This window comes from Canis lupus, chromosome 19, assembly GCF_011100685.1.
Source record: "Canis lupus familiaris isolate Mischka breed German Shepherd chromosome 19, alternate assembly UU_Cfam_GSD_1.0, whole genome shotgun sequence".
Taxonomy (NCBI): domain Eukaryota; kingdom Metazoa; phylum Chordata; class Mammalia; order Carnivora; family Canidae; genus Canis; species Canis lupus.
The window spans coordinates 24559697-24667492 of NC_049240.1; the positions used below are offsets into that span (position 1 = coordinate 24559697).

At 37.4% G+C, this 107796-nt stretch overlaps 1 protein-coding gene and 2 pseudogenes across 3 annotated transcripts; 1 reads left to right on the forward strand and 2 right to left on the reverse strand.

The window, feature by feature from the left end:
- Window positions 1–4095: 4095 nt before the first annotated feature.
- On the reverse strand, window positions 4096–5516 carry LOC100688868 (annotated as a pseudogene).
- Window positions 5517–7330: 1814 nt separating this feature from the next.
- Window positions 7331–46350, reverse strand: LOC119877292 (annotated as a pseudogene).
- On the forward strand, window positions 7473–100778 carry MAP3K2 (mitogen-activated protein kinase kinase kinase 2). Of its 3 annotated transcripts, none has more exons than XM_038564859.1 (17): window positions 7473–7613; window positions 52475–52543; window positions 54838–54956; window positions 55794–55834; window positions 57234–57333; window positions 63045–63158; window positions 63599–63686; window positions 68533–68663; window positions 69507–69586; window positions 71213–71280; window positions 71441–71536; window positions 72560–72766; window positions 73788–73936; window positions 74315–74446; window positions 78923–79052; window positions 90815–90992; window positions 91713–100778. In XM_038564859.1, the coding sequence occupies exons 2-17, from the start codon at window positions 52537–52539 to the stop codon at window positions 91936–91938; spliced, it is 1866 nt and encodes a 621-aa protein (XP_038420787.1). In that variant the 5' UTR covers window positions 7473–7613; window positions 52475–52536; the 3' UTR covers window positions 91939–100778. The 3 variants fall into 3 exon arrangements, with proteins under 3 accessions (XP_038420787.1, XP_038420786.1, XP_038420788.1); XM_038564858.1 differs by lacking the exon at window positions 7473–7613 and adding an exon at window positions 8945–9030; XM_038564860.1 differs by lacking the exon at window positions 7473–7613 and adding an exon at window positions 8946–9030 and having other exon boundaries at window positions 71444–71536.
- The last annotated feature ends 7018 nt before the right edge of the window (window positions 100779–107796 follow it).

The window sequence follows — 107796 nt, forward strand, 5'->3', positions numbered from 1 at the left end:
CATTTTGCTGTAAACACCAAGGGCAAAAAGAAATCTCTATTGTGTTCTCTGGCAGCCGAGAAGCAGTCCTTAGCTCTCTCTATCCAGTATATGAACATCTTTCACTTAAAAAAAAAATTAAGGGATCCCTGGGTGGCGCAGCGGTTTGGCGCCTGCCTTTGGCCCAGGGCGCGATCCCGGATACCCGGGATCGAATCTCACGTCGGGTTCCCGGTGCATGGAGCCTGCTTCTCCCTCTGCCTGTGTCTCTGCCTCCTCTCTCTCTCTCTGTGACTATCATAAATAAATAAAAATTTGAAAAAAAAATAAACTAAAACTTTAACCCAAAATTAAAAAAAAAATTAAAATAAAAGAGTTCAAGTATATATATCAGCTGTCCAATTTATGTTTGTAATTATAACAGAAAGTAAACCACTTAGGTTGCCTAGGTGAAAACGTAGGATGCAAAATTGCACATAGAGGATTGCAACTACCTAAAAACTATCTAAAAATGTACCTGGGGGATCCCTGGGTGGCGCAGCGGTTTGGCTCCTGCCTTTGGCCCAGGGCGCGATCCTGGAGCCCCGGGATCGAGTCCCACGTCGGGCTCCCGGTGCATGGAGCCTGCTTCTCCCTCTGCCTGTGTCTCTGCCTCTCTGTCTCTCTCTGTGTAACTATCATGAATAAATAAATAAAATCTTTTAAAAAAAAATGTACCTGGGAGCAAAAAAATAGCACAACAAAGATCTTTGCAGGGAGAAAAAACTTGAATGGAAACAGCTATCAATGGAATGAGAGACTTTTCTCTCTTGTGTTTCTCACATTTTCTATTAACATGTGTAATATAATGGAAAATACTCAATGAACATAATTTTAAAGAAATATACATAATAGCAACTGATGAAGGAAAACATTAGAGGTGACTGAGATCACACAGAAAGTTCAAGACAAGCCTCTAATAGAAAATCTTGTCATATGGCCTCTTTCCACACTCAGAAAGCTTCTTGGGCAATCCCAACAGCGGAAATCTCAGAAATGACTTTTCTTTGCTTGTGGAAGCACTGTGGCTTTTTAATCAGGAGATTAACTTACTAATGTTTTGCTTTTTGACATAGCAAAGTGAGTGTCCACCCCAAAGGCCCTGGGGATAATGATGACAATAATAAAAATGAAAATAACAGACTTACCACGGATCATGTATACAGCACATAATATGCCTGTGGGGTCCCATTCTAGCTCCCTAAGTCCTCACTCTCCATGTACTTCTCAGGGAAGACACGACTGGCTGCTATGCAACAGCCATCTAACAAGGGAGTCTGCTCCCTTGTAACCTCTAGCCTGGGTTTGTGGTCAGACACGGGGCACACTTCCTGCGGGCTGAACCCATCATGGTAATACTGACTCCTTTGCAGACACAGGAAAGCAGCTGACCCAGCTCATCAATGAGATGCTCTTAGGAGCAGGTTCAGCTACCAGTCACAGACACTCCTCTTTTACGTGAAAGTACAGAGACTTGTGGTTCAGACTGGGAGGAGGTTCTGCTTACACCACTCCTGTGTGCAGCCCCTTGTTCTCATTCTCCAAGATGGCTTGTAAGGTATTCCAGGATGGAGAAGGGGATGAAGATAGAGGGGCCAAAGCAATGGTCTCTTGAGGAAGGGTCTCTGAAGAAGATTCCATTCAAGAATCCATCCACTGATTTCCCTTTTACTAGTACTTAGTCACAGGACCACATTTAGCTGCAAGGCAGGCTGGGAAATAAACTGTTTTTAGGAGGTCTGTTGCTAAAATTTGCAGCTAAAATTTGATTTTTATGGAAGGGGGAAAATACACTTGGGGGCACTATTAGCAGATTTTTAGCAAGAACGAAAGGGGGAGTTAGCTGGAGGGCTGATATGAGATTGTCCTTGATGAAAAGAATCCCAAACATACCTTGCTTCAGATCTTGGTTTCTAATGCTATTCTTCAATAAGAGGAAACAGGACTCCTTGGAGAATGGATGATTCTAGGACTGGGGAAAGAAATATTCAAGATGACTCTGGCAATCTGGCAATGCCAGAAAATAAGGATGTACTCAAAAAGTTTAAAAAAAAAAAAAGGAAAGAAAAGAAAATCCCACAATGATGGACTTAAGTCAAAGGGTGATAGGAACCAATGGAAAGAACCCCTAATAGCTAAATCTGGAACAACTTGAGCAAGAAAATAAATATATTATATTGGATTACAGACTAAAATGTAAAGTAAACATCTGTGAGTCCATACTAATATGAAAGATTGCATAAATAACTGAGGGAGAAGAGACACATATTCTATGAAGAATTCCAAGGAATTTACGTAGCTTCTCCTCACTCAGGAAATGAAACACAACTCTCCAATCCTTAGGTGGAAGCACAGTGATTTCCTTTCAAAGAATACAATATGGAAAGCGGTGATAAAAGAGTGAGAGAACTCTGACAAGTGAGGCTTGAAAAGGCAACCAAGGTCAACCTCAACAGCCATAAATCATGTTGATGTTATGTACCCCTGGTGGGTTGTGGTGAGAAAGGCACTTCACCTCTGTGATCTTCACTCCCAAATTCATAACCCTAGTTTAAGCATGAAAAAAACATAAGACACACCACAGTGGAGGATTAGTCTACAAAATATCTGACCAGGCTTCTCAGAACCATCAAGGTCATAAAAAAATGAGGGATATCATAGCCAAGATGAGTCTACGGAGACAGGAGGGTTAAATATAATGTGGGATCCTGGATGGCATTCTGACACAGAAAAGGAACATTAGATAAAAATTATAGAAATTTGAATAAAGTGTGGACTTCAGTTAATGATAATGTATTAATATTGGTTCCCTAATTTGCAAATGTTTATAATATTAATAATTGGGGAAACTGGATATGAAGTATATGGGAACTCTCTGTACTATCTGCTCAATGTCTTTTTAAATGTAAACCTGTTCTAAAATTAAAAGTTTATGAAAGAGAGAGAGAGAGAGAATATGAATGAATGAATGAATGAATATATGAATCCTTCCCCTTTCCTGTGTAGGAGGCCAAGATATTTGGAACTGAGGGAGTCATCTTCTGACTGTGGAGATGACAATTCATGGTCCTAACTCTAATCCCTTTATTGGGTTTTTGTTATATAAGAAAATAAACTTCACTGTAAACTGTTTGGGGCCAGGTGTCTTGTTCTTTGCAGCTAAATGCATCCCAACTGACAGTCCTCATATCACTTCTACAGCTACTGCTGTGCTTTATTTTTTTTTAAGATTTTATTTTATTTATTCATGAGAGACAGAGAGAGAGAGAGAGAGAGAGAGAGAGAGGCAGAGACACAGGCCGAGGGAGAAGCAGGCTCCATGCAGGGAGCCCAATGTGGGACTCCATCCCGGGACTCCAAGATCACGTCCTGGGCCGAAGGCGGCGCTAAACTGCCTGAGCCACCTGGGCTGCCCACTGCTGTGCTTTAGATCTTTATCTCCTTCCTCAAGATCTTTAGCCTGCTTAAACACCCTTCCTTCCTCATCTGGTTGCTCTCTTCTCTGGATTTGCCCCATGGCTACATCTCTCCCAACACCCCAAGGCCAGTAACTCCTGCCCTTCCCAGGACAGGGCAGTTCTCTTCCACTTCCAAACTTGTGCACACTTGAGTCCTTCTGCCTGGAATGCCCATTCCTCCACCCTTATTCCTCCCAGCAAATAACTTTCTGGATTTAAGTTTCAGTTCACTGTGTGTGATAGGCAGGATTCTCTTATGTCCTTGAAGATTCCACTAGGAAACATGGCCTGCATAACCCTTGCTACTGTGATTATAATGATCTGTACTACTATAATTAGGTTATGTGGTATGACACAGTTGATTTTTATTTTTTTTATTTTTATGTATTTATTTTTTAAAAGAAAATGGAAGCCTGCTTTTATTGATGCACACATCAACGGACCTGTGATTGGAAGGGGCAGCGACGTTAACACAACACTCGTGGTTAATGCAACGGAAACATAAAAGATAAAATAAAAAATAAAAAAAATGCAATGGAAACATGAGGGCAGGAGATGGCTTTGCAGGGACATGATGCCTTCATAAGTTAGGGAAATGAACCGCTAGCTGGCTGCCCTCTCATTTCATGTTCTTCACAAACTCCTCTCCCTTCTTGATGGAGGCCTTCAGCTCGGGGGATGGCTTCCGCTATCATCTTCTCTTCAAAAGGGGAGATCTTGTCAATGCCTAGATTCTTCTCGATACCCTTTTTCTCCAGCAGTAATGGTGTGGAGAAATAGGCAGTCTGCTTCCTGGGATTTAATGAAGGAACATTCGACAACTCCTTCCTTCCCATTCATTGTATCCACAAGGGAGAAGACAAACCCGGCTCCAGCATACGCTATGGACAGGGTGGCAGAGCCTTCTCCAGCTTTGGCCTTCACCACCTCCTTGCCGGCCTCCTGGATCCACCCAGTGATGGCTGTCAGCTGGGCGGGGGGTGGGGGGGTGGGGAGGGCAGGGGGATGACGGTCTTCTCGGCATGCTGCCAATAACAGGAACGTTGACTCATGTGAGATCCAAAGCTTTCAGTTCTGCAATGGAAGTGTTGGCCCTGACAATGTCCAGGGTGGTCCCCTCGAAGATTTTACTGGGGTGGTAAGCTCCGTGTTTCTTGAAAACCTCCATTGCAATTGGGATAGTGGATTAAACTGGACTTGAAATGACACAGATCATGGCCTTGGGGCAATGCTGGGCACAGGCAGCAGTCAGGGTGGCCACAATTGAGGCATTGGTGTTGAACAGGTCATCCCGTGTCATGCCTGGTTTTCTCGGGACTCCTGCTGGAATAACCACCACATCACAACCCCTGAGGCAATGCAGCAGCTGCTCAGGTCCGAGGTAGCCTTTCACATTTGCTCTGGTCTTGATGTGGCTCAGATCTGCGGCCCCTCTGGGCATATGAGCAATATCCCAGAGGGTCAGGGGGCTTACTAAGGAGCTGTTCTTGAGAAGAAGCGCAAGGGGCTGTCCAATTCCTCCGGAAGCCCCAAGTACAGCTACTTTAACATTGTTCTGGGCCAGGGTGCTGAAGCTGTGGTGGAGAGTGGCGCTGGCAGGGCCTGGGCAGGTGAGGGCAGAGACCATGGTTGGTTGGAGCGGGCGGGGAGCTGAACAGCCGGTGAAGGAGCCGGCGGCTGGCAGGTGACACCAACGACCTCCATCCACAGTTGATTTTTTTAAAAGATTTTATTTATCTGAGAGTTAGAGCATGCTAAGTGTGTGGGTGAGGGGCAGAGGGACAGAGAGCCCCAAGCCGAAGCCACACTCAGTTCAGAGCCAGACACAGCGTTCAATCTCACAACCCTGAGATCACGACAGAGTCAAAACCAAGAGTCAGATGCCCAACCAACTGTGCCACTTGGGGAAACCCTGATATAGTTGATTTTAAGAACAGGTTATCTGGGAGTGCCCGATTTAATCACATGAACTTTTATTTATTTTTTATTTTTTTAAAGATTTATTTATTTATTCATGAGAGACGAGAGAGAGAGAGAGGCAGAGACATAGGCAGAGGGAGAAGCAGGATCACGCCCTGAGCTGAAGGCAGATGCTCAACCACTGAGCCACCCAGCAGAAAGTTTTCTCTGGTTGGGAACAAAAGACGGAGTCAGAGATTCAATATGTGAGGAGGATTTGATTTTCAAGAAATTTTTTTTTAATAATTATGTTCTACATCATGGTTTTATTTTTTTAAAGATTTATTTATTGATTTATGATAGACATAGAGAGAGAGAGAGAACCAGAGACACAGGAGGAGGGAGAAGCAGGCTCCATGCAGGGAGCCTGACGTGGGACACGATCCCGGGACTCCAGGATTGTGCCCCGGGCCAAAGGCAGGCGCTAAACTGCTGAGCCACCCAGGGATCCCCTGATTTTCAAGAAATTTTTTGTTCCTGGCTTTGAGGACAGAGGGGTCACGTGGCAAGGAACACTGGTGGACTCTGGAAGCTGACAGCAGGCCCTGGCTAACTGCCAGCAAGGAAATGGGGACTTCAACCCTACAACCACAAGGAACTGAATCCTGCCAACAAGAATGAGGACGGAAGCAGATCTTTCCAAGAGCCTCCAGCTAAGAACTCAGCCCAGCTGACATCCTGATCTCATCCTTGTGATACCCAACAGAGAACCCAGCCATGATGCCCTGCTGACTGCGACCTATAGAATGGTGAACTAATGTGTAGGTGTTGTGTTAAGCCACTAAGTCTGTGGCAGTTAGTTATGCAGCAATAGAAAACTCACATAGCATGCCTCTTCTCTGAGGTCTTCCCTCATTCCTCAGGCACACTGTGACTTCTCTCTGCTGCTGGGGCACCTCAGCTACAGGGCAAGTCACTAAATATTATAATCATCCACTTAGCAGTCTGCCCTGTTCACAAGATTCCAGAGTTCCTGAGAAATGTTGGAAACTATCACTTCATCACTGCAAAGTCAGGCACAGAGCAGGAAAGCAAAAATAATGGTTAAGTGAAGAGTTTCATTAAGAAAAAAAAATCATAATATCACTAATTTGTAATCATATATACTAAAATCTCCAAAGATGCAGATTTAATGTCTAAGCAGGAGAAAAAGTGACCAGGTAAAAAGAGAATGGAGGAAAAAGTTTATTACTATACATGCAGGGTGTTTCTAAGGAACCAGATGTGAATGAAGTACTCAGGTAGGGTAGGTAGTTGAGGGAAGAAGCAGAAGTATGAGGAAAAAAATCCATCTCTACATTACTTAGTAAATAGGTATTTATTGAATGTCTGCTATGCAGTCAGGCCAGGAACTGGGGAAAACAATACAGGATCTAAATCTTGCCCTCAAAAATACCGAGAGCCTCCTTTCTGCGGTGGTATACCAGGCTTAGAATGTTAGAATCAAAACAAATCTTAAAGATCTTGATTTTCTGTGTACTTAAGCTTTAAAATCCTCTACTTTTTGAACCAGTGGGAGCAAACTGATTTTCTATCGATCTGGGTATTTTTGAGGTCCTCTGGTATAGGCCCTTCTTTGTCTTGTCTGCCTAATTCTGTGCAGAGCAGATGAACCATTATCAGCTCGGTCTGATAGTCATTTAGGTGGTTTTGAGGCTTTCACTATTACAAACACCTGCCAAATAGCAACTTGGCGCCGTCGCCTCTGCTATCTCTGAAAGGGTCTGTGATGAGGACTCCAGGGAGGGGCCCCAGATACTTAGTGATCGTCCAGCACCGTCTCCCAGGGTAGGGTCCCTGCCCCACGGAGGCCCGCTCCTTGAGCAGCTTGGGCCGCGGAGTTGGAGCAGATGCTCCCCTCCAGGCCTGCTGGTGCCGCTGCCATCTCGCTGAATTCAAGCGCGGGGCTGGAACTGAGGTCCGGAATAGGCCGGAGGCGGCGGGGCGGGTGGGGGCGGGTGGGGGCGCGTGGGGGCGCGTGGGGGCGCGTGGGGGCGCGTGGGGGCGCGTGGGGGCGGGTGGGGGAGGGGCCCACCAGGGACCGAGAAACCCAGTAGACGCTGAGCGAGGGGAAAATGGTTCCGGAAGTCGTCCGGGGTACTTGAGGGAAGAAGAGATGGGGCGGAAAAGATGCTTTCTAGGTCAGAGCAGCGTGGGCTGGAAACGGTCGGAATACAGGTCAGTGACCGCGGCCAGGGCCTCTCCCGCCACGCGGTTAGTTCGCGCTGCCTCCTGCGGGCCCCGCGGAGCGAGGGGGTCGGGGCGAGACTCGGGTTTGGGCTCCTGCCACCGCGCTGGGGCGGGGCGTCGGACTCCTCTCTGGGCCGCTCCCCGTCTGTTGCCCTGGGGGAGTGGCGCCTGCGGGGGCCCCCAGAACGGCGATAGGCAGTAAACAGGGGGGCCGTACAGCTTGGAAGGCCCGCGGGGGTTGACGGCCGGCCGCCAAGCCGACAGGGACCTCTAACGTCCTGGGCACTTGGCTCATCAGCGGTGGCGCGTCTGCCTTCGGCCCGGTCCTTGCCGCGGTCCTGGGACCGGCTCCCGCATGGGGGTCCCCGCAGGGAGCCTGCTTCTCCCTCTGCCCATTTCCCAGTCTCTCTGCGGCTCTCATGAATAAATAAAGTCTTCACATGATTTCTAAAGTGCTTCAGAAAATAAGTCCGCAGTGGAGCTCGAGAATTCAGAGGCAGAGGGCTTTCCGCCCGCCGCCTGCGCGCGAGCGCGGCCGCTCCCCTCCCGGTCGCCGCCCCCGCAGGAGCCGCCCCCGCGCCAGGACTCCCACGGGAGCCGGACGACACAGGCGCGCGTGCGCGAGCGCGGCGGCGGCGGCGGCGGCCCGGAGCTCGGGGCGGGGCCGGCTCCGCGGCTGACCCGGGCTGGGAATCCCCGCGCCGCCCAGAGGGTGGGGGCCGCCGAGCGTGCGTGGGCGCCGCCGGCCACTGCGCAGGCGCGGGCACGCTCCCCTCGGCCTCCGCGCGGCGTTGCAGGGTGGGCGCGCGCGCCCGCGGCGGCCTCGGCTCCCGGCTGGCGGGAGGGCTGCGCGCGCACGAGCGAGCCGGCCGTGACGTGCGCCGCGCTACGCCCGACGTCACGGGCCCGTGTGTAGTGGCGGCCCCGCTGTCCTCAGCTGCGGCGCCTGACGGAGGTGGTGCGGCCGCTGGGTGCGGCGTTAAGGGGGCGCGCGGCGGCGGCGGCGGCGGCGGCGGCGGCGGCGACGCGGCCGACGACGACGGGCAGGCCGGGCACCTCCGGCCGCGGAGTCTCCGCTCCCGCCCCTCCTTCGGCTTCTGGCGGCGCCCGGCCCACGGCTTCCTCCCTTCCTGCCCAGCTTCGCGCGGGCCTCGGGGCCGCGGCGGCGAGGACCGAGGGGCGCCCAGAGGCCCCGGCCGGCCGCGACGGCCCGCGCGGGCTCCATGTGAAGGAGGGACCCGGCCCGCGCCAGACTCCTCGCGCGCCCCTCCGGCCCCCGGGGGCCCGCGGCGTCCCCGGAGCGGGGGGCGCGGTGACAGGCCGCGCGGGGGCGGAGGGGCGGGCTCGGAGGCGGTGGCGGCCCCTCCTCGGGCCTGCGGCTCCCTGCGTCCCCGCGGAGCGGCCGGTACGTGCCTGTGTGTGTGCGGGGCGGGGACCGCGGCGGGCCTGGGCGCAGCAGCCCCGCCGGGGGTTTCGCTGGGTGGCCGTCCCGCTCGCGGCGGGCAGATCTCGGGGTCCCGCACCCCGACCCGAAGCCCAGGTCTGAGCCAAGTGGACGGCTGGCCGTGTGGCTGTCAGACACGTACTCCGCAGGGCTTTAGAAGGAAGATCGCAGCTGGTGCCTGGGAGGAGAAGTGTTCCATGCAGCGAGCGAAAAAGTGCTTGTCTTTGCGTTGTCACATCGCGATAATCTCTTGATGGGGGCTGATGCTTCCTTCTCGCTCTGGCTCGCGCTTGCGGTGCGGCCGGCAGTTGTCTTGCGCGGTCTGACTTCGTCTCAGCGCAGGGAGGTCAGTACGTGTCTCCCCATTTTACAGACGGAAAATTGAGTCTCGGAGAGATTAGGGAGTTTGGCCAAGGTCATGCAACTGGTGATCCGGGAAGCCTTAATTCCGAAAATATGATGTCTTTTCTGTAGCGCTGCATCTTTGAGTCTTGAAAAAATAAATATATGAGGAAAATGAGAATAGCTGGGGAGTTTCTTCCTGCGAGTGAATTCTAAACATCATAGGTAGATGTAGTAGGCTGTCCGATGTGTTTTGCTGCAACCTAGCCAAATCATTTTTTTTTTTTTTTGGCTCCTCCCCACTATAAGAATTACTTTTAAAAGGTGGTGCTGGGCACCTTTACCCTTTTGCAGGAGGACTGAACAAGAGAATTTTTAACTTTTATTAAGCGAGGAAATGTGGTAAAGACTATTTGATACATATTGAAAGATGGTGACAATTAAAAAATATAATTGATAAGATGCGTATTTCCCGAAAAGTTACAATTTTACTTGTGCAGTTTATTCTTGACACATACGGGGAACTCGCAGTTGGGTTATTAGCTTGAGATTTCCTTATTGCAAAACTTGTTGCTGAGTTATGTGACAATGGCTGAACGTACTTAGTACTTTGTGCAGTCTTATGCAATACTTCTGGGTTGAGTGTCAAAATTCAGTGTGTAGAATTGTAGAGTATCTAGAAAGTTATCTTTTAATAGTATGATGTTTTTTTCCCTTTTCGTTTATTTGTGTGTGGTGACTGAAAAGTGTTTATAAACTAAAAATTGTCATTTTAGCATTGGTCTGTACTATTTCTTTGATTGTGGTTAGTGAAAAAGAAAATATTCCTCCCTATAAAAGAAAATATTGATAAATTCTTTGAGTAGGTGAAGCTTCACATATGGTTGCAAATGTTTAAGAAATGTACTGATGCCCAATTAATTACATTACTCTATAATTTCCTCCAGTATTTTATCAGGTTTGGGAAAATTTGTAGTCGAATGTTTTAGTATTGTCTGTAGAGAAAAGGTGACAAGTGGTTGGTTCACAGCTTGATTTGTTATTTGGTTAGAATATAGATTATGTTGAGTCCTGTTGATTTATGTTGAATGTGATATCATTATAGAATGGTTATCTTGGCACAATCTCCATGTGTTTCTTTAGAGAGAAGTAGCTGTTAAAGGCTTATTTTTTAAAATTGGATTACATTGTAGACTCTGTCTATTAAGCAGTGGTTTATGTGGCTCTTTAATTTATAGTTTCACCTTGCTGCTACCAAAGCAGTAAACTATATTTAGTAGATGCTGTACTAAAATGAAGTCATGTTAGGTTCCTGACAACTTTGGTTTTGGGTTGATCTTTTTTTCCCTTGTTGAATTGGAGCTCTCTGGGCTCCTCAACACCCTCTCCCAACTTTTTTCTATTATGAAACAATTTCAAACATACAGGAAATTATAATGGAGTGAACATCCATATCATGACCCTCTAGATTCAATATTTGTTGACATCTTGCTGTATTTGCTTTATCTATAAATATGTGTGTATTATTTTTGGTTCACCTATTTGAAACTAAACTGTAGACATTATGTCAGCATACATTTCCAAAGATGGACATTTCTTAATATAGCCAAAATACCATTATTATTAATTTTTAGCACATATTTTCTAATTAATAATTAGTTGATAGTTTCTTGTTAATTCCTTAATGCAATCTAACATTATCCATATATAAATCTCCCTATTTATCCTGATTGGTCTTCTATGGTTTTTTATGCCCAGCCACACCAAACCAAGATACAAGGTTTTATTCACTGCATTGGTTAAATCTCTTTGGTCCCTTTGAATCTAGAACAGTTTCAACTGCCCCCTTTAAAATCAAGTTGCCTTTTTTTTTTTTTTTAAAGCACTCAAGCCAGTTTTCTTATAAAATGAATCACATTTTGTATTTGTCTGATTTTTTTTTTCCCCCACTCATGGTGTCATTTCGCATGTTCCTCTATTACCCTGTATTAGTTAACTACAAGCTAGCTTTAAAGGCTTGATTAGGGGACGCCTGGGTGCCTCAGTGGTTTGGTGCCTGCCTTTGGCCCAGGATGTGATCCCAGAATCCCGGGATCGAGTCCCACATCAGGCTACCTTCATGGAGCCTGCTTCTCCCTCTGCCTCTGTCTCTGCCCCTCTCCCTCTATGTCTCTCATGAATAAAGAAATAAAATCTTTAAAAAACCAACGTAAAGGCTGTGAACATAATTAAAATGTTTTTTAAAAAATAAAAAAAATAAAGGCTTGACTAGCTTCAAACTAAATATTTTGGAAGAGAATAACCCCTAAGTGATGCTGTGTAGTTACTATTACTTCCCATCAGGTCATATACTGTCAAGTCCCATTGTTTGTGATGCTGAGTTTGATCACTTGGTTATGGGGGCTAAGGTAAGGTATGTTTTCTCCGTTGAAATTAGCAATCTGTGGCATGATTAATTAGCACTGTATTGCTAGCTTGTTCTCCAATAATCTGTCATTGAACAGTTATAGCATCTATTGCTGACCCTTTTTAGGCCAACTTTTGAATTTCGGTGTTAACAATCTTTTGTTGAGATACATATACACATACACACACACATATATATAAATAAAAATCACAGGAATTTGTAAAATATCCTATACAGTTATATTGGATTCTGATTTTGTGGTTTTTAAATTTTTTAAATTATGAATTCCAGGTATCTCCTGTTATGAATAATAATAAGAAAAAACCTGGTTTGTGAAAAATGGGAAAAACTCAATGCCTCTCTTTTCCTGTACTCTCACCAAAGGAGTGCGATTTTTTTCTTAGCCAAGACAACAGAAATAACCAGAATATAATAAAGGAAGAATGGATTTACTAAAAAGCATTTTGAGAAGACTATTTTCTGGTAGAATGCGAGGAGTACTAGATCGAGGGTCAGAAGATCTAAATTCTAGTCCTAATTCTACCACTATGTGAAGTTTAAGAATTAAAACATTTTTTAAACCTCACTTGGCATTCTCATTTCATAATGATCAAGTTAGTGAACATTTATGAATTTCTTTTTATTGAAGTATAATTGACATACAATATCCTATTAGTTTTAGGTGTAAAGCAGTTACTCAATACTTTTATACATTACAGAATGATCTCCATAAGTCTGCATACCATCTGTCACCTTATAATGTTATTATAATATTACTGGCTGTATTCTCTATGCTGCATATTACATTCTTGTGACTTATTTATTTTATGAATACTATGGTTTCTGATTATGAGATGTGTTGGCTACATTTAGAGGTGAACCTCATTTTAATTAAGCCAGGTAGAAATAAATATATGTAATATGAAATTGAATTTATTTCCCAAGAATTAACACATTTAATAGGTTATTGGGTTTTTTCTAATTAATTTTTTTAGGTTAATGTTTTGGAGAAGGTTTCATAATAGGATTTACTGAAGTAATATATTCTCTCATTAAAAATATGATTTAGGGGTGCCTATTTGGTTTAGTTGGTTAGACGTCCAACTCTTGATTTCCGCTCTGGTTGTCCGGTTGGGATTCTCTCTCCTCCTCTCCCCTTCCCCAGTGCTTGCGAGCAATGGTGTGCTTGCTCTCTTTCTCTTTCTAAATAATCATTTTTTAAAAATAGGATTTAATTCATTATAAAGTTTTTTCACATATCTCTTGAAAGTCACAATGACCTGTATATATGGAAATAAATAATCTCTTTCCTTATTCTCAAGTGTGTGAGAGGGGTATCTCTCAATCTATACACACACTTAGGTTTATAAGAAATGTATCTGTATAATTTTGTTTTTTGCCTTGTATATCCCTGGGATTTATTGGGAACATTGGTTGACTGCATTTTTTATGGTGTTAATAGTGTATTGGCTTTGTAACATATTTTGTGTTGTTTTCTTTATTGTTACTTAACTCTTAGATTGTCGCTTAATTTTTTTGTTCCACTTTGTCTTCCCAACTAACAGCATAGGGTTGAATCTTGGAGTCCTTCCTTAGACTTGCACACTGCCTTTCTTGTAAGTGCTCAAGACTGTTTTGTTTGAGAGTCATAGTACCATAAATTTTATAAGCACTCTGTGGCTATAAACTTTGGGAGGCTTTTCTAAAGGTAATATTTCCCATTTGGGCAGTTAGTCATTTATGTGGACCTTAATAATTAATACTGACAAATTAAAATAATAGTTGAAGATACGGTTTTATCAGTATCCTTTGGTCATTCCCAAATTAGGTTTCCTCATCACGACTACCTCAGAATGCTCCTCAGGTATACTGTACTTGCCTCTACTGTGGTATTCACCACATTGTGTTATAATTATGTCTGTCCTCCACTAGGAAGTTAGCTGTTTCAAGGACAGAGACAGTGTTTTGTTGATTCGGGTGCACCTAGCATAATGCCTGGAGCCAAATATTTAGTGAATAAATAGAATTGACAGAAGGGACCTCTTTTTACAGGGTCCTAAGATTTTTAAAAGATGGTACCTACCAAATCATTGGTCACTTAGAAAAGTTTCTTCCTAATTTACTGGTTGAGGTTTGTTTATTCTCTCTTGTGGCATTGTTTGGCAAATTTAAGCACTTTCTATGTTCTAGGCACTGATTTAAGTACTGTGTTAAAGATACTCATTTAATCCCTATTAAGAACCCAATGAATTAGTTACTGTTACTGTACTCAGATTAGGGAACTGAAGCACAGAGACCAATAGTAACTTGCTCATGTTCACACTTTTTTTTGGATGTCAGAGCTGGAACTTGAATGTAGACAGTCCAGCTCCACAATCTGTGCTCTTAACAGTTGCATCATGCTACCTCTCTGCTTTATCAGGGCAACCAGAAAATTGGATTTGCTTTGCCAGAGTAGTGTCATTACCATTCATGGAGTGCCTACTATGTACCAGGATAGGGAGAGCACTTCAGAAGGCCTTGAAGAGGAGGTAGTATTTCAACTGAGTTAACAAAATTAGTAAACTCTACATAGTTTACTAATAATGATAGTGATTATAATGTTTACTGAAAAAAAATTAAGTATAGAAAAGATAAGGAAAAAACTAGTAATCAGTTAAGAGTAGGTATTTGGGAGTCAGACCAAAATGTGAGTCCCAGCTCTGCTGTTTATCCTTTCTGTGCCTCACTTATCCGTAAAACAGACATAATAGTACCTAACTCATAGGTTTGTCCTGAGGTTTATTTTTTATTTTTTTATTTTTTAAGATTTTATTTATTCATTCATGAAAGACACAGAGAGAGAGAGAGAGAGAGGCAGAGACACAGGCAGAGGGAGAAGCAGGCTCCATGCAGGGAGCCCAATGTGGGACTCGATCCCAGGACCCCAGGATCACACCCTGAGCCAAAGGCAGACGCTCAACCACTGAGCCACCCAGGTGTCCTCTGTCATGAGGCTTAAATGAGATAATATGTTTAGTTCTTCACATATAAAAAGCTAATAAAACATTATCAGCATTGTAAAAATCTCCCATGGTTCACTTAGGTTGTCTATTTTAATGTAGATAGAAGCCTTTCTATTTGATGTCATTAAAACTGGTGGTGGTTAGTTTAATTTTTTAAAAATATAAGAGGAATTAAAACATTTTTACTTTGTTTAATTTAAAAAAAACAGATGTAAAGAAGTCTGAATCATGTGATCCATCTAGAGTTATGATTATTCCTCTTAGTCTTTTACGGTATTTACCTATGCTCACTTTAACAACAATTTTCTTTAAAGATGTTATTTATTTTTTGACACAGTGCATGCATGCACAAGCAAGGGGAGTGGTAGAGGCAGGGAGAAAGGGAGAAGCAGGTTCCCCACTGAGCAGGGAGCCAGATGCAGGAGCTAAAGGCAGACACTTAACTGACTGACCCCCCCAGGCACCCCAACAATTGTTTCTTTTTTTTTTTTTTTGAACCTTGACTGAGTCTTTCTAAACACTCAACTTCATTTTCATAGGAACAACTCTCTTCAGATTTACAAGTTCATTGGTTTATATAATATTTAAACTATATAACAAGTACATAAACATTTTATTCTTGGTAAATTGATGAGTGCAGAAATGTACTGCTTTAGTAAAAAATAAGCTTAATATTGAATGCTCAGCATTTTATCAGAAGACTGATAGGTAGAGGTAGAGAGTGTTGGTTGGTTTGCTAAGGAGGTTGGGTAAGAGAAAATGTTGATTTCTTGTCTTCTGTTTCTGAGTTTCTGAATGTATGTATTATACAGATATTTAAACGCCTAGGGAATATAGATTGAGAGTTAATAGTCATAATATCTCAATTTTATTTCAGTTCTTTCAGGTTTTATTTTTTCATCTGTACCTTTGTTTTTTCTTTGTATTATGGTTCCTTGGCAATGTGTATAGTTTTCAGATTTCCATTCTCCATCCTTCATATTTATCATCATCTTTCAATATTTTCATCTGTTATTTTACTTTGCATTCTAGGAGAGCTTCTTGTGTTTGACACAATGTGGTTGCATAACCACATTCACAGTTCTGCTGTTTTGCCCTCTCATAAAGGCATGTCTTCTGGCATTGAGGATATCACATAGTTTTCTATAAATTTCAGAATGTATCCTGGGAGGAGGAAGTAATATTTAAATGTCTGTTACATGCCAGAAGCTTTACACACATTAATTTTTTAGTAACCATGGTAGACCATATCATCTTGATTTTACAGGCAAAGAAATTGAGGCTTAGAGGTGTTAGGAATCTTGTTCAGTGTCACATAGTAGAGTTGGGATTCTGCATGGCTTTTCTGGTTAGAGCAAGGGTTCCTTAGCCTTCTCTCTGCTTCCACATTATTTACATGAAGCATTCTCCTTGGAAATATGTTCACTGGAATCTTCTGGGGGTTGGGCCAACATAATTATTGGAAAACACACTCAAATACGGATATTATTCTTACCTCTCATTCTTTATAAATGATAGATCAGAGAATTCTGATAAATATTTGGGTAAAAATGATTTCTTTGTATTAGGTACACTTTTCAGTGGAAGAGAATAAACTGGTCCATTTTAAGTAAATGGTATAAGTGTGTTAACTTTTCTGGTATCTAGGAGAAGTTGTATGAGAGAGTTTAATGTACTTGGTCAGAGAATTGGTGACATTTCTTGAAATGAATAGAATGAACATGAGGAATTTTCAGTGTAATTTTTAAATTAAATTTCAAGACTATCATTTTGAGTAGTAACCCTCAAACTCAGGGGCTTAACACAACAAAGATGTATTTTTTGTTCATGCTGTATGTTGGGCTGCTTCTGCTCGACGTTGTCATCCTTACTTTGAATCCCACTTTGGATCCTTACTTTGAGAACTCACTTGGGAGCAGCCACTATCTGGAACATTACTAGTTGCCGTAGGTAAAAGAAAAACACCTTGTATCTTTCCTTTATATTGTGCTTCCTGGGAAGGAAACATTTTTTTCTTAATCTTTCTAGGTTCTTTGGTAAGTTGTCATAAGACTGATAAACTGAATTGAATTATATATTTATTGGGAGCCCCATAAGAGTAGGAGACCCACAGTTAGTAAGGCAGTTGAGGCTTATATGCTGTCCTGGGCAGAGGAGAAGGGCTAAGGGGTCTGGGACTTCGAAGTGGGGAGGAATATGATTTATGGGAAGATGGGAAAAGCGGATGTTTGGTAAACATGTTTGCCATGCTTTGTGGAGACAGCGGGACACAGGAATTTGATCTCCAGGCCCTGTCGGTTCCCCTGCAATTTACCATGCCTACCCCATATTTTTTATAGTTATCTCTGATGATAGTTTCGATAGACCAGACCCTCTATCTAAATTTTTTAGGCAGTTAAAGGGAGGTTAAAAGCTCTTCCTGAATCTTTTGGGCCTTGATTCACTTCACATCAAAGTAATCTACATGCCAAAGTGTCATATTTGGAGGAGGCTTGTTCTGAACGTTCAAACTCAATACTTTGACGCTTATTGTTACCAGAATGGTATGTGGGAGGGGTTTTCATACGTTAAACAATTCTGTAATACCAGCCAGAGATAGTGTCAGATCCCACAGGTTAAGAGCTCAATCCTTTGGGACTGCCCTCTCCAGTGGCAGCGCTAGGTAGTTGCCTGTGCTTCAGACAAGTTGGCTGTAAATCAGAGGTTCCTATCTTTGGAATTCTTTGGGTTCAATTGATTTGTTAGAGCAACTCACAGAATTCTGGATAATACTTACTGGATTACTGGTTTATTATAAAAGGATGTAACCTAGAAACAAGCAGATGGAAGAGATGCATAGGGCAAGGTTTGGGGAAAGGAAGGGCTGTGGAGCTTCCATCCTTTCTTCCAGTGTGCCACTCTTCCAACACTTCGGAGTGTCTACCGACTAAGAAGCTCTCCAAATCCCAAGAGGGGTTTTAAATAGAGGCTTCTTACCTAGGCATGGTTGATTAATTCAATTGGCCATTGGTAGTTGAGCTTAATCTCCAGTCCCTCTTACCTCCCTAAAACCCATGGGAAGGAGCTCAAAGTTCCAAACCTCTAATTCCATGGTTGGTTCCTCCTGGCAGCCAGCTTCCATCACTAGATGCTTTTCAAAAGTCATCTCATTAGTATACACTGAAGTGTGACTTAAGGGTATTCTTTATAAATAAAAGAAGACACCTACATTGTTCTAGCTACACCTGTGATGAGCATATCATAAAGTGCAAACTTGCTGAATCACTATATTGTACGCCCGAAATTAAGGTATCATTGCATATCAACTGTACTTCAGGTGTACCAAAAAAAAAAAAAAAAAAAAAAAAAAAGGACCTGTTTCTTCTGAGCTCTTTGCCAGAAATGGGGACAAAGACCTGGTATGTATTTCTTATCATAAATTATAAGCTCACACCAGGACAGAAGGAAACAAAGTATGTGAAAGCACAGTCTGGCTTTTAAAGCTTTTGCCTGGGAGAAATGTTTACCACTTGTATTGGCCAGAGGAAGTTTCATGGCTGTACCTGAGTTGCATAGGGTGGGGAAGTTCAATATTTCCAAATATCCAGAAGAACATCAAGTATTTGTGAACAGCCCTACCACAGAAGCAGTGCTGTGGAAAACTGTTCAAAAATTATTTTTTGGAAATTATTAATAGGAGCCAATCGGAAAAATACGAATTGATTTTTAAAAATAAGTCTTTGGGAACAGATCTAAAGCCTAAAATGGAGTCATTTTGTAATTGTTTCTGTGCCATTATTTAATGATTGCTAAATGTTCTCAAGTGATATTTTAGATTTGGCCTAAAGATGCTTAGTTATCATTATTTGGTAAGCTTATGATTACTGTAAGTAGTTTAACTGACTTGACTACATTTTAATGGTATTTGTGGAGTGTTTTTTTTTTTTTTTTTAAGATTTATTTATTGAGAAATTGCATGTGCAGGAGGGGATTGTGGCAGGAGGCAAGGAGGGAGAGAGAGAATATCTCAAGTAGACCCTGAGCTGAGCACAGAGCCTGGAACCCTGAGATCACAACCTGAGCCAAAATCAAGTCTGTCGCTTAACTGAGCCACTGAGGAGCTACCCCCTCTTTTTTAAACTAGACCCCACTCCCAGCATGGCGCCAAAGATGGGGCTTGAACTCATGACCGAAAATCAGACCTGAGCTGAGATCAAGAGTCAGATGCTTAACTTATGAGCCACTCAGGCACTCCTGTGGAGTTTCAATACAAAATATTTTGTAAAAACAAAACAAAACAAAACAAAACAAAAAAACCAAAATATTTTGTTTTTTTGTTTTAATACAATAAGGAAATGAGACTAATGTCCTCTAATTTAAGGGAAGATTAACATGATTTATGTGATGGCTTTAATAATATTTTTATTATTATTTTTAAGATTTTTATTTATTCATAAGACACAGAGGCCGAGAGAAGCAGGCTCCTGGGTCCCTAGGATCACGCCCTGAAGGCAGGTGCTCAACCGCTGAGCCACCCAGGCGTCCCAGGCTTTAATATATTTTTAAATCAGTTTAGGCATTTTAAAATGCCTGTTGAAGCCTTTTTAAAATTAGTAATATTTTATTGTATAATACATATATATGAACAATGTCAAACTATATACAAAATCTGAGTTGCTTAGACACTATAAGGAAACATAAGAAGTAGAAGGTAACCCAGCCTTAGTGTTGATAAAAGTCTACTTTGAGAGAGATGGTATGATGTTAATCATCTAGTCTATAAGCAATACAGGGCTACAGTCTAATGACTTTACTCCCCCAGAGCACCATGCCCCTGCTTATATAATCTCGTCTCATGATTTGGGAAAAGGTAGATTAGTTATGTGGCTTGAGAACATGTATATATTTTATTCAGTATTGCAGAGTTATGCTGTATAGTCATGGACTGTTGGATACTGCCTTACTGTCAAGAGGCTTACTCAGGGATGTACCATGGGATTTCTTGCCTAGAAATTTCCTAAAGAGTACCACAAACTATACTTCAGATTGTTTGTTGAACGCTAATGGTAGGTAGGAAAGCCCGAGTTCTGTTGTTTTTTTTTTTTTTTTTAAGATTTTATTTATTCATGAGAGACGCAGAGAAGAGAGGCAGAGACATAGGCAGAGGGAGAAGCAGGCTCCTTGCAGGAGCCTGATGTGGGACTTGTTCCCAGGACCCCAGGGTCACAACCTGAGCCAAAGGCAGATGCTCAACCACCGAACCACACAGGTACTCCCTGAATTCTGCCTTAAATCTGACATTAATTAGAAATAGACTGTTACAGAGGGACTTGAAATTTCTGAATTTAAAAAAGTTGCCCTAAGTTATTTGTTAAGGACCTATCTAGCCTGTGAGACCCACAACATAATAGAAAATAGAGAGTCAAAAGAGATTGAAATTTCCTGTTTGAGGCGGTTGTTAGGATGACAGCAGTCCAGAGAAGATTTAATAGGGTAGCATTTGGAGAATAAATAGCTCTGTTTAAGTGTGACTAATTTGTCAGAACAAGATCTCATGAAAGTATTTTATTTTATTTATTTAAAATATTTTATTTATTCATGAGAGACACAGAGAGAGGGGCAGAGACACAGGTAGAGGGAGAAGCAGGCTCCATGCAGGGAGCCCAATGTGGGACTTGATCCCAGGTCTCCAGGATCAGGCCCTGGACTGAAGGCGGCGCTAAACCACTGAGCCACCCAGGGATCCTTATAAAGGTGTTTTATAGCCAGATACCTTGCATTGAGCTTGACATATAGGAGGCTTTCAGTAAAATGCCTGTTGAAAGAGTGAATGAATAACTTCAGAACTAATGTGATAGAAATCAGAATCATCTGTGATAGTTTAGTGATAAAATCCAGGATAGTAAACATTGGGCCTTAGAAAATAACAAAGAACTGAATTGTTCTCATGTTATGAACAGGGAGCCAAGACTTTGGAAATACTTTAGCTGAAAAGAGAAGGAAGGTCTTTTTGGAAAAGGGGTGGAAAAGTATTGGAAAAATGGTACATTCAGTCTTTAATGCCCACTAGAAATTAATAATAATTTAGGGATATACTTGAATAAGCCTGCAATGATTACATTAAACATGAAGCTTCACTACTTCTAGTGGAAAAAACATTTGGGACGAACCACATAACAACAAATATTTGTTTTCTCAGAATCCTTCCATATCCTTGTTTTTTGTTTCTCCATCTTCACATCTCCAACCAGAGTATAGAAGTACCCTGGGCATTCCTTTTTAAAATTTATTTTAAAAAAAGATTTTATTTATTTGAGAGAGAGAGAGAGAGCGCACAAGCACAAGGAAGGGGGGGAGCGGGGGTGGGGAGGGCAGAGGAAGAGGAACAAGGAGACTCCACGCTGAGCAGGGAGCCCAACATGGGGCTCAATCCTGGACCCTGACCTGAGCAAAAGGCAGATGCTTAACCAGCTGAGCCACCCAGTGCCCTTACCCTAAGTGTTCTTAGCTTACTTTGTTCTTTGTTAGTAAATTGATACTGAATAATCTGATACCGACAGTGTTTTCTGTTACTTAAATCTGTCTTCTTTTGTAAATGAGAGGATCATGTAGGGAGATAAGATTCCTTTTTTTTTTTTAAATGAAGATTTTATTTATTTGAGAGTAAGTGAGAATGAACATGAGTAAGAGAGAGTAGCGGGAGAAGCAGGCTCCTTGCTGAGCAGGGAGTTGACCCAGGGCTCAATCCCAGGACCCTGGATCATGACCTGAGGGGAAGGCAGATGCTCAACCTTAATGTACTGAGCCACCCAGGCGTCCTGTGGTTTCTTTAGAATAAGGGACACTTCACCCTGTTTGGAAGCAAGGATGGGCAGTGTAGAATATAAAAGAATGGTGATTGGAGGCTGTGAAAAGACCAAGTAGCCTAGATTTGGTTATGCAGGAAGATCTCAAGGAAAGTGTGCAGAGATTTCTTGGTCATTCGATTGGGAGGGTATTTGGGGCAGCTGGCTGGCTCAGTTGGTAGAGTATGTGACTCTTTTTTAAAATTTAAATTCAATTAACATATAGTGTATTATTAGTTTCAGAGGTAGAGTTCAGTGATTCATCAGTCTGTTATAATACCTAGTGCTCATGACATCGAGTATGTGACTCTTTATCTTGGGGTTGTGAGTTTGAGCCCCATGGTGGATGTAGAGATTACTTAGAAATAAAATCTATTAAAAAAAAAAAGATTAGGAGGAGGGTCGAGTAGTTGCATTAGTTAGGGTTCAATCAGGGAAGGAGAAGTGCTATGATATTATGGAATAAAGGATTTATGAAAGGAGTCTAACCTGATACAGTTGTGGAAAAAAACTCATCAAAGTCTGTAAGGGGAAATTGGCAGATCAAAGAGTCAGTAATCGGCCTTTCTGAAGCAGTGGTACAATGGGTAAGTCAGAGTTTGTAGATAAATCTGAGGAGTTTAGTGTGCCCAGGTGCTGGAGTAGAACCACAAAGTAGAGCTGGCGGAAAGTCTTTGGAAAGTTGTTGCCTTTCCATAGCTATGTCTTCTGTGGTTTTCAGTCAAGTTTTTGGTGGTGTACCTGAGGGTGTTGTTTGGTCAGAGAGGTACAATCAGGAAGAGCTGTATGCAGAGCAGGGGAGAGCAGACACATGGTGGAATCTGCTGGCAACTTTGTACCTGTCTATCAAACCTGGATCTTCAGAGTAATTTCCCCCATTGGCCAACTCTAAACTGGAGCCATATGGAAAGAGGATTCTGGAAAATACAATTTAAACTTAACCAAATTGACATAGTACACACTGCCACAGCAGGTGAGTGTGAGGTGGGTGGGGAAGTAGAGTTGGGGATGTGATCATGATAACAGTGATATTTCTCATTTCTCATATTCTTCCATGAGAGGGCAGGTTCTTTAAATTCTCCAAGCCTTTTTCCACTTTTCCAAAATGGGGAGATAATATCTACCGTATAGGAGTGTTCTGAAGATTAAATGAAATGTTTGAAAGCATTTAGCAGAGTGTAAGCACAGTGGAAGCTATTAAAAATAGTAGCTTTTTTAATAGTAGTAATTAGTGAGAAGGGAAGATTATATTTTGAAAGGGAAGGGAAGAAGTGTGAAGAGAGATTGATGCTGGGAAGAATAAAGTAGAAGACATGATTCCTGTATTTGAGAATGTTGTGGTCTGTCTAGCTGCAGGGAACACACATAAACACATAGACGAGTTAGGGAGCTATTATAGGGAATAATATCCTTTATGAAAGATGGTCCTTTCTCATGGTGAGTGGAGAGACGGCAAGTGCTGTCATTCTAGTGTGGTTTAGGTTAAGTGGTAGTGTATATGAATTGCCTAGCATACTGTCAGTGCACATAGGAAAATAATTATTTTCCACTTCTGTCATTTATAGAGGGAAAGCTGACCAGGAGAGGGTGATAGGGAACACTTAAGCTGAGTCTCTAAAAGATAGTTTGGACAGGTAGAAAAAAGGGAGGAAGCATTTCAGCAGACAGACAGAAGAAATAAAAGCTAGGCATCAGGAAGACATGTAGCACTTCATTAGCACAGCTCAGTACCTATTGGTTCTTATTCTTTCCTTTGGTAATCTATTTATCATTTCTAGAGATTGTGTTTGCTCCTGCATGAGTCAGTTGCTTACCTTGAGATCATCAGTTTTGTGAGGGGTGGAGATGGTCAAAGGGACATATTGCTAGAAGAAGGCCACTGTAATGGGTAAATAACTTTAATCACTCCCTTTTCACTCTGTTATAGTTGTTCACTAATATAATTCTACCTTGTTTTTTTTTTTTTTTTTTTTTTTTGTGAGTGTGTTTTAAGAGTACAAAACACACAAAAAAGGGTCAGGGTGATCAGGGAGGGGTAGAGAGAATGGGGGGGGAGAGTCTTAAGCACTCCTGCATGCACAGTTTCTCAGATATTTTTTAAAGAGAAAGAGTGTGTACCCATGTGAGCAAGGTTGGGGCAGAGGGAGAAGAGAGATAATCCCAAGCCGACTCTGGCTGAGTGTGGAGCCTGACCTGGGGCTTAATCCTGCAACCCAAGAAATCACGACCTGAGCTGAAACCAAGAGTGGGTTGCCCAGCTGACTGTGCCCCTAAATAAATCTTTAAAAGAAAATTTACTGAATATTTATTAAACACCTTGGGAATGTCAAAGGAATGAGCAATATAAGCCTTTATGAAATTTGTACTATAAAAAAAAGAAATAAATTTGTACTATAGTTTTAGTTCTTCATATACACAATTTCTAAAGTGGTTTGACCACCTCTGTTTTAGCCTTGAAGATAAACTGATAAACTGATCATTATTTTTATAATTATAGGTTTCATTTTGGAGACAGACACTTTAGGGTGACTATGTAATTTATTATCCAAAATATGCTACTTTTGAAAGTGAAAGGAGAGTGTCTTAATTATCCTGGAACTGTCCTTAGCAAAATGGGACATAAGGTTTACCCTACCTATATACAAATGAGTCTGTTATAGTGAAGTATGTACAAGGTACCATGAGAGCATTATAAATAATGTAATAGTATAAAATACAAAAATAATACTGAATACAAAAGTATAAGTAGTAGTACATAAATATCCAAATACTGAAGCTATTTTTAATTAATGATAGCAACACTTTTAGATTTTCTAGGAATGAAGCATACCTAGATGTCAGCTCAACCTAATGAAAATATGACAAAAACCACAGGTGGCAAAAAAAACCCTTAAGGAATCTCAAATTGATTACATAGGAGACAATGCCCAGAAATGGAGGAAGATAGGGTGCAAAGTGCTCATAGTGTCAATTAAGTTAACTGGAGAAGATTTTCTGAGTAAGTTCTGAGATGGAGTAAGAATTAGGAGTAAGAATTCCTAAAGAGGAGGGAGAGATAGGGTTTCAGGGGACAGGCAAAAGCCAAGGACCAGGAGGTGGGATCTGTGAAGTCATTTGGGAAAGGCAGGTGGGTTGGATTGACTAAAACAGATGTGTGCTGTATCATGTTGTGGTTGTAAGGAGAGTTGAGATTTGTTTATTTAAGGTATTTGTTAATGGGCTTGCCATGTACAAAGTACTTTTAGGTGCTGTGGGAGTTATAAAGCTATGTAAGTAATAATTCTTGTCCTCAAGGAGCTTATTATAATGAAGACACAGTCAGGTGCCCACATAAAACCTTTTTATAAAGCATGAAATGAAAGGAATTATGGGAATTAATGTGATGAAAATATCTAGCTTTGGGGCACCTGGACGACTCAGTCAGTTAAGGGTCTGCCTTTGCCTCAGGTCATGATCCCAGGGTCCTGGGACCCACCTAGCCGGGAGCTTGCCCTCTGCCTGCTGCTCCCTGTGCTTGTGCACCTGCTCTCTCTCTCTCTGTCAAATAGATAAATAAAATCTTAAAAATAAAAAAGGAAAATATCTAGCCTTGGGACTTTTTTTTGGAGTTTGAGGTTCTGGCAATACTGTCTTCAGAGTTCTGACAGAGTACTATGCTTGATATTTATTATTTGGGAGTTTTGATTTATATGACAAGCAGCAGAAAGTGTTCAGCTCCTATCAGCAGACTGAGTATGTTCAGTATAATGCTACTTGGATCATAATCTTGGTCATGTTTTTATTATACCAGTATTAAAATATAAGCATTTGCCTTACTTTCTAAGTTTTGGAAAAATTTTAGAATTTTTAAGACATTGTTAGTATTGCAGAATTTGGTGTTTCATCAAATTTTTGTAATTCAGATGACTAGTGAGGGGAGCATACACAGTAGGCATGTATTAAATGTTGAACAAATAAACAAATCAGAGACAATATAATGTAACATGTAAGAGTGGATTCTGAACAAGATTGGGCTCTGATGCTGAACTTGGTAAATGTTAATTGTATTATTATATTTGGGGTGTTCGCTATTCTCTGGTATTGTAATAGTAAGTGCTTTACAAATACTTGATTCAAACCTTATAGCAATCATATGAAGTGGGTACACTTTCCCCATTTTACATTTAAGGAAATGGGCACTGAGAGCCATTGTTTTGTCTGTAAACCATTGAATAATGTTTTTGGAAAACCAATTATTAGTCTTTTTCTTTCTAGTGCCTGATAGAAGTATCAGGGAATGACAGGGTGCACATATCTTATCTACATTAGCCTATAGTGATTTGAGAGTTTTTGAAAAGTTTGTATTTGTTAGAGTATTGATTTAAGAGCTACCCTCTTCAAGATAATCTAATGCAGGAAAAAATTAAGATTTGTATGCATTTAAAATAAATTTCCTAGTATTCTCAGTATGGTTTAAGAAGAGAAAAAAATTTAGGTATATCAAATTAATTTTAACAAATGTTTATATAATTATTACCATATGCCAGGTTCCTTCTAAGCACTTTTACAGACATTAACTTGTTTTTTTTTTATTTTTATTTTTTTTGACATTAACTTGTTTAATTCTTATGACAATCCAGTGATGGTAGTATACCCAGTATACCAATAAAAATCTTTGCATTACAGATAAGGAAACTAAGTCAGAGAGATTGAGTCATATGCCTGTCACACAGCTAGTAAGTGGCAGATGCAGATTTCAGACCCAGTTTGGCTCCACAGTTTAAGCTCTTAACCACTATACTTGCTGTTTTTTTTTCCTTCCTGCCTGCCTCCCTTCCTCCCTCCCTCCCTTTCTTTTTGTAGTCTTGTTTTTATTTAAATTCCAGTTAGTTAACATATAGTGTAATATTAGTTTCAGGAGTAGAATTCAATGATTTATCACTTACATACAACACCCAATGCTCATCAAAACAAGTACCCTTAATACCCATGAAACATTTAACGCATCACCCTACCTACCCATCTCCCCTCCAGCATTTCTCAGGCTGTTCTGTTAAGAGTCTGTTTTATGGTTTGTCTCTCTTCTTTTTACCCCCTATGTTCATCTGTTTTGTTTCTTAAATTCCACATGAGTGAAATATGGTATTTGGCTTTCTCTGATTGACTTGTTTTGCTTACCCTAATACTCTCCTCTTAGCTTCATCCACAGCATTGCAAATGGCAAGATTTTTTTTTATAGCTAAGTAATATTCCAGTGTGTGTGTGTGTACGTACACATTTTCTTTCTTTTTAAAAAAAATTTTATTTATTCACAAGAGACACGGGAGGGTGGGGGTGGCAGAGGCAGAGGGAGAAGCAGGCTCCATGTAGGGAGCCTGATGTGGGACTTGATCCTGGGACTCCAGGATCATGCCCTGGGCCGAAGGCAGACGCTAAACTGCTGAGCCACTCAGGGATCCCCATACACATTTTCTTTATCCATTCATCAGTCAGTGGACATTGGGTCTTTCCGTAATTTGGCTATTGTGGATAATGCTGCTATAAATATTGGGGTGCATGTACCCCTTTGAATCTATAGTTTTGTATCCTTTGGGTAAATACCTAGTAGTGCAGTTGCTGGATCCCAGTGTAGTTCAATTTTTAACTTTTTGAGGAACCTCCATACTGTTTCCTGGAGTGGCTGCACCAGTTTGCATTCCCACCAAGAGTATAAGAGGGTTGCCCATTTTCTGCATCCTTGCCAACCCCTGTTGTTTCTGGTGTAGTTAAATTTTAGCCATTCTGACAGGTGTGAGGTGATGATATCTCATTGTAGTTTTGATTTGTATTTCCCTGGTGAGTGATGTTGTGAATCTTTTCATGTGTCTGTTAGCAATTTGTATGTCTTCTTTGGAAAAATGTTCTGCCCATTTTTAAACTGGATTATTTGTTTTTTGGGTTTTGAATTTGGTAAGTTCTTTATAGATTTTGGATGCTAACCCTTTATCAGATATGTTATTTGCAAATATCTTCTCCCATTCTGAAGTTTGCCTTATAGTTTTGTTGTTTCCTTTGCTGTGCAGAAGCTTTTTATGTTGATGTAGCCCCAATAGTTTATTTTTGCTTTTGTTTCCCTTGACTCAGGAGACCTATCAAATAAGAACTTGCTATGATGGCTGATGTCAAAGAGGTTACTGCTTGTGTTCTCTGGGATTTTGAGGATTTCTTGTCTCACATTGAGGTCTTTCATCCATTTTCAATTTATTTTTGTGTATGGTTTAAGAAAGTGGTCCAATTTCATTTCCGTGTTGCCATCCAGCTTTCCCAACACCATTCATTGAATTGACTTTTTTCCATTGGATATTCTTTCCTGCTTTGTTGAAGATTAGTTGGCCATACAGTTGTGGGTCCATTTCTGGATTTTCTATTATGTCCCATTGATCTCTGCTCTTTTTATTTTTGTAGGGAACATGACCCACTGAGAGATAAAATGTGGATGAGTACGAATTAATGTTAGAGATGGCAAACATATATTCAGTGTTTGTATAATACTTTAAAAAGGAGAAAAATCAGGGGTGCTTGGGTGGCTCAGTCTGTTAAGCGTCTAACTTTGGCTCAGGTCATAATCTCCAGGTCCTGAAATTGAACCCGTAGTTGGTCTCCCCACTCAACAGAGAGTCTATTTGTTCCTCTCCCTCTGCCCCTCCCCTACTTGTGTACATGTGTCCTTCCTCTATTTCAAATAAATAAATAAAATCAGTTAAAAAATTAAAAAGAAAAACCAGAATTTGCTAATTTCATAAAAATTGATACTCTGCATTCAGAATGGCTAGGTTTTGAACTTAGATCCTTTTTTTTTTTTTTAAAGATTTTATTTATTCATGAGAGACACAGGGTGGGTAGAGACATAGGCAGGTGGAGAAGTAGGCTTCGTGCAGGAAGCCCAATGTGGGACTCGATCCCGGAGTCCCAGGATCACGCCCTGAGCCAAACGTAGATGCTCAATCGCTGAGCCACCCAGGCGTCCCTGAACTTAGATCCTATGTGTTTCTAAAACAATCTACTGTAATACTCTGCTTACCAAGGAGATGTGAAAACTCAAATTTGATTTGCCAAATAGACCACATATTCTTTTGAAATATCAATTTAAGAAATGATAAGACATTTTAACTAAAAAATTTTTTAGAACTTGATGAAAGGAAGGAAGCAAATCCTAAGTATAATTATTGTGTCAACAGGGACTACTCAGTGGAAATTAGACTTTGTCTTTTAAGGATGTGCAGGCCTGTTTACAAATGATTACCATTTTTATGAGGTGTGATCATGCATAGGAGTTGTGGCTAATAAGTTATCCTTAAGAGTTAACCAAATCTATTGCATTTAGGTAAATATTGTTTTCCTTAATCATTCTGGGAAACTAGTGTCATCATATTATTCAAATGTTTTGGGAACACTTTTAAAATTCTCTTTAAATTTGAACTTTATTTGGTTTTAAGTAGATGATATGGTACAAAGTTAAAAAAATTTGAAAAGATACACAGTGAAAGTCTTCCTCTCCAGCTATCCAGTTCTTCTTAACCAGAGGGTGACCAATATTTCTAGGGGAAATACTTTGAAATTATCCTCAGAGTTTTTGAATACTTGCAATTAGGATATATCTGACCAATGATGGTAAATTTTACTTTTTAGAGTCAGAATTCATTTATAGTCTGGCAAATAAAGGGGCTACCAGTCTGAGTAATATTTTTAAAAATCAAAGGAGAGGCATCTATAAGGTAGTGAAATTCCTGGTGTGACATAAATTGGCTTAGTCATGGTCAGAGCTGTACTTATGGAATAAAATTTTTGTAGCTTGATTGAAATATTGATATAAAATGCACGTTTTAAATGGGTAATTTGGTAAATTGCAACATATGTATATCCCCATGAAACTGTCACCTTTCTTAAGATTGTGAACATATCCATCAACCCTCAGAAGTTTCTTCATGCTCTTTTGTAATCCCATCACTCTCTTGCTTCTTTCTATCCATTTTTCCAATGATTTCTTTTTTGTCACTATAAGTTAACTATTCACTTGGTGATGGACATTTGAGTTTCCAGTTTGGGGCTATTACACATAAAGCTGCTGTGAACATTTGTGTACAAGTATTTGTGTAGATATATGAAATATCAATTTAAGAAATTTAGTTAACTAAATGTTAAAATGTCTTACCATTTTTTCTTTCTTTCTTTTTTTTTTTTTCTTTTTTTTTTTTTTTTTTTAGTAAGTACTGTTTCTTGAATGGAATGGATGGGTTGTAGCAAATTGCCAGACTCTTTTCTGACGTGGTTGTACCATTGACATTCTTACCAGCAATGTGAAAGTTTTAGTTTCACAGAATCCTTGTCAGCACTTTAGATTGTCCGTTCCTTTGAATATCATTCTGTTTTTTTGTCCCTCCTTCTTTCCAAAGATGAAAAGGAGGAAATTTTACTTTTTTTTTTTTTTTTTTGAGCAGCTTTAGGTTTACTTTTAGGAAAAATTGAAGTACAGAGTTCCCCTATACTCTCTCACTCCTTCTTAGTTTCCATATTTATTAACATCTTGCACTAGTGTGACACATTTCTTATAATTGATGAGCCTATATTGGTAACATTAACGTCCATAGTTTATGTTAGAGTTCACTCTCTGTGTTGTATATTGTATGGATCTTCACAATTATATCATGACACGTACCTACCATTATTACAATATCATGCTGTAATGTGAACAGTCTCACTGCCCTGAAAATCTACTGTGGTCTACCTATTCATCCCTCCCTCCTGTGTCCTGAAACTCTGGTACCCGCTGACTTTGTTATTGTCTCTGTAGCTTTGTCTTTTCTCGAATGTAATGTTCTTGAAATCAGTCATATAGTAGTAGCCTTTTCACATTGGCTTCTTTCACTTAGCAATATGCCTTTGAGGTTCCTCCATGTCTTTTTGTGTCTTGATAGCTTTTTTTCCCCTCCAAATCATTAAATAGTAATATATCTTTTGGAGATCCCATGATTTGTTTATCCTTTCACTTATTAAGGGACATCTTGGTTGCTTCCAAGTTTTGGCAGTTACGAATCAAGCTGCTGTAAATGTCTATGTGCAGGTTTTTGTATGAATATAGTTTTCAGCTCCTTTGCATAAATACCAAGAAGCATGATCACTGGATCGTATGGTAAGAGTATATTCATTTTCATAAGAAACTGCCAGACTGGGTGCCTGGGTGGCTCAGTTGGTTAAGCGTCTGTCTTCGACTCAGGTCTTGGTCCCAGGGATTTGGGGATGGAGCCCTGCATGCTATGTATGTGCTTTGCAAAAAATTTTTTGCCTTTCTCTGGATTTTCTTTTCATTAACAACAAAATTGTTTACTTTAGGTATTTTGGAGGAGAGTTACAAGTTTCCTAATCTACATTTTCAGTGAGAGAAGTTTATTTAAATTGTTAAGACAATGTTAATCAAATACATTAACTCTACTGTAAAAGTTAAAATTTTATTAGTAGGTTAAAGTACTTTCAGAATATGTCTTTAAGAGATGGTATAGCATTGTAATAAAGAATAAGGTTGTAGAGTCAAAGCAAATGGGGTTTGATTTCAACTTTCTTATGATAGCTGCAGGACCCTGGGCATACACCTTAACCATAAACATCTCTTTTTTCTTTTCCTTTGTTTCTTTCATATATATTTTTAAAGATTTTATTTATTTGAGGGAGAGAGAGAAGGAGCAGGGGGACAGGCAGACTCCCCATTCTGCAGGGAGCCTGACGTGGGCTCATCCTGGGACCCCAGGATCATAATCTGAGCCAAAGGCAGACACTTAACCAACTGAGCCACCTAGGCACCCTCTTTCTTACTTTTTATTGAGATATAGTGGACATATATATTAGTTTCAGGTATACAACTTAATGGTTTGATATTTGTATATTTGTGAAATGATCACAATAAATCTAGGTAACATCCATCAACATAGAGTTAGAATTTTTTTTCTGGTGATGGGCACTTTTAAGATATAGTCCTAGCAACTTACAGATGTACAATACAGTATTAAATATGGTCACCATGCTGTCTATTACATCCCCAGGACTTATTTATTTTATAACTGAAATTCTGTACTTTTTTGACAACTCTTGCCCATTTCACCCACCCTTCAACTTCCAGTCTCTGGCATCCACCAGTCTATTTTCTGTATCTGTGAGTTCGGTTTTTCATTTTTTCTTCTGGATTTTGTAGATTTTGCATATAGGTGAGATCATAGATATTTATCTTTCTCTGTCTGACCTGTCTCATTTAAGAGAATGCCCTCAGGGTCCATCCATGTTGTTGCAAATGGCAAGATTTCATTCTTCTTACGTTTTTAGTTCATTCTGAGTAATATTCGTGTGTGTGTGTGTGTGTGTGTGTGTGTGTGATCTTTATCCATTCAGTTATGGACACTTAGGTTGATTACATATCTTGGCTATTACAAGTAAATAATGCTGTAACAAATATAGGGATGCATATATCATTTTTTTTTCTTACAAGATTTTATTTATTTATTCATGAGAGAGACAGAGAGAGAGGGGCAGAGACACAGGCAGAGGGAGAAGCAGGCTCCCTGCAGGAAGCCTGATGTGGGACTTGATCCTGGGATCCAGGATCATGCCTTGAGCCGGAGGCAGACACTCAACCACTGAGTCACCCAGTTGCCCCATGCATATATCTTTTCAATTACTGTTTTTCTGTTCTTTATTTTTTAAAAAAGATTCATTCATTCATTCATTCATGAGAGACACAGAGAATCAGAGACATAGGCAAAGGGAGTAGCAGGCTCCTCATAGAGAGCCCCATGTGGGACTTGATCCTGGGATCCAGGATCATGCCCTGAGCCTGAGGCAGACACTCAACCACTGAGCCACCCAGGCATCCCAGTGTTTTTATTTTCTTTAGGTAAATCCCCAGAAGTAGAATTACTGGATCATATGGTATTTCTACTTTTACGTTTTCTGAAGAACCTTCATATTGTTTCCCATAGTGGCTATACCAGTTTACATTCCCATCAACAGCAAACCAAGGTTCTGTTTTTTTCCACATCCTTGCCAACACTTGTTATTTCTTGTCTTTTTGATGATAGCCATTCTAACAATTTTGAGTTGATATTGTGGTTTTTATTTGCATTTTCCTGCTGATTAGAAATGTTGAGCATTTTTTCATGTGTCTGTTGGCCATCTGTATTCTTCTTTGGAAAAATGTCCACTCACATTTATGCATTCCTTACATATTTTGGATTTTAATCTCTTATCAGATATATGATTTACAAATATTTTCTCTCAACCTATGTGGTAGGTTGCCTTTTCATTTTGTTGGTTTTCTTTGCTGTGCATCTTTTAATTTACTTGATGGTATCCGTTGGAGCACAAAGATCTTTACTTCTGATAAAATCTTATTTATTTTTTTCATTTGTTGCCTGTACTTTTGTCATGTCTAAGAAACCATTAGCACAAGATCATAAAAATTTACTGCTGTGTTTTTTTCTGATAATTTTCCAGGTTTAGCTCTCACATTTATGTCTTTGATCCATTTTGAGTTAATTTTTGCATATGGTGAGGCAAGAGCTTAACTTCATTCTTTTGTATGTGGCTGTCTAGTCCCAGCACCATTTGTTGAAAAGCTATTCTTTTCTCATTGAGTCATTGAGACTGCTTTGTCATTTGCTTTATTATTGATCTTGAGGAAAGCATTCAATCTTTCATCAGTGAAAAAGATATTGGCTAGTTTTTCCTGGATGCCTTTGTTAAGGTGAGAAAGATTCCTTTTATTCTTTGCTAGGAAACCTTTTTTTTTTTTTTTTTTTAAAGCAGGAATGGGTGTTCATTTTGTCAAATGCATTTTTCTGTGTCTGTTGAGATGATAGGTTTTCTTAGTTTGCTAATATAGTGAATAACATTGATTTATTTTCCAATGTAAACCAACTCTGAATTCCTGGAATAAATACTACATGTCTTGATATATTATTCTATCCAAATGTTCTTGGATCTAGTTTGCTAAAAATTTAGTTATATATTTTACATCTATGTATAATGAAGTCTCAGTTTTTTTGTCTTTTACTTTATTTTTAAAGATTTTGTTTATTTATTTTAGAGAGAGAGAAAGAATGAGAGAGGGACCATGAGTGGGGGGAGGAGCGAAGGACAGGCAATCTCAATGCTGAGTGCAGAGCCCAATGTGCATGGCTTGATCCACAACCCAGAGACCATGACCCGAGCTGAAATCAAGAGTTGGACACTAAACTGACTAAGCCACCCAGGCATCCCCACATTTACCTTTTTAAAGAGATTTTTAAAATAGGAAAAACATTTCTTGTCTGTATATCTACATATTAACTATTTCCTGTGTTCTTCATTTCTCTGTGTTGTGCCTGACTTACATTTGATGGCATTATCCTTCTCCCTGAATGACTCCTTTTAACTTTTTTTGTCTTTTGGAGCAGGTCTTGTGATGATTTCCTTCAGCTTTTTTAAAAAAAATATATATATCTGCACAAGCCTTTTTTTCTCTTTCAGTTTTGAAAGGTATGTTTTTGGGTCTAGAATTCTAGGTTGATGGTTTTTATCCTTCAGGACAGATAGTTCCTAACTTATAATGGTTCCACTAAAGATACTTTGACTTTATGGGTAGTTTGAAAATTATACATATTCAGTAGAAACTGCACTTTGATACTTGAATTTTCATATTTTCCCAGGCTAGTGATATGTGGTACAGTAAATACTCTCTTGATTCTGGTCAACAAGCCACAACTCCTGGTCAGCCACACAGCTATGAGAGTAAGCAGCCACATTCACAACCATTGTGCACTCTCATAAGCCTTTCTGGTTTTCATTTTCAGTACATTATTTAATAAGTTACCTGATATATACAAAACTTTATTATTAAATAGGCTTTGTGTTAGATGATTTTATCAAACTGTAAGCTAATGTAAGTATTCTGAACATATGTACATAGGCTAGAGCAAGCTATGTTGTTTGGTAGGTTAGGTATATTAAATGCATTTTTGACTTCTAATGTTTTCAACTTACAATGGGTTTATAGGAATGTAACCCTATTGTAAGTCAAGAATGAGCTTTATTTTAAAGATGTTGCTCCCCTGTCTTCTGGCTTACATTGTTCTTGATGAAAAGTCTGCTGTCATCATTGTTGTTTCCATGTATATAATGTGTCTTTTAAGTAATTTGATTGTGATTTACTTTGGTATAGTATTCTTCATATTTCTTGTGTTTGGATTTTTTTGAGATTTTTGGATCTATAGGTTTAAAGTTTCCGCAAATTTGAAACAATTTTGATGTCTTCAAATATATTTTCCATCTGGCCTTGCTATCATTTGAGGATATTGGTTACATGTTTATTAGACTGTTTCAGATTTTTTTTTAGCATTCATTGATGCTCTGTTCATTTTTTTCCCACACTTTTTTGCTTTTTCAGTTTTTAAATCATTTTTAGTTATGTGTTTACTTTTTCTCCATTGTTTGATTTACTGTTGTTAATCTTATTCAGTGTATTTTTTTTTTTTTTTGGTCTTAAACATTACATTTTTCACCATTAAAAATGGCATTTAAAAATTCCATTAAAAATCCCTTCCTGAGGGTGCCTGGGTTGCTCAGTCAGTTAAGTGTTCAACTCTTGATTCAGCTCAGGTCATGATCTCAGAATTATGGGATTGAGCCCCACGGCGGTTTCTGTGTTCAGCGGGGGTTCTGCTTGATGTTCTCTCCTCTCTCTCTCTCTGCCCCTCTCTCCACTCATGTGCGTGCTCTCTAAAATAAATCTTAAGTAAATAAATATCTTTCTTGTATCTATTTAATATACATATTTTCTCTACTTCCTTGAACATATGGTATGTAGCTACGACAACTGTTTTAAAGACTATTATCTGTGTTGTTTCTTGGTTTGTTTGTATTGATTGATCAGATCATGTTTTTCTCCTTTTCATACTTTGGTACTTTTTTTTTTTTTTAAGGTTTTATTTATTCATGAGAGACACAGAGGGAGAGGCAGAGACATAGGCAGAGTGAGAAGCAGGTTCCCCACGGGAAGCCTGACGTGGGGCACATGTCCACCCAAGTGCCCCATACTTTGATACTTTTTGTTTTTTTGTGTGTGTTTCTTTTTTTACTTTGATACTTTTTGATTTGATACCACATATTATGAATTTTACCTTCTTGGGCCTTGCATTTTTGTGTTCTTATAAATACTCTGGTCTGGGATTTAGGCAAGTTACTTAGAAACAGATCCTTTTGTGTGTTGTTTTTAACTTTTAAGCTTGTTAGGTGGAACCAGAGCAGCAATTAGTCCATCACAAAATTTTTTCCACTGTTGAGGCCAAACTCTTCAGAATACTTTGTCTAGTGCCCTGTGAGTTGTAAGGTTTTCCAGTCTTGACAGTCTGACAGTTTTATAAAGGAATTCCATATGTAAAAGGTAAAATCAGTTAGTGATTACCCAGAGCCTCATCTTCTCAGTATCTTGCTATATCAGGGAGTATATTTGGCTATGTGTAATAAATACAAAGGGTTACAAAATTAATATTTTTTAAATACAGTCAGTCTGGAGACTGAAGGAAGTAATCTTATGCCCTTTATAGCTTAATGCTTGCCATCCTTAGCAAATGGCCCTGGATGGAAATTTCAGATTATTTTCTATAATAGTATAGAGAGAAAGATTTGAGGGTTATTAACTTATAGGTAGTGATGGTTGTAATCATAGAAAAATAAGAGAGTCATAGAATGAAAACAGCAATAGTGTGAGAATGGAACCTCAAGCAATACTGATATTTAACATCCAGATAGTAGAGGAAGGGAATCTTTTTTATTTTTATTTTTTTTTTTGAAGATTTTATTTATTTATTCATGAGAGAGACAGAGGGGCAGAGGGAGAAGTAGGGTCCCCACGAGGAGCCCAGTGTGGGACTCCATCCCAGGTCTCCAGGATCAGGACCAGAGCCAAAGATAGGTGCTCAACCACTGAGCCACCCAGATGCCCCAGAGGAAAGGATTCTAAAGAAGACAGGTGAGATGTGGGGGTGGGGGTAGGGGATGGAGAATCATTAGAGTTCATTGCTGTGAATATTTATGTTTTCAGTTACCAGCATCTAAACAGCCTTCTTTTTTGAGAAGAATCATCAGTGTCATTTAATGCAGCCTTTATGTAGTAGAATATAATGGCAAGAAGTAGGGAAATCAGTTACATCTCAGTAAAACCAGGGTGGGGGAGGTACAGATTGGGAAGACAAGATTATATATGGGCATGTAATTCCTGGCAAGGAATGTTGAGTTTATTCAAGGTTTGATGAGAAATTACTGAAAAGTTCTGAGCAGAGAGAGAATTAACATGCTTTGGCTTTATTTTTTCCTTTGTTTTTTAATTAAAACTTTTTCTTAGAGTTTTAGTTTCACAGCCAAATTGAAGAGAAGGTACAGAGATTTCACTCATACTTACTGCACCTCACCCCCTATGCATCGTCCTGTCCATTATCAACATTTCCCACCAGTGTGGTGCATTTGTTATAATAACATAAATTGATAGCTCATAATTACCCAAGTTCATAGTTTATATTAGGGATTACTCCTAGTGTTATACATTCTCTGGGTTTGGACAAGTGTGTAAAGACTTGTATCCATTTTGATGGCTCCTCTTACACATTCCTCTTCCTGCCCCTCCTCTTCGTAACCCCTGGAAACCTCTGATTTTTTTAAACTGTCTTCAGTTCTGCCCTTTTCAGAATATACAATTGGATTCTTACAGTAGCCTTTTAAATTGGCTTCTTTCACTAGTAATACAAATTTAAGGTTTCTTCATGTCTTTTCATGGCTTGATAGCTCATTTCTTTTAGCACTGAATAATATTCCATTGTCTGAATGTATTACATTCTATTACCCACTGGCTTTAAAAAAAAAAAAAAAGTTAACTTTCATGGCTGTATGGGAAATAAATTGTATGAGTGCTTGGAGTGAAAACAGCCTGGTTAGATAGGAAGCATTTGCAGTAATTTGTACAAGAGATGATCATGGCCTGGAATGGAATGATAGTGGCACAGATATATATATTTTTAAGGAAAATCCAAGATTTGGAATGTAGAGTGAGAGAATAATAGGAATTAAGAATATTCCAAGATTTTTGTCTGGAGCAACCAGAAAAATAGGTTATTTTTTTCTATTTTTGATGAGATGGAGAAGACTGGGAAGGAATAAGGTAATGTTTATGCTTTTTAAACTTTATTTTTCTTTTGAATTTTTTTTTTAGAAATAACTTTAAGCTCCAGAAGTTGTAAAAATGGTTATAAAGAAGTTTCCTTTCTGATCATTTGAGATTATATTGCCAACAGGAGGCCCCATTACTGTAGAATACTAGTTTGTAATTAATATCAACAAGGACACGGGAATCCCTGGGTGCCAGTTCAGTACCACAGGTTTCATTTCTGCTTTACCCCTTTCCATATTGCAAGAGCCCAAAGGACATTAGGTAGGGCCTCTGTTGGGGGAGGGAGGTGTGCTGCATCACACCTCCCACCCCTTATCACTCTTTTACCTGTGTTTCACATAGTTTTACATATTGTAGTTCCATTTAATTCTATATATTAAATTTTATTTGAGACTTTCATCTTTTGCCTTTGGATTATTTTGAGGTATGTTTTATTTCCAATGTTTGGAGATTTTTCTGTTGTCCTCTAATTTCTACATTGGCTTGTATGATAGAAAATATAATTTGTGTAATTTCAATTTTTAAAAAATGTCCTGAGACTTATTTTGTGGCCCAGGATATGGCCCAGGCCCATCTTGGTGAATGTTCCATGGGTGCTTGAAAAGAATGTATATATTTTTGTATTGGGTGGAATGGGTGTGTGTGTGTGTGTGTGTTTGTGTGTGTATGTGTGAGCTTTATACAATCATGCTTTTTAAGAAGCTTAAGAAAAAAGAAATTTAATCTTTTAAAGTATTTTCATTTTTATTTACTGGGTTTGATGTTAGGTGTAGGCTTTTCTTATATGATCTTTATTGAGTTTAGGAAGTTTCCCCCTATTGTTAGTTTGATGAGTGTTTTTATCTTGAATGTTGCCAGCTGCTTTTTCTGTGTCACATGAGGATATCTTGTGTTTTTTTCCTCCTTTATTATGTAACAGTGACGTATTACATTGATTTTTTTCATATGTTGAACTATCCTTGCCTTTCAGTAATCAATCCCACTTGGTTATGGTGTATAGTCCTTTTAATATGCTGCTGAATTTGGTCTGCTAGTATTTTGTTGAGGAATTTTTCATCAATATTCATAAGAGATAATTGATCTATAATTGATCAATTATATTCATAATTGATAATTGATCTTTCTTGTAATGTCTTTGGCTTTGGTATTAGGGATGGCCTCATTCCCTGAGTTAGGAAGTGCTCCTTACTCTTCAATTTTTTGGAAGAATGTTTCCGAAGAAACAGTCTATCAATATTTGATAAAATTCATTAGTGCAACCCTCTGGTCTTGGGCTTTTCTTGTTGGGAGCTTTATGATTACTGGTTCAATATCTTTACTGATCATAGGTCTGTTCTGATTTCCTATTCATTATTTAGCCTTGGTAGGTTTATGTTTCTAGAAATTTGTCCATTTCACCTAGGTTATACAGTTTTTCATGTGTACAGTTCATACTGCTCTCATATGACGTTTTTGTTTCTGTAATGTTTCCTCATTTCTGATTTTAGTTTATTTGAATCTTTTCTATTTTTCTTAGTCTTAGCTAGAGATTTATCTTTTTAAGGGACCAACTCTTGGTTTTATTGATTTTCTTTATTGTTTTTTCTTCTCTGTGTAGTTTATCTCTGATCTAACCTTTATTATTTCTTTCTTTCTGTAAGCTTTAGATTTAGTTTTTCTTTTAGTAATTAAGAGTTAGGTTGGCATTTTTTCTTTAAATTCTATTAGCCAATATATAATACATCATTAGTTTCAGATGTAGAGTTCAGTAATTCATTAGTTGGATTTAACACCCAGTATTCATCACATCACATGCCCTCCTTAATCCTGTCACCTGGTTACCCCATTCCCCCACCCACCTCCCCTCCAGCTTGTTTCCTATAGTTAAGAGTCTCTCATGGTTTGTCTCCCTCTCTGATTTCTTCCCATTGAGTTTTCCCTACTTTCCCCTATGATTCTTAGTGCTACTTCTTATATTCCACATATGAGTGAAACCATATAATTGTCTTTCTCTGACTGATTTATTTTGCTCAGCATAATACCCTCCAGTTCTATCTACATTGATGTAAATGGTAAGATTTCATCCTTTCTGATGGCTGAGTATTCCATTGTATATATACCACACCTCCTTTATTCATACATCTGTCATTGGACATCTGGAAGAACTTATATAGGAATTCAGCAACTTGACAGGATATAAAATCCATGCATAGAACATTAGTTGCATTTCTGTACATTAACAGTGAGACAGAAGAAACAATTAAGGAATCGATCCCATTTATAATTGCACAAAAACCATGAGATACCTAACCAAAGAAGTAAAGGAACTATACTCTAAAAACCACAAAACAGTTAAGAAATAAATTGGGGAAGACACAAAGAAATGGAAAAACATTCCATGCTCATGGATTGGAAGAATAAGTATTGTGAAAATGTCTTTGTTACCCAGAGCAGTCTACACATCCAATGCAATCCCTATTACAATACCATCAAAATTGTTCACAGAACTGGAACAAATAATCCTAAAATTTATATGGAACTAGAAAAGACCCCGAATAACCAGATAAATGTTGAGAAAGAAAACCTAAGCTTGTGGCATCACAATGCCAGACTTCAAGCTCTATTACAAAGCTGTAATCATCATGACGGTATGGTGCTGGCACAAAAACAGACACATAGATCAATGGAACAGAATAGAGAACCCAGCAGTGGACCCTCAACCGTATGGTCAACTAATTTTCAACAAAGGAAAAACAATATCTTCAACAAATGATGTTGGGAAAATTGGATAGCTACATGTAGATGTAGAAGAATGAAACTGACCATTTTCTTAAACCATGCACAAAGACAAACTCAATGGATGAGAGACTTAAATGTGAGACAAGAATTCATCCAAATCCTAGAGGAGCACACAGGCAGCAATCTTCAACTTTGGCCATAGCAACTTCTTGTTAGACGTATTTCTTTCTTTTTTTTTTCTTTTAGATTTTATTTATTCCTGAGAGACACAGAGAGAGGCAGAGACAGAGGCAGAGGGAGAAACAGACGCCCTAAGGGAAGCCTGATGCAGGACTTGATCCCAGGACCCCAGGATCCTGACATGAGCCAAAGGCAGATGCTCAACCCGAGCCCTCCAGGTGCCCCGCTAGGCACATTTCCAAAGGCAAGGAAAACAGAAGCAAGAATGAACTATTTGTGACTTCATCAAGATGAAAAGCGTTTTGCACAGTGAAGGGAACAGTCCACAAAACTAGAGTTAGGTTGCCTTTTTTTTTTTTTTTTTGTTAGGTTGCTTTGAAATCTATTTTGACTTAAGTATTTACAGCTATACGATTCTTTTTGTAAAAATTTTTTTAAAATTTATTTATGATAGTCACACAGAGAGAGAGAGAGAAGCAGAGACACAGGCAGAGGGAGAAGCAGGCTCTATGCACCGGGAGCCCGACGTGGGATTCGATCCCGGGTCTCCAGGATCGCGCCCTGGGCCAAAGGCAGGCGCTAAACCGCTGCGCCACCCAGGGATTCCCAGCTATACGATTCTTTGTCTTGGTTATGTTTTCATTTTCGTCTGTTTCAAGATATTTTCTAATTTCCCTGTGGCTTCTTTAAAACAATGGTTAAGACTTTGCTATTTAACTTCCACATCTTTGTGAATTTTCCAGTTTTCCTTCTATTTCTAGTTTCATTCCTCTGTGATTAGAAAATATATTTTGTATGATTTTAATCTTATTAAATTATTGACTTTTTTTGTGTCCTGATATATGGTCTATCCAGAAAAACGTTCCATGTGGACTTGAGAAGAATATGTATTCTACTGTTGTTGAGTGGAGTGTTCTATATAGGTCTTCTAGGTCCAGTTGGTCTATAGTGTTGTTCAAGTCCTCTATTTCCTTGTTGGCCTGAGTGGTTGCTCTATTTATTTTTGAAAGTGGGGTTTGAACTTTTAATTGTTATTGTGTAGGTATGTATTTCTCTTTTTTAATTCTGTCCATACTTCATATATTTTGGAGTTCTGTTTGGTGCAAATATTTGTTTATAATCATTAAATCTTCAGGAATTGACCATTTTGTCAATATTTAAAGTTCTTATTTGTATCTTTTAGAAGTTTTGACTTACAGTTTATTTTATCTAATATTGGTGTAGTCACCTACTCCAGCTCTCCAAGTTACCATTTGCATGGGTTATCTTTTTCTGTCCTTTCACTTTCAACCTGTCATATCCTTAGATCTTGTAGACAGCATGTAATAGGATTATGCTTTTAAAATTCTGCCATTTGGAAATGGTACTCAACATCATTAATTATTAGCGGAGTGTAAATTAAAACTGTAGTGAGATGTATCATAATCACCAGAATGACTAATGGTTGGTGAGGATGTGGAAGAACTGGAGCTCTCTTACATTCTCGTAGAAGTATATAGATTGACAGCTACTTTAAAAAAGCCTTTGAAAAAAAAAAAAAAAAAAAAAAAGCCTTTGGCCATATCTGCTAAAGTTGAAATACATATCTTAGTGACCTAGCAGTTTCTTCTGGATGTATATCCAGTGGAAATATGTGTTTATATTTATTAAAAGACATATTCAAGGAGGTTTGTAGACCCTATTTTTGTAATAGTTAAAAACTGGAAACAACATTTATGTCCATCAGTAATAGAGTGGATAATAGAGATATGATCATATAATGGAATATTACAGCAATGAAAGTGAACAAAATACTCATATAGGTAATGTGGAAGAATCTCAGAGCCACAACAAATATCAAGTGAAAATAAACACTAAAGAGTATGTCTTGTGTGAATTAATTAATATGAAATTTAAGAACAGGCAAAACTAGTGTATAGTAATAAATGTCAAAATGACAAGTTGTGCATAAGAACTTTCAGGTACAAATGTGATTCACCTTTGTTAATTTTTTTCCTATTAACTTTTTGTATACTTAATTTTGTATATTTCCATGTTTTTGCCAATTTTAGCCTCAGAATATTGGTAAAAGTACTGTAGCTGTATATATAAGTGCAGCCTTGAGCCGACTTCCATTGGATTTATGCCTCTTTGACTTAACTGTTGTGGTTTGGGGAATTTTTATTGTTTTTCCTGAAAGGAATATTATTGATTTGTTGGACTAGAAAAATTTTTGTGTTTACAATACTTTATTTTTGAGGTTAATCAAGATTTGACTTAAATATTTTTAGTTAAAAACTGAAAAATTCTGTTGAGAATTTAGATTTGTAGAAAGACAGTACACTGAATAAACCATCCTCAACCATTTTGTGACATTCTCTGTGTGTATATGGATGGTAGAATTTCCCATGCTAGCCATTTTGAAAGATGAGCTTGAATGACATACACAGTATTATAGAAAGTTTCAGTGAGCAATAAGAAATGAATATTCACGTCCTAACTTTGTCCAGCTTTATGACCTTAAGTAAATTATATTATCTTTTTGGCCCTCAGATTTCTCATTTGTAAAATAGGGGTTTAGCCTAGATATTTGTTTCTTAAGTATTTAAAATTTAGCTCTGTATTTGCCTTATTTAAAATGCTCTAAAACCTGAGGTAGCATAGTAATTACCTTTGGATATAGTATTGCCAGGATGAGATAAGGGGCGTTTTTATGTTTTTTTGTTATATTTCATGTATTAATATATATTTAAATTTTTCTTTGAAAATTCTTTACTGTTATTTGACATTTCAAAATAGTATCACAACTAAAAAGAAAATTAAAGCATTGTAATATTTGTTTTTTCAAACTGTATGCATGCCACCCCCGGTAGAGAATTACTAAAATAATGTCAGTAGATGCAAGGTGGCAGCATAAAAGGAAAATACAGTGATTTTTAAAAATTTTGAATTAACTGATAATATTTGAAAATGAGGACATCTTACATTAAAATTTGGAGCTTTTTGAAAAATCAGCATATCTGACCATAACTGAGCCTAAATTCCTGTAGGCAGCTGTTGAGTAGAGCTTAGTTAGCTGTTGCTCTTCTAGATGGGCAAATGGTCTCTAGTTATTAACAGCATCTCCCACTTACATTACCTCTTTTCTTTTTCTCCCATCTTCTTTCTTTCCCCCCTTCCTTTCTCCCTCTGTTCTTCCAAGATATAATTCATATACTGTAAAATTCACTTTTTAAAAAAGTATACATATAACTCAGTTTTTAGTATATTCACAAAGTTGTACAGCCATTACCACTGTCTAATTCCAGAACATATCATGACCTTTTTTAGTACCTATTCTCAATCATTCCCTATTTCCAATACTCCCATCCTGGGAAGCCACTAATCTTTCTGTTTCTATACATTTAACTATTCTGGATATTTCATTAAATGCAGTCATACAATATGTGGCCTTTTATATGACTTATTTCGCTTACCATAAAGTTTTAGGATTCATCCATGTTGGGACATGTATCAGTCCTTCATTCCATTTAATGGCTGAATTAATATCATGTTGTACGGATATTTGCCATTTGTTTATTCATCCATCAGTTGATAGACGTCGAAGTTTCTGCTTTTTGGCTCTTATAAATAATGGTGCATTGAATATTAGTGTGCATGTTTACTGTGTGATTATATGTTTCCAGTATTCTTGGATATGTACCTAAGAATTGAAATAGTGATTCGTATAATTCCAGTTTTCCCACATTTTCACCAGCATTTGTCATTGTCTGTCATTTTGGTTATAGCCATACTATTGAGTGTAAAGTAGTGTGCCATTGTGGTTTTGATTTGCATTTCCTTGATGACCGGTGATAGTAAACATCTTCTCAAGTGCTTATTGGCTAGTTTTGTATTGTCTTTGGAGAAATAGCTGTTGAAATTCACTGTCCATTTTATAGTTGGGTTAGTCCTTTTATTGTTGAATTGTGTGGTTCTTTCTATATTCTGTATACTAGCCCCTTACCGAATATATGATTTGCAAGTATTTTCTCCCAGTCTGTGGATTGTCTTTTCACTGTGTTGATAGTGTCTTTGATGCACAAAAATGTTTAGTTTTGATGAAGACCAATTTTTTCATTTGTTGCTTGTGCTTTTAGTATCATATTTAAGAAACTATTGCCTAATCCAAGGTCATGAAGATTTATACCTCTCTTCCCTTCTAAGAGTTTTATGGATTTAGGTCTTAACATTTAGGTCTTTGATCCCATTTTGAACTAGTTTTTTGCACACTGTATGAGGTAGGAGTCCAACTTCATGCTTTGGCATGTGGTTATCCAGTTGTTCAATGACATTCATTACTGAAGACTGTTCTTTCACTGTTGTCTTGGCAACCTTGTCAAAAATCATTTAACCACAGATGTTTGGGTTTATTTCAGGACTCAATTTTCTATTCCACTAGTCTCTATCCTTATGTCAGTACTTCCACTATTTTGATTGCTGTAGCTTTTTTAGTAAGCTTTGAAATCAGGATATGTGAATCTTCCAACTTTTTCTTTTTCAATATTGTTTTGACTCTTAAGGGCCTCTTGTACTTCCATATGAGTTTAAAAATCAGCTTTCCCATTTCTGCAAAAAAAAAAAAAAACAATGGAATTTTGATAGATTGCATTGATTCTGTAGATCACTTTGGGAATATTCCTATCTTGAAAATATTGTCTTTCATCCATGAACATGAGATGCCTTTCTGTACTTTTAGACCTTCAGTTTTTTTTCAATATTTTATAAACAGTATATACAAGACATGTTTTTTTTTTTTTTAAGATTTTATTTATTCATGAGAGACACAGAGAGACAGGCAGAGACACACACAGGCAGAGGGAGAAGCAGGCTCCATGCAGGGAGCCTGCCATGGGACTTGATCCTGGGTCTCCAGGATCACACCCTGGGCTGAAGGCGGCGCTAAACTGCCAAGCCACCCGGGCTGCCTGACATGTTTTTTTCTTAGATATATTCCTAAATAATTTTTTTTTTTAACAACCCTGAGGTCTTTTATTTTCTTTACATTTATCATACCATGAATTCAGAGGGAATAGGTTCCAGCACTTCAGGCTCCTTTCCATTGGTTCTCACAAAGTGTGCTTCTCTGAGTGGGGCAGGCTGGCGCTTCATTTGGACCCAAGTACCTTTCTCTTTGGCTTCCTTCTTTTTCTGATCATTTTCCTTCACAAGTTTCAGGAAGCTATCTCGGCTCTTTGAGTGTTTAATATGCTCAATGAGGACATTAATTCTCTTGGCAAGAATCTTGCCCTTATTTGTTTACAGTGCCAACAGCATGCTGAATAACATTGTAGACTCTTTCAGTTTTGCCATGGTAACATTTGTGGGGCATTCCTTTTTGAACAGTGCCCATTCCCTTGATATCCACAATATCACCTTTCTTACAGATTTGCATGTGTGTGGCCAAAGGAACAACTCCATGTTTTCTAAAAGGCCTAGAGAACATATAGCGGGTACCTCTCCTCTTTCCCTTTGTGTTGGTCATTTTGGCGAATTATTGAAAGATGGCAATTCTGGCTGAAAGGTTATTCCTAAATAATTTATTTTTTAATACTGTAAATGGAATTTATTTTTATGTGATTTTTAAAAATCTTATTTGAATTTTAGCAGCTAATATGCAGTGTTAATTTCAGGTGTACAATATAGTGATTCTACAATTTTGTATATTACTCAGTGGTCATTAAGGTAAGTGTATGCTTAATCTCCTTCATCTATTTACTACCATCACCACCACCTGTAACCATCTGTTGTATATAAATACCTGGTTTTGGTTTGTCATTCTTCTTTTTTCCTTTGTTCATTTGTTCTGTTTCTTAGATTTCACATAGGAGTAAAATCATGTGGTATTTATCTTTCTCTGACTGACTTATTTCACTTAGCATTATACTCTCTAGTTCCATCCACATTGTTGCATATGGCAAGATTTCATCCTTTTTAATGGCTGATTAATATTCAAATGGAATTTATTTTTAATTTCATTTTCATAAAGTCTTTATTAGTGTATGGAAATACAACTGATTTTTAAAAATCTTTCATCCTGCAACTGTGCAGAACTTGCTCGTTAGCTCTAATAATGGTTTTGTTTTGTGAATTTATTAGGATTTTCTGTATACAGTATTATCACCTGTAAATAGGGATGCTTTTTATTTCTTATCCAGTCTGAATCCATTCATTTCATTTTCTTGTCACATCTTCTGAATAGAACCTGCAATACAGTATTAAAAAGGAGTGGCAAGACTGGACATCCTTGTCTCATTTCTAATCTTAGGGGACACCTAGACTTTCACCATTAAGTATGATGTTAGCTGTGGATTTTTCATGGATGCCTTTTATCAACTTGAGGAAATTCCCTTCTCTTCCTAGTCTTTTGAGTATTTCAGTCAGTTGGTTTTGGCAAATGCATTTTCTGTGTCTATTGAGATGATCATACAGTTTTTGTCTTTTATTTTTTAATGTTTTTATTACATTGATATATGCTGAATTTACCTTGCTTTTGTGGGATATATCCCACATGTTCATAGTGTATAATCCCTTTTTCTTATGCTCTGGATTAGGTTTTTCTAGTATTTTGTTGAGGACTTTTATATCTCTATTCACTTGGATATCTAGTTTTCTTGTAATGTTTTTGTCTGATTTGGTTATTAGAGTAATAATGATTTCAATACTCTCTTTCTCTCTCTTTTAATAATCAATGGTAATTTTTCCTTAAATGTTTGAAGGCATCTGGTTTGGACTTCTATTTGAACTAGAAATGAAAAACTTTCGGCAATCTCATAATTTTTATATTGAATTGAGATTTTCAGATTTCTTCTTAAGTTAGTTTTGGTAGTTTCTAGTAATTTATCTCTTTCATCCAGGTAATCTAATTTATTGGAAATACAGTTCATGTATTACCTTATTCTTTTTGTTTCTGAAAGGTTGGTTGTAATACTCCGTCTTTAATTCTTGAACTTAGTTGTTTGTGTCTTTTCTATTTTTTTCTTGGTTAGTCTAGCTAAAAGTTTATGAATTGCATTTCTCTTTTCAGAGAGCCAAGTTTTTCATTGATTTTAAAAATTTATGTTGTATTTTTATTTTCTAGTTTATTTCTATTCTGATCCTTATTATCAGATCTGATATTATTATTATTACCTGATCCCAGGTTTCCCTCTCCTTTCAGTTCTATATTTTTTTTTGTATTTTGAGAGTTTCTTGTTAGGTGTATACATGTTTATAATTGTTATATCTTGTTGATGAGCTGGCCGTGTTTTCATTATAAATGTTCTCCTTTGTCTCTAATAACAATTTTTGCATTCCATTTTGTCTTCTATTAGTATAGAAGTATTGGGGATCCCTGGGTGGCTCAGTGGTTTAGCGCCTGCCTTCAGCCCAGGGCGTGATCCTGGAGACCTGGGATCGAGTCTCGCATCAGGCTCCCTGCATGGAGTCTGCATCTGTCTGTCTGTCTATCGTCTCTCTCTCTCTCTCTCTCTCTCTCTAATGAATAAATAAAATCTTTAAATTAAAAACAAAAGAAGTATCACTGCAGGTCTTTTCTGACTCCTGCTTGCGTAGTATATCTTTTTCCATCCTTTTCCTTTCAACCTATTTTGTCTTTGAGTCTAAAGTGTGTCTGTGGTAGACAGCATATGGTGGTTGGATCAGTGTTTTTTTAATCTTTTATGCTAATCCCTATTCCTTAAATAGTTTGTTCATCCAGTTGCATTTAATGTAATTACACATGGGTAGAATTACATCTACTTTGTATTTGTGTTTTATGTGTGTTATGGGGGTTTTTTGTTCCTCATTTTTCTATTACTGCTTTCTTTCATGTTAGATATTTTCTAGTATGCTAATTTAATTCTTCTGTTTCTTTTGTAACTTTTTAAATTTTAGAGTTGATTTGTTATTAAAGTTAATAACTTAAAGCAATGTAATTTGGGTTCATATCAACTTAAGAGGCATATATACACTTTTATATAACTTAATTCTTTTCTATGTACTATTATTGTTATACAAATTATTATATGTTGTGTACTAACAAAACACTTCATGTTATTGTTTTATGCAGTTTCTTTAAACCTGTGTATTTTTTGTTGTTGCTTGTGTAGAAAAGAATTAACATAGCAGGCCTCACTGCATATACTTAGAATGGACTGCTTAAGAGGTCCACCCTTGGCTAGCATCTGAGAACTTATTAGGTCTACACCTGCCTAACTGATAAGAATGGCTCACTGTGCCTAAGCTGCTTATACAAACAATATAGTTTATGCTGAATGTCTGCTTTTCTTCTGTGAGGAATTTTGGTATGTGGTAGGCAGAGGGTACCTATTGATCAGCTCATAATAAAACCCTGGGTGCTGAGTCTCTAATTTTTCCTGGTTGGCAACATTTTCCATGTGTTGTCTTAACTCATTTCTGGGTGGAGAGGAGGAGGAATTAAGTATATCCTTTGTGACTCTATTTTTAAAAGATTCTTAAGAGCTAGCCCTGACCTTCCCTGGACCTTGCCCTGTGTGCCGTTTCCCTTTGCTGATTTTGCTGTGTATCCTTTTGCCTTAATAAATTATAGCTTGTCAGTATGACTATATTGCTGAGTCTGTTGAGTTCTTTAGCAAGTCATAGAAATTGAGTGTGGTCTTAAATACTCACTACACATGCTATAACAGATTACCACAAATTTAGTGGCTTAGAACAATTAGTTTTGGAAGTCAGAAGTCCAATATGAGTCTCACTGGGCTAAAACCAAGGTGTCAGCATTGCTATATTCCTTCTGGAGGCTCTGGGGGAAAATCCATTTTTCTTGCCTCTCCTTCCTTCTAGCAATTTCCTGTATTCATTGGCTCATGGCTATCCCATTCCATCTTCCAAGCCAACAATGGTCAACTTTTCTTATGCAACATCACTCTGACACTCACTTTCCTGCTTATTCCTTATTCCTTTATTTATAATGATCCCTGTGATTATGTTAGGTCTGACCAAATAATCCAAGGTAATCCTCTCATCTTAAATTTGTTAATGTATCTTATCTACAAAGTTCCTTTTGCCATGTAAGGTAATATATATGCAAATGTTCTAGGAAATGACATGTGGACATCTTTGGGATGGCTTTTGTATACACAGTGTTCACATATAGAAGAAATGAAAAGAAACAACACGTTTTGTGGTCTTTTTAGATATGTAATTACCATTCCTGGTGCTCTTTCTTCATGTGAACTCGATTTACTGTCTAGTATCCTTTATATTTCAACCTGAAGGACTCCTTCTGTATTTTTAAAAAGATTTTATTTATTTATGAGAAACAGAGAGAGAGAGAGGCAGAGACACAGGCAGAGGGAGAAGCAGGCTCCATGCAGGAAGTCTGATGTGGGACTCGATCCCAGGACTCCAGGATCATGCCCTGGGCTGAAGACAGGCGCTAAACCACTGAGGCACCAAGGGATCCCCATCCTTTTGTATTACAGGGAAACTCCAGTTGTAATGAATTCTCTGTGTTTATTTATGTTGGAATGTTTTAATTTTGCTTTCAGTTTTGCAGAGTGGTTTTACTAGATATAGAATTCTTGCTTGGTAATCTTTTTCTTTCAGCACTCTGAATGTTACCCACTGCTTTCTGCCTTATTATCAACAATGGGTTGAGCAACCCTTTTACATGATGAGTTCCTTCTTTCTTGCTGCTCTGAGATTCTTCATCTTTCAATAGTTTGTGATGTGTCTACGTGTGGATAACTTTGATTTTATCCTACTTGCAGTTTGTTGAGCTTCTTGGATGTGTACATTGTTTCTCACTAAATTTGGGAAGTTTTTCACTATTTTTTAAATATTCTTCTTTCTGCCTCTTTATTTTTCCCCTCTTTTGAGAATCCATTATGCATATATTGGTGTGCATACTGGTTTCAGATATTATATTTTCCAACTCTGAAATTTCTGTCTGGTTCCTTTTTAAAAATTTTGGCTTTTTATTTATATTCTGTGTGATGAGTCATCATTTTCATACATTCTTTAGTTTTTAGTCATGGCCTCCTTAGTTCTTTGAAAATATTTAAAATAGCTGATTTAATCTGTCTAGTTAGTGCAACATTTGAGCTCCCTCAGGGTCAGTTTCCACTGATTGCTTTTTCTCCCTTGTGTATAGGTCATGCTATATTTATATATCTTACAATTTTTGAAAAAATAGTGTGTCATCCCTGGAACTCAGATTCTCCTCCTACCCCACTGTTTTTTGTTTATTGTTTTTATTTCTTTAGTGACTTTGGGGCACTGATTTTTTTTTTAAGTTTATATTTTGTGTTGTGTGTGGTCACTGAAGAATCCTCAGTTGGTTTAATTGTCAAGTGAAAGCCTATGGCCTTCTTTGGCCTTTCTTGATTATGCAACAGTTCTGGACATTTGTGTGACTTCTAGAGTCCCAGGAATCTGTTGGAGCTATTCAGAGGTCCTTACTGAAATCTCATTCCTCAACTTGTCTAAAACCTATTGTTTGCCCCAACAGTTCTCCCCTTTCTCAGATGGTTGAGATATGCAGCAGTTGCTCTTGGAAGCTTGCTTGCTTTCCCTTTCTTTCTTTCTTTTTTTTCAAAGATTGTATTTATTTATTCATGAGAGAACAGAGGCAGAAACATAGGCATAGGGAGAAGCATGCTTCCCGCAGGTTGCCTGATGCAGGACTCAATTCCAGGACCCCAGGATCACACTGAACCACTGGGCCACCCAGGTGCCCCACTCTTGGTGGGATTCAACAAACACTCCAAGCTCTTTGCAATGGAAGAATTTTGAGTCAGGTTAAATAAAGTCAGCCTTTCTTGGGTCTACTGGCCAACTGCTAGATAGGTCATATGACATTTTTTGGGGAATCAGACTGAAGAAGTTCTAGTTCCATTCTGCCCTCTCCAGGGGCAGTCAACCTGCTTATTTTCATGGTTTACATTGCTGTTTTGGAGCTGGGGATAAGGGTGAGAGATAGGAATAGAAAAAGTTAGAGACTCTTTTTACCAAGATTCTTAAATGCTGCCCATATTGCTGCAAGCCTTTGGGTAATTCCAGGGTTCTGAAAATGTTGATTCTGACAATTTTTTCTTTTATGGAAGAGAGAAATTTTGTGGATCTTTTCTATTTTTAGTTGATGTTCTCCTTTTTTTGTCTCTGAATGTGACCTTTTCCACTCATTTTTATAGTTGCCCTGTAGGAATTTGAGTTTATTGGGTTATTTCTCAAGATTTTTGACTTTGCTGGGGTGCTTGGGTTGCTCAGTCAATTGAGTCTCCAACTCTTGGTTTTGGCTTAGGTCATTATCTCATGATATCAAGCCCGGCATTGGGCTCTGCATGGAGTCTGCTTAAGATTCTTTCCGCCTCCTTCTCCATCCTCCTTTGCTTCTCCCCCTGCTCTCTCTCTCAAATAAATAAATAAAATATTTTAATTAAAAAAGAAGAGATTTTTGACTTGGTGGGGGGAGATAAAAAGATTTTTGACTTTGAAAAATTCTTTTTCTAGCTTAGATAGACAAGAGCCCGAAAAATACTGAGTTAAATTTAATATGGTGTAATAATGATCCTTAGTTCATTCTCAGTAATGGAGTATCTTGCAGAAATAAAGCACTTCTCCCAGCACAATGTGTAAAGTATTAATACTGTATTATTCTCATTAGTGTTATTTATTTTGATTTTTTTGTTTGCCCCTTCTGTTTTTTTTTTTTTTTTAATTTCTGATATATTCATTTTTTCCTCCTAAGGCAGTAAAGAATGCTGATGGAAGAACCATTTTCCTAATTTTCAAATTGTTGAGCTGGTTGCCATGATGGGTGAGTTTTTTGTCTCTTACTATTTTATTTTAATTAATTAATTTTTGAGTAAAGGGATAAAAGTTTATTAAGTAAAGTTACAGAGAAAGCTCTCAGAAGTGAGAAGGGTCCCAACAGGGTTCCCTTTTGTTTGTAATTAAAGGATAAAATGGGGAAGAAAAATTTTTCTTCACGTGTATGACATTTTTATAAAGAAGTTTTAAGATGTGGTAGACTTACATAATGTTTTATATTTATTTACTTAATAGCTTTTCAGTTAGAGCACTTTTTGAGTTAACTTACAGATTTGGAATGACTGTTTCATGCAGGATATCCTAATAGGGACATTCAAAATAAACTGCTAAGATGGATTGGGACTTACTTAGAGTCTGATATCCAGAGAGAATACTAGATAAAGAAACCTGACTTTTAAATTGCCCTTTGTTTACATGTCATCTCACTAAGAAGTTATTTATTCATATGGTCCTCTTTTTTTATATCTATGATAGAAAAAGTATACTCATTTTTTTAAAACAAGGAAATTGGTATATGTAAATGTGATAAGAGATTTAAGCCAGGCATTTATTTTGGTGCTGTGATGTTAGACATGAGAAAAGACCTAAATTCAAGTGTTTAAATTTTTCCTAATGAAGAAAATAATTAGAACATGAATACATATGTTTAAGTATTAGAGTTCCCCTCTCCCCAGTGTAAGATTAAGGATCTTATCTTTCTTAAGAAGGTTATATGAGATAATTTTATTCTAATTGAGATCATTCTCAGCTTATTTTTTTCCCCTAAGGGCAGACTTATTTTTATCAATAAATGACATGGTCTGGCTTAGACCTGTGGACAGAACACACTTTGTGATTACATTATACCCAATTGGCTCAGTTGCTATTTGGCGAAGCTAACATGATAAAATTTTATTTTACAAAAAATAGTTTATGAGGGATTATAATATTTTCTCTAAACATGGCATTTATTAATAAACTTGTGGCATCATTAACTTTAATTTTAATATACAAATAATTTCATTATAGGACAGAATATATTGAGTCTTATAAAAAATTAATACATTAGAGAAGTCAGCTATTTGTGTGTTTGAAGGGCTGATGAAGCCATTGAATTGCTACATTCTTTTTAGTGATTTCTCCTTACAAGATAAAGTATGTTTTAATTATTACTACTCTGAAACATAAATTATTCATCACCAGAACAGTAAATTTTAAAATGTAAGCTGTAAAAGCCCCTCAATTCCTTTGTTGATCATTTGCTGATTATCATTAGTAGAATTGATTTACTAATAAAAATCAATTAAATCATCCCTACCTTTTCCAGAGAGCATGTAATTGGTATTACTAGGAGATTAATGCTTATAGTCAGAAATTTTTGATATATTTGGAAGAAATTAAAAAGTTCATGGTTCATGATCCTTTCACTCAGTTTTATGGATTCACTGCTTTTTTTTCTAAGGAATGTGTTTTACTTACATTTTTACCTTTTAAGTTGTTACTGGCTGAGATTGTTAAATAGTCTGTTAAATGTGTGTAGTCTTGTTGAACTTTATGGTGAGGAAGTTAAAGAAAACACTTCCAAATATCAGTAGGTCATTTATCCACAGATAAAGCTTTTTGTTTCTGACTTGAAGTACTGATGAAAAACTCTAATAGGAATTCTGTACTTTGAACATAAATGCCAAATAATGATGAAAGTCTTTTTCCCCTACCCCACTTGCTTAAACTTTTAGATGTTCTGTTGATGTTTTATTAAGGAGTCACAGAAAGTAACTTGTTATGATGGGGCTGTTTTAACACATATACTAGGATGTTACATTGTTAAAAGAATCAGAATGACTTTATCTTGCCTGTGTCACACCTAGTGTGATGCGAATGCTTCAGTCTAGTGCAGTTTTTTTTTTTTTAATTTTTATTTATTTATGATAGTCACAGAGAGAGAGAGAGGCAGAGACACAGGCAGAGGGAGAAGCAGGCTCCATGCACCGGGAGCCCGACGTGGGATTCGATCCCGGGTCTCCAGGATCGCGCCCTGGGCCAAAGGCAGGCGCCAAACCGCTGCGCCACCCAGGGATCCCAGTCTAGTGCAGTTTTAATGTTACTTGTCTTCAGTTTTTAAATAATTAAAATTTTATTTCACCAAAATAAGTGTAGGCATTGAAAATGTGCTAGAGGCATTTTTTGTGTTAATGTATTGTATTTTGCATTAAATTTCATGATCAGCTTTGTGTTTAATATCTATGATAAATACATATTGAAATTACAATTCTGTGTTTATGTTACTTTGAAAATGCCTAGATGATCAGCAAGCTTTGAACTCAATCATGCAAGATTTGGCTGTTCTTCATAAAGCCAGTCGACCAGCATTATCTTTACAGGAAACCAGAAAAACAAAGTCTTCATCACCAACAAAGCAGGTATTTGTTTTAATATTTTAATAAATACATATTGTTATATAAGTTCTTTGTCCTGAATATCTTGATCTTATAGACGGTTTGTTAAGGTTTAAGTCTAGCTTTTGAGTCAGATATTTTGTTGTTTGTCATACATTTTTCCAAACAGATGGGCATTTTTAAAAATGGTAGAGTTTCATTTAATGTGGTAGCTGCTCTCTAATGCTGATATTTCATCCATTCTTAAAGCACTTAAGATAAGCAAATTGTGGGGATCCCTGGGTGGCGCAGCGGTTTGGCGCCTGCCTTTGGCCCAGGGCACGATCCTGGAGACCCGGGATCGAATCCCACGTCGGGCTCCGGGTGCATGGAGCCTGCTTCTCCCTCTGCCTATGTCTCTGCCTCTCTCTCTCTCTCTCTCTCTCTTTCTGTGACTATCATAAAAAAAAAAATAAAAAATAGGATAAGCAAATTGTTTTTATTTAAAAATAGTCTATTTGCAAATGAGCGTCATTTTGATTTTTATAAAGTTTGGGATGATCAACACAGAAAGTGGGAATATAATATTCTACATTTCCCTCTAATAGGATTAGCAAGTATCACATACCCATGGTGCTAACACTGAGAGATCTTGGTGCTCTTTGCTTTCAGCTCAGGTTTAGCAACACAATTCTCATATCAGCTCTTTGGCAGACACTATCAGTTGATTGGAGTTCACACTGAAAATGAAGTCTCCTTTCCTTCCACACTATCTTTAATCAGTGACTAAGGAAAAAAAAAAAAGAGTGACTAAGAAAAAAAAGACCTAGAAATTCTAGAAATTTTATCTGATCTCTGAAATGATTTATCATTTTCTTACAGAATGATGTTCGAGTCAAATTTGAACATAGAGGGGAAAAAAGGTAAGGAAAGAAATATTACATATCAGTTTCTTGATTTAATCAAATGAATCATAATTAAAGCCATTAGAGGCTTTTTGTGGACTTTAGTGGAGGTTCATGGCTTACAAATTGAGAATGGAATAGAATAGTGCTTCATAATGTATAACATATATTTAAAATAGAATCTCAAAATTTAGGCTAAACATTAGGAGCAATTAATGTTTTTATTTTGGGAAGTAAAAAGGTCATTGCATAATGCAGCCTTTAAATATTATCATTTCCTGTTATTTTTACTCAGGGGAAAGTAAATATATTTCTCCATATTATAATTATATCATCCCTTCAGATTTTTTTTTCAGATTTTATATAGAACTTATGTATGTGGAATTAACATTCATAATTTTGATTCAATAGACCTCAATCATATGACATGTATTTACTTAGTAACACTGAGGAAGATAAGTTGGAATGGTGGCTATAAATTAATTAGCATAGGGATAAGTCTAACCTTCCACTGGGTATCTGTATCTTAGTGCAGTGGTGAAGGGTGGTGGTGGTGGTGGTGGTGGTTGACAACAAAATTGCTAACAAGGCCTAATAGGAGTTGAAGGTGGGATTTCATTTCTGTTATTAGTGTCTAATTACATTCATTTAATGAAAGAGCTATCTATTTTAAGGACTTTAAAAAGGCTCATAAGTCATATAACCTAAAGATGTAAAACTGTTTTACATAGAGATGTCTGTAAAAAATGGGGTATACCATATATACCATCCAGTGTTCAATCTACTTTTACCCTACTTATTGTTCTTTTATGGATATTTCTTCAGTTCTTTTCCATTCACTGAGCAGTATTTATTAAGTACTGTAAGTACCAGGCCTTGAAGGAATAACGTGAGCAAAACAGACATGGTCCCTCCCCCTTACAAAGTTTACAGTTTAGTAATCTCCAAGCTTAGGTGTGTGCTCCCCAGGGAGACATAGGCTAATCCTTCGTAGCATAGGAAGAAAATACTAGAATTGCAAATTTTTAATTAAAAAAATATTTATTTGGGGAATATCTTTACATGTAGGTGCTCAAAAATGTTGAGTTGATAAGGGTACAGAAATCAAAATTTAAACCCACAAAGAGGAACTTTATTCTTTTTAACAGTTTCATTGCATTCCGTTATATAGGTATCACATAGGTGATATACTTATGTTAGTTTATACTTAGTTTATACTTAAGTTAGTTTATACTTAACTAAACTTTAGTTTTAATCACTTTCTTCAATGATCATTTTACAATTGCTTTTTAATATTCATTTAATAGTTTCAGACCTAATTTTGTGTTTCTCTATCCAAGAGATAACTGTTACAAGTATGTTATCTTATTTAACTATGTCTAGGAAAATTAATTCTCTTTAAATTCTGTTTATGCAGAATCCTTCAGTTCTCCAGACCAGTTAAACTGGAAGATCTGAGATCTAAGGCTAAAATTGCCTTTGGACAGTCTATGGATCTCCATTATACCAATAATGAGGTAAACATACAATTTAATTTTCAGTAGCTGTTATTTTGGAAAGTATTATGTTCATTTAAGAGATTATTTTAGGAATGTTTATTTAGGGATTAATAAGGATGTGGTATGTTAGAGAAATAAAATAGTACAAGTAAAGCTGTAAATTTAAGTGAAATGTATTTTTTCCATTGTGGAAAGTATTTATAGGTGCTACTATGCAAATAATTGAATAAGAATATATCGAAGGAGGAAATATATGTATTACTTAGAAGTTTGCTGCTGGGGCACCTGGGTGGCTCAGTCAGTTAAGTGTCCAATTCTTGATTTTGGCTCAGGTGGTCACCTCAGGCTTGTGAGATTGAGCACTGAGTCAGACTCCCCGCTGGATGGGGAATCTGCTGGAGATTCTTTCCCTCACCCTCTGCCTCTGCTCCTCTCCCCACTTGCCACGTGTGTGAACGCGTGTGGTATACGCTCTCTCTGTCTCTCTCTCAATAAATAAATGAAATCTTTTTTAAAAAACTTGCTGCTTATTTATGTTTTCTTATAACTCTGTACTTTTTGATGAACTATCTTTTTTTCTTATACTCTACACTTGGCTGTAGAGACAACAGAGCTTTGGTAGATAGTTTAGTTAAAACTTTAAAGAAATTTTTGTGTTGGTTAGGACCTGATTAGATCATTATGTTTATGTTTGTGAGTCAGTACGTGTAAATTTAAGGGCTTGCTCTGGCAATGAGGAGCTCTGTGTTCTGGAAAATCCTCTTTTGAACTTTCTGCAAAATTCAGATTGAATGAGATAATCTCTGAGGTTTCTTTCAGATCCTATGAGATCTCAAGATCTTGAATTTTGAAATTTTCAGGGACAATTTAGTGATCAGTTAATTTGTTCTTGTTTTCAAATACTCAGAAATACTTGTTGAATTTGCCAGGCATAATGCTGTGATTTATGAGTTGCACCCTACAAGAAGTTTATAGACTTACGGTAGAAGCAGGCAATTAAATGATGAGTTCAAATATATGAAGTTCTTTTAAGGACATGCATAAAATATCATTAAGAAGAATAAAGGCAAGACAGTAGGTGTCTAAACAGATTTAGATAATACTAAGGAAGAACTGAGGTTGTAATATTTCATTATTTCATTACTGAGACTTAAAGTAGTCAGACTTGCAAAAGGTTTGAGGAGAAGAACATTGCTAGTAGAGAGAGCAGCTGAGAACAGTGCCTACAGAGATCCTAAGACGAAAAGACTAATATGTTTAGGAATAGAAAAAAATGCTAATGGGAATGAAGAAAGGTAGAGAGCTTACTAGAAATTAACTGGAGAAAACGTGAAAGTGCTTTGCAAATGTTAAAGAATTGTGCAAATAAAATATTTTCAAATACTAGATTTTCAAATGAATTATTACTAATTTAAAGTAAAAAATATGTAAATGTAGTTTGTCTAGAGAAACCACTTACAGCTGAAAGCAGAAAATATTTTGATAAAGTAAAAATCTATATCCAAACAAATATTATCCCCGAACAAAGTGATGAGTATCATACTATAGTAATACCTTAACATTTTATTTTTTCATTAACATTATTTATTTTTTCAATACTTTTTGGGTTTTCAATTAGCCATGAACACGTCTTGTTGCCTGGCCCTATTGTATTGGCACTTACTATTTCTGTTGTGCTGGCCTGATTTCCAGCTGCCAGCGCCTTAGGCTCTGAGGGCTTTTCAGAGGTACAGTTGTAGGACCTATGCTCAAGTACAGGTGGGGGTGCCAGGGGCGTGATGGGAATGAGACTCAAGGATGGGATGGGAAGTGGGGATGGATTGGTTCCACTAACCATAGTAGTAACTTGCTGGATAACACACTCTTTATGGGCCTTCTCCCCTGTCTTCCCCATTCCCCTACCAGTGTTTTGTTGAACCTTTTCCTGTATAAACAGGCTTGAATTTGATTCTTTATTTCATGGTATGATTTTAGGGGAACCAGGTATATCTTTGTTTTTGTTTGGTCTAAAATTATATGATGGAAAACTTTAAAATGCCAAAATACATTAAGACTACAATATTGACTTGATTACCAGTCTAGTAGGTCTATCAAGAAAAATGAGGCTAGCTTGACATAACTTGTTCATGTTGTATATGTTCTAGCTCCTAGAATTGCCTTTTCTTTTCTGAGGTCTCCCATTTTGTTTATATAATTTTTTCTAGAGTTTTCTTGAGGATTGACATCAAGCTAACTGATCTGTAGTTTCAGGACCTTCTCCCATTTTCTAAAAATTGGAAAGTTTCTCCATTTTCAGTTTCTTTTTCTCATGCTTTCTGAAGGATTTCTGGTGAGTGGTTCTGCCATTATGTATGGGTGGCATCTTGGCAGGAATGTGGTAGAAGAGACATTAGGGTAAGATTATGTTGTTTAAAATTGCTTGCAAGTTAAAGATTCTGTGAGTTAACCATGACAAACCCAATGCATGCCCTTCCACAGTGTGGGTACTGGGAAAAAGCTTATAAAGTCTATTAGTTTTGTGGACCTGTGACAAGCAAAACTCATTTATGTTATTACCCAATTCTATATTTTTTTTCCAGCATAGTATAAATCCCTGTGTTCTAAGAGAACCATTATTCTTTAAACTTTGTATAAAGTTTGTTAAAGTTTTCCAGAATTGAAACAATGAGGAAATTTAAGCTGGGATTGGTTAGGTTTGGTAATTGGGCTCCTCTTTATCTAATAGTGTCAAGTATGTGTGTGTGTTGTCATGGGGGATGGTTGTGAGGATGTTCAGGCAAGGTAAGTGAATTTTCTAAGATCTTTCTCATTTTAGATGATTAGAGGAGGAAAATCTTTTTATGGACTATTATATTTCATTGTGTAAAGTCACACAAATAAGTCATTTCTCTCAAATTTAGGTTCTATTTAATGGGTTTTTGGACTCAGTTTTTAGTTTCCAGAAAGGATTTATATCAACTAACAACTAATGCATCAATATTAAGGCAGAAGGAAGTAGATTTCATGAACGAGGCTGAAATGAATTCATTAAGCAGGAAAATATTGTGTGATTTATTTAACGTAATTTAGACAAGCTGAGACTTGTTCTGGACTCTTAGTCCTCATTGTTAAAATTGATAATAGGTAACATTAGAACATACAAGGGATCACATCAAAACTGTAGGCAGTAATCCAAGCTACCAATCTACATCCTCCTCCAGAATGTCCAGATTTCACATTAGCAAACTCAGGAAGAACGGAATCACTAATGTTAATATTTTGTTACTGTGATTTAAACTAGTGTCTTTTCCTTCCCAAAAGCAATAGTATCTTGGAGAAGTAAACAATCCAATTATTAATAAATGTGTGAAGTAACTGGTTTTCTCTTCAAGGGAAAAACTGGAAAAAAAATAATCAGTGCCTTAAAATGTTTTCTAGTACTTAAAATACAATTTAAAAGAATATTAAAAATAACAAGATGTACTAATATGGTTCATAATTAAAAGGAAAATGAAACGATATTTTTTTCCTTTATGCTTATTCTGTGATACCAAACAGTTAATACTCTTTTTTTTTATTAGAAAAAAATTCTCGAGCAGCCCAGGTGGCTCAGTGGTTTAGAGCCGCCTTCCGCCCAGGGTGTGATCCTGGAGATCAAGTCCCACGTCGGGCTCACTGCACGGAGCCTGCTTCTCCCTCTGCCTGTGTCTCTGTCTCTCTCTTTCTCTCTCTTTGTCTCTTATGAATAAATAAAATCTTAAAATCTTTTTTTTTTTTAAGAACTTTTTTTTTTTTTTTAATTTTTATTTATTTACGATAGTTACAGAGAGAGAGAGAGGCAGAGACACAGGCAGAGGGAGAAGCAGGCTCCATGCACCGGGAGCCCGATGTGGGATTCGATCCCGGGTCTCCAGGATCGCGCCCTGGGCCAAAGGCAGGCGCCAACCCGCTGCGCCACCCAGGGATCCCCAAAATCTTAAAATCTTAAAAAAAAAAAAAAAAAAGAAAAAGTATTCCCATAGAAGGGAAAAAAAGGCCTGGTTAGTAGGTAAGTCAGAATAGTACAAAACAACAAAAATAGCTACAAAAAGAAATCAGTATAACGTCACAGTATAATGTCACAGTAAGTGAATTTAATACACAGTAAGTGTATAATACACAGTAAGTGAATTTAAATGGATTTCAGGATAGAATTCACATTAGTCCAGAATCCACATTTTTTGTGTTTGGTAGCCTTTGTTAAAACAAGGACTGTTTTCCAAAAAGAAATCTGCAGAGAATGCAACCATGGCAGCTTAGTGGGTTTAGTTACAGATGAAGTTTTTAATCTTATGATATCCATTAAACGGTACTTACCAAGCGTTTGCTCTTTGCCATGCTCTGTGTCAACTATTAGTGTCATTGTCCTCAAGGAATTTATACTGTAGAGAACCCCAAACTAACTAGGTATTTACATTTGAAGGCTTCTATACTATTTAATTAGAGCAGGGTAATAGGTATGGAATCTGTTCATTTGTTTTTATTCTGTCCATCCTTCAATGAGTTGGAATACATAGTGAAGATTATTGACAGTTGTCTTTAGCTACTAAGTTTACATTTAAAAAAGTTTTGATTTTCTTAAGTTGTGTAGGTCATGCTTTCTCATAGACTTCTTAGCTGCTTTTGTCCTTTATTTATTTCAAAAAATTATTTTAGAGAGCAAGTATGCACACACCTGAGTGGGTGTGGTGGCGGAGGGAGAGAGGGAAAGAGAAGCGTCAGGCAGACTCCCTACCGAGTGTGGAACCTGACGCAGGGCTCAATCCCAGGACCCTGAGATCATTACCTGAGTCGAAATCAGGAGTCAGGGATCCCTGGGTGGCGCAGCGGTTTGGCGCCTGCCTTTGGCCCAGGGCGCGATCCTGGAGACCCGGGATCGAATCCCACGTCGGGCTCCCGGTGCATGGAGCCTGCTTCTCCCTCTGCCTGTGTCTCTGCCTCTCTCGCTCTCTCTGTGTGACTATCATAAATAAATATATAATTAAAAAAAAAAAAAAAAAGAAATCAGGAGTCAGCTGCTTAACCCACTGAGCCACCCAGGCATCCCTGCTTTTGTCCTTTATAACGTCTGATCCATGAGAGAACTAGTGAAAACATATATCCACATTTAGCATTTACTTTGGATGGCTGACCCATTTAGTTTGTTTAGAGTGTAGCAGTCAAGTCACAGAGTCAGAGATGGGAGCCCCATGTGGACTGTAGATTGCAGGTACACTGCTAGTGGCCCCCTCCATGGCAGCTGCTACAGATGTTCATTGTATTTGGGGTGTTGGTAAGCACATTAGTTGAGAATGCAGATCCATAATTACTGTGGAGAAAAATGTGAGTTTCATGAATGCAGATGAAAGATACCTTTATTTTATATAGTTTTTGTGTGTGCCTTAATGCTGTTTTGGGATGAAGATACTCTACTACACTTTGCATCATTATGGGAGTATCCTAGAAGATTAATCTTTAAATGTGTTTTCTAGAAGAATTTAATTAATAAAGCAAAAATGTTTTTGTCTGTATCCGGTCTATAATTTTAGTGGTAGTAGGATTGGAAGAGTGAAATGATCTAGATACACGTATTCATTCAGAATTTCATTACAATGACAAATCAAAGAGCCAGAGTATTTTGAAATTTGTAATTCCATAGTAATAGAGATGTTCCTGCAAGGACTTGATCTGGTGAGATGGTTAAATAATTCACTGTGTTCATTTTTGTTTAGTTGGTAATTCCATTAACTACCCAAGATGACTTGGACAAAGCTGTGGAATTGCTGGATCGTAGTATTCATATGAAGAGCCTCAAGATATTACTTGTGATAAATGGAAGTACACAGGTATGAATTGAGATTTCTTTCAGCAAGGATTATAGAATTATAATTTTATTATGATTAATTTATTTTTATAATTTTATAATTTATTAGGATTATAGCCTATATATACTAAGTCAGTATATGAAACATAGTTACATTCTATAATCATTGATATTTTTCAGTATAATGAAATGTAAACTTACATATCGGATTGCTAGCTTAATATACTTGTCCTCAAAACTATGTAGCCAAAATTATAAATAAGTATAATGTACTATACATATGAAAATAATAGAAATACTGAGAACTTGGGGAAGAACTGTACTGGAATTAAAATTTCAAAAAGTAGATTTGATAAGACCTACAAACAATATAGAATATCTAGGTTGTATTTGGTAGGAAAAAGGATTCCTTTTGAAGCCCCAAGGGGAAGAATAGCATTAATCATTCTTTTTCCTTTGTAGGCTACTAACTTAGAACCATTACCATCACTAGAAGATTTGGATAACACAGTATTTGGAGCAGAGAGGAAAAAGCGACTTTCTATAATAGGTAAGAATGCTAGTGTCTGAACCATAAATGGGAAATTTATTTTCTTCTCAATCCTTTAACGTAGGGTAACACCTAAACATAACCATCATAAAGAGCAGTCTACCTCTACTCTAATTTTTCTCACTCTGTTCTAGTTTCTGAGGTCCTTTGAAAAGTTTTGTCAAGTGTTACAAGATTGACAATCTCCAACTTAAATATTTGGTTTCTTTATGTACCTAAGGTATTGTAATATTTAACAAATTTAAGTAAAACCTCAAAGAGGTTTTAATTGTACAAATAAACTAAAGGGACGGAAATAAAAGAAGTAATTCTCATATGCTAAAACTAAATTGGATGGACTGAGTTCATAAGCCTTTCTCTAAGTTTTAGTTATTGTAGTACTATCAAAATAAATTAAGAGTTTCCAGATTATTGCTTTATTAGTAGTCAGTATTCATCATTAATAAGAGATTGTTAAAATTAAGCTTGTAGTACAAAGAAACCATGGATCTTTTGTACTGTTTTTAAGGAGGCCTAATAGAGAGGTATGGGCAAGGCAGAGGTGCTCTGACTCCCCAGTTCTGTGGATCTTCTTCAGTTAGTGTAAAACATTGATAATCTGCATTTTTATATGACAAAAGCATTACATTGCTTTTATAGCTGGTATAAATGTTTTTTAACAGATAAGTCAATGAAGGGAATTGTTAAAGACAGCATGAAAACACATGTGAGGGATGAATTTGAAAAGGAAAAGTAGAAGAGGAAGTGAAACATGACTGGAGTGGGCAGGAAGCAGAAGGGGCAAAATAAGAGATATGGTTGGGAATCTAAGACTGGAATAAAAGAGGATTGTTTAATAACAAAAGAAAAGATTAAATTGGTGTGTTGGACCCCCCCACCCCCAAATCTGTTCTTCATCTTCTGTTTTGGCCCTCATAAGAAGCTATTTTATGACTACATCCTTCTAAGTGTATATCTTACATAGGTGTTACTTTTGGTTTCAGAAATGCTGGAAATGTGAGCAGCAGAGATATACGAGTAAAATAGAAATTGCTTATCTTCATTCAGATATATTTTAGTATAGTTTAGAATTTTGGTGAAAGAACATTAGGGAGACCTGAATTCAAATTCCAGCTCTCTAACTTGAGACTAGTAACTTTGTTCTTATCTTTAAATTGTGGGATTCTTGTGATAATAAATTGAAAGAATACTTTTAAAGAACATTTTGCTTTTCAAACTAGAAAACATGACTGTTATTAAACAACATTTCTGGGATGCCTGGGTGGTTCAGTGGTTGAGCGTCTGCTTTTGGCTCAGGGCACCATCCTGGAGTCCTGGGATCGAGTCTCACATCGGACTTCCTGCATGGAGCCTGCTTCTCTCTCTGCCTATGTCTCTGCCTCTCCCTCCACCCCCTCTCTCTGTCTCTCATGAATAAATAAATAAAATCTTTAAAAAAAATAAACATACACTTCTTTCTTCATTGCCTCATCATGTTATAGTATCTATCATTTTTTTTTAAGGTTTTATTTATCCATTCATGCGGGACAGAGAGAGAGGCAGAGACACAGGCAGAGGGAGAAGCAGGCTCCATGCAAGGAGCCTGATGTGGGACTCGATCCCAGGTTCCCAGGATCATGCCCTGAGCTGAAGGCGACGCTAAACTGCTGAGCCACCCAGGCTGCCCTAGTATCTATCATTTTAAAGTAAAAAATTGTCAGTTCACTGTAGCTGCATTAGAACAAGCCGAATGCATTAGTTAAACTGACATTTTAAATTCATTTTGAATTAAAACTATACTGAATACCTCACTCTTGTCCTGCTAGCAAATATTCCAGGTTGAGTTCAGTGCTAGCATAAGAAGAAACTAGAAATTGTAATGTAGTAGAAAACTGTTGGTCTTTTATTGGCACTTTACACTTGGAATGGCTTTGATAGATATGACCCATCATCTTTTTTCCATATTTATTGACAGTTATCTTTTTAATTATTTTCTTTATTATTATCTTTTTATTATTTTAATAGGAGTGTAGGCTGTGGTGTGGAGGTCTCAACCAGTAGCATTGGCATACCTGTTACCAACAAAAGTTAAGAAAAATGGGTTATCTTTGGGTATAAATACTCAGTAGTGGAATTATGTGGTCATATGGTAGTTCAATTTCTGATTTTTTGAGGAACCTCCATACTGTTTTCCACAGTGGTTACACCAATTTACATTGCCACCAACTGTTCATGAAGGTTCTTTATCTTTTTTTTAAAAGATTATTTATTTATTTATTTATTCATTCATTCATTCATTCATTCATTCATGAGACACACACACACACACACACACACACACACACAGAGGAAGAGGAAGAAGCAGGCTCCATTCAGTAAGCCTGATGCAGGACTTGATTCTGGGACTCCAGGATCACGCCCTGAGCCAAAGGCAGACGCTCAACCGCTGAGCATCCAACTGTCCCGTGAAGGTTCTTTTTTCTCTACATCCTTTTTCTCCAGCTATTGTTTCTTGTGCTGTTGATTTATCCATTCTGATAGGTAGGAGATGATATCTCATCGTGGTTTGATTTACATTTTCCTGATGAGGAATGATGTTGAGCATCTTGTGTCTTTTGGTAAAGAAAATGAAATATGAAGAAATTCAAAGAAAAGCTAATTTGAAAAGATAAATACATCTTTATGTTTGTTATAGCATTATTTGCAATAGCCAAGGTATGATGCAACATAAGTGTCTGTGGATAAATGAATAAAGAAGATGTGGAATATATACACAATGCTATATTACTGAGCCATAAAAAAGAATAAGATCATTCCGTTTGCGGCAACACGGGTGGACCTAGAAGGTATTATGCTAAGTGAAATAAGTCAGACAAAGACAGATGCCATACAATTTCACTTATATGTAGAATCTGAAAAACAAAACAAATGAATAAACAAGCCAAAAACCAGAAAGATACAGAGAACAAATTGGTGGTTGTCAGGGGATTGGGGGTTTGGACAAAATAAGTGAAGGGGATTAAGAGGCACAAACTTCCAGTTATAAAATAATAAGGCACAGAGATGAAAAGCACAGTGTAGGGAATATAGTCAGTAATATTGTAATAACATATGATGATGCCAATTACACTTAACAGTGGTGAGCATTAGAATTGTCAGATCACTATGTTGTATACCTGCAACTGTTACAACATTGTGTGTCAACTAGACTTTAGTTAAAATAAAAGAAAAATGTGTTATCAAGTAAACAGATTTTGAAGAAACTTTATAGCAGTTTTTCTTCCCTATCTCCTTTTAGTAATGAGTATATTGATCTTCTTTTATAAAGAAGGGTATATGGAAGGAATGAAAATGCTTAGGACAGTGTGATTATAGCTGTTACAAAGCTTAAGTAAACCCCTGGCCTGAAGCTGAGTTCTTAATTATTTCAGAGTCAAGTAGAAAGTTGATCTTTTCTGTGCATATCTCTTGGTAATTATTTTGTTCTCTTTTTCCCTATCTCCCCACTAACAAATGCTGGCATATACCTATAGCAACTTCTTTTTTATAAGCAGAGCCTTTTTGCTTTATTTTGTTTTTTGTTTTTGTTTTTGTTTTTTTTTTGCCTTTTTGCTTTAAATCTGACCCAAACTTAAATGCTCACATAACTTCCCCATGTCTTTTTTTAAAATTGTTTAATTTCAAAATATTGAGAGAAAAGGAGAGACCTGTGTTAATAAACATAACATTATTTCTATAAAGCCAGGTTAAAAATACAGTGGATTATTGTTTCATAAGAAACAATGGGATTAGTTAGATGAACTATATTAGATTTTTTGAACTGTAAAGAAATTTAAATGCCAGGAATCTGGCTTGTCATAAAATCTAATTTTAAAGTACCTAAGAATAAAATTCAGAATTCCAATTTGGAAACACTCTAATATGACCTTTTAAAAGTGATTTAAGCAGTAATCTCACTTTAGGTTTCTAAAGGTTAAGGAGAGGGAATGGAAAGAGCATGATGGAGCCAAATGGTCATAGCATATGTTCAGTATGAACAATTTTACTATCACAGTGCCCTTGGAAAGGAAGGATTTAGTCTTTGTTTACCCTGAGTGCTGGCTTTATGTATTTTTAAATCTATTTTTTAAATTCAAGTATAATTAACATACAGTGTTATGTTAGATTCAGGTGTACAATTTAGTGATTCAGTAATTCTGTACATTTCTCGGTAGTCATCAAGATAAGTGTACTCTTAATTCCCCTTACCTGTTTCATCCATCCCCACATCCACCTCCCCACTGGCAACCATAAGCTTGTTCTCTACAAGAGAAGGGGTTTAGTCTTATGTTGACAGATGAGGAAATGGGTTTGTGGGGATTGGGTAACTTAACCAAAGACATACAGTTGGTAAATAACTAGAACTGAGATTTAAACAGGTCTAAAGTCCACATTCTTTCCACTACATTATGATGCCTTCCATATGTTCTGTTAAAGGGTAACATATCTAAGTAAAAGTGACCCTTGGAAGTTCAGAAGTGGTGGCATCTAAAAATCTTTATTATAGTATCAGCCCCATAATGCCATTGTCAGCAGTTAGAGGAACATACTACCTAGTAAGTATAAATAAATATTGCAGTGAAGTTAATAATTATAGTAGGGTTGGGAGTTTAGAAAGGTATAAATACATTTGAAGATTTATAGAAATGAATGTTCTTTTTTTTTTTTTTTTAGAAATGAATGTTCTGATAACTTTTAATAAAAACTGGATTTCAATAGCTGAAATTATTGGTATTATGGTCCAGAAATCCTGTGTATATATTTAATTGAAACAAAAATTAGTTCCCAAATGATATTTATAAAATTGTATAATTTTTTTTCCTTTGAGGTCCCACTAGTAGAGATAGAAGCTCCCCTCCCCCGGGATACATTCCAGATGAATTACACCAAGTTGCCCGGAATGGGTCATTCACCAGTATCAACAGTGAAGGAGAGTTCATTCCAGAGAGCATGGACCAAGTAAGCAAAAGTTGGATGTCATTTTTCATTTCATTTAAAAGGATGTCATAGGATTTGTGTGGTTTGTCTGGTGTCTTGTGTGTGTGTGTGTGTGTGTGTGTGTGTGTCCGTGTCCCCGTGTGTCCTCTTCCTCCCATCCTGTCCGTATCTTCCTTCTTAAGTGAACAGAATAGTAAAAAACATAGGAAAATGCTAACTCACTTACATGTGCCTCTGTGTATTCATGTAGAAACAAAGCTGGAATAAGGCTGGTTTTCTTATTTTGCTCATTAAATGCATTTGTTTGTAATCATGGGATTAACATTCAGATTTTTAATTAACATTAGAAAGATACAATAAAACTGCAGATATTTAACTATGTGAAGCTTAGGTTTGTCTACTTTGTAAAATATCTTTAAATGTTTTAGCAATATGGTAGTCATGGTGTCATTCTCAGTTTGAGTGGGGCTGTTGTTCAGTGTTCAGTAAGCAAAACTATGTGAAATCTTTTAGCTTTTAATTATTTAGCTAATAGTCCATAGAGAAAATATTTTTCTCTTAGGAGATTTTGAAGTCATAGCCTACCTACAAAAGGGACCACTACATTTAAAACATTAAAAAATGAATAACTCTGGGAGGAGGTGACTGCTATTGGATATGGGGTCTTCTTTTGGGTACTGAAAGTGTTCTCAGATAGTGGTAAGGGTTCCACAACTCTCAATATACTGTAAACCACTAAATTGTACACTTTAAATGGGTGAATTTTATGTTATATGAATTATATCTCAATAAAGCTATTTAAAAAAACCCAGTAACTGCTTGTTATATCACATTGAATCATGGAGGAACTCTTTGTTTTTCTAGATGCTGGATCCATTGTCTTTAAGCAGCCCTGAAAATTCTGGCTCAGGAAGTTGTCCATCACTTGATAGTCCTTTGGATGGGTAATATTGATTATAGTTTTTATTTTTTAGTATATGTGCATAAATGCATGTATATATATTATGTTAGAAGAGTGTAATTGATACTCATTACTTAGGGCAAATGAATTTTTTCACAGTTTGGACAAATCCCTTAACCTCTTGGAGCTCAGTATCTTTATCAGGTAAAATGATATCTGATTATAATGAGTATTTCTGTTTACCAAAATTGTGTGTTTGAAGCTAAATGCAAACTTAGAATTTATGTGTATTTACTTTTAAAACTCTGTTGGTGGGGTGCCTGAGTGGTGCAGTTGGTTGAGCTTCTAACTCTGATTTCAGCTCAGATCTGATGTCAGGGTTGTGAGATTGACCTCAATGTCAGGCTCCGTGCTCAGAGGGAAGTCAGCTTGGACTCCCTCTCCCTACCTGCCCTACCCCTGCCCTACCCCACCACCTGCAGACGTGTGTGTGTGTGTGTGTGTGTGTGCATGCACGCGCGCGTGCATGTTCTCTTTCTCTCTCAAATAGATAAAATTAAAAAAAAAATACATTTAGGGGCACCTGGGTGGCTCAGTGGTTGAGTGTCTGCCTTTGGCTCAGATTATGATCCCTGGGTCCTGGGATTCAGTCCCACAGCAGTCTCCCCACAGGGAGCCTGCTTCTGCCTTTGCCTATATCTCTGCCTTTCAGTGTCTCTCATGAAAAATAAATAAAATCTTTTTAAAAAAATGCATTTAGTTTTGGAGGTTTCTTGAGTTGTTTCACCTGTTCAGGATTATGTTCATTTTAGCACTAACTTATAGATAACTTATTTTTCTTGGTAATTGTGGCCCAGTATGTTGGCTGTCATTTAAAATTTAATACTTACGTTTTGTGAAATAGCTGTTCAGGAATATAAACTGGATGAAATTGCAACTGGATTTTTTGTTACAGGTGCTTCTTCTTTCCTGGTCTCAATAAAGACAGTGTTTACCTGTAGCATACAGAGTCCATAAAATGTGTACCTAGTTGATCTCATCTGGGATTTCTTTTTGAAGCAAATTCTGAAAATATAACAAATACTGTATAGGAATACACATTTAATTTTCATTTACCTGTACACACAAAACCTTTGTGCCCATGTCTATGTCAAGATAGGTAATTGAAACATTTAAGAAATTCAGGAAAATAGTAATGCGAAAGCTATATATTGAGCACTTAATATTTGAAAGACAGTGTCCTGAGCACTATGTATATACACACACTTGATGAGTGGGAAATTAATATCTTGTTTTTATAGATATGGATAGTCTCAGAAAGGTGATATGTCAAGGTTGCAACTGCTAGTTGAGTGGTAGAGCTAGAATTGAAACACAGTATTTGCCAACATCTGTAATTCCCAAACTTTTCATTTTTACTGCTATACCCTATAGGTTATTTTTAAAAGCCAGGCTTTTGCCTCTGTGCAGTAAATAAGTGTTAGAAAAGAAGTTTCTTTCAGTTAACATTTCAGACAGACCTCCTTTATTCTTAGTATTGCATACACACACACACACACACACACACACACACACACACAATTTCCACCACACATACATACAGATACTGATATTTTAAATGTATTTACATACTTTTTGCTCATTTAACACGACATTTTTTTATTTTTAGGGAGAGCTATCCAAAATCACGAATGCCTAGGGCACAGAGCTATCCAGATAATCATCAGGAATTTTCAGGTTAGACTATCCATATTCTAAATGTTTAAATATGTCATTAAATAGTGCTTTGCTGAGAGGGAGAAGGGAATTTTTTTTAAAAATGAATAAAAATGTGTAAATGTGTTTATTATTAGAGATGTTTGACTTTTTTGTAACATATAACTTTCTTATGTCTCAGTAGACTATGATAACCCTATCTTTGAGAAATTTGGAAAAGGGGGAACATACCCAAGAAGGTATCATGTTTCATATCACCATCAAGACTATAATGATGGTAAGTTTCTGGCAATTAGACCACAAGAACAGCTTGTTAAAAATCTCAAAAATAATCAAAATTTAAAAATATCATACTTAAATAAACCAGTAGAAATAAATTCATTCGTAAATCACTTACTTTTCTACTTAAAACAATTTTCGAAAGGAATTAACTAACTAAAACTGTAGTTACATCTTAGGGTTAGATTATTATTAGATGTTATTAAGTTGCCCTAAGGCAACTTACGTTACCTAGGGTTAGGGCAACTTACCTAATAATACTTACCTTTCCCTCAAAAGAAAAGGTGTAATTAAAGAATGATATTAATTAGAAAATTACTCCTTGATGATGAAATTCATACTTGCATTAAACTTTTATGGAAAAAATTGCTACCTATTAATTTTCCAATTTTTGTTCTTATAATTGGAAATGAGAATAAAGTACATTTTTTCCTCCTTCTTATCCAGAAGTGAGGGAGTACAATGATTTTTTTGAATGTATGCATGTTTTAACAAGAGATTGCTTGAATTTATATTCAGATCCTATTTTTTTATCAACTCTTCATTTTTGCTTTTTTAACCTTTCCTCTTCCTTGTATTTTCACTTTTGACTTCATGATCCAGTGTTAAAAAGGATATTCCCTTGAACTTTATTTTTTATTATTATTATTTTTTTAAAGATTTATTTATTTATGATAGACATAGAAAGAGAGAGAGAGAGAGGCAGAGACACAGGAGGAGGGAGAAGCAGGCTTCATGCCGGGAGCCTGACGCGGGGCTGGATCCCGGGACTCCAGGATCACGCCCTGGGCCAAAGGCAGGCACTAAACCGCTGAGCCACCCAGGGATCCCCTCCCTTGAACTTTAAAAGAAAATATTACTCTTAAGTTTAAAACATGTAATCAAATAACCATTGCTATTTCAGTGTCTTAACCTTAAATCTAGTCACAAGACAGACTTCTGTACCTTATGTCATAAATTTAAATACTTTCAATTATAACATGAATAAAAGTCCTAAGGTAATTCTGTTTTGATTTTGTAGGTCGTAAAACTTTTCCAAGAGCTAGAAGGACTCAGGGGACCAGCTTCCGGTCTCCTGTGAGTTTCAGTCCTACCGATCACTCTTTAAGCACTAGTAGTGGAAGCAGTATCTTTACCCCAGAGTATGATGATAGTCGAATAAGAAGAAGGGGAAGTGACATAGACAATCCTACTTTGACTGTAATGGACATCAGCCCACCCAGCCGCTGTAAGTAATAGAAATTGACACAGTGAATGTTTTGCAGAAAAAAAAAAAAAAATATATATATATATATATATTTTGTAGATCCAGGATTTTGTAGATTATAGATTATGTAGATCTGGGATTCTTTCAGGTATCAAATTCTTAAAAGAATTGCTTTTAATCTTTCTTGTAATGTAACTCTGCTGGTAATGAATTCTTTTAGCTTTTGTTTGAAAAAGGCCTTTTTTTCCTTTTATTTCTGAAAGATTTTTTTTTTCTGGGTACAGAATGCTGGGCAGTTTTTGTTTTTTGTTTTTGTTTTTTTTTTCTGTTAGTGCTTTAAAGCTATTGCTCCATTATCATCTTCTGGCTTTTGTATATTGTTTTGTTTGTTTGTTTTGTTTTTTTGTTTTTGTTTTTGTTTGCTTTTGTATACTTTTTGAGGAAAGGTCTGATGTAATGCTCATCTTTATTCTTCTGCATTTACTTAAAATTTATGTACATATATTTATGTATATATTTATTCTTTATTCTCCCCTCTGGCTGCTTTCAAGATTTTCTCTTGTTAGAATGAGACTGATATTCTTTATAGCTTTCTACATTGTAAGCAGATGGAAAACTAATTACAAATATTGCTGCAATAAACAACTGGGTGTTATACTATATGTTGGCAAATTGAATTTAAATAAATTTTAAAAAGGAAATTAGAAAAAAATGCAAAAAATTATTGCTGCAGTAAAGATTAAAAATAGTGCATCTGACAATCAGTGGTACCTTGGATTCAGTGAAAGATGCTTTACATTTTTAATGGGGAGCAGATATAATCTCACTGGAAAAAAGATGTGGGGATATATGAACCTTATTTGTGTTTAGAATTCTTGGAAAATTTACAAAGTGGTGATCATTATGAATTTGGATGATTATGATTTTCCCTTATATCCAAGTGTATTCAGTTAAGGATATCATTAATACAGTTTACTCATTTAGTTTGTAACTATTTGTGTGCCATCTGGCTATTCCATTTTAAGAAAACATTCTTTTTTAGCACCTCGTGCTCCAACAAACTGGAGATTGGGCAAACTGCTTGGCCAAGGAGCATTTGGCAGGGTCTACCTCTGTTATGATGTCGATACAGGAAGAGAATTGGCAGTTAAGCAAGTTCAGTTTGACCCTGATAGCCCTGAGACCAGCAAGGTAAGAATCACTGCACAAGCTACTTTGTCACATTTATAAAAAGCATTTTTACTAAATATAACACAATAGAATTTTTGTTTTTTCTTAATACAAATTATTTGCAAAACAAATCCATATATAATTAGATATATTTGTTTACTCTGTACTGTGATTTTTTTTTTCTCTTTTAGTGCTCCGTAATGTTCCTATCTAATTTAGGGTTGCTTTAGTATACCATCAAGGACTGTTATAAAAGTTACTGTTTAGAGACTTTAAAATGTTTATTCCTTGGGAAGTAAAAATTTCAGAATGAAATCACCTCGATGGTCCATGAAGTTCAAATGTTTTCCTTTTAACTAGCAATGCTATAAAGACTTAACAGTGAGTTCTGTCTTTCAGGAAGTAAATGCACTTGAGTGTGAAATTCAGTTGTTGAAAAACTTGCTGCATGAGCGAATTGTTCAGTATTATGGCTGTTTGAGGGATCCCCAGGAAAAAACACTTTCCATATTTATGGAATATATGCCAGGGGTAAGTTGTTATGTCCTTTAAAAATAGACATTTTCTCTTTAAAGTCTTAGTTGAGGAAAGAAAAACAACAGAACTCTGATTATAAAATGTAAAGTAGTTAAGGACTTTAAAGACATTTTGAAAGTTTTAAATTAGAGCTATGTAATATAATTTTTTTTTGTATCTTCATTTTGTAGTTCTTAACTCATTTAAAAAAAAAAAAAGCTGAGGTATACTAAAGTTATAGGTACCATAGCAGTCCATACTCAGATTTCCCTAAATGCTCTTAAAATAACCGTAATAGCTGGTTTATCCAAACCAGGATCCAGCCCAGGACCACACATTACCTTTAACTGTTATGCCTCTTACTTCTCTTTTAACTTAGAACATTTTTTACATGACATAGGTTTGACAAAGAGACTGGGCTAGTTCTGTTGACAATCTCCTCTCATAGATTTCTCTAATTGCATCCTCATGGTAGTGTTTAATTTGTTCCTTTATTCTCTTATTTCCTATAAACTCCAAGTTAGATCTAATATCTAAATTAGATTAAGATTCAGCATTTTTTATTAGGTGCATCTGTGATGCATTCTAATGATGCTGTGCATCTCGTGTTGCATCGCATTAGGAGACATACAATTTCTAATGGTTCTACTGTTAGTGATGCAAAGATTGAGTGCTAGGTTAGGATGATCAACATCCAGATTTCTCCAATGTAAGGTTTTGTTTATTCCTGAGGACCAGAAAGTAATCTGGGCTATTAGCACATAAGACTATCTAGTTCCTGGGGTGCCTGGGTATTTCAGTCGGTTAAGTGTCCAACTCTTGGTTTCAGCTGACATCATGATCTCAGGGCTTGTGAGATTAAACCCTGCACCCTACATTCAGCTCCATGCTCAGTGGGCAGTCTGCTTGAAGATTCTCTCCGTCTGCTCCTCCCCCAACTCACATACTCACGTGCTCTCTCTCTCTCTCTCTCAAATAAATAAATCTTTAAAGAATAAAAAGAACACAGTTTCCAGTTCCTTTTCAAACCATCCTTTTCCAGGTTTTTAATACAGATTGGTAATCATTGCCTGAGTCAGTAGTTTCGGTAGGAGCTGCAAAATGTGACTTGCAAACTGTCATTCCTTCTATGTTGTTTTTAGTATTTGTAGAGTACATTTTAGTATTAATGATTTTCAAGATGGTGGTATATTTACTCATTTAAAAATACATGCATTCGTATAATTTAATTGGTAGTATATATGGTATATTACCTGATTTGATTTATGGGTCTTTAAGTAGATTTTTTTAAAAGATTTTATTTATTTATGAGCGGTACAAAGAGAGAGAGAGGCAGAGACATAGGCAGAGGGAGAAGCAGGCTAACCGCTGAGCCACGCAGGTTTCCCTAAGTAGATTGTTTATTAGAATTGTATGTTTCATGTACAAGGTTGCAGTTTAAGCTATGGATCTGTAAAACTATGGATCAGTATCTGATAGTCATAGTCTTAATCATCCAGTTTCATAAGATCAACAGTTAAGTTTACTTTCTTATTATCATGAATAATTAATTAATTTTTTATAGTGACACAATTGTTTATAGTTACACATCACTGCTACTTTGTATTTTCAAAGATCCTGTTGACAAAGTAAATTAGTTTGTTTTTTAAGTACCTTTGGAAAACAAATTTGTGATGGAAATATCAGTACTCACAGTGAAAGTAAATTATGATGGCATTGCCCAAGAGAATATATTAAAATCACGAAGGCTATGTAGCAAAGTTGGAAGAAGTAAGAAAAAGAATATAAAATGCTTTTAAATAGTAATGAGGCTATTTTAAAAATATCTGTATTTGGACAAGGACCCAAGAAACTTGAAAATGTGTTATGTTGAGATTATGATTGATTTTTCTTTTATTTAGATTTCCATTACTGTTTGGGCAATAAATATCTGAATTAGAAATAAAAATTAAGGCATGCCTGGGTGGCTCAGCAGATAAGAGTCTGCCTTTGGCTCAGGGTGTGATCCTGGAGTCCCCAGATCGATTCCCACATCAGGAGCCTGCTTCTCCCTCTGCTTGTGTCTCTGCCTCTCTGTCTCTCTCATGAATAAATAAATAAAATAGTTTTAAAAAAAGAAAAATTAATTCTAAGTGTGAATAGAGACCCACATTATTGAAGATAAGATTAAATGGTTTAATTGGCTAGAACTGATTTACATCACAAATGGAGATGAGTAATCTTATAGATTTAGGAATCTTAAGACTAAGGTGGTGTATTCAGGAGAGATGTTAGTTCATGTTTCTCATTAACTTTACTTGGTTTTGTAAAGGCAGCTATCTCTTCAAAGTATAGGTTGTCACTGAAATCATTTTACTAAATTAATAATAGTTCATCAGTCTTAAAATGAATTACACATATGCCAAGCATAGGCATATATGGGCCAGATGTACATCATCTTAGACATTACTGAATTTCTAAGTTTGTGAATGATGCTATATAATTTTTCTCATTAAATTTAGTAGGATGGGGGTACCTGGGTAGCTCAGTGATTGAGCATCTGCCTTTGGCTCAGGTCGTGATCCTCAAGCCCTGGATCAAGTCCCCCATTGGGCTCCCCATGGGGAGCCTGCTTCTCCCTCTGCCCGTGTCTCTGCCACTCTCTCTCTCTCTCTCATGAGTAAGTAAATAAAGTCTTAACAAACAAATAAATAAATAAATTGAGTATGATCCATCTCTTTGTGCAACTAGATTTCATGCTTTGCCAAAATTGTTACTGCTTTTCAGTTTTCTCAAATACATTCTAGTCCTTAGTTTATCTAGAACTACTTTCAGAATAGAACCATAACGTTATTTTCAGTACCTGGACTAGCAGATGATTTCTCTTTTTGTGTGACACACACACACACACACACACACACAATTTTTAGCTGGTACACTACTTTGCAACCCATTCTCCTTGTTCACACTGAGGAAAATAACTTTTTTTTTTGTTTTTTTTTTATTTTTACATTTTTTCCTTTTCTATTATTTTTTTTAAGATTTTATTTATTTATTCATGAAAGACAGAGAGAGAGAGAGAGAGAGAGAGAGAGAGAGGCAGAGACACAAGCAGAGGGAGAAGTAGACTCCATGCAGGGAGCCTGATGTGGGACTCGATCCCAGGACTCCAGGATCACGCCCTGGGCTGAAGGCAGGAGCTAAACCACTGAGCCACCCAGGGATTCCCCGATAACTGTTTTTTTGATACGCAAGAGTAAATAGCGCTGATGGAGCTGTTAGCAGCTGTAGGCCATTGGTCCAACTGCCCAAAGCCCAGAAAAGCCTTAAGTTCACCAGTCATTTTGCTGCCTATGAGTGTTTGGGGGCTTATTATTTGGACAGCTCAGTTCTAGCTGTGTTGTTTTGTGTATTACTACAAGGAGAGACACAATTAGTAGACTGAACAAACAAGCCACGTTGACTTATAGGTATAGGTACTTGGCTGCCTAAGGCTTTCCACACATGTGTTTGCAAGTTTGAGTCAGTAGAATTAATCTTGCTGTCCCTTCAAAGATTGCTCATGAATAGCAGAAACAGCAAATGGTTAAGCATGTAAAAAGTCTAAGGATCTACTTTCATGTGACATAGTACACTGTTGGTCAAAACTCAAGGAAGGGCAGAATCTGTTTAAAAAAGAAAGATTGGGCAGCCCCGGTGGCGCAGCGGTTTAGCACCGCCTGCAGCCTGGGGAGTGATCCTGGAGACCCAGGATCGAGTCCCACATTGGGCTTCCTGCATGGAGCCTGCTTCTCCCTCTGCCTGTGTCTCTGCCTCTCTCTCACTGTCTCTGAATGAATAAATAAATCAATCTTTAAAAAAATAAAATAAAATAAAAAAGAAAGATTTTTGTCTCTCATAATCCTTACTGAATTTCCAAGTTTGTGAACGATGCTTATATAATTTCTCCCATTAAATTTAGTAGAATGGGGGTGCCGGGGTGGCTCAGTGGTTGAGTGTCTGCCTTTGGCTCAGGTCGTGATCCTGGGGTCCTGGGATCAAGTCCCACATCGAGCACCCTGCAGGGAGCCTGTTTCTCTGTCTGCCTATGTCTCTGCCTCTCTTTCTATCTCTCTCATGAATAAATAAATTTTTAAAAAAAGTAGGACATATAGAGAAGAGCAAGTAGGAAAAACAAAAATCCATTCAGGGCAAAAAAAGCAAGATTTTAAATAACATGATTGCAAGGACGAGATAGAACCAATATAGTCATGGAAAAAATGGGCATCAGTCAAAAAATAGTTTTAAAGGCTTCTTTCAGCTGTGACCATACTCTTCCACAATTCTAGTCAGGGAATATAATAGAGTTTATGTTAAATTAGATAGCATATAATATCCTTACTGAGAATTCCTGTACTCTCCCAACTAAAGCCTCCCACTCATAAACTACAGATCCTTTTAAATATAAAGATTTAATAGTGATTTTCATTTCAAACCATACCATAGTTTTCTTTTTGGTTTCTTTTATCTTAGGGTTCAATTAAGGACCAATTAAAAGCATATGGAGCTCTTACTGAGAATGTGACTAGGAAATACACTCGTCAGATCCTGGAGGGCGTACATTATTTGCACAGTAATATGATTGTTCATAGAGATATCAAAGGTAAGTAATAGAGTATTTTTTTAAGAACCCAGTTATTTTTGTGAATCTGAATGAAACAAGCGATAGGATTAAGAAATTTAACATCTAAGTTAATACATCTACCTTCAGAACATCTTAGGAAATAATTTTGCTTTCTCACTCACTTAGTCAATATTCTGATTAGTCCTAATGTTCACATCTCTACAAGTGGGTAGCTTATCTGTGTGGGGATGTTCACATAAGCAGTAAAGTTCAAATGATCATAAAAAAGAGACCTTGTTTTCATAAATCAAACATAGGCATTAGAATATAGGGGTTAAGAGTGAAGGCCCTGACACCAGATGGCCTGATGCAAATGTTTTTTTTTAGATTTTATTTTATTTATTTTTTAATAAATTTAATTTTTATTGGGGTTCAATTTGTCAGCTTACAGAATAACACCCAGTGCTCATCCCGTCAAGTGCCCACCACCCAGTCACCCCCACCCCCTGCCCACCTCCCCTTCCACCACCCCTACTTCATTTCCGAGAGTTAGGAGTCTTTCATGTTCTGTCTCCCTTTCTGATATTTCCACTTATTTTTTCTCCTTTCCCCTTTATTCCCTTTCACTATTTTTTATATTCCCCAAATGAATGAGACCATATAATGTTTGTCCTTCTCGATTGACTTATTTCACTCAGCATAATACCCTCCAGTTCCATCCACATCGAAGCAAATGGTGGGTGTTTGTCGTTTCTAATGGCTGAGTAATATTCCATTGTATACATAAACCACATCTTCTTTATCCATTCATCTTTCGATGGACACCGAGGCTCCTTCCACAGTTTGGCTATTGTGGACATTGCTGCTATAAACATCGGGGTGCAGGTGTCCCGGCATTTCATTGCATCTGTATCTTTGGGGTAAATCCCCAGCAGTGCAATTGCTGAGTCATAGGGCAGATCTATTTTTAACTCTTTGAGGAACCTCCACAGAGTTTTCCAGAGTGGCTGCACCAGTTCACATTCCCACCAACAGTGCAGGAGGGTTCCCCTTTCTCCACATCCTCTCCAACATTTGTTGTTTCCTGCCTTGTTAATTTTCCCCATTTTCACTGGTGTGAGGTGGTATCTCATTGTGGTTTTGATTTGTATTTCCGTGATGGAAAGTGATGCAGAGCATTTTCTTATGTGCTTATTGGCCATGTCTGTGTCTTCCTCTGTGAGATTTCTGTTCATGTCTTTTGCCCATTTCATGATTGGTTTGTTTCTTTGCTGTTGAGTTTAATAAGTCCTGTATAGACCTTGGAAACTAGCCCTTTATCTGATACGTCATTTGCAAATATCTTCTCCCATTCTGTAGGTTGTCTTTTAGTTTTGTTGACTGTATCCTTTGATGTGCAAAAGCTTCTTATCTTGATGAAGTCCCAGTAGTTCATTTTTGCTTTTGTTTCTTTTGCCTTCGTGGATGTATCTTGCAAGAAGTTACTGTGGCCGAGTTCAGAAAGGGTGTTGCCTGTGTTCTTCTCTAGGATTTTGATGGAATCTTGTCTCACATTTAGATCTTTCATCCATTTTGAGTTTATGTTTGTGTATGGTGCAAGAGAGTGGGTCTAGTTTCATTCTTCTGCATGTGGATGTCCAATTTTCCCAGCACCATTTATTGAAGAGACTGTCTTTCTTCCAGTGGATTGTCTTTCTTTCTATGTCGAATATTAGTTGACCATAAAGTTGAGAATCCACTTCTGGATTCTCTATTCTGTTCCATTGATCTATGTGTCTGTTTTTGTGTCAGTACCACACTGTCTTGATGACCACAGCTTTGTAGTACAACTTGAAATCTGGCATTGTGATGCCCCCAGATATGGTTTTCTTTTTTAAAATTCCCCTGGCTATTTGGGGTCTTTTCTGATTCCACACAAATCTTAAAATAATTTGTTCTAACTCTCTGAAGAAAGTTCATGGTATTTTGATAGGGATTGCATTAAACGTGTAAATTGCCCTGGGTAACATTGACATTTTCACAATATTAATTCTTCCAATCCATGAGCATGGTATATTTTTCCATCTCTTTGTGTCTTCCTCAATTTCTTTCAGAAGTGTTCTATAGTTTTTAGGGTAGAGATCCTTTACCTCTTTGCTTAGGTTTATCCCTAGGTATCTTATGCTTTTGGGTGCAATTGTAAATGGGATTGACTCCTTAATTTCTCTTTCTTCAGTCTCATTGTTAGTGTATAGAAATGCCACTGACTTCTGGGCATTGATTTTGTATCCTGCCACGCTGCCAAATTGCTGTATGAGTTCTAGCAATCTTGGGGTGGTGGCTTTTGGGTTTTCTATGTAGAGTATCATGTCATTGGCGAAGAGGGAGAGTTTGACTTCTTCTTTGCCAATTTGAATGTGTTTTATTTCTTTTTGTTGTCTGATTGCTGAGGCTAGGACTTCCAGTACTATGTTGAATAGCAGTGGTGAGAGTGGACATCCCTGTCTTGTTCCTGATCTTAGGGGAAAGGCTCCCAGTGCTTCCCCATTGAGAATGATATTTGCTGTGGGCTTTTCATAGATGGCTTTTAAGATGTCGAGGAATGTTCCCTCTATCCCTGCACTCTGAAGAGTTTTGATCAGGAATGGATGCTGTATTTTGTCAAATGCTTTCTCTGCATCTATTGAAAGGATCATATGGTTTTTGTTTTTTCTCTTGCTGATATGATGAATCACATTGATTGTTTTACGAGTGGTGAACCAGCCTTGTATCCTGGGGATAAATCTCACTTGGTCATGGTGAATAATCTTCTTAATGTACTGTTGGATCCTATTGGCTAGTATCTTGTTGAGAATTTTTACATCCATGTTCATCAGGGATATTGGTCTATAATTCTCCTTTTTGGTGGGGTCTTTGTCTGGTTTTGGAATTAAGGTGATGCTGGCCTCATAGAACGAATTTGGAAGTACTCCATCTCTTTCTATCTTTCCAAACAGCTTTAGTAGAATAGGTATGGTTTCTACTTTAAACGTTTGATAGAATCCCCAGGGAAGCATCTGGCCCTGGACTTTTGTGTCTTGGGAGATTTTTGATGACTGCTTCAATTTCCTCCCTGGTTATTGGCCTGTTCAGGTTTTCTATTTCTTCCAGTTCCAGTTTTGGTAGTTTGTGGTTTTCCAGAAATGTGTCCATTTCTTCTAGATTGCCTAATTTATTGGCGTATAGCTGTTCATAATATGTTTTTAAAATCGTTTGTATTTCCTTGGTGTTGGTAGTGATCTCTCCTTTCTCATTCATGATTTTATTAATTTGAGTCTTCTCTCTCTCTTTTTTTTAATAAGGCTGGCTAATGGTTTATCTATCTTATTAATTCTTTCAAAGAACCAACTCCTGGTTTTGTTGATCTGTTCCACAGTTCTTCAGGTCTCGATTTCATTGAGTTCAGCTCGAATCTTTATTAACTCTGTTCTTCTACTGGGTGTAGGATCTATTTGCTATTTTTTCTCTAGATCCTTTAGGTGTAAGGTTAGCTTTTGTATTTAAGTTCTTTCCAGTTTTTGGATGGCTGCTTGTATTGAGATGTATTCCCCACTCAGGACTGCTTTTGCTGTATCCCAAAGATTTTGAACAGTTGTATCTTCATTCTCATTAGTTTCCATGAATCTTTTTAATTCTTCCTTAATCTCCTGGTTGACCCTTTCATCTTTTAGCAGGATGGTCCTTAACCTCCACGTGTTTGAAATCCTTCCAAACTTCTTGTTGTGATTTAGTTCTAATTTCAAGGCATTATGGTCTGAGAATACGCAGAATAACCAATCTTTTGGTATCGGTTCAGACCTGATTTGTGACCCAGTATGTGATCTATTCTGGAGAAAGTTTCATGTGCACTTGAGAAGAATGTGTATTCAGTTGCGTTTGGACGTAAAGTTCTGTAGATATCTGTGAAATCCATCTGGTCCAGTGTATCATTTAAAGCTCTTGTTTATTTGGAGATGTTGTGCTTAGAAGACCTATCAAGTGTAGAAAGCGCTAGATTGAAGTCACCAAGTATAAGTGTATTATTATCTAAGTATGTCTTAATTTTGGTTATTAATTGATATATTTGGCAGTTCCTACATTCAGGGCATATATATTGATGATTGTTAAGTCCTCTTGTTGGATAGATCCTTTAAGTATGATATAGTGTCCCTCTTCATCTCTCACTACAGTCTTCAGGATAAATTTTAGTTTATCTGATATAAGGATGGCTACCCCTGCTTTCTTTTGAGGACCATTTGAATGGTAAATGGTTCTCCAACCTTTTATTTTCAGGCTGTAGGTGTCCTTATGTCTAAAATGAGTCTCTTGTAGACAGCAAACAGATGGGTCCTGCTTTTTGATCCAGTCTGAAACCCTGTGCCTTTTGATGGGGTCATTAAGCCCGTTCACGTTCAGAGTTATTATTGAAAGATATGAGTTTAGTGTCATTGTGATACCTATTCAGTCCCTGTTTTTGTGGATTGTTCTATTGGACTTCTTCTTAAAGGGGAATTTTAAGAGTCCCCCTTAAAATTTCTTGCAGAGCTGGTTTGGAGGTCACATATTCTTTCAGTTCCTCCCTGTCTTGGAAGCTCTTTATCTCTCCTTCCATTTTGAATGAGAGCCTTGCTGGATAAAGTATTCTTGGTTGCATGTTTTTCTCATTTTGGACCCTAAATATATCCTGCCAGCCCTTTCTGGCCTGCCAGGTCTCTGTGGAGAGGTCTGCTGTTAATCTGATATTTCTCCCCATATAAGTTAGGGATCTCTTGTCTCTTGCTGCTTTAGGATCTTCTCTTTATCTTTGGGATTTGCAAGCTTCACTATTAAGTGTCGAGGTGTTGAACGGTTTTTATTGGATTTAGGGGGGTGATGTATTTCCTGGATCTGAATGCCTGTTTCCCTTTCCAGATTAGGAAAGTTTTCAGCTAGGATTTGTTCAAATACATATTCTGGCCCTCTGGGCCTTTCGGCGCCCTCGGGAACCCCAATTAAACGTAGGTTTTTCTTCCTCAGGCTGTTTATTTCCCTTAATCTGTCTTCATGATCTTTTAATTGTCTCTTTTTTTCCTCAGTTTCCCTCTTTGCCATCAACTTGTCTTCTATGTCACTCACTCATTCTTCTACCTCGTTAACCCTTGTCATTAGGACTTCCAGTTTGGATTGCATCTCATTCAATTGATTTTTAATTTCTGCCTGATTGGATCTAAATTCTGCAGTCATGAAGTCTCTTGAGTCCTTTATGCTTTTTTCTAGAGCCACCAGTAGCATTATAATAGTGCTTCTGAATTGGCTTTCTGACATTGAATTGTAATCCAGATTTTGTAACTCTGTGGGAGAGAGGACTGTTTCTGATTCTTTCTTTTGAGGTGAGGTTTTCCTTCTAGTCATTTTGCTCAGTGTAGAGTGGCCAAACACAAGTTGTATTGGGAAAAGGAGAAAAAGAGAGAAGAGAAAGAAGAAAAGAAAAAGAAAAAAAAGAGAAAAAAAGAATAAAAAGGGCGGGGGGGGGGGGGGAAAACAAGGGGGAGTATCCTGTGATTCTGTATACTGTAAATCCCTCAACTTCCCCTGGAACTTTCCAGTGCTGCTTGGTCAATAATTTGTCGTGTCCCCCCCCCCCCCCCCCCCCCCCCCCCCCCCCGTCTAGCTGGTCTTTCGGGGGGAGGGGCCTGCTGTGATTTTCAGGTGTTAGCACTTGGGGGAGCTGCTCAGCCCCCTGCCTGTTGCAGGGCTTAGTGAAAGATGTTTAAGCTGTTTATCAGGTGAGGCCACAGTGAGGCTCAGTGGGGGTTGTTTTTCCTGTGAGGCCCCAGGAGGAACAACAGCAGTGGGTTGGCCAGCGCTGGAGCCCTGGATTCAGCTCCCGCAGTAACTACAGAGCTCTGAGTCTGCAGGGGCCTGGATGCTCCTGGGGCGGGGCTGCTGATCTGCTCAGCTGGGGCAGGAGTGTCCTTGCTGTCCTGTGCCCTCCTGGCTTCTGCCTGTCCCGGGGGGAGCGCCGGATCCTGGGCTGTGTCCCCGACGCCCTGTGCTCCTGGACCTGCGCTGTTGGATTCCCTCTCCCAGATGCGCAGCCTCCTCCATGCAGAGCCTCTGCGGGAGCCGCCTCTGAGCTGCTCCCAGGGCCGCACAGCCCCCTCCGCGTGGAGCCTCTGCTGGAGCCGCCTCCGAGCTGCTCCTGGGGCCCCTGCCATGCATGCGCTGCAGCACTTTAGGGAGCTTGGTTACGGGGTGTGGAGCACTCTCCCCGGGGCGCAGTTGCTGTTAGTGTCCCCGGGAGCCTGAGGGCATCCCCACCGCTTCCGGGGTCCTGCTCTAACTCCCTGCATGCACCTTTCCGCCGGGAAGATTGGTGCAACTCCTGCTTCTCCAGGTGAGGCTTTCCTGTCCTGGGGACACTCGCCCCGGCCTTAGCCTGGTCCTTGCGGGGCCCCTCCCCTTGGAGGCCTTTTGTTTCTTTATTTCTTTTTTCCCCATTTTCCTACCTTGATAGAAGCGTGAACTCTTCTCACTGTAGCATTCCAGCTGTTCTCTCTTTAAATCTCAGGCTGAATTCGTAGATTTTCAGGATTATTTGAAGGTTATCAAGGTAATTTGGTGGGGACAGGTGACTTGGGGACCCTACTCTTCCACCATTTTGCCCTGCCCCCGCAAATTTGGGCTCTATCACTGTGTGACCTTGGACAGGATACATAATCTCTCTGTGCTTCAGTTCCTCATTTTTAAGGAGGGTAATAATAGTGTCCAACTCATAGGATTTTTGTAAGGATGAGTTAATGTGTATAATATGCTTAAAACATTGTATTTAGAAAACACTTGAAAGTTAGCTATGATGATGACATACTTGATATTGAGATCATATTTAAAGCCATGGGAATGGATGCCATTACCTACGGAGAGAGTAAGAGGAGGGAAGAAGAGACACTGAGCTTTGATGAACTCCAACTCAGTTAAACCCACTTTTAAAACTCTAAAATAGGGGCAGCCCCAGTGGCTCAGTGGTTTAGTGCCGCCTTCAGCCCAGAGTGTGGTCCTGGAGACCCGGGATCTAGTCCTGCATCGGGCTTCCTGCATGGATCCTGTTTCTCCCTCTGCCTGTGTCTCTGCCTCTCTCTCTCTCTTTCTCTCTGTGTCTCTCATGAATAATAAATAAAATCTTAAAAAAAAAAAGTCAAAAACAACTGTTTTCAGGGATCCAGTATGTAAGGGAAGGGCATGACATGAGACCAAAGCAGTTGGCAGAGGTGTTTCAAATTTGAGAGTGCTTAAAACTTTGTACTGTAGAGCATACCCAGAGATCTCGTTCTATAAATACTGCGTTGTGATCCATATTTAATGATCACTTTATTTAATCAGTCAGTAAGGATAAATATACACACACACAGTTGACCCTTGAACAACACAAGTTTGAACTCTGTGGGTCCAACTATTTGTGGATTTTTTTTTCATTAACTGCAGTTCTCTAAATGTATTTTCCTTACGACTTTCTTAACCTTTTCTGTAGCTTACTTTATTGTAAGAATACAGTATATAATACATATAATATACAAAATATGTGTTAACTGTATATTATCAGTAAGGTTTCCAGCCAACAATATGCTATTAGTAGTTAAAATTTCTAGAATTTTTGGAAGTTATATGTGGATTTTCTTTTTCTTTTTTTATATGTAGATTTTTATTTTATTTTATTATTTATTTATTTTTTAATTTTTATTTATTTATGATAGTCACAGAGAGAGAGAGAGAGAGAGAGGCAGAGACACAGGCAGAGGGAGAAGCAGGCTCCATGTACCGGGAGCCCAACGTGGGATTCGATCCCGGGTCTCCAGGATCGCGCCCTGGGCCAAAGGCTGGCGCCAAACCGCTGCGCCACCCAGGGATCCCCTTTATTTTATTTATTTATTCATGAAAGACACAGAGAGAGAGAGAGGCAGAGACACAGGCAGAGGGAGAAGCAGGCTCCATGCAGGGAGCCCGACATGGGACTCAATCCTGGGTCTCCAGGATCAGGCCCTGGGCTGAAGGCGGTGCTAAACCGCTGAGCCACCCGGGCTGCCCTATATGTGGATTTTCAATTGCGCTGAGGTGGTGGGGAGGAGCTGCCACTAACTCTTGTGTTAGGGTCAACTGTAAATAATAAATTAAAAATACATTTTTATTGGTTTTGAGGGACTATTTTGAGCTATTGGGTATTTACTTCCTTCTTGTATATGTCACATCATAAATATGGCCATATTCAGGGCAAAGAGAACATTCTATCTAGTTTGTGGTGATAGAGTAGAATCTGCTACAGAATGCCTGAGCCAGATCTCTTGTATGGAATGGAGCTTGCTAGTGAGTGTGAGAGGATGAGGACATGGCTCCAGATCTAAAAGAAATAGGAGCTTTTCACCTTAAGATCTGCTTGGCTTAGGCAGACCTCACTACTCAAGTACAAAACCTGATAGTTTACAGAACCTCATAGGGAAATTGTTTGCAAATTATTCTATTGGGAATAATCTCTATTCAAGCCAGTTTCTCTTTAGCTTTCATAATGAAAAAAATAAAGGAACTGAGGGCAGCAACCCTCCAGGGGGTCCTTTTCTGACTTTGCCAGAAAGAGTGATAAACTATCCTGGTAAATGAGGCTAGAAGCAAGCAGATTTAAAAGCATTACGGGGCAAATAGATTTGTTAAGAGAAAAGCAAGTTATAAAACTGGATATGCAACATGGTCTCAAGTTTGCAAAATTAAAATATGACCTAGGAGAAGAATTTCCATATAATTAATAGTGATTATTTCCAAATGGCAGGATGAGTGATAGCTGTTTTCTTTGCATACTTTTACTTTTTCTATATTTCCCAAATTTTTATAATGTACAGTTTTTTATTTATTTTTAGTTTTATTTTTTTCATTGTGCAGTTTTTAAGTGGTAAGGAAAAAGGAAAGATAGTTGGTTGCTTTTAAAGTTTAAACCCATGAGTTCATAATGAAACTTAACATAAAAACTAATTGATCATTGTTCTTAGGGAACCAACTTACTTCATATGTATTCTGCTTTTCTGTTACAAACTCTATTACTGAGGACTAAAAAGTAGATGAAAGGAAACTTATCTGTATAGACGTATGCTGGTTAACAAATGAAAAAGGAATAATAGAATAGTACCATTTTGCAACTACTAAGGTATTAATAGATCTAAACATTAAATATGAACAGTTGCTAACATCACTAAAAGAGAGACATTCCAGCATTATGTACTTCCTATTTGTACAATAATATATCATTTATTTAAATAGTTTCGCTTGCCAAAGAAATTGAACCCAAATCTGATCAAGCCTCTAGGTTCAACTACTGAGTTATGGAGCATATATAGGACAGATAAACATGTTAAATGACTCCTTGGGATGGAGTTAGCAAGATCTAGACCATAAGAAAGCTACAAGAAACAACTTAGATTCTTCATAAATTATAAAGGAAAACACGAGATTGGAGGGAACTTTAAGAAAGACTTGAAAGATATATCAGTGAGTCTCAATGTATGATGGATGGACTTTATTTAGATTTTGATTTTTTTTTAATGTTAAAAATAGTATATAATATTAAGGAGTTATTGTCCATTCTCTTAGGTGTGAGAAGAGTTTATATTATTATTTTTTTACTTATTTAGAGTTTATATTTTAAAGACATGTAGTAAACTGTTTATTAATCATGATGTGTTGAATTTGCTTCAGATAATATGGGAGGGAGGAGGGAGTGGCTAGCAGTATGTATGGTGGGGGAAGATTGTCCTGATGATTGGGGCTGGGTTATGGGTATGTATACTATCCCGTCTGCTTTTGTATATTTGAAAAGTTTCCTAAAGCACTTACTTTTAATATAGTAAAAATAAACTTTAAAATATTAGAAAGTTATTTTGGAAGGTTGGCTATACATTTTCTTTTCGGTCCTTCATATGAGTAGGCATTGTTTCACCACTGGTGAAACTCTATGACTCTCCCAGTCTGTGACTTGCCTAGGGCTATTCTTTCCCAGTTCATAGTAAAAAGTGGCTTGTTTGTTGTCCTTCCTTTGGCTAAATATTTTACCGTCACTGGGTTTTTTTGATAGAATCATTCTGTAAGTTTTGGATGGTGGGAGATGTTAAATAAGCAGTGCTGTTTTTGAGGGTCACTGGTATTATGGTACACTTAGGCTTATAGCATGCAGAGAATGGATCCAGGACCCTTCCTGGAGAGAGGCTTTAGGGAGCCATGATTGACTAGGCTGGGGAATTTGCTGGGAGAACAGAAGGACAAGTACTGAAGTCCATGGGGAGGACGCACAGTCTACATTCTCTCTGTTCTATAATGCAGATTTTCTCTACTCTTCACTCTCCTTAGGAGCCATAAAAAAAAAAAAAGGATAAAAGGACAAATAAAGAGTGGAGTTTCTTTTTAAATATAAAATATGGTTAAGGTTATGGAAGACTTAAAAATGAGAATGAAAATAATTTATGTCCATAAGACAGAAACCAGCTTTATAATTCTAGAAGAAAGATTGAGTTTTAAAAATGACAAAAAGGAGAAGAGAGAAAAAAAATAAATGAATCTAGCACCTAGATCTTGATTTCTGTTAGACCATTCTACACTAAAAGGAACCAGGACTCCTTGGAGGAATGATTGATTCTAGGACTGATCCAGGAAATACATAGGATGAGCCCAGAGCATCTTTTAGTGCCAGAAAGTAAGAAAACACTTAAAAAATAAAAACCTCACACGAAACAATGATTCAGGGTATGGCTGAGGGACACAGAAGCCAATACAAAAGCTCCCAATGGCCAAAGCTGGAACAACTTGAGAAAAAAAAAAAAAAGTCATTATTTGATTATAACTCAAAGAACAAAATAAATATCCATGTGGTCATACTGATACAAATGTACAAATGGAAGGTTGAGTGAATAAAAGAGAGGAGACAAATGTCCCATGCAGAATAATTACAAACAATTTATGTAGCTACTTGGCCTGGAGCATAAGTCCTCGTACCTAGATTGTGGGCTGGACATGATAAACTACTTCGAAAGAGTGCTGTATGGAAAGGGGAGTAACTCAACAGTGGGGAGTTCAGCAAACACTACCTCACACTACCACGCAATCAAGGTCAGTTTGTAGTAAATACAATTAAAAGTTTATTATAAAAGTAAATGAAATTTTAAGACTGAAAGCTCAAAGCTTACTTAGAAGAGATTTAAAGTATGTAGAGAAATTGAGAAATAAAATTAGTATAAAACAAAATCTAATACTAAGAAAAACTATAAAATGTAAGATAACTAACATTAAGTTACAGTAACGGGGGAAGTGTTAGAAGTTGTTGATTATGAAAGTCCACAGGAAGTTCCCGAGAAGAAGCTAGCTTCTTAGGGAAATAAGCTGCAGCATGGTCTTCTTGCTTTGTGACAGAAAGTGGGGCCACGAACCTGTTGTTGGTTTCTGTATCCTTCTCTGAGATTCACATTCTTATCCCTTCTCTCCTTTTTCTTCTTAGTCATCCTCACCTCCTCCCAGCCCCAGTCCTTTACAGTTGGTGAATCTTCTTAGGTCAAAGGTACACACAGCTGACTCTCAAAATTCAGTGTTTGTGCAATAAATCCTTAATGAGCCCTGGCTGTGTGACTGGCATTATGCCAGGTACAGTTGGGGCGACGAAAAAGCAGCCTAATTTTGGAAACAGACTGAAGAGTCTGCTAAGTAATTTTCTGCAGTTGTGGTGGTGGTGGTGGTGTTGTTTTTTTTTTTTTAATTCCAAACAGCCAATTAAACTAATGAAGATGTTTTCATATTTTTAGGTGCAAATATTTTGCGGGATTCAACAGGCAACGTCAAACTAGGAGATTTTGGGGCCAGCAAACGGCTTCAAACCATCTGTCTTTCAGGGACAGGGATGAAGTCTGTCACAGGCACACCATACTGGATGAGCCCTGAAGTAATTAGTGGAGAAGGCTATGGCAGAAAAGCAGACATCTGGTGGGTTTTGATGCTAGGTTTTCCTGAAAACACCTGCCTTCTTACATAATTCCACCCAAAATGGAAATTACTAAACCAGATTTAAATGATCTTTTGTACTTTCGAAATAGGATGTCAGTATTACAAGGGTTACTATCGTTTTAATTTTGCCTCCTGTGGCTTGATAATTAACTAAATAAATGGAGTTCTTGAACCTGTCATCAGGATTTCATCTAAATAAATTTCAGCATTGGAAAACTATCTTCATTTTACTTCTCTGAAGAACTTTAAGAGCTATTTTTTTCATTAGTATCATGTAATTCAGTTAATTTTAAGTTAGAACATAAAGTGGCTATTTCCTACTTCCCACCCAGAAAAGCATTTAATAGATATTCATTTTAGGCACTTAAAGGCAAACAAAATCTCTAATGTTTATGTTTTTTGTAAGATAAAAGACAAAATTATATTAAATGTCAGGTTATAGAATTATGTAAAGCAAAAATTATAAAATGAATAATGTTCTTTGCCTAACCATTTGAGTTAATCCTTAAATTGTGGTTTGTTTTCATTGATTTTTAGTTTAAATTATAGTTTTATAAATTACAACCTTTTAATAAAACTTTAAACTTGAAATCAAATTGTATTTAAATGTATATGGACTTCAGTTCTGTTTCTTATGTGGTAGTTTAGTGGCTTTCCTTCATGATGATACTGTTTGTGTAATTTTTTTTTTTCCCCTAGGAGTGTGGGCTGTACTGTGGTGGAAATGCTAACTGAAAAGCCTCCTTGGGCAGAATTTGAAGCTATGGCTGCCATCTTTAAAATCGCCACTCAGCCAACAAACCCAAAGCTGCCACCTCATGTCTCAGACTATACTCGAGATTTCCTCAAAAGGATCTTTATAGAGGCCAAACTGAGACCTTCAGCTGATGAACTGTTAAGGCACATGTTTGTGCATTATCACTAGCAGCCAGTAACCTCTCCTGTGCCTCTACCCAGCTCCCATCAATTCATTCACCTTCTCTCTGACTGCACTTTTCTTTTTTATAAAAAAGAGAGATGGGGAGAAAAAAAGACAAGAGGGAAAGTATTTCTCTTGATTCTTGGTTAAATTGTTTAATAATAATAGTAACCCAAAATTTTTATATTTAATCTTTTTTTTTCCCTTACAAGAACTTGAAACTCCTTTTTTTTTTTTAATTTTTTATAATGTACTGATGTGGTTCAGAGAGATAAAGCACTTTAGTACATAGTTGCTCTTTTTAGTACAAATCATTTAGAATACCTAAGGATTATAGACTCTTTCCCCATGTCACTGACAGATTGGTGGTGATGGGGAGATATGGAAAACAAGGAGAAGAAAATGATGTATGATTTGTAGTTTTTAGTGATTAGTATTTAAAATAGATCCTCATTTGTGGGGTTGAGCCCTATACTTGAGTTTAGGGTAGGTACTCAACTTAAAGAATATAGGTTCCTTCTTGTATCTGTATTCTTTAGATCCTAACCTCTGTCTACCAAGCTTTTTGCTCAGTAGGAATCTTGATAGAAAATATGAATCTCTTAAGAGGTATGTTTATTTGTTAAGCCTAACAAGTATAATAAGCAAATACACTATAATAGATCCATGTTACTGGAATCTATAAACCTTGAGGGATAACTTTCTGCTTTAAAAAAAAAAAGTAGTTTAAAGCAGATACAGGAAGTCAGTGAGCAAATCAAATTAAAAGGCAAAAAGAGATTGGTCTAATTCAATTAATTCAATGTGTGGGCAGAATCTACATTTGCCAGTTAATAGAAATAATGAAAAGAAGAACTAAATGTTGTTTAGCATATTTTAAACTGTGGTTTTTACTGGAGGGAGAAAGTCCCAAAATTAAGGGAAAAGAGAAATAAAATCATGTATACTATATCTTCTTATTTCTAGCTCCTGATTCCCCATAGATAACATTCTTTGGGAACTAAGAATTTAACTTGGGAGTATCCACATATTAAAGCTAGTGTCATGAGATAAAAACCTTGTTCTTGGGATCACAGAATACTAAAGCACCTCAAAAACTAGCTACTATGTAAAACAGTGGTTCTCAAGTGTTGGGTGGGGATAATTTTCCTTTGCATTTGGCAATGCCTGGAGATGATGTCTCTTGTGTCGCAACTAGAAGAATCCTAATGGCATTGAGTAGTCTGAGACCAGGGGTGCTGCTAGACAAACTACACTATACTAATACAGCATCCCCATTTTCCAGCAAAGAATTATCCTGCACAAGTGTTGAAAGTCCTGAAGTTGAGAACCCTGATTCAAAAACCATCCCCAGTTATAAACTGAAAACAGCCATTTACAGAGCAGATTCCTTGCAAAAAGTGAATTTCAGAGAGAAAGTGATGCAATGCATAATAAGGGTTTTACAAGAGCAGATACCACTACTTCAAGTCAAGGGTGAACAATCTCAACAGACAAATAGCAATCCTTTCCTTACCAGCTGCGTATTATACCTAAATCAGTAACTTCCATTGTAGAAACAAAATTTAAACATGGAGCCTATTAAACTCCTCCATCTGTATATATTCTTCCCTCAAAAGTCAGGAAAAGAAAAAGCATATCGAAACAAAGTATCAACTACTTATAAAGGAAGTCCTGTAAGGAAGATTTAAAACTGCCAGGTATTTCTAATGTAATGTATCCACTATAAGAGCAAGGACATCCAGTGGAAAGGGGTAGCTAGGAAACTCCCACTATCTCTAATGGACTTGTTTGTGCTACTGAAAAATATGAATAATATCAGTAATTTGGCTACTTGCAATTTGTTACAGCATTGTAAAGCAAGTGCTGAGTACTTTATTTTTAAAGGTTAGAAAATGGTAGTCTTTCTGGAGGCCCGGAATGTGATGCCTTTCATAGGATTGATTCATAAGGGACTCTGGTATTTTATTTTTGCTGAAAGATATGCTCTTCTAGGGACTCTTTTAAAATGCTTTGTTCCTGAAGTTAGGTAGATCTTGGTTTCCTGTATCAGGGTCCTATCTGGCATTTTCTGTAGGAATATTTGAAATTCCAATTTCAAATTGGAATAGTCTGAGAAAAAGTCAAAACACAAAGCTTCTCCCATACCTTTATAATCAAAGGAAGCAGCTTACAAGGAAGAGTATGAATTAGTGGCCCCCTCCCCCTGGAAAATCAACTGCCAAATCTTGTGCTATAAACATAGTCTCCAAGGATGTGGATCTATTATAATTCCCTTGTCTTTTATGAGGGAAGGAATTTCTTCTGCTTGAGCGAGATCATGATATCTGGACCAGTGGGCTTTTCCTTCATTCCTTTGTCTCGTGTGGTTTCAGTTTCCTTTTAGCTCATTTTTTGGTTTGCCAGGGTAACCAGCAGTGCAGAATATGAGACAAATGCTCTTTAGAGAGAAATCTTGGGGTGCTGTGAAACCCAAAGCAAAATCATTTGCTTTTTTCAGTCTCTTTTTTCTTCTCTAAATGCTATGGAAGGTAAAATCACCTGAAAAGAAACTACTACTTAAGCCCTGCTGCAGAAGACCTTTGTTTTATAAGAAAAATATGGGAAAGTATTGTTCTTTATGTAAAGACTTAAAAATAGACTAATAGTTTACAGAATTATAAAATGTGATGTGAATTTATTTCAAACAAGTTGTAAAGGTACCAAAAACGACAATAAAAGTTAATATATATAAAAACTACTAGAACAAAAAAGCTTGAAGTGGGATGAGGTATGAAAGAAAAGTAAATTTAAAAAAATTTTTGAAAGGAAACCCCTCTATTGGGGGCAGTTAAATAGAACACTCCAATTTTTTGCTTTCTAATAATGCTATGGATCAACAAATGAAATTTGAAATTTAAAAAATGACTCTAAATGTATTTTGTTTTTTAAATGCACAACTGATTCTTCTATACTGTAATGTTTCTTTGTTGAGGCTGGAAAGTGGCCAGACTGCTGACTTTGTGCCTTTAAAATGCATTCTGCTTTGATAGTGGCAGACTTTTTGGTGCTGGAGAAGATTCACTAGCAGTCTTATATGTGCTTTTCAGGAAATATCTTTCTACTTAGGCCTTGAGAGATTCAAAATGGCATGACTTAGGCTTGGACCAAATATAAGATCTTTTACATTGCAAACAAACTGTATTGAATAAAAGGGTTGAAAAATATCATAATGACTAATGGGAATTTTGATGGTTGGTAATTCTTTAAAATGTATTTAAAAGTATACAGACTTTGAAATTTTCAGTATGGCTATCTTGAAAATTTTTCAATTTTTCTCTTTTACAAAACATGTTTCTAACTTGAGAATGGTTAAAGACGATTGCCTTAGTTCTCAAAGGCAGTCAACCTTATTATAATTTATGTAAGAGCTTGAGATGTTAGTACACAGACTGAAATGAAATGTAAAATTAAAACTTATTTCAGAATAAATCGAATTGGCTTTCACTTGAGAGAGCCTTTATCTTATTCCCAATAGAAAGTACATTAAAAAAAAGATGGAATGATTTCTTTACAAGAGCCCTCTGCTACTTTAGCTCTTACTTATGTCAGGTCTGGTGTGTAGTACTTCTGAGATGGAGTTGTTGAAAGATACATGTAATCACTAAGAAGTCAAATCTGAATAGTTTATAGGGACACCAAGCTAGGGTGCAAAAGCCAAGATGTTTGTCAGATGCAGACTCTTTGAGCCACAGCAGAGCTTTGTGCCAGTGGTTTCATTTGAAGTCTAGAGACCAATAGCTTGATACAGGATCACCTGGTGTTAGTCAAGTATAGGAATCTATCAGTTTCTTTTAAAGAGGGTGAATCTTTTTCACTTGTTTATTCAATAACTGTAGCTTATTATGGCAGGTACTAGATTAACTTAAGTAGGTCACAGTCTAGGAGGAAACATGGGCAAACAAATATACTTACTTTATGGCATACCCTAACTCTGAAAGTTCAGCAGTGATGTTTTAAAATGTAATTGTTTTTTATGAAATGAGGGGAAAGCAATTTTAGGCAATCATTGGCTGTTATAAACTAAAATGCCATTAACAGGGATTAAAAGTATCCCCACAGTGGAGGGACCCTATAGGTCAGGTGTCCTCTGTCTCAGGACTCTCTCTTATATAAAAGCTCAGCCCCTACTCTATTCCACTGATGAGGGGTATATATTCCATAACAGTGAGGTTTTTTCCTGCTTTTTCTTTTAAAGGGAAAACAATTTTTTTTCAATATAAATTGTTAAAATGCCCAAAACGTTTGATAGAAGTTGAATTCTGTCAGCAGTGTTACATATACTAGGATTGGGACAGTTTCTTAAGACCTTATTGTTTTATATTAAGTTTGTCCTTTTTACAAATGTAATGCTCATATTTATTTGGATTTTAAGATTGTTAATGAAAAGCAATTTAATTGTTCATTTTTTGGTAGTGCCTTTTTCTCTGTATGCCTTAATTTTATTTTATATTAATAATAACTCAAGTTACCCACCGAAATGAAGGTTTTTTTCCAAATCAGTAGGCTTCAAGAATTCATTTGGCCTTAGGACTGTGTATTGGCCTGTAAACCTTTCTTAATGCCTGCTTCCCCCTCCTACTCTTTTCTACCTCTTTTTATTTTACATACATATATGTATGTATGTTAGAGGAGAAACATTAGCATTAGTCTGTGATAGACACACTGCAGTCTCCACTAGACGTGAATGCCTACAATAAGGATAGAAAGAGGTATTCTAATTCTAAAGAGCCGTAGCAAATTGCTTTCCATTTTGGTAACTTGACTTTTGATCGCATTGGCACTGTCCAAATTCTTTGTATATCATGGTTCAGTTATGATTTTCATAGCAGAGCTAGAATGGCTAATTTTGCCCTAAAGAGAGGTCACTTACATGGTTTACAAATGTTAAGGCGATGAGACTTAGGGCAATGTGCAAGGAATCCAGGGATGGCAGTTCTGATCCTTCCTTTTAAACTAACATTTTGACTAAAACTCTAGCTTTTCTGTGAAGAGAGAGAATGTGTGTGTGTGTGTGTGTGTGTGTGTGTATGCTTGTATGTGTTTGGGAGTTGGGGCAGGGGTGGGAAGGAAGGAAAGGTATGAATGTTCAATTAGATTAGTCTCTGTTCTTAGAACAACTGAAATGTGTATGACCTACTGATGATGGATGAGTGTAATCGTCTTCAGGTAGGAATGCCAGCACATTTTCCACAGTAGCTAGTATAAGTGATTGTTTAATAAAGGTATTTATTGTAAATTGCCAAGCTCTTGGTTGGTAAAAGTAGATTAAAATTGAATTTGTATGTGTTTATAATAGTGAGCTTATATATAATTCCAAAATAGAAAATAATTGATTTTGCATAGTTCTTCATGAGCTCTTTGGAATAGAAATTCTTCTAGACATTATGAAAACAAGCTTCCTTAGCTTACCAAGTGTTCAAAAGGAAATTGTCTTATACCTCTTTTTGGTTGGCTAGGGAAGGCATGCTGTGAAGCCACTGTTCCTACTTCATAGTTGTCTTTAGCTTTGCTTTGACTTCTGCCACAGTCTGGACAGGATGCCAAAATAGGTGTGGGCAGTATCAGGGCCAACCATCTCTCCATACTCACCTTTCAATGCTGTAGATGGTGGTGAGCTTTCAGGGGAGTGTAGAGAATCTTCTCTGGGTGATAGAGCAGACATGGTTCAGTTTCAGAAAGTTGAGGGAGGAGTCATAGCTAGAGTAAAGAAAAGAAAATTTTATTTGTTGCTTGTATACAGTCTCATGTAATTCTTCATATTTTTCATAAGTATACATTTTAATTGATAGTAATATGATATTTTTTGTTAATAATAGCAAAGGCATTGAGTCAGTGAGTGTTATTCCCTATGTCTGATGATTCATTGTTTGTATTCACAATCTGTATTATCAGAATCACTTTAAACCAAAGCTTTTTTATTCCCTGCACACATAGCCAAAAGATTATCACTGTTACTTCTGCCCACCTGTAAGCTAATAATATAAACATGATAAAGCAGGTACTTGTAGAATTTGTATCTCGGTCTACTCTTAAAGTAAAAAGACAGGTGCTCAGTGTTTGCATTTAGACATACAGAACATACTTCAACTATTACAGAACTACATAAACATTACAGACTTGAGCTTGTACGTGTGCCAATCTTACTGTCATTTGACCATAGATGCATATACATATACATTGACATATGATGCTTCAGGTTGGTGGCATACTTTCTTCCTAGTGTCTTAACATTTATGAACTTGTGTTTGACTTGAGGGGCATTTTAGGAAAGCTGTGAAGAAAAGTAGGTTATGAACTGAAGTCTGCTCTGTGCCATAGACATTTTGGAAGGTAAGGAAGAGCCTGCTCTCCAGTATACATGCCGAATTTGTCCCCAGATAAGGATTTCTGAGTCCCTCATGCCAGTTAAGAATGGTGAAGTTTGTGACTATACTGAAAAGTACTTTTGTGTTCATTTATTTATATATATTAAGAATTTAAAAAAACAAACGTAATTAGTTGTGATTTTAGCATAAGCGTTATGTGGAGGGAGAGAGAAATAACAGAGTCACATCTTAAGCTCTATTAGATACTTAGGCTCCAAAATGAATTTGACATATTCTCATTTTTCCAAAGACTTTTTTTTTACCTGGAATAAGAAGAGAGGACTAGTGAAAACATTTGAGTTGGAAAGGCTTATGGGCAAAGGAAAGTCGGCCAAACCCTTGCAATATACCCTGAGTGCAAATACAGTGTCTACGGATAAGAATACTTCTTTAAAAACAAACATTTATTTGTAATACAATTTTAATTAGTAAGTAAAAGGTTTACATTTTTTCTATTGCTGTTGGTTTTAAAATTTGCTACCCTGTATTCTGAAATATTATAAGAGTTAATACCAAAAATACTTTTAATGTCTGACATCTCTTACATTTCACATGGTTCTTTTTATTCAGATATCATTGTAAATAAAAGTAAACTTGGATAAATTTGAGAATAAACTTTTAATTGTTGCAAACTATGATTATCAATTTGTAAATTTACCCTTTGACCTAATGTACATTTTTTAATGTAGTCATTAAATTGTCTATATTTAATCTATTAGTTTCTCTCTGTAAACGTTTTTAATCTCAGTTGAATGCTGGGCAGTTTATAATTATGTACAAAGATGTTTTTTTCCTATCAAAGTTGACTTTTGCACATTTTTGGAAATGTTTAATTTGTACACTGATTTACTACTCTGACCAATAATTGTTGATGGGTGTATGAGTATCGTGAATGCGTGCATTGAACTACTGTCTGTGTCTTTATGTTTTAACTTCTTTCAAGAAGTAGCCATCAGTAACTGCACTGCTATTACTGACTTAAATGGACCTTCTTGCTTTTACAAAGTATACTTATCTACAAAGTATACTTATTCTATCTTTGTTGAAGAACTCAGGAGTTCAACATCACTTTCTGATTTTATATGTATTCTAAAATCCATGACTGAGTTGAAAGTATGCTTGTAACTGCGTATCAGGGGATGTGTGTGTAGAGATGTCTTTGTCTGTCTGTAGGCACATGTATATATCCCAGTAATTTCTTATTTTCATTTCATTTCTACATTTTTATGAGCTTGTTTTATAAGGGTACTGTTTAGTTAGAATAATTAAATATATATAAAAGCTTTCTGAGAGATTATTTACTATATGAATATATTTTCAGCTGGCTGATCAAAAATATTTTTTTAATTTTGTTTTTAACCATTTAAAGTGTATTTGTATTTCCAGAATTGGATGCAAATTTACTTAGATATCGATTAAAATACTCCTGCAAGGAAGGGCATTGAATTCTCTTTTGAGAATTCTGTGAAATACAAATGAAGAGGAAAAAATAGGTTTTAAAGCAGTAACAACACACTGTCCATTAAAATGGCCTTTGAATTCTCAAAGCTATGAAGAAATGTGAGAAACTAAAGTGTCTTGAAGAGATGTCAAGATTTTTTCTATCTCCCAATTGCTGTTGGCCTGTCCTGTTGTTTTTGAATATTTCCTATATTCTACCCTAAAGATTTCAACTTTTGGTTTTTCTCTTACTGGATAAAGTCAGATTGCATTTATAAAACAGTGCATTGACATATTGTGATCCTCTGTAATTGACTATAAATTGGTTTAGAAATGTTCAAACATACATTGTGTCTTTAGACTGTACTGTGTATTTTAAGTAACTGGCAGCAAAAGAATTGGAAGTTAAATTTCCAATCTGACAATGTTATTGTACTTAAAAGAGTTTTTAATATGCGGTACCATGTAAAAATTACTTGTATTAGGAATAAAGTCCACTGTTGAAGTTGAATGTCAGTCACTAAGTGTATTATGTTACAAGGAGCCGGTATGATTAGAAAAACCTATCAGAAGCCAGATACAGTGTGGTATGTGCCACATTTCATGCACATTTTGACTTTATGTTGTTCATTCAAAATTGTGCTTGTAAAAATGTATAAAATTTCTGAGTTTTACAATTTTTTGTACTTATTTTTTCTTGCTGGTAAATAGCTTTTTAAAAAAATCTAATGTGAAAGAAACCATGTTTATATTTTGTTAGTGATCAATGACTTTGTTTATATGGAAATTTGTATATTGTTGGCTCACATCTTTGTTTAGATTTATCATGCATGAAGGCCTGCAATAATTAGCACAATGAAAATTGCTTTTTCTTACATGTTCATTTTTTGAAAGATTGTGGTGCAAAGGCTTACTCTGAGTAACCTTCTGGACTTTGGAATGAATATAAATGAATGGCACTTTGAGTGTTAATAAAGCTGATATTTATTTCCACTGTGATTGATTTGTCCAGATCTGCTCTTGGACTCAGTTTTCCCTCCTTTACTTGAGTTGATTACTTTCTAGGAGACCAAGCACAGACCTGGAAAACAGTGCAACTAAATCTTTCCAGGATATGTCTGTAATCCTACCCAGCATGTTCTGGCATGTCTTTTAATGGACACACTTCAGTTATCCAAATCAGAAATTAACACTTATCAAAAACAAAGCCTACCATCAGAGTGTAGGAATGGATGCTCGCACAGTATTAGAGATCATTTAAATTAATACCTTCATATAAAGGGTAACTTAGTGATGCAAGTCAAAAGTCTCAATCTTGTGTATCCTCTCACCCTGCAGTTCTCTGAGAATTAATCCTATGGAAATGCTTGCAAATGTGATATGATTTATCTATAAAAGCCCAAACTTGATGTTCTGTATGTCCCAACAATAGGGGCTATTTTAACAAAGTATTACAAAGTGGGTGGCTTGTAACAAATTTATTGTCTGTGATCTGGAGGCTAAAAGTCTGGCTGGAATCAAGGTGTCAATAGGAGCATGCTCCCTTTGAAATGTGTAAGGGAATCCTTACGTGCCTCTTCTAGCTTCTAGTAGCTCCAAGCATTCCTTGGCTTATAGCAACATAGGTGGTATCTTCATATGGTGGTGTCCCTCTGTGTGTGTTTCCCTTTCTTATAAGGACACCAGTCATATCGGATTAGTGCCCACCCTAATGCCCTTATTTTAACTTGATTACCTCTGTAAAGACCCTGCTTCCATATAAGGTCACATTCTGAGGTACTGGAGATTAAGACTTCAAAATATTTTTTTGGGGGGGAGGGTGGAACAAACCCATTACAGTCTTGCCCTATGGCCCCTAAAAATTCACATCCTTCCCACATGCAAAATACATCCAGCCAATCCAACATCCCTGCAAGGTCTTCATCCTTCTAGCATCACCTCTAAGGCCAATAATTCATCTACACATCACCAACTCAAAATCCATCATTTAAGTCATCAAATCAGTTATAGGAAAGACCTGGGGTAAGATTTATGCTGGAGCAAGGTTCTTCTCCATCTGGGAACCTCTGAAACCAAACTAGTGATCTGCCTCTAGAGCACAATGGTGGGACAGGCAGAGGATGGACATTTCCATTCCAGAAGGGAGAGGTCAGAAGGAAAAAGGGGACATGGGTCCCAAGTAAGCTGGGCAAGTTCCACTAGATTTTGACACTTGAGAATGATCTTCCCAATTTCCATGCTCTGTTCTGAGGAGCCCACTGGGGTGGTGACATGCCCCCTCACAACCGAGGAGGTGGCCCAAAGACTTAGCAGACCTGCATCCTGGGCCTGTCCTTTCTGGGGGTCCTCTGAGCTGCCCTCAAATCATTCTTCCCTCTTTTTTTTTTTTTTTAAAGACTTTATTTATTCATGAGAGACAGAGAGAGAGGCAGAGACACAGGCAGAGGGAGAAGCAGGCTCCATGCAGGGAGCCCAATGTGGGACTCAATCCCGGGACTCCAGGGTCAGCCCTGGGCTGAAGGCAGGCGCTAACCGCTGAGCCACCCAGGGATCCCCTCATTCTTCCCTCTTCTTGAAGGATAACATGTCTGCGGCTGAAGATTTCCTGCCTGCAGAATTGACTCATCCCATTTCTTTCCCCTTCCATGCCATCAGAGTTTCTGCTGAGATAGTTTACTGGATCCACAAATCATAAGCCTAATGTCTTTTAGCAGATGGTTGTCTAGCCACAGCCTTCGTGTTTTCTCTAGAGCATATTTTCTCATTATTTGAGAGATTGATAGGCTGAGAATTTTAGAAATCTTCAAATTCTAGTTCCTTCTTAATTCTTTCAATGTACCCTTTCACATTTTACTCTTTGCAGGCCACACCTTCAATCTTTGTTAAATATCCAACCTCATTGCTTCTAAGTTCTACTTTCCACCCAAAAGAACACAATGCAGCCAAGTTCTCTGCCACTTTATGACAAGGATGAACTTTCCTGTAGTTTTTTTTTTTTTAAGACTTTATTTATTTATTCATGAGAGACAGAGAGAGAGGGGCAGAGACACAGGCAGAGGGAGAAACAGGCTCCATGCAGGGAGCCTGATGCAGGACTTGATCTTAGGTCTCCCGTATCATGCCCTGGGCTGAAGGCAGGTGCCAAACTGCTGAGCCACCCAGGCATCGCTTTCCTGTAGTTTCTAATTCATCTTCCTCATTTCCCTCTGAACCTCACCAGAATCACATTTAATGTCTGTGCTTCTATCAATAGGCAATCTATACTTTTCCTGCATCTCAAAATTCCCCCACCTATCCGTTACCCAAGTCTAAAGTCACTCCCACATTTTTATTTAGAAATATTTAAAATTGAAGTATAATTGACAAAATATGTTAGTTTCAGATGTACAGCATAGTAATTCAACAATTCTTTACAACATGTTCACCGTGATAAGTGTAGTTACCAGCAGATAGCAGAGTTACTACAGTGTCATTGACTATATTCCCTACTGACTTTTCATCCCTGGGACTTACTCATTTTATAACTGGAAATTTGTACTTCTTAATCCACTTCACCCATGTTGCTCATCCCTAACCCAACTCTGCTCTCAAAACCACTAGTTTGTTCTCTGTATTTATGAGTCCATTTCTGTTTTTGTTGGTTCATTTGGTTTTTGGATTCTGCATATAGGTAAAATCGTAAGGGGTTTGTCTTTTTCTGTCTGACTTCTTTCATTTAGCACCCCGTAGGTCACACAATACATATTTGGTATTGGTTATAGCACCACCTCACTTCCTGTGCCAAAATCTGTATTAGGGTTCTCCGGAGAGGCAAAACTCTTGTGCTGCAGAATTCTTTTTCCCTTGGGAAACCCCTCTGGGGTCTTCAGCTCAATGGATGTGGCCCACCCACATTATTGAAAATATTCTGCTTTACTTAAAGTCTACTGGTGGTAAATGTTAATTATATCTAAAAAAAAAAAACAAAACCAAAAAACCCCAAAACCCTTTAATAGCAACATCTAGCCAGATTGACACACAAAATGAACCATCACAAGGTTTGAGAAAATAAATTAGTGTATCCATACAATGGAACTCTTCACCATGTATTACTGACAGCAAATTACATCAGATGTATAGTATGATCCCACTTTTTGCTTAAAAATAGTTAGAAAAAAAGATCAGAAGGATATATATGTCATTCAAGTGTTGGAGTCCTGAGTGGTTATTATTTTTGCTTATATGTTAATTTTTTAACTTTTTTATTTTTTAAAAAATATTTTATTTATTTATTCATGAGACACACAGAGAGAGGCAGAGACATAGAGAGATAAGCAGGTTCCCTGCAGGGAGCCTGATGCGGGACTAGATCCCCGGACCTGGGATCACACCCTGAGCCAAAGGCAGAGGCTCAACTGCTGAGCCACCCAGGTGTCCCTAATTTTTAAACTTTTATGATAAATGTGGATGTTTTTGCCTATTACAAAATATTTCCCCCTGCTTTATTGAAATATAATTAACGTATTACGTTGTGTAAGCTTGAGGTATACAATCTGTTGAACTGATACACATATATTACATGATTACCACCATAGCATTATCCATCATAGCACATGATTTTCATTTTTGGGGGGTGAGAACATTATGATCTACCATCTGTGTGACTTTCAAGCATACAACACAGTATTATCAAGTATAGTCACTATCCTATAGATTAACTGGAAATGTTATTCCTTGACCAACAATTCCCTATTTCCTCTATCCCTCCCTCAGCCCCAGGTAACCACCACTCTATTTTCTGTTTCTAGGAGTTCAGATATTTTTCAGATTTCACTTATAAGTGATATCATATAGCACTTGTCTTTCTCCAACTGACTTCCCTTAGCATAATGCCCTCACAGTCCATCCATGTTTTTGCAAATGTCAGGATTTTCCTCTTTCTCACAGCTATTTCACATTTTACCTATTCATACATTGACAAACACTTAGGATATTTTCATATCTTGGCTATAGTGAATAATGCTGCAACAAACATGGAAGTGCAGATATTTCTTTGGGATGGTTTTCATTTCCTTAGGACATACTCAGAAGTGAAATTGCTGGATCATATGGTAGTTGTGTTTTTAATTTTTTGAGGAATCTCCATACTGTTTTCCATACTAGCTGCACCAATATATGTTCCCACCAACAGTACACCAGTATTCCCTTTTCTCCACAATCTTGCCAACATCTGTTGTATCTTATAGCCATTCTAACAGGTACGGAGTGATAGTTCACTGGGGTTTTGTTTTGCATTTCCTTGATGATTAGTAATGTTGAGCATCTTTTCATGTGTCAGTTGACCATTTGTCTTCTTTGGAAAAAAATATTCAGTTCTTCTGCCCATTTTTAATCGGATTATTCTTATGCTATTGAGTTTTTAAAATCTATTTGGGGATATTAACCCCTTATCAGATATATAGCTTGAAAATATTTCCTCTCATTTCATAAGTTCCCTTTTCATTTTATTTCTTTTGCTATGCAGAAACTTTTTAGTTTATTGTAGTCCCATTTATTTATTTTTGCCTTTGTTGCTTGTGCTTTTGGTATCACATCCAAAAAATTGTTGCCAAATGTCGACGAGTTTTTCCCCTATGTCTTTTTTTTGTTTTTAGTTTTATATGGTTTCAGATCTTACATTTAAGTCTTTAACCCATTTAGAGTTTTTTGTGAGTAGTGTAATATAGGGGTCCGATTTCATTCTTCTGCATGTGGTTATCCAGTTTCTCCAAAACCATTTATTGGAGGGGTTATGCTTTCCCCACGGAGTATTCTTGTCAAATACTAGTTCACAAAATATTTTCTTAATTATGAAAATGTTAGATTAGCCATCCTTCCTCATAACCTCCTTCACTAAAATGAACAGATGTGTCAGTAAGAGCTTTAAAAAAGGTCCTATGTTTAACCCAGTATTTCCACTTCTCAGAACTTGTCTTGGGAAAATAACCCAAGGTATAGTTAAAGGTTTATATTTGATGATATTCATCACAGAACTATTTATATAATTGGATAAATTATAATTATTCCAATGCCCCCAAATTAGGGTTTGGCTAGTAAGTCATGATATTGTGATACCATCAAAAATTAAAGTCGTTAAACATTCATTCTAATCAAGGGTGAAAAAAGCTAAAGTTAGGAGGATGTAAAATCATATGTCCAAGTAATATCTTCTTGGTGTACAAACACCTATTCACAGAAAAAAAAAAAGCCTGGAAGAAAATAAACCAAAATCTAAATAGCTAGGTGTGGCATTGTGATTTAAATAGCCTCCACAATGCTTTTCTCTGTTTTCCAAGATTTTTACGTGGCATGTAGTACTTTAATCAGATGGAAAAAAGCAAAGTGAAAGTCCAGTTTTAAAGGTACGGTTTCTCCACTTCTTGAGTGAAATTCATTTAGAGCAGGAACCAAAAAAAAAAAAAAAAAAAAAAAAACCCCATCAATTTACTGAAAGCCATTTAGCTGAGAACTGATCTCTACACTGCAAACTCTGTGGCTGAATCTCAGTCTTCAATTTGCTCAGTTGATCAGCAGCATCTAATACAGCTGACCACTTCCTCTACCTTGAAATGCCATGAAATGGAAGCAGGACTTCCAGGTCTCTTCATTTCCCTCTCTCACTGACTGTTGACTTGTGTTGCCCCAGTTTCCTACCTTCCAGCCTCTGCACTGTGAAGCGTTCCCCAGACTTTTCCTTACCTACACCCATTCCCTAGGCAGCCTCCACCAGTACCATAGCTTCAGTACCACAGATATGTTGACAACTCCCAAACTTATATTTCTAGGTCCCTGAACTTCAGACTTCTATCCAACTGCCATCTTGACATTTTTTAAAAAAAGATTTTATTTATTTACTCATGAGAGACACAGAGAAAGAGGCAGAGACACAGGCAGAGGGAGAAAAAAGCTCCCTATGGGGAGCCCAATGCAGGACTCGATCTCAGGACCCCAGGATCACACCCTGAGCCTAAGGCAGATGCTCAACCACTAAGTCACCCAGGTGGCCCCCGTCTTGACATTTTATCTGGAGGCAGAACCTGTAAGGAAGTGATAAAATTTTAATGAAGTCACAAGGGTGGGACCCTAATCTGGAAAGGCTGGTGTCCTTATGTGAAAAGGAAGAGACACCAGAGTTCTTGTGAGTAGTGTAATATAGGGGTCCGATTTCATTCTTCTGCATGTGGTTATCCAGTTTCTTCAAAACCATTTATTGGAGGGGTTATGCTTCCCTTATCCCTACAGTGAAGACACACAAGAAAGCAAGAAGTTGGTAATCTGCAATACAGGAAGAGAGCAGGACTTAGATCTGGGACTTCCATCCTCCAGAATTATAGGAGAATAAATTTCTATTGTTTGTCATACAGTCTGTGGCATTTTATTCTGGGACTTGGTAGACTAATGCAGCCACTCCAGTTCAGAATGTCCCAAACCACCCTTCAAACCTGTGCCTTCTTTAAGGTACATCATTTTTTCAGTTGCTGAAGCCAAAAATCTTAGTTATCCTTTACTCCTGTCTCTCACTTTCCAAACCCAGTCAGCAATTCCCACTCTATCTAAAAAATACATTCAGGCTGGAACCACTGTTCATCATCTTTATCCCTACCACCCTCATAAAGCCGGCCTTTCTCCACTAGAGAGTCGCCATCGCTGCCCTTGGCCTTGTAGAGGCTATCCTTGACACAGCAGCTACTGTGGGCTTTTTAATAGTGAATCAGATTTTCTCTGCTCAAAAGTCTCCAGCAGTTTTCTATTTTGTAATGAAGCCCAGAGTTTTGTGCATGGCCTACAAGGCTCTACATCAGTGGTTCTCAAACCTGGCCATCAGTATCGAGTGGAGGTCAAGGCTGTTGTGCCTCTAGAGTTTTGGGGTAGGGCTGGACACTTTGCTTTTGTGCCTCTCTCCTCAGTTTGAACGTTTCTGTTCCATGTTGATGCAACCAGGGGACCCCACTTTGAGAACCACCAACCTGCATGCTTGGTGCTGGGCGCTGGGTCTCGC

Coding starts and splice junctions, on each gene's coding strand:
- MAP3K2 (XM_038564859.1), top strand. Junction 54,957..55,793: donor CTTCATCACCAACAAAGCAG/GTATTTGTTTTA, acceptor ATTTTCTTACAG/AATGATGTTCGAGTCAAATT. Junction 63,159..63,598: donor TGATAAATGGAAGTACACAG/GTATGAATTGAG, acceptor TTTCCTTTGTAG/GCTACTAACTTAGAACCATT.